This window comes from Malaya genurostris, chromosome 2 (assembly GCF_030247185.1).
Source record: "Malaya genurostris strain Urasoe2022 chromosome 2, Malgen_1.1, whole genome shotgun sequence".
NCBI classification, from domain to species: Eukaryota; Metazoa; Arthropoda; class Insecta; order Diptera; family Culicidae; genus Malaya; species Malaya genurostris.
Genome location: NC_080571.1, coordinates 16340222 through 16484400, shown reverse-complemented (window position 1 = coordinate 16484400; position 144179 = coordinate 16340222). Strand labels below are relative to the sequence as shown.

General features: G+C 37.6%; 9 protein-coding genes and 1 long non-coding RNA gene across 12 annotated transcripts; 5 read left to right on the top strand and 5 right to left on the bottom strand.

Annotated features, from left to right (window-relative positions):
* Window positions 1-8011: 8011 nt before the first annotated feature.
* Window positions 8012-9241, bottom strand: LOC131432458 (uncharacterized). Its single transcript, XR_009229864.1, has 3 exons — window positions 8641-9241; window positions 8411-8557; window positions 8012-8352 (listed from the first exon to the last, which is right to left on the bottom strand). It is a non-coding gene; the product is annotated as an uncharacterized LOC131432458 (long non-coding RNA).
* Window positions 9242-10593: 1352 nt separating this feature from the next.
* On the bottom strand, window positions 10594-12317 carry LOC131430894 (sorbitol dehydrogenase-like). The gene is made up of 4 exons (XM_058596146.1): window positions 11936-12317; window positions 11844-11877; window positions 10969-11779; window positions 10594-10905 (listed from the first exon to the last, which is right to left on the bottom strand). Exons 1-4 carry the CDS (start codon window positions 11984-11986, stop codon window positions 10728-10730), a joined length of 1074 nt encoding a protein of 357 aa, XP_058452129.1. The 5' UTR covers window positions 11987-12317; the 3' UTR covers window positions 10594-10727.
* Window positions 12318-22211: 9894 nt separating this feature from the next.
* Window positions 22212-23648, bottom strand: LOC131431664 (sorbitol dehydrogenase-like). The gene is made up of 2 exons (XM_058597510.1): window positions 23530-23648; window positions 22212-23474 (listed from the first exon to the last, which is right to left on the bottom strand). The coding sequence occupies exons 1-2, from the start codon at window positions 23584-23586 to the stop codon at window positions 22443-22445; spliced, it is 1089 nt and encodes a 362-aa protein (XP_058453493.1). The 5' UTR covers window positions 23587-23648; the 3' UTR covers window positions 22212-22442.
* Window positions 23649-34773: 11125 nt separating this feature from the next.
* On the top strand, window positions 34774-39466 carry LOC131429578 (sorbitol dehydrogenase-like). The gene is made up of 2 exons (XM_058593792.1): window positions 34774-35755; window positions 39250-39466. Exons 1-2 carry the CDS (start codon window positions 34845-34847, stop codon window positions 39431-39433), a joined length of 1095 nt encoding a protein of 364 aa, XP_058449775.1. The 5' UTR covers window positions 34774-34844; the 3' UTR covers window positions 39434-39466.
* Window positions 39463-41438, bottom strand: LOC131429577 (uncharacterized). The gene is made up of 4 exons (XM_058593791.1): window positions 41266-41438; window positions 41061-41202; window positions 40103-41002; window positions 39463-40041 (listed from the first exon to the last, which is right to left on the bottom strand). The coding sequence occupies exons 1-4, from the start codon at window positions 41329-41331 to the stop codon at window positions 39509-39511; spliced, it is 1641 nt and encodes a 546-aa protein (XP_058449774.1). The 5' UTR covers window positions 41332-41438; the 3' UTR covers window positions 39463-39508.
* A 3377-nt stretch (window positions 41439-44815) lies between these two features.
* Window positions 44816-46894, top strand: LOC131430938 (histone deacetylase 3). Of its 2 annotated transcripts, XM_058596235.1 has the most exons (3): window positions 44816-44866; window positions 44929-45544; window positions 45601-46894. In XM_058596235.1, the coding sequence occupies exons 2-3, from the start codon at window positions 45387-45389 to the stop codon at window positions 46736-46738; spliced, it is 1296 nt and encodes a 431-aa protein (XP_058452218.1). In that variant the 5' UTR covers window positions 44816-44866; window positions 44929-45386; the 3' UTR covers window positions 46739-46894. The 2 variants fall into 2 exon arrangements, with proteins under 2 accessions (XP_058452218.1, XP_058452217.1); XM_058596234.1 differs by lacking the exon at window positions 44816-44866 and having other exon boundaries at window positions 44876-45544.
* A 9579-nt stretch (window positions 46895-56473) lies between these two features.
* On the top strand, window positions 56474-126002 carry LOC131432667 (14-3-3 protein epsilon). The gene is made up of 5 exons (XM_058599070.1): window positions 56474-57068; window positions 113081-113235; window positions 113330-113644; window positions 113762-113942; window positions 122749-126002. The coding sequence occupies exons 1-5, from the start codon at window positions 57005-57007 to the stop codon at window positions 122802-122804; spliced, it is 771 nt and encodes a 256-aa protein (XP_058455053.1). The 5' UTR covers window positions 56474-57004; the 3' UTR covers window positions 122805-126002.
* A 5887-nt stretch (window positions 126003-131889) lies between these two features.
* On the top strand, window positions 131890-132759 carry LOC131427025 (uncharacterized). The gene has a single exon (XM_058589898.1). It carries the CDS (start codon window positions 131890-131892, stop codon window positions 132757-132759), a length of 870 nt encoding a protein of 289 aa, XP_058445881.1.
* A 3686-nt stretch (window positions 132760-136445) lies between these two features.
* LOC131427021 (zinc metalloproteinase nas-14) lies at window positions 136446-137225 on the top strand. Its single transcript, XM_058589894.1, has 2 exons — window positions 136446-136938; window positions 137005-137225. Exons 1-2 carry the CDS (start codon window positions 136446-136448, stop codon window positions 137223-137225), a joined length of 714 nt encoding a protein of 237 aa, XP_058445877.1.
* A 117-nt stretch (window positions 137226-137342) lies between these two features.
* Window positions 137343-140944, bottom strand: LOC131431469 (VPS35 endosomal protein sorting factor-like). Of its 2 annotated transcripts, none has more exons than XM_058597201.1 (8): window positions 140824-140944; window positions 140665-140755; window positions 139788-140608; window positions 139057-139729; window positions 138852-138995; window positions 138621-138790; window positions 137629-138559; window positions 137343-137559 (listed from the first exon to the last, which is right to left on the bottom strand). In XM_058597201.1, the coding sequence occupies exons 1-8, from the start codon at window positions 140835-140837 to the stop codon at window positions 137455-137457; spliced, it is 2949 nt and encodes a 982-aa protein (XP_058453184.1). In that variant the 5' UTR covers window positions 140838-140944; the 3' UTR covers window positions 137343-137454. The 2 variants fall into 2 exon arrangements, with proteins under 2 accessions (XP_058453184.1, XP_058453183.1); XM_058597200.1 differs by having other exon boundaries at window positions 139788-140601.
* Between the last annotated feature and the right edge of the window lie 3235 nt (window positions 140945-144179).

Below are 144179 nucleotides of genomic sequence, written 5' to 3'. Positions count from 1 at the left end.
TATGCAAACACACTTTGAGAGGGATATAAACACGGAAAGATATCTAAGTTTACAAATGGTTAAAAGTCTTTGATAAACAAATTGTACTTTAACACCTCCCCTCAATTTGTCATTCCTATCAAACTGAAAAATTTTTGAAATTTTATTTTTGGAAGAGCTTTTGTAAGTAAATCAGCAAGCTCATTTTCACTTTCTAAATATTTTAAGTTTAATTTGTTTGTCTTTAATAAATCTCTTATGAACATATATTTAACGTCGATGTGTTTAGTCCTTTGGTGTTCTCTAGGCTCCTCAGCAATCCTAATACAGGGAATATTATCCTCATATATTGTGAATGGAATCAAATCAATTCCAATCTCACTCAATATCTGAGATAACCAGATCCCTTCTTTAGTTGCATGACAAAGAGATACCAATTCAGCTTCCGTTGTTGACAGACTAACAATCTGCTGCCGCTTACTGCTCAAAGATACTGCGTTGCCAAAAACTGTAAATATGTTACCAAAAATAGACTTGCGCTCCTCACTATCATTTGCAAAGTCTGCGTCTGCATATCCTTCCAATGGTACGTCAAGTTTGTCCCTGTAGTACACCAGCCGTGCTTTCTTAGTTCCTTGTAGATACCTTAGAATTCTTTTGTCGTGAATACGACTTACTTTACTATGGGGCGCCTTTTCAAAATTTACCCTCTGAGAGAGTGATAAGTTTTTGATCGTGAATATCTCCTGTTGTTTCAACGAATCAACATAATTTCTACTACATGCCATCGGAAATATGATCACAATTTTATGATAAAATTTTCAGTTGTGTAACATAATCTCAAATAGTTCAAAATTAAACTTTTCTTAAATGTTTACTACAAACGAGTGTCAAAGAGGATAATACATAAGGCGCGTTTGCCTTTCTCGTATTTTTAAAGCTCATAGCTCAGTGATCTGTAGAAGGATTTATATAATCTAACTACAAATAGAATCGAAAATTCTCAACTTGAACGTGTATTGCAACAACATTGAAGTTTTTCAATAGTACACTATTGAAAAACCTGTTTGATTTAAGCCATGACAACACCAGCCAATCAGAACGCGAGATGTCTGCATCTATACAAGAACATCCATATAAAAGATGAGTGGTTCATTTTTCCTACCATTTGCTGAGCATCTGTTCCCGAAACAAGACACACGAGAGCAACCGTTCTGCGTACAGGAAAGGAATTCTAACAAAGGGGTTGTCATACACTGCTACCAGTAGCAGGTATAAAATGAAATGTGATGTGAGAAATAGCGTCATTTAAGTTAAAGCAGCTACTCTGAACGTACGAGACACCGTCAGCACGATGGCACCGAACACCGGTAGAAAGGCAGATTTGTACCGTCACTAACACATTTAATTACGAACGGCAATGCGAAAGCGAATGTTGAACACATCTTTATACTGGTATGGGGTCGTGTGAAAATATGCCATGCGAAACAGGGTTGCCATATATACAGGTTAATCTGTATTATTATTATTACTATCATTATTATTATTAGAATGACTCTTGCATTCCGAAGATCGTCGATACATTTCAGACCAGGCCATTGTAATTGTCTCATACTGAGATTTCGAGAAGAATCAGATATCTTAGAACTTCATAGCTTCAATAAAAATGAACTACAAATTTGTCGTACCTAGCCTCCTATATTAGCAAATTAAAAAGGAATTGTTTCAAGTTTGGAATATATAGTTGTAGAATAGTAGCTGTTTAATCTAACTAATCTGTACTTTAATGTAGGTGCATCGCTTCAAACTCTGTTAGTGAAAAAGAGGAAAGCTTGCACAATTCATACAATCAATCAACTAACTGATATTCGGAAAAGTGATGGGAGCGTGTCAGTTTTTTCGTATTCACGACATCCAGTTATGTCTCTGACATTACCCACCCACCTTTTTAATCCTGTCTAATGTTAGTCTCCTGAAAAACTTTGAAATTGACTTAATACATTAACTGATACGGCTATATCTGGTCTTGAAATAAGGGCCATATATTGCAAACATCCGAGTAACTGTTTGAATTTTTCTTCAGATATTTTCGATGCCTTTTTCCATTTTGAACCGGCATCCATTGGAGTTGATATGGGTTTACAATCCTTCATGCCAAATTTATTTAACACTTTCAAAAGATATGATTCTTGAGATATCTCTATGACTCCTCTTTTAAGATCATGAAGGATATCTAGGCCGAGAAAATGCTTCACTTCTCCTAAATCCTTCATCTTAAAATGTTCTGAGAGTTTTTCTTTTATCCAATTTATGTTATCTAACGTTTTACTCAATATTAAAATATCATCAACGTAAAGAATTACGTACAATCCTTTTCCAGTAGAAATGTACAAGCATGTGTCACTGTTAAGTCTTTTAAATCCTAATTCAGTTATTACTTTATTGAATTCAGAATTCCAACTCCTACCAGCTTGCTTCAGACCATATATACTTCTATTCAATTTGCACAAATTTGAATTTCCGATTTCATCTAGAGGTAATTTCATAAAAATTTCTTCATCCAATTTCCCATTTAAAAAGGCCGTTTTTACATCCATCTGATGTATTATCAAATTTTGTTTGACTGCTATAGACAGCATGATTCTTATTGTCGTCATTTTAGCCACTGGAGCAAAAGTTTCACTATAATCTACACCTGGTCGTTGGGAGCAACCTTTTGCCACTAGTCTAGCTTTGTATCTAGGAATGCCTTCTTCGTCTTTGATATTAAACACCCACATTGAATTGATAGCTTTCCTTCCAGGAGGAAGATCGCTAACCAATGTCCATGTGTTGTTTTCGATCAAAGATTTTAGTTCATCATCAATAGCATGTTTCCATAATTGCCAATCTGCTCGCGTTTTCAGGTATTTTATATTTTGTGAAATATCCCCAAACATTGCTAATGCAAACATCATGAAACTTGTTTCAAAATCATTTAACCATTCTGGACGCCTGATCATCTTTTGTGGTCTTCCGCCAGTTTCAAGGTCAGAATCGTCTCCAGAAACGGCTTCAGCGTATTCATCATGGCTACTCTCCGAAGATTCATTAAGAACTACATCAAGTTCCAGCTCACCACACGTCTTGTTAGACTCAGTTGTAGGTAAGTCTACCTCAAAATAATTTTCCGAATTCTTTTCAGGTGCCACATTTTTCTCATGATCAAAGAAAGACTGTGATTCATTAAAGATTACATCCCTGCTAATAATTGTTATCTTTCGATCAGAATCCCATAATCGAAAACCATTAGGAGCATATCCAATGAAAGCAAGTGTTTGGCTCCTTTTGTCTTGTTTTGAACGATGCTCTTTACATATGTGTGAATAAGCAATACATCCGAAAACCTTTAATTTATTTAAGTTCGGTTTGGAATTGAACCACATCTCATAAGGTGTCTTTGAACAATCCAAACTATTTGTTGGGCTTCGATTGGTTGTATACGTAGCTACGTATAATGCCTCCCCCCATAGACCTAACTTTTTCTAGTAGCGTGAGATTCATACGCTCACTAACCCCATTTTGTTGGGGGGTGTAAGGCACTGTAGGTTGCATACATATGCCTTTTTCCTTGCAAAAAGTGATTAAATTATGATTGTAATATTCAGTCCCATTATCTGTTCGCAAATTACAGATTGACATAGCAAAATGATTTGTTGCCAATGCTTCAAATTCTTTGAACTTTTGGAATACGTCGCTTTTGCTTGTTATTAGATAAATGACGACAAAATGAGTAAAGTCATCAATAAAACTTACAAAGTATTTGAATCCATCATACGTTTCCACTGGCAATTGACCACATACATCTGAATGAATGATTTCAAGTGGTTTTCTTGAACGTTTTTCACATACTGTATTGAAAGGGTTTCTTGTTTGTTTACCAGCTATGCAAGAATCGCATACAGTTGGTTCTCCAACGAAAGATGATGGTTGTAAATCCAACCCCTCAACCATTCGTTCGGATACTAACCTTCTCAAATTTATGTTACCCAAATGACTTAACCATCTGTGCCACAGCAGCAGCGAACTATTCACTTTGCCAATAAAAACTCGATCATCTTTTTCCAGAACTACATCTAATTGATATAATCCATCTATTTTCTTTCCTTGCACAATTAACCTACCGTGTTTGTCTTTAATTGAAACGCCACCATTTTCGAATAAAATGGAAAATTCAGCAGACTCAATTTTTGAAACCGAAAGAAGATTAGTATGCAAATCAGGAATGAAAAGAACATTGTAGAGCTCTAAACGCACTCTTTTATTTGTATTGTTTCTTAAGAAAACGTTACCGGCCTGTCCACAAGAAATTTCGGTTCCATTTTTCGCGGTAGAAATTTTTAATCTCTCTATCTCCCATAGATCCGAAAATGCTCTAAGGTCCTTTTTCATATGTTAAGTAGCTCCGGAATCAAGACAGCATGGAAATCGCACTGGCATTTTCGATAGGTCCAGCTGTCGAATTTTCTGGTCTTGTTGATCATCAATGGCTTTCATTAAATTAACTGAACTTGCAGTCCTCATCGGCTTCGTTTGAGTTTTGCTGATTCCTGCTATACGTGACAAGTCGAGCCTACCTAATGGTACACGAACCATAAACGCTCCCTCTTGTCGTGCAAGCATTGCAACACTCAAGGCCGAATCTTTTTCCTCCTTCTGTTGTTCCATCCTTTTTTGCCGTTTTAGCTTGAAGCAGTTTCGCTGTTTATGGCCCATCTTCCCACACTCGAAACACTGAATGTTCTTTTTAACTCCTATCAGTGCAACCGAAGAGGGAACTGATGTCTTCGCTGTGGATGCTTCCTCGTCCAGGAAGAACCGCTTCACCTGCTCGATCGTCATTGCCTCCAGCTCTTCCTTCCTCACGACTGATAGTGCTCCGATAATGTGTTTGAACTCCGTTGGAATGGCCACAAGTAAGGTGTTAACTTTCTCCATCTTTGAAATATGTTCACCCATACCTTCAAGCTGTCGGATCAGTTCATCATGTGCATCAAAAAGTTCCTTTAGCGATTTATATTTGTTTGGCTTGCTACCTAGATTATAGAGCTGTTTTCTAAATTCGAGCATTGCCGCCGTGCCTCTGAGTTGGTATATGTTTTGCAGTTTACACATTATTTGTTTCGCATACTCACACGACAAAACATGTGCCATTGCCTCATCTTCGAGAGCCATCCAAAGCTCATTTATCGCCCTATCATCTTCCTTTAGACGATTAGCAAATTTTGTCTGCCTTTCTTCTTCTACTTCAGGTGTTGCACCAGCAACCGGATTGGCAAAATCTTCCTCTTCAGGTGTTTTCTCAAGAGTGTGCAGAGGGCCTTCTTGTTTAAGGTGCTGCTCAATTCGCCTTTTCCAAAACGGGAATGATTTTTCGTCTCCCTTGAACATGGGAACTGCAATACGTCTCATTCGATTTTCCATTTTGCCTGTAGGAAATCAATTTCCACTTATCACAATCTCTGTTCCACAGAAAACTCCGTCTGAACAAAGAAATATTTGTTAAAATTGCTGTCAAAATTATACACTCTATTCGGAATATTTGCAACTTTCATTTTGCATAGACTAAAACGTAAAATTATTCAATAGAAAACTCTGTCTGAATAATTTTAGATTTCAATCGTGCCTGGGCCCATAACCTGTTGAAGTAAGTGCACAATATAAAAGGAATGGGATGAATTCGTGAGAGAAAACTCTCTCCAAGAATTCTCACCACCGACCAAACAAGCGAAGAGAAGTATTTCTTGAGAAAACCTTCTCCAAGAAATACTTTCCAAAACCCTTTTCTTTACTTACGTTGGAGGTGAAGTCCCAACAATCAAAAATAGATCGTATTATCTTAATCGTATTTATTAAGAATAACAATCATGTAAGGTTTTCATAATACATCAATCAAATTATCACTCACAAGACTCTTATTACTGCTCTGTTTCAATAGCGATGTATATTGTTCTAATCTCTCTATGGTCTACCACTGGGTTCTATGTATTAGTTCAAGCTATGCAAACACACTTTGAGAGGGATATAAACACGGAAAGATATCTAAGTTTACAAATGGTTAAAAGTCTTTGATAAACAAATTGTACTTTAACAACTCTCTCTTTCGATTATTGTGATGTAATTAAAAAGATTTTCTTTGATATCACTATTCTGTTTGAGAGTCGAAAGTTTCGGGTATCATTTCATGCAAAGAGTTGAGTGATAAACGTGGAAACCGCTTGGTAATTAATAGAAGAGAAAGTAAACAAAGAGAAACTGTCACTTGCTTATACGCCCTTTTGAAAAATTAACCGAGATTTCACTTCTGGGTGCACGCTAAACGCAAACTATCACCCTCATTCTTGTTTACGGCCGTATGCGATACGTTCGAAAGTATATCAAATTCGTATTCCCGTTTACGTTCGAATCAATCACTTTTTTATACATCGTACATGCATGAAAACAACGCCCATCCAACTTTAAACTATAAGTTCTGCAACAGATTTGAGTTGTAATTGAAAATGTTTGAAATCATTTGTTATTTGACTTGTTTTTTTCACTGATTTTGTATCATCATGCTTGCTTACGTCCGTATCGACCATACGACGAACACATGCTTTCGAAGCATACTCCATGCAAAGTAAAAAAAAAGCTTTTAAACAAGCCATTCTTGTTTTCACTAGAACGTGTACGTACGCGACTTCTGTGCAAAAGAAGGATCGGCAGCGCAGGTAGTTTTTTTAGGAAGATTCCAAGCATCAAGGAAGTGACGAATGCTACATAAGAAATAAATATCGTACTCAGGACCAATTTCATTCATGTCGGTAAATGAAATTTTCAAATTGAACTCCATGCAAAGTAAAAAAAGCTTTTAAAATAGCAGTCCGATCAGTAGTATCGGCGAAAAATATGTTGCATTTTTCTTGCAATTTTGTCATGTTTTCGATAGCCTCAATATTTATTACATTGGTAAAATCATGCATTTGATATAAAACAAAGCATGTTTACCCATGGCGTATTTTCCATGAAGTACCTAATAGATGTAAAATTTGATGCGTTAAAACTTGGAACCGAGCATATATTCGAAGGCTCGCCAGAGAAAAAGTGAATTTTACTATACTGCTATGCTTTCTAAATGTTCTATGCAAAACACAAATTTATGATGTGATTACAAATCACCTTTAGATTCAAAAATAAATTTGTTGGAAATCGGTTAAACTTTTTTCAATGTGTTCGAACGGTTGATTCGCAACATTAAACTGACGAATCGAAACCACGGCATTTCGTCTATTCGTCCGTAAACGAGAATGGGACTTTTCGTTCGTACGAATGTTATACGAATACACGTATCGTATATGATTAATCACAAGAATTGAACTGATTTCATCAAGGCTTAGCATTTTTTGGAAGTAGTTTACTGATATTTTAATATTTTGTGGCAAACGAGTCGCGTTCGAATTCATTCGAGTGAAAACGAGAATGGCTTATTCGTATTCGTTCGAAAGTATCCGTTCGTCGTATGGTCGATACGGACGTAAACAAGAATGAGGGTGTATAGTCCAATCCACGTGCAAATGTGTTGGTGTGACTATTTTCAGTGGTTGTGTGGCGAATGCTAGTGTGAGTATGTCGAAATAACCCCGTGAATTTTGTCGAGCCGCATCATGCCAATTATTGAAAATATATATGCAATAAAAAACATTGCAATGCCAAGATAACAGTTGAGAAAGGCATTAAATCGTTTATAAAACTCTATAATACGTAAATGAAAATGTCTTCTACTTGGTTCATTAGTTCATAGTTTACGAAATTCTACACTCAGAAAAATATTATGGTAACAGTTACTATATAGAGGGCCAACCTGACCATGCGAGTATAGTGGTTTTCAGCCGACTATCAAATCAGATGATTTCAACAATAGTCAAGTTCATGTTTACTATAAATTGTATCGGCTCTAGAATAGTAATATTGAACAGTATATTCTATGAATAACTAATACGATTGAGATGGTTAGGCTAACCATGACCGAATCTTTATTTACATTGTGGTTTTCGCTATAACCAGAGCCATGGTATTTTTGACATTTCACTTCTAGTTATTTCGAAACTGAAGGCAGTGGTTGATTCAACAATGCTGAAGATCAGCAAAACATGAGCTAATGTTAAAAAGTTTTATGAATTTGAATTCTAGAACAAGAACAACAAAATAGTTTCATTGAATTCTATTTTATTTTTGCAATTATTACAATTTTATTATGATGATGTGCCTGGTGAAATATTGATTATCAACGTAGACACGGAGCAGCATTGCTTGGTTGCAACTGTTGATCCCAGGCTCTGTTCGGTGAAGTTTTTCCTGAAGAAGAAATGGAAGAAATTAATAGCCAAGTCCAGAAACAAACCTCAATACCCACCTGCCATATATTGTTATTTTTTCCTTCGGATTCGAGCGATTTGAATCCGGAAATCGGATGATGTTCGTCGTTTTTAATCAATCGCTTGATGTTGTTTCTACAGCGACTGATAACGAATAATAAAAATTATACAGGACGTCGATTTCACTAGAAAACAGCCATTACCGGCAAAATTGTTGAAAAATTTAATTTCAACGACGGAAACTAGTAAGGCTACAAAATTTACTCACCTGCAAGTCCTTCCAAATTGCACAATATATGTCACAATATACTTTTTTTTCTTCAAATCAATCACTGATGTGTTACGAAATTGTCTGCTGTATTGTAACTTTATGTGACAATAACAAAGTATATCCGTTTATTGACAATTTGTATAGTCAGCACAAATGAAAAACATCGTCGGTTAAAAAACACTATACGATAATGTGCTTACTACATAAATTCTGTTGATATGGACTACATGAATAGTGTTTTCAAACTTCATAATTTCATTTAAACCATGTATCTATTTATGGTAACATTATTATACTGTGTACATATTTACATGGTAGCGATAACTATTTAGCTCCTCATATATATCAAGGCTCGAGAGCAATTTCACCTTACTAGAAATTGTGATTTTAACTATTTGTTCTTATATTTGAGATGACTACCATTGTCAGGAAGACCATGCCAGAAAAGTCATACATACAAATAGTTTAGTCAAGTCGTAGTCTTTGTTGTCTAGTAATTTATACAATACAGATGGTGAATAGTCATATATCATGATTGTTGCTACTATTTAAGCGTATAGTTGAAATGACAATGGAAAACAGGCTACGGTTACTATGGTATTTTGCTCAGTGTATATGCATTTTTCGCAGTGTATGATTATGAGTCAAAAATGTTTTTACCTCAGTGTAAGATTGATCCAAAAACAAACTTTGACTTCGGCTCGCACACATAGGGATGTCGGAAATTTCGAATTACTCGATTATTTAATAATCGAGTATAATTGTTAAACTAATCGATTGAAATTTATTCGATTATCTGGGATATTAATCGATTACTCGATTATTCATTCGATTATTACTATGGGATTTATTTAATTATTCAATTAGCTCAATAATCGAATATTAGTTTTAAGCTAATCGATTGAATATTACTCGATTATCTAGATAATTATTCGATTACTCGATTAATCGATCGATATTACAACATCACTACACACACGTTCTAATTTCGTATATGAATAGATCAGTGCACTCTGCATCGGTGTGAGTAACAAAGACGTCAAATTGCTCAATTACACATGACTGAACTAATAGCATTTTCCGTCACGAGATGGTGTTACTGTGATATCTTTTTCGATTTGTATTGAATTCGTTAAAGGGATCCATATTGATATATAACATATTTGATATAGATTTAAGACATATATTCAAAATTGAATACAGAATTGTGCCTCCAACGTAATACAAAATCGAACCCATGTTTTGTTACGTCATTTACTTTTTTACCAACACAATCAAAAATACCCTAGATGACTACAAGCCCATTTTACATCGAATCCTATAATGAACTTTTTGAACATTCCGTACAAAAAAAAAACTAAGTTGAGAAAAATAGATTGTTATTGCGACGATTCATTTCAAAATATTATACAAAGTCTGATGAAATCAAACATCACGGCAAGCAGCCGATCTGTCTTAACAAACGGTGGGGAACCAACTAATAAAAAACGTTTACATAACACAAAGGGTGTACCGATAGTATATAGGTCGCGCAGTTCAATATCGGTGGATCTAGTGCCTCACAAAAATTTATTTTTAGATGAATTTACTTATCGTGTCATGTCTGTTAGTCTGTGGTATAATACCATGACATATTCGAACGATTTTGTTGCCAAAAATGAACCGTGCTAAAATTGCTTCCAAACATCACTTCATCGATATCTCAGTTAAAAGTGGACGGTTTTCAACAAACTATGACTCGTTCGATATGTATTACAACGAGGTATCTAAGGCCGTTTTTCATTGAATTTATTCTGTTCTCAAGGTTAATTGTGACTTATTGTCAAAAACAAATAGCAAACCTAAGCATGGAACTGTATAACTCCAAAAGTAAACATCGGATCAAAGAGCAATAACAACACACATACAGACATACACACAAACCCACCCACACTCACATACACAGACAAATTGCGTGTTCAACGTTTATTAAAAACATATGCAAAGTTTTTGTATAAACAGAATCGATCATAGCATGATTCTATGAATTCTTTAAATGCATGACATATAAATCTTTTTACCATGCGAATGCCAAGTGTAGCTCATTACTTTGGATTGTTCTTATCCTTTGGTTGAACATGAATCATAACTTTAATCGCACCTTCAAGCCCATGACGAGATGTTTTGAAAGCGTCCATAGTTTCTTCTATGTTGAAATGGTGAGTAATAAGGCGCTTAACATCAATCTTGCCACTGGCTACCAGGCTTAGGGCAGCTGGATAACTGCGTAAAATAGAAAAATAAAATTACAGAACGAAATTTCACGTACGTCGAATCCGATCATACTCATTGCAATAACGAAACACGCCACGAATGTCTACCTCACGTGCTAGGGCGTTTACCAGTGGTAATTTGACTTCGGGGGGCCCCATGCCTACCAAAACGGCACATCCCCCAGATCGAGTAGCCAAGATTGATAGCCTAGAGGTTGCCTCTGCGCCACTGCAGTCAATGGTTTTGTCTGGAGCTCCTCCGAACAGTGTATGAATCTGCTTGACAATCTCCTGTTCACTTTTTCCTTTTTCAATAATTAGAGTTGCATCTGCACCGAGCTCTTTAGCAACATCAAGCCGGCTCTGCTGCAAATCAGTAATCACAATCTTTCCGGCTCCCATCGATTTAGCCGTAATCAATGTTACCAATCCGATCGGGCCAGCTCCGAGGATCAGCACCTCCGAACCCAACCCAACCTGCGCCCTTCGACAGGCGTGCACTCCTACAGACAATGGCTCTAGTAGTGCTCCCTCTTCCATGGTTACATGTGGTGGCAGTTTGTAGCAGAAATCGGCGGGATGTGTGAAATATCTGGTCAAATTTCCATCAAAAGGAGGGGTCGCACAGAAAATCATGTCCTCACACAGATTGTAACGACCTGCTTTGCAAAAATCGCACACACGACAACCGTAGCCAGGTTCGATGGCTACTCGATCACCTACTTGTACATTTTTGACCTTGGAACCTACTTTCGATACGATCCCAGATGCTTCATGCCCAATCACCATCGGTTTACGCAACACGAAGTCCCCGATTCGACCGTTTACCAGATAATGCACATCTGAGCCACAAATACCGACACTGTCCATTTCCAACAGGACCTCTGTTGATGGATTCGAAATAAATAATTTTATTATAATGTAGATTAGAACTAAATCTTGCTTTACCATCATCTTTCGGTGTTGGGATGGGGCGTTGTTCCTGAAGGGAAAACAGTTATTTTGATCGTCACATTCGGAGAAACATTCCACCTACTCACCAAGCGCAGATCTTCGATCCCATACAAAACAGCAGTTAGATTGTCCTTCATTTCCGGTGCAACAGTAACAAGCAATGTATTGGAGGCTCAAAGAATAAGTGCAACCGATTCCAACAGAGGTCTAAATGATAGTAAGAAAATCAATGAGATGAACGTTGAAACACAACTCTTCGAAGCTAGTATTATATTGAACAATTAGTAAGACTCTTATCAGAGCAGTCCGGTTTTATGAGCGCTTTGCACAAAAAATGATGTTTATAATTGTAAGACACCAAACAGATTAGAAGACGAGATAGTAACAACGAGCAGTAATAAACTGAAATATGATTTGTTTTGATATCATCATTCAAAACAAACCAAACCACGCAAGGAATTAGGTATTTATTTTTAAGCGTAATTTATTGTTTTGAACTAAACGTCAATTAAACCGAATTGGGTATTTCAGTTTTTACCCAAAAAAATGGGTCTAGGGTATCCAATCTAAATTAGGACCTCCATATAACTAAAAATAATAGGTGTAATTTCGAATCAAGATAGGTATAGCAGATTGAAAGAATTCTGTATGAAATGTTCAAAACGACGAATGTAACAATGAGAGATTATCTTGGTTTACTTTCTCTTTCGATAATTACGGTACTGTTAGAAATCCTTCACTCCATTTATTTACCGATAATAATAACTAAAGCTATCATCTTTGAGTCTGCACTGAAGAAATTACCGAAAATAGCAGGAATGTTTCGAAATAATCGAAAGAGAAAGTAACCAAAGAGAATCCGACGACACGACCTGCCACTCGTATCGTAAATTTAACTACCCCTCAGGAATCAGAACAAATTGGCTCAAATGGCACGTTCCCCTTGATATTTGGAGATTTGTACCTTGCCATCATTTTCCCGATATATAAGAGGGAAGGATTGAAAGGAAATGGTAAGGGTTGGAGTAGGAGGATGGAAAAAATTGACGACACAAAAACACATAAAAGCAGAAGTAAATTCTGCACCTCTAAGGGATGCTGAACAATCTGCTGAGGATCACATTTAGTGGAAGCAGAAGTAAATTCTGAACCTCTACGAGGTCCCGAACAGTCTGCTGTTAATAAAACCTCCAACCCCCGAGAGGATTTAGAGATCTTACAAAAGCGACATCATTCTGCACTCCCGGAAGAATGCAGAACGATCCGCAGTATGTACGAGCAGAAGTAAATTCGGTACCCCCTAAAGGATGCCAAACAATCTGCTAAACCCTATTTAAGGTGAATACAGAAGGGATTCATTCACTCCAGGAAGTACGATGAACCCTTCTGTCTATAGCTCCTTACCACATTGGGTAAGAAACGAGAGAATATTCTTCAATTTTAGCCCCGCATATACAGACTCAACCATGTATGAAGAACTAAAAACCCGGATACGTAGCTGCGTCATTCGAACTGAGTCATTCGAACTGAGTGCTTTTAAGCCTGCCTGACTGTCGGAACAAAAATAAATTCGTTCACCACAGATCCTCTGCTGAAGTGCCGATTGTACTCCACACAGAATTGCGTAGATTTCTGCTTGGAACACAGTACAGTATCTACCAAGTGAAAGAGACTGCTCCAGCCTCATTTCACGACATTAGACACCAGCACCAGCACGACCATTCAACAGAGAACCGTCCGTATAACAAACTATGTGTTCATCAAGTTGTCGTTCCAGACAACCAGACAACCATTCCTCACGAAGAGGATAGCTCACATTGAATGTTTTGAAAGGAAAACTGCACGTGAGAGTTAGGTCACTAGGAGCGAGTAAATACTCATCCCACGTAACCATTTGAGACCACAAGCGAGTGTGGCTGGTAGCATAATCTAATGGGTTACTGTTCCAAAGCCCTGTAACCTTAAGACGATATGCACAAGATAATGCTTCTTGTTTTAGGAACACATGTAGTGGTTTAATGCACAGTAGCGCCTCTAGAGCAGCAGTAGGAGTTGTCGTGAATGCTCCTGTCATCGCCATTAGGACCATCCTTTGGAGATGATTTAGCTTTGACTGAACTGTCGCGACTTCTCCTTTCTGCCACCATACAAGACATCCATATGCTAAAATTGGTCTAACAATAGTTGTGTAGATCCAATGAATATATCTGGGTTTGAGTCCCCATGATTTTCCAAAAGCTCGTCTGACAACACCATTGTTCAACAGATCGCAGGGCTTGTTGCATTTAATCGAAGAGAGTGTTAATGCTTATACCAGTCATCAATATATGATAATCGTCGGCAAAACCATAAGTCGGAAATCCAAGGTTATTTAGTTTCCTTAACAAACCATCAGCGACTAGGTTCCATAAAAGTGGGGATAGTACACCACCTTGAGGACACCCACAGACACTCAGCTTTTTAATCTCTGCTTGCCGAAGCGATGAACAAAGAAGTCGATTGCTAAGCATTGCATGTATCCAATTTGTGATACTTGAAGGTATGCCATGACCACGGGCTGCTTCCAGAATTGAATTGAAAGAGACGTTATCAAAGGCACCTTCAATATCTAGGAAAACTCCCAAGCAAGATTGCTTTTGTGAGAAAGCTTTTTCAATGTTGTACACAACATCATGTAACAGGGTTGTAGTGGACTTTCCACGCTGGTAAGCATGTTGCATTCCATGTAGCGAATGCACGCCCAGACTAAAATTCCTGGCATAGTGATCTACTATGCGTTCCACTGTTTTAAGAAGAAATGAGCTTAGACTGATAGGCCTGAAACTCTTCGCTTCCTCATAAGTGTCGCGACCGCCTTTGGGAATAAATTTAACAATTATTTCCTGCCAGGCTCTTGGAATATATCCAGTCGCAAGACTAAAAGTAAGTATTTTCTTCAAAACATGTTTGAAATGTTCATACCCTTTCTGCAGTAACACTGGGAAAACTCCATCCTTTCCAGGAGACTTATACGGAGCAAAACTCTCAACTGCCCATTTGACCGATTCAATCGTCACAACGCTTCGAGCAAGGGCCCAAGAATCGTAACTACCTGAAAAAGTCTCGGGAAGAGCTGTCGGTGATGGATCCATACAACCTGGAAAGTGAGTGTTAAAAAGATAGTGAAGTACATCACCTTCATCAGACAAGTGTTCACCATCTGAAGTTCTTGAGAAACTGACATTAAAGTCCTTGGACTTCGAAAGTAACTTATTTAATCTGCTAGCCTCGTTGAGACTAGAGACATTTGTGCAGAGGCTTTTCAAACCACTTCGCTCAGACGATCGAAGAGCATTTTTGTAAGCCCTTCGAGCCGACACGAATGCCCCCGACCCATCTCTGCGTCGGTGGTTCCAAGCTCTTCTGCATAGTTTCCTTAGTCTAGCAAGTTCAGCATTCCACCAAGGAGTTCCTCTAGTAGCTCGCACAATCCGAAGTGGACAAGCCTCTTCGTATGCTGCAACTATGAGTGAATTTGTCTCGTCGACAACATTTTCCAAATCAATTGGGGTTTCAATTGTTAGTTGGTACCCGTAAAATCTAGTCGCCAAGCCCTCTTCATAGAGGTCCCAGTTTGTAGATTTGGGATTACGATATGTGATAATATCAAATTTAACGTTTGAATAATCAAAGAATATGTACTTATGATCAGACAAGGAAGGTTCGAGCTCATCGGAGACGAGCCAATTCACCAACTCATGCGCAATTCTATCAGAGCAGAGAGTTACGTCCAAAACCTCCTCTCTTCCAGATCTCGCAAAAGTTGGACGGTTTCCTGCATTGACTATGTGCAGGTTTGTACTGCTCACAAATTCCATCATATCAGAGCCTCTCGAATTTATATCTGTGCTGCCCCAAATGATATGGTGAGTATTTATGTCACTGCCGATTACAAGCGGTAAATCACTCATGCAGCAGTATGATACAACCTTTTTGAAGTCATCGCTTGGCGAAGGTTGGTTATGCGGTAAATATGCCGAACAATCACGTGGATTAGTCATACCGGTCTTGTTGAAGGCAACAAAGACTGGGTTTAACAATTTTCCAACGTAGAAGTTTCCCTTTTGGAAATATGGTTCTTGAACCAAAGCTATAGAAGCTTTACCTTCTTGCAAAAGTCTGGATAGATTCATAGTTGCTGTACGTTTAAGCTGAAGATTGATTTGTGCCACTCTAACCATTATCAATTAGAGTAACGAACATTTCACCTCCAGCACTAACCGTACAACAACTACAAGAAACCAAATATATTGGCTTATAATCGCCTATAGCGAACCATGTAAGGATTTTTTTAAATGTCAGTAACTCGTAATGTGAAAATGAGATCTTGGTAAATATGTTTGGAACTGGCAACCTTGTTTGATAAACTGTTGATTCTAGAATAACAATATCCTTGGTTACGTTTGTGGTTCAATTGAAAAAATTGAATAGAACAAAACAAATCAATAAGTATTTCACCACGGTTCTATTGTATGTCGCAAAGACACGAAATTGCAATTATAAATGTATTATGGGTTTAATTTAAATGGTTAGCTTATATGGTTACCAATTCTACAAAATATCAATAAAAACTATGACTATATTAGTAGTAGTATTTTTGATATGACAGAATTAAAAGTTTTGCGAGTCATACTTAAGATGATTATCCCGTATTCAAACACTCGGTACTTGTACAAACAGAACATCCATGAACGAGATGTAAAGTAAAATACCTTTGCAACAACTATTTTTAGTTTTTTATTGAAAAATAAATTCATTGGCATTTTACTGCGGTCGGTCGTGTCATAGTAGAATCGATATTTATTCTATGGACAGATAACAATTTGAGTGAGTAACCGGCCGTATTTTTGGGCTGTTTTATACACGCTCTCTTCATTTCTTATCAGAAAACAATTAAATGGTAACTTCGTCAAATTTTCGAATATATTGATAGTGAAGTTCGCAGTCGAAGTTTATGTAGAGCTCCACAGCGAAATCTGGTATATACACAGCTAGATTTCGTATATTTTCTGGAGATTCATATTTGAAAGCTTACTGAATTAAAAAGCTTGTAACACATGGATCAATAAGTCTCGAGACTAACAATGGAAACAACATTTTTTTGCAAACTTTTTTTTTATTCATCAACATAATCATCTTTTAGGGTGATACAATGGTTCCAACGTTTTTCCAATCTTTCAATACCATGTTTATAAAAAAATTTATCTTTCGCTTCAAAATAAGCTTCAGTTTTAGCGATGACCTCTTCATTTGAGCCAAATCTTTTTCCCTGGAGCATTTTTTTAAGATCAGAAAAGAGCCAGTAGTCACTGGGGGCTAAATCTGGCGAGTATGGGGGGTGGGGAAGCAGATCAAAGCCCAATTCGTTCAATTTCTGAATCATCGACTTGTTGCTGTTTTTGTTCCATCGAAAGCAATCGCGGCACCCACTTGGAAAAAACCTTTTTCATGCTCAATTTTTTATGAAGGATAGTAAATACACTTCCATATGATATCTGTGTCATCTCAGCAATCTCACGGAGCTTCACTTTACGATCTTTCATTATAATTTTTGTCACTTCACTCACATTTTCCGGTGTAACGGCTTCCACAGGTCTACCCGAGCGTTCCGCGTCATTTGTGTCGGTACGACCACGTTTAAACTCGGCGAACCACCGACAAATCGTTGATTTTGATGGACAAGAGTCCGGGTAACATTTTTCAATCCATTGTTTCGCTTGTACGGTGTTTTTACCCATTAAAAAACAATGTTTTATCAAAACACGAAACTCGTTTTTTTCCATTTTTTTAAACAAACTGCAAAACGACTTTACTCCAACCTCGATAACTCAGCTGTTTCTGGTCGGATCGACTTAAAATTTTGACCCGTTTCAAGCAAAGGTTAGTACTCTAGAAAGACGTGGTTACTGGTTTACTACGAGCGCCATCTCTGCTTTAGTCTCGGGACTTATTGATCCATGTGTTAGGCTCTTCCAAAACATCACCATCTGGTCAAACTGAAATTATAAATCTGTTATGAGCAGTCACGTACCCAGAGGGGGGGCCCAAGGGGCCCGGGCCCCTCCCGAAATCAAAAACAGACATATAATTATTTAAAAGGTCTAAGACATGTGTTGCAGAAATAACAAGCCAGTAAACGCAAAGAAACGTAACACAATAACAGTTCCAGTGTAAAAGTTTAAAGTGTCTGTTAAAAACACCCGTAAAGGGCACACCGAGAATTAGGTACATAAGCAATCTTCAGTAACATTATTTTTTTTATCTTTGGGCCCCTCCCGAAATGAAATCCTGGGTACGGGCCTGGTTATGAGAAATATTTTAAATAATCTTTAAAACTTCACAGAAGCAATCTTGCGATATTCGAATTCAGACGAACTTTCGCAATTTATTTGTTTATTTTTATTTCTATGGTACCTTGGTAACTATGTTGTAGCTACCAGAACAGTGTTGCTTAAGAATTTCATTTTTATCATTAACAAGGGGTCGCTATATTTGCGGTAACTGGCGGTAAATCGCTCACGAACACATTTTATTCCGATTTTCCTTCGGAGTGCCTGGTCGTGTCGTCGGAGAATCTCTTATTGTTACATTCGTCGTTTTGACAATTTTATACAGAATTAAGAATATTGCCAAACAACATCAGGAAATGAATTGGAATTTATTAATTTTTACTGCAAATTTTTCTGCGTTATTTTCATTTAGATCATAAAAAGTCAATGCGCTTCACGTTGTAATCAAATTTTTAGGTTGATATCCCGCATCATAAACTTTCCCGCATTTGTTATTTCAAAAATTATACAAAAAATAATCGGATCCATATAAATCTGAAACAACGAAACGATTACACCAAGGTCTCAATTTACGCGCCTTATATATGTATGCATATATGCATGTATGTGTACATATATATATGCATATGTTTTTACATATTTTTAAACACATTCACTGCACCAATATTTCAATGTATAAATATATACACATACACGCACATGTACGTGCATATATTAATACATATATACATATATAAAGCACGTAAATTAAAACTTTGGTGTAGATATCTATCAAACCTGAAAATATTTGTTTCAAACCGAGAAATCATATCGACAGTCCCTCGACAAAAGGGCCTACAGGCAAATGACAGTATCTCTTTGTTTACTTTTTCTTCCACGATTCATCGGATTGATTTTATATTTGGCGCCTTATTCTTCGCAAAACTTTCGGTTTATGTTGGAAACTTTCGAGAAATTAGGTTTTGCACGAACATGACATAACCTCACAAAAATGAACAGAATGAACTTTTTTTGACAGTCGACACATACAGGGCAATCTTTTTAGTTATTTTCACTGTGTATTACGTTTTAAACAGGCACTTTTTATGATAATTTTTCACTTGCAGTCGCAAAACAAAACGGCAACTGTCAAAGATGAACTTGATTCATCAGCAGTTCATTTGTGCCGTCATCGTGCAAAACCTAATTGCAGTAATGGCTCCGTAATCTCATTTGCAGTGAGGACCTTTTGTCGTGGGACTAACGATATTTTCGAACCTGAATTTGCTTGCTATTAACTTGAGCACAGCCGGCTCAAGATTCATTTTTGGTGTAGGCAAATTTTGTCGTGAATCATCCGCAATCTATTCTGAGTTGATCGCCATGCAAACGGTCAAAAATCATGTAAATGATCCTTTTTGGTTCAATCCTTAGTCTTCACCGTTCACTTTCCACATTAAAAAAATTCAATAAATGGAGGAAAACGTTTTTCAAATTTCTTAATTTCGACGTTCCCTCGATTTTGGTCTACTATGCAACACCCAGAGATGCCAGGTTAGAATTTCTAATATCTGCAGACAGGGTTTCAAAAGTCTGTAAATGTGAAAAAAATCTGCAGACAGCAAGCATGCCTTGCTAGCAGTAATTTCTCTACTACTGACTTGGCGAGCAAAAAAAAAGGTCACGTCAATATCAAAAGTCTGTAAATTTGGACGAAAGTCTCTCGATTTTCAAAAGTCTGCAAAAGTCTGCACTACAAAAAATGTCTGCAGCACTATACCCGAAATCTGCAGATCTGGCATATCTGGCAACACCCTCTTGGTATGGAAGCTGGTTCCTGAAACCGACGCATTTTGTTTTGGTAGCGTTGTTGTCAACAATATGTTAAGCAACGTTCATACCATACAATCAGACCACGCTCGTTTCAAAAGTTAATTTCTTCAAACCCAACATAAATATAACTCTAGTCTAGTATTCTCTATAAAATAAGTAATTTTACCTCTTTTTTGAATTAGAAAAAGAAATTGTGGTTTATTATAGTTTGATTATATTCCATCGAAATCGTTTCCTTATGTTGGTGCAAGCGCATGAAGAAAAATGTGAACGTGTGAACACTGCTTAAACACACCATTTGACAGCGAACTAGAACCAAAGAACCAAAATTTTCGGCTTCAAGCCAATTGTATGCAGATGACAATCGTGACACCGGGGTGCTATGCAACCGCCTACTTTTCGTTTCGTTGTTTTGAGCAACTGGATATTTTATGATGCTCTCTGCAGATCGTTGTCAAGAAATCATTGAGTTTGTATTTTACTGCCGCTTCCTCAAGTCAATCTGAACTTCATATTCCTCGAGCAGAAAGAGTTTTTTTCTTGGATAAATAAATTGAAAAGCAATAAAATGATCAATCAATAATCAAAGAGACAAGAAAAAATCGTACATGTCTCAATCCACCAAAGCATAGAAAAATTAAATTTGTTTTTGAGTATGGCGTGTAAACTCACACTGGGACGAATTAGATTAGAATCACACCTTTGACCGTGCTAATTTTACAAGAACAGTCAATTCAATGAAATAAATTAAATACGTACGACTCTGGTAATTTAGGATAGACCAAATTCTCGGTTGATTTTCCAGAAGGCTGTAAGAGCAAGTGACAGTTTCTATTTGTTCACTCTCTCTTTAGATTATTGTGATGTGATTAAAAAGATTTTCTTGGATTACACAGTTCAGTTTGAAAGTCGTAAGTTTCGGGCATCATTCTATACGCAAAGAGTTAGGTGATAAACGTGTAAACCGTTTGGTAATTAATAGAAGAGAAAGTAAACAAAGAGAAACTGTCACTTGCTCTTACGGCCTTTTGAAAAATCACCCGAGAATTGTTCTGGATTTTATGATAGACCAGCGATGCCAGATAGCAGTAGTGTCATTTCCGTAGATTGGCATTTTTCTCGAAAGCTTTTTTTTTTTGCTCGCCAGACAAAACTAGTTTCCGTAGTTCTCCGTTGATAAATTTAAATTTCCGTAGAAATAATCCAATTTCCGTAAATTTTGTCTACGAATCCGTAGATCCGTTGAAAATGTTCGAATCCGTAGATCTACGGAGATTTCCGTAGACCAAGTTGTTTCGAACTGAGATTTTTTATGTTGAAAACAGCATCATAAAAGCAAGGTTTATTATCAGTTGAAATAAACGCAGAAGAAAACTGTGAAAAGAAACCGATTCCGGGTAATTCCAACGATTGTTTTTGTTAATACAGTAGCAGAAATAATTTCGGCTTGATTTGCTTATACATTTTCTCTACAACCTACATATATTTGTTGGAAACCCTAACAGCACCATTTTAATTTGAATTTTAGATACCCTAATTTGAAAAAAACTACATTGTAGATAAAAACTATTATAGATTGGATTGAAAAAACATTTTTTTGATTTTCTATGCAACTAATCGTTTTGTTACTTTGAACAATTGGGATTGTGTAGATTATTAAATAAAGGTCAACCGGCACTAGGCCGACCCGATCGACCCGACACCGACTTCTTTCGGGTTTGGCTATGGCTGAAACTGTGTGCATGTGCTGCTCATCTATAGTTAAAGCTGAAAAAAGTCGAAGCTGGGTCGATCGGGTCGGCTTAGTGCGGGTATACCCTAAATCGTACGTTCGAGTTGTTGAAGCAGCAATTATCGCAATCGACGGTATCCTGTGTAATCAAAGAGGAAATTTCTTTCAATTTGCTACTTACATAACTACTCGTGTCAGCGAGAGTCTGAATCTTGACTTAGTGACTGTGAACGGAATAGAGCTTTCTTCACTTAGCGCTTAAAACGAAAAAACAAATCTATACGAGTAAAGCTGGTTGAAGTTAGGCATTTGATGAAAGAAACAATTAAATCTCTTGGAGGCTATTGCTCATTAGTTGTTATTTAATGAGCTATCAGAAGCCCAATGACGCTGTCAAGCATACTGTCAAAATCCGCATCGAAATATAGTGAATACGTGATGATTCCCAATTGTCGTAAAAGTAGATGAAAAAAATAAAAAAAAAATACATTGCGAGTCGTCATAATTTGCGCCTCATTTATTGTGAACAGATAGCTAACAACAAACACAATTAGGTGAACAGGTCGTCTTATCAGTGCTTAAAAATAAACAATTGCTGGTGGTCAACAGTTTAACGTTTCCAAGATATACTAAACCCTTATGTCATCCTTATCAGTAATACTTATTAGTATAACAACCCTTATCAATAGTTAACCGCGTATGTTTTTCATCATCAATTGTCTACAGTTTCTTTCCAGGATTATTCTTGTTCCGTGGTTGACAGTGGATCATAACCTTGATTGCACCGTCCAATCCGTAACGAGCGGTTTTGAAAGCTTCGATTGAATTTTCTAAATCAAAATGATGCGTGATCAGTTTGGTTGCATCGATCGTTCCGTTGGCCACCATAGCGAGAGCTGCTGGGTAGGCATTGGCATACCGGAAACTGGATCGTATTTCCACTTCTCGCACCAATGCCATTGTTATTGGTAGGTTCATATTTGTGGGCCCGATGCCAACCAGAGTGAGCACTCCACCAATTTCGGTTGCAAGAATACCAAGTCGAACACACGGTTCCGCCCCGGTGCACTCGATTGATATATCTGGAGCAACTCCCAACAACTTGTGGATAGTTTGTACTACATCTTCTTCCCCCTGACCTTTCCTAATCTGCAAAGTTACATCAGCTCCGATTGTTTTAGCAATATCCAACTTGCTTTGGACGAGATCAAGCACACAGATCTTGGCGGCACCCATTGCTTTGGCAACCAAAATTGTAACCATTCCGATCGGTCCGGCACCAAGAATCAACACGTTTGATCCCAGCATAACACCAGCGATCCGACAACTGTGAACTGCTACTGCTAGTGGTTCTAACAGAGCACCTTCCTCCATGGTCACATTCGGTGGGAGCTTAAAACAACAATCCTCTACCTGCGTATAGTAATTTTGCAGAGTGCCATGAGTCGGTGGAGTTGCGCAATAGATTCCTTCGGGACAGAGATTATACCGACCAGCCTTACACAGTTTACACACCTTACACCCGATTGCCGGTTCTACAGCCACTCGATCACCCACCTTCAACCGTTGAACACCTTTTCCCACACCAATAACTACTCCAGAAGACTCATGTCCGATGACCATCGGTCGCCTCAGCTTGTACTCGCCAAAACCACCATGCGTTAGGATGTGGACATCTGATCCACAGATCCCAACACAATCCATCTCCAACAAAACCTCATTATTCCGTGGCGAGGGAATCGGAACTGGTTCCTAGAAAAAGATCATTTCGATTAGGATAGAACCAAAATTGCGTTATTGCGCTTACCATTCGCATGTCTTCAATGCCATGTATCACAGCACCAATATTTGCTTTCTTCTCCATAGCTCGCGACCAATGCTACCTTCGACTTTCAACTGATAATCGGAACTGACTCTGTGTTATAACATGAGTGAGAGGAAAATAAATGATCAGTTTAACTAGCGTATACAAATTGGTCAACGTCAACATGCCGTGCATGTAACTGCTATAAAAGTATTTATATAATGCATTTAATTGAATCGTCCGTCAAACGCCGTCAACAATTTCGTGCATGATTTTACCTTTTGTTTGAAATTTAACCTTTCAAAGTTTTTATCGTGTAGTGCAATTTTATCAAAATGGCGACTCAGTTCAACATTCGACAGGCAGAAAGATTTTTGGATCATTCTGCAATGTAAATAAAATAGTGACAAGTAGTTATCGATCAGAATATCTTCATTACGATAAATAAATTGAAACTTTATTTGATTTATAATGCTCGATTGTTTGTTCACTATATTTTGAGCGATCTGATCACCCACCAAACGCCCGAGATATTCACCCCGATTCTGCAATTCGACGGATTTGTGATACGAACGAATCTACACTTTCGTTCGAGTTCGAATTTTGCATTCCTTATTCCGTTCGACTTGTATGATTCGATCGACTTTCGTTCGGGAACACTTGAAATTTCGAACACTAGCCATCAAAGCTGTCAACACTACTTAAAGCAAAGCCTTGGTATTACATTCCTGTAGTGGAATTTGACCTCCTGTTTCAAACAGACTTCGCAGCCGATTCAGTGTGTACAGAACCATTGCATGGCTAGTGCTACGATTCTACTGACACTACGAATCCTTCCAGGTCGGGGCTCGAACATATGACAGCTGGTTTGCAAGACCAGTGCCTTATGCATTGAACCGCCAACCCGGGACTACTTACTTGTTCTACATTAGTTTCTTAGTAAACGAAACCGTCACACTTATATGAACAAATTATAACGATTCTAAACCGAACATAGGTAATATGTACGCAAGTTGATCGAGTAATGTTCGAAAATTTAACAACTCGAACGAATGATATTCGAGTTCATACCCAACTCGAACGGAATCCAGAATAGAAATTTCACATTCGATCGGAATATTTCGAAACGATCGACGTATAGAATAGAGGTGATTGGCAACGACAGCATAGACTAAGGACACTCAAATTGGATTCTTTAATCATTTTAACGGTCATTTCCAGTATTCCTTTAGTTGGGACAGTACTCGCATATGTCATGATGGCGCCACGTTACCCTATCAAAAACATCCTGTCTGACAGACGGTGTTCATTTTTTACATTTACCAACAGAGTAGCCATTCATACATAATTTTCTATAATGTACTGATTTGTTGACGTCCATGCGAATTTCATGCAGGATACAGATTTAATACATATAGCCAAAACTATATACACACGGAGAACCCTTCGATCATAAAATTGCGATATCGCAGTTTTTGATTTTTGCGATAGTTGATTTAACTAATTTCTTTTTGATTCAACCAAAATGGTTTTTGATTTGCATATATTCAAGTAGTTGAAAAATATGTTGTTTTGAATGCTGTCAAATGCCGGAGACAGTTGAAAGCAAAACAATAATCGCAATGCAAAATCAACAACTTTTTTAGTTGAAATCTGTTCGCGTCGCTTCAAAATGTCAATGAAAACAACATCGATGGTTAAAGCGTTTAATGAAATTGTGTTCATTCGATTTGAGAATTTTATGATAACAAGTGTTTATCTAACAGCGGTGTTGTGATAAAGTTAACCTCGTTTGAGATGAAAAAGATTTGGTGACAAATTAGAAAATGTTAATGAATGATCATCTCGTAATCTTTCAGGTATGCGCAAACATTTTATGCTTCAAATTCGATCTTTATTTACTTCCAGCAGACTGTTTCATTTCCAACTGTTTGTTACCGATGATGATGTTCATGCATTAGCAATAAAACGCTTTTTGTCATGAATTTAATTTATAAAAGTAACAGGAGCGAAGGGTTTCAAACGCGCTGCGATTGAATGGCGCGTTTGAATTGCCGTCGCAAAATTCCAATTCCCAGCGGTTGATGCACCCAAGCTCATATAAATTGTCTAAAATTATCAGTGCATAACTTTAGTTAAACCGTTTGAAAGCATCATTTTAGGTAAATTTAATAATTTCGCTAATTTACTCGCCCCTCCGGGCACTTTTGCTGATTAAAAACCTTTTTCTACATCAATCATTTCCGATCGAATCAGAAGTATTTTTTTTTAGAATTTAGATCTTTACTCATCTACAAACAAACAAACAAATAAAACCGTTTTATTTTTCAACTAACAGAATTTTGTTTCAATACCCAAGTAGCAATCCGCAACTAGTTCTGATACGACCAAGTCCAAACTATGTTGCCACAAGAGCACGAATATGTGTTTTATGTTATACTGGTTAAAACATGGTGACAGCAATGTTTCATCATAACATAACTAGTTACGAAATAGTTATTTAGGTTTCCAATCATAACATCTTTGTGTTATATTGAATTAAATATGATTTATAAGCTATCGTTACTTAATCCAAACATATCTTTAATCACAACAAAGCTTCTAGCTACTAGTTGAAAATAAGTTTATTTGACTTCAATAGTAGCAACCCGTAACTAGTTTTGATACCACTCAACCCAACTGTGTTGCAACAAGAGCACGAACATGTTTTTTATGTTATACTGGTTAAAACAAGGTGACAGCAGTGTTTATTTATAACGTAAACATTGAACTAACTATCATTTGTAAGTTATCGTTACTTGATTCTAACATATCTTTAATCACAGCTATGTTTTTAGCTACTAGTTGAAAAAAGGTTTATTTTCCGTTGCGAAACCATTATAAATACGTTAACGTATATGTGAATCGTTACTGTGAATTGATATAGCAATAACTTAGATATTATAAGATTATAACATATAATTTCTTCTTTACTTCAAACAGTTATCGGTACACGGAACGACCGAAATTAGCTCTGCGCCTAATTCGTATTACTGTTTTTGAATTAGTTGATTTTAACAACAAAATTTTCAAAATAACTATAAAATTAGTTAAAATTTAGAATTTACTGTGCTGAAAAAAACTCTTATTTTTAGAGAATGTGTTTAGTTGGCGAATATTCTGGACACAAACCAGCAATATTTCGATCCAACACGAAATTCTCATTGACAACTAATTTCGTTATTAAAATCAGAAACTTTGATTCTATTTATCTATCACCGTCATTACTGAAGGACAGTAGTGTCAAAGCAAAACAATCCATTAAAAAGCTAAAAGGGACAGTCATGTTGAAACTGCTCGCAAATTGTTTAGATGTTTTTCGCATGTGTTACGATATATCCCTATATAAATTTCTAAACCGATATGTAAAAATGACGTAAACTTTTAGTGGAAAGTGTATTTATTCAGAATTTGTGCGCAGTTGAAACGATTGTGTGTAATAATGTTTTTACGGGAAACAGTGAAGTGAGTTTTGAATGTTGCACTCTAATTGTATACGTCAAATGATGTTTTTTTGTATCTTCTCATTCCGGTCTACGCCGTCCGGTGTACTACTTGTATTCGGTTTTTGTTTTCCGAGTGCTCAAAGTTTTCAGTGAGAGAGTCGATTTCGCGAAGTCGAATGAAGAAAACAGCGATTTAGAAGTAAAATTTTTCAAAAAGAAGTTTATGTTTCGCTTATGTCTTTTTCTCCAATACAACATCGTATTTATACCTGCAAATATAGAAAAGATAACCGCGACTGGAATTTTTTTCGGTAGTAGTGTGCCATCTAGTGGCTAGTAGTCATTACGGTGTTAACGAGCGCCATATAGATGCTAATTGCAAAAACCAAAGCTAATTTATGTTGGTTGAAAATAACGTTTTATTTCTCTAATTCAACTAAAAAACTAGTTGAATGGATATGAAGCATGCCTTAGCTAAGAAATGACAGCACGTTTAATTGGTGAATTCAACTAAAAAAATAGCCATTTCAACAAATATTTTATTATTATTAAGAGAATCAGAATTAAAAAATCTAAATTAGCAAAAGTAAGATTTTTTTAGTTGTCTCAAAAAATAACTAACTAAAATCAGAAAATCAACTAATTTTTTCGCAAAAATGCTAATTTCGGTCTTTCCGTGTAAGTTTTCCCAACGTTATGATAACTAAAATGCAAACAAAACAACCTTTGTTGGCTTGAATATGGCGAACACAATATGGAGTCTCAAGAAGTGTATGAAACGTAAATAATACCAAGATATTACTTTTTTCAAAACTACTTTTTGCCGATAATAGTGAAAGGCAGAAAAGTCATTTTTGTTCTATGCACTGTCATAAACACGAAGAAAATAATATAGGGATTGAACATCGATTGTGATAATATTATAGTTTTCATGATATATGAAATTTAATATGATGAGAAAACACTCTACTTGGAATAATTTTGAGCATTCTGAACATAGGGTTATTTTGTTGTTTAGTTTTTATATCTTTATAAACAGATTTGGATTGAAGGCGCATAAAAAACAGTGAAGTAAAATTGAATTCCGCTCGACAGTTTTTGGATCGTTGTGAAATTTGTACCTTGTATCAAGTTTGTGATTTAAAGTACTCTTCTGCTTTTTTATTGATGATAGAAAAGTATTTTGGATTCATTCAATGTTTATAATGTCGATGATGACTAAGTTTCAACTAGTTTACTTGGAAACAAGTTATTTTCAAGTTATGAAAAGATAAGTTATTTCAGTATGGCATTACAAAGTAACGACAACATATTTTTAGCCGACTTAACAACTAGTAGAAACTGCGCTTTTTGAGTCATGCAAGTGGTTAGATGTTAGTAACAATCACTCAAATATCTGGTTGCAAACTAGTCACAAACAAGCTAGCGTAACAAACATTGTTACTTGGGTAACAACACCAGTTATTTCAACTAAAATATTTGTTGAAATTGAAAGGTATGTGTCCTCACTAATTGACAGCATTTTTTTTCAAACAGTTGAATTAGTTGTTTCAACCATCGTTTCTACTAATCGAAAAACAAAAATGACAGTTTAGTTAAAACAACAATCGATTAGTTGTACCAAATTTTAACCAATCGAATTCAGAAAATCAACTAATATTCTGGTTGAAATGGGATCGCGGGTGGTTCCGTGCAGAATTGTGCCTACTTCTCATCCTCGAACGCAATACAAAATCGAACCCGTTTTGTTACGATATTTACTTGCTTCTTGTCTGCCGCCACTTAATTTCGGGTGAAAACTACCAACACAATCGAAAATAGTCCAGATGAACAACGTTGAGAAAAATAAATGGTTACCTTCCAACATCGCTAAAAAGTAAAATAATCCAATAATTTGTTGTGACAACGTAATCCAATAATTTATTGTGACGATTCATTTTCAAATATCAGGATAAAATCAGGCATCCCTGCCAGCAGCTGATCGGTGTTGACAAACGAGGGGAAACCAACTTGTAAAAAAAAATTTACATAGCACAAGGGGTGTACCGATAGTAAATAGTACGTGCAGTACAATATGATGACGATAGCACTTGTTATAACGTTTTCGTTTATCGATCAGAGAGCAGCCCGAGAACTAACCCAAAGTCGCTCAAATAACTTTTGAGATGTTTGTTTTAACAAGCTGGGGTCGCGCTAGATCGGACTCGAATCGCGTAGTTTCGCTCTGAAAATTTTCTCGGGTCGCACCACGATATCTATGCCAGCTTGTTTAGTTTTTCTTTGTTCTATGAGTTGTACCGTACCACGTACCACGTGTTCGTTTTACTCGGAGTCAGAGTCGCCCGCGGGTAGGTTCAAAAACGAAAACGGTATTAGAGCGCGTTATTCTTGCCACTAGACTGTGAATACGTCTTAATTCACTATGGAGCACTTTTTCAAAATTCAGAATGCGAATGCGTAGAAATTAACCATTAATATCTCAAGTTGTACTAAGTACAACAACATAATTCTTTCTATAATTTAGGGATAACCATAAATCACTTAAAATGTAGTATCTTGAGCTTTAGGAAATGATATAGGCAAACTCATCACGCTTGCTTTCCTTTCTCGTGCCCGCGACGACGGTTTTGAGATAGTTAGATCCAAGCACAGGGCCGATGTTCAACTGGGGAAGTATTAAAAATAAACCGTGGTCGAGTATCCTTCCTGAAAGTAAACCGTGGTCGAGTATAACCTTCGAGACGTTGGCCGTTAACGAACAATAAATGTTTTAACGAGAAACCAGTTGACCAACAAACCATCTTTTGATTTTGAAACAAGAAGAACCGATTTGCAAAATTTATCCGGTGCTTACAACTGCTGATAACTTTAGACCATCACTCATTTATCTACACCAGAACCAAAATCTGGACCAGGAATTAAAACTGAATATGGAAAAGGTTCATAATTCAATCGCAAAATTCATCATACAAATCAAAATCTCAGTTTATGAATATAGCTCTGGAATTATTGAACTGAACCTATTTTCAGAATCCTATTGTTCAAGAACTGAATTCTGAACAAGAATTCCGAACCAAAATACGGGAACTGATACAGGATTTCCAAAATCTAGTTCCAGAATCCAAGTTCCGAATTTAGTTCTGGAAATGAATTCCTAACCAGAGTTTTGTAAATAAATTCTGTAAATGAATTCAGGAACTAAATTCAGGTTCAGAAGTCATTTCTAAAATTCAGGTTCGGAGTTTAGTTCCAGAATCCAGTTCCAAAATTCATATGCTGAATTTTGTTCCCGAATTTTTAAGTTGAAATCCCAAATCAGAATTCTGGATTTAAATTCCAAACATTAATTAAGGAACTAAATTCAGTTCCAAAATCCAGTTTTGATTTCTGAACCTGTAATCTGGAACTAAATTCTGAAACAAAATTTTGGACCAGAAATTCAGAACTCAGGTCTAAAATTCTGTTCCCGAATCAAGATCCAGTATTCAGAAGCGATTGCAAAATATCTGTCGTTGCTGCTGCTGTCCACATTATCGAGATGACGGAACCCTCTCGGCAAGCGGCTCTATTTTGTTGATCTTTGAGCGCTTGTTGAACGATATACTGCACGAAATATTCGTTCAGTTTGCTGGAACGGTTTGTTGGTTTTTTTCTCTTGCAAAAATAGTGTGAAAATTAGGTGTTACCTTCATTTAGAAAGAAAATTTGTTGTTATTCTACGTGAAGTAGAAGTAGTGTGCAGGTATGTACCCAAGCAACCAGAAGTTCCAGAATTACTTAAAAAGTCCACTTTCTTGCTGCTTAGTAGTACACGCGGAACTTTTGAGAACTTGAAAGTACAGATCAAGTTCCGCGTGAACTTTCTAGCTGCTTAAGAAAACACGTGTCAATTTTTGACAGTTCGAAGTACAGAACAAGTTCCGCGTGAACTTTCTCGCTGCTTAAGAGTGCAGGTGGTACTTTTAGCAACTTGAAAGTACAGAACAAGTTCCGCGTGAACTTTTTCGCTGCATAGAAGCTGAACAATGTATTCTAGAAGCAGCTTAGAAGTTCGTTCCGCTGCGTCGCGCGAACTTTCAAGTGTGGATCATTACTTATAAAATGGGCTGCTTAGAATGCTATTGATTAACTTTGAGAGCTGCTTAAGCCAAATCAGTCCCTTTTATCCGAACTTTTGGTTAGTTGGGTAGTGTTAGTTTAAAAAAAAAGTGAAAAAAACTTCAGAAATTCTCCAGTAAAACTAGTCTAACGGGGCTCCAGCTCCTCATATTAAAAATTGCTCAACAATGGACCTCTGTCTGCCGGGTTTGTTGAACGAAAAAAATGGCATTCGGTTCAACGGTCTGTTTCAAAATCGGCAAACGAAGGTCCCGTGTTGGGCTCCCGTTGAACGATTGATTGGACTTTCATTGGACCAATGATCCAACGAATGACCACCGTTGAACGTTTTTTTCTAAGAGGGAATGAGCAATGAATTCTTACTCGATTGCATGATTTTTCAGTTGACTGGTCGATTGACCCGATTGACAGTGACATTATAAATGTCATTGAATATTCGCTTATTTTATGAATGTGTTAGTGTAAAAGTTAGGCGACTTAAACCATTTCACTACACTCCAGCTAGAGGAATGGATGATGCTGACAAAGGTAGGCCGTTTTGTTAATTTCCAGCGAATTTCAACAGTTTATGTTGGAATTCTAAGAAGAACTGGTTATTTACTAGTTCCGTATATCAGAAAAACTTGAAGATTTAAATTTCTATATTCAGTTATATAATGTTTTCATTTAAAAATAAACTGAAAATCAGCACGAAAACGTGCAAAATCGAAGGAGACGAATTGACAATTCAGTCCACATCTTCTCACTCAATTCCGACAGATTTCCGAATCAACCGGTTGTAGGCGAAATTCATTCGGAAACGGTTGTTGCACTGGAGTTGGAATTGATTCGGAATCCATTATGATTTCCACATGAAATTCCGAAAGAAAATTTCTCGCCGATTCGGAATCCATTCGGATCTGATAATGTGGGTGGTTGAAGGCAACTGCTTGACACGACGTCCGAAAAGCGAACGCCCATATTATCAGATCCGAATCGGCGAGAAATTTTCATTCGGAATTCCATGTGGAAATCATGTAGAATTCCGAATGAATCCTACTTCCAGTGCAACAACCGATTCCGAATGAATTTCGCATACAACCGGTTGATTCGGTAATCTGTCGGACTTGAGTGAGAAGATGCGGAATGAATTGTCAATTTGTTTTGTTCTTATTCTTTCCTGTTTGTTTTTGGTTCCGCGCTGATTTTCAGTTTATTTCTAAATAAAAAATTTATATAACTGATATATTTAATTTTAAATCATCAAGTTTTTCGAATATACAAAGCAAAGCCTTGGTATTACATTCCTGTAGTGGAATTTGACCTTCTGTTTCAACCATTGCATGGCTAGTGCCACAATTCTACTGACACTACGAATCCTTCCAGGTCAGGACTCGAACATACGACAACTGGTTTGTAAGACCAGCGCCCTATGCATTAAACCGCAAACCCGGGATATACAGAACTAGTAAATAACCAGTTCTTTTAGAATTCCAGCATAAATTGTTGGAATTCGCTGGAAATGAACCAAAAAGTCCTACCTTAGTCAGCATCATCCGTTCCTTTAGCTGGAGTGTAATAAAATGGCGTAAGTTACCTAACTCGTAAAATGAGCGAAAACTCAATGACATGTATACTGTCACTGTCAATCGGGTTGATCGAGCACCCAACTCAGGCGAAAATTCTAGCACTGAACCGATCGAGCACTGAAAAATCGAGTAGTCGAGTAAGAATTCATTACTCATTCCGTCATTTCGATAATGTGGGTGAGAGTAAGTGATTTCGTTTAGAAAAGATTCCTAACAGTGGTTTTGTATTTACCATTATCTTCAACGCATAATATGATCAAACTGAGTTCATTTGATTCGAATGTTTAAACCCCCAGGTTATAATGGGTTATTTTAACAGATTTTTTAACCAATCGGTAGGCGAAATTTTTTTTTTCGAATCGTTTGTTTTACTAGAGTCGGCATTAATTCGGAATTCTTACTGAATTTCACCTTGCATTCAGAATGAAAATATATTGCCACGTGTGTGAAAACAGCAAGAATAAATGATCATGAGTCTAGACAATAGACATCTCTTCTTTGCTCTAATACCGCAGATGTTATCAAATACCATTGTCAATTTGCAAAGCAATAAACAAGTTCACACGGCCCCACACAAATTGGGTGGGCATCCTTAGCAGACCGATAACGATACATCAAGAGAATCCATGAAGTAAGGTAACCGTAAACTTATTCGTCTCAAATGTTTCATTCATGTAATTTCTCTGTGTCTTCAGTCGAAGTAAGATCTGCTATCTCGTTCGCTTTTTCCTCTGTTTTTTTCTATCTTTTGTTTTCGTCGTCTCTTATCAAACCATTGAAAGATTGGAATGTAGAAATATTTTGATCAACTGTTAAACTAGCTGTTGAATTTTGTTGTAAACTTATTATTTCTCACGCCGTCGATTGAAAATTGAGTAATCTTAGAGATCTTAGAATACATACTTTGTAGAATGCTGATATGATGATAGGTGCAATTATCCTACTTGCTTATTTTAAGATTGCTTATCAAATGTCACAGAGCAAATTTATGCAATAAAGGTTTATTTTTATCAATATATATATTTGACTGATGATTAGAATTACGCAATAAATATTCCGACAAAAACAAATTGTACTTCTTCGGAGGAATTTTTTTAAAAATCGAACCCATTTACATGTTGCGTTGATTTAGACCCTGTCAGTTTGGAGCGAAATCAATCTTCAGTTCAGAAACGCCATCGCACGGCATCACATTCAACATATCATGTCAAATGTATGGGTGAGCAGTGCTGCTATTTTGGCGCGCACGACATTTCTTTCCCCTACTTCACATGAGGGCGCCATGCTCGCAAAAAAGCATGTTGCCAATGATTTGTTCGGGAAATGTAAGAGCTGGACATCTTGTTAGTATGATGTCTATGGTTGATTTAAATAAAAATAGTTTGATCTAATTACTTTATATCTCAATGAAGTGAAGGTGTAGCTGTTTGAAACATTTTCAATTATTTAAACCATTCAGGGGTTAGCCAGACCCTGTCAGCTTGGAGCAAAATCAATCTTCAGTTCAGCAACGCCATCACACGGCATCACATTCAACATTTCATGTCAGTTGTATGGGTGCACAGTGCTGCTATTTTGGCGCGCACGAATTGGACCTTTCTCTCCTCTACTTCTATATAGAAGATTCGATGCTCACCTGAGGGCGCCCTGCCAATTGGGTATATCCCAAAAAAATATATGAAATAGCAGCTTCCTTTGGGATGATTAAGCTTTGATTTCGAAGTCATAACCAAAAAACCATGATCCATCATCATCACAAACTTCGTACATGAATAAAAATGGTTTGAAAGTTCAAACACAAGAGTCCAAAAAAAAAGTACAGAAAACTGAAAAAAATCTTCATGATGATGCATTTATATTCACAAACAAATGTATGTTTGCAGATATGGCCTATTTAGAAAGCAATCTTAGATTGCTTATCAGAATTATTTCAATGCGAAGGTCAACTAGACTACCGTTCAAATCACCGTCTTGCCTCCGCAAATCGTCAGCTTTTAAATCAATCAAAGCGATATACTGCATACTACCAAAAGGATTGTTTTTGCAGTAGTGTCTTTTAATCAACTGGAGAATAATCGGAAGGCTCAGTCACTCTTTTGTCTTGAACTAGTCGACATCGTTCGCTCCAAAAGACTCCCAACAAACAATGGCTCCGAAGAACGAAAACTTGTGCGCTTTGGTGTACGGTCCAAACGATTTACGCCTTGAGCCTCGTCCAATCCCGGAACCGGCATTCAACGAAGTAGTGGTCGAAGTGGACAGCTGCGGAATATGTGGAACTGACATTCACTTCCTGAAGGACGGTGGTTTCGGTGCGCAGAGATTGGTTAAACCTATCGTGCTCGGACACGAGTCAGCCGGCGTAGTTCGAAGGGTCGGTAGTAAGGTGACTCATTTGAAGGTCGGAGATCGTGTCGCAATTGAACCGGCCGCTGGATGTCGGACATGCGATCTGTGCAAGGTCGGTAAATACAATATTTGTTTAGATGGAAAGCATTGTACAACGCAAAAGCACGATGGGAATTGCTCTAATTATTACGCTCAATATGCGGACTGTTGCTTCAAGTTACCCGATCACGTAACGATGGAAGAAGGAGCTCTGCTAGAACCACTAGCAGTAGCGGTTTATGCAGGACGAAGGGCACAGATTGGACTTGGAAACAAAGTGATCATTTTTGGAGCCGGCCCAATCGGACTGGTATGCTTGATTGCTGCAAAGGCTATGGGAGCTACAAGAACGGTAATTTTGGACTTGGAGCATGCCAAGCATCGATTGGAAGTGGCCAAGAAATTGGGCGTGACTGGAGTGATTGCTATCAAAAAGGAAGATCAAGAAGACGATTTGGTGCGAAAGATTCATGAGATATTGGGCGGACCAGCCGATCGGGTGTTGGAATGTACCGGTTCTCAACCAGGCATGAGGATCTCGATCAAGGCTACCAGAAATGCCGGTAGGATCTGTTTGGTGGGTTTGGGCAACAAAGATGTTCAGCTACCGATGGTCGATGCAATCTCGAGAGAGATCGACATCACAACCTGTATGCGATACAATCACGAGTAAGTACTACACAAACTAGTTTGTTTTCTAACAGTAGCATTGCTGACGTCCCTAAGTTCACAAACAGAGGTGCAATTTCTGTTGATTTGTATATATATCTGCAGATTTCTTGAAGAAATTTTCTATTTTTTTTTCATCCGGTTCTCGTAACAGATTTTGTTGGACTTCTTACAGGGTTACTTTATGCCCTGTCCCACTGAGAATTCTGTTTAGATTCTGTTAGGCGTATGTTGAATGTCTAAGGCTGTGAACCATTTCACGGTTAATTTTAACCTTTGGGTTGAAATCTGACACTTGAGCGGTTATTTTGTGTCGAGTAGTTAAATTTAACTAAAACTGCGGTCCATTTTTAAATTTGACGAAATTATCGTTCTGTTTCTTGGAATGGCTTGTTGTTAGTTTTTTCCTATAAAAAATAGTGTGGAAATTGGGTGTTTTCTCCATAGAATAAGAAAATGTGTTTACCCGAATTAGAAGCATTATGTGGCTCGACAAAATTCATATGATCCTTTTACGTGTGTGGTGTCAGCACAGACTAACAGACAGGACACTCAAATTAGATTCTTCAATCATTTTAACGGTCATTTTGAATATTCCTTTATTTGGGACAGTACTCACATGTGTCATGATGGCGCTACGTTATCCTATCAAAAACATCCTGTCTGTCATCTAGACTGTGTTTATTTTTTTCATTTACTAACAGAGTTGCCATTCATACAGAATTACCTGTAATGTATTGATTTGTATACGTCCATGCGAATTTCATGCAGGATACAGATTTAATACATATTGCCAAAACTATGTACATAATTTTGCCTACTTCTCATCCTCCAACACAATACAAAATCGAACCCGCTTTGTTACAATATTTACTTGCTTCTGGTCTGCCGCCACTTAATTTCGGTTGAAAACTACCAACACAATAAAAAATAGTCTAGATGAACAACGATGAGTCAAATAAATGATTACCTTCCAACGTCGCGAAAAAGTTAAATATATTATCAACATAATCCAATAATTTATTGTGACGATTTATTTTCAAATATTTTGATGAAATCAGGCATCCCTGCAAGCAGCTGATCGGTGTTGACAAACGAGGGGAAACCAACTTGTAAAAAAACTTTTACATAACACAAGGGGTGTACAGATAGTAAATAGTTCGCGCAGTACAATATAGGTGGAACTAGTGCATCACGAAAAATTATTTTTATAAGAAATTACTCATACTGTCATGTCTGTTAGTCTGTGGTGTCAGGTCAGTTTTGTGTTTTGTCTTCAGGTCAGTTTCATCAGTTATTTCATGGAGGCACATTATTCCGATTAAAAGAAAACTAACGGACTGAACGATTTGTGCAAATTTTACTTACTTTCAAATAAGAAAGAAAAAAAACTTCCGTCTGAGTTACCTTTTGGTATTTGAATGTAACGACGAAACCAACTCCCTACTATGGATGCTAATTCCTGAAACTAACGTTTTTTGTTATGGTGGCGTTGTTTTCAAGAATATGCTATGTTCATATCATTTTGAAGCGCACAGTATATGCTTATGGAAATCAATTTCTGTCTGATGCTGAAAATCATAAGTTTCTCAATCCGGAACAGGGAAACCAAAAGTCAAAGAATTGGAAATATGAATATAATCAAAGCCCGTTAAAATTTCGTTGTATTCAATATGAATATAATACTAGCTTTGAGTTCTCTATACAACCGACAATTTGACTTTTCATCAAACGGGAAATGACATCTTGCTTATTGTAGTTTGATCAGAGATATCCATCTCCTCTGTCTGACGAGAGCTCCTATCTTTCACACATATACAGCACTGTTATGTAAAGTGTGCACGCATCATGAGAGCGCGTGTTTATTTTCTTTCAATTCTAGCACTAGATCACACTAAATTGCTGGAGCAGAGCTCTGAAATTCTCTGAGGTGCACACTTGAAACCGATTCTCGAGCTCGGCATAATGAAATGCCGAGTTCGATCGGCAACACGAAATTTTACTGATTATTCAGCAATTCACATGTTCATTGCCGAAATTCGTTATTGTAAAGTTCTTATATCTCGGTAAAGCGCATTTTATTGCCGAAGTTTGGCATATGTTGCTGAACTTGTCCGTAAACAACAAATATACCGAAATCAGCGAATCCGTTTGCAGACATTTCGAACAGTGTGTTAGCTTTTACTGAAATTCGGCGCGACACTTGTCATCTAATGTCACCTATCGATTTTGTACAGCCCCGGACGTCGCCATTTCTCATGGAGCTGAAAAATATTTACGAATTTGGAGAATGAAAGAGATTTCAGTATTACGTGAAAAGCTAAGTGGAATCAAAATGTTCTTTTTATATATACTTTTGAATATTTGTTTATTTCCAGGTAGAGCGAGCACTAGAAACAAATGATTTTATCTGTAATATTTCTTTTCGGGATTTGATTTTTTTTTAATTAAAGTGAGCTTTCGTGATAAGTTTATCGTGTAATAATAAAGCAAAATCCTTCCTACACTCGATTACTAATGATTCGGTAATCCATGTTTCGATCCCGATCGCTTTTGCCTAAATAACAGCAAAATTGCTGCTGACAGGTTCGGCAATAATTGACAGTTCAGAACTGCCGAAATTCTCAGTAATTATACATTTTGCCGAGACGGTTACCGAATCATCGGCTGTGTGAATCTCGACAATTATTTCGCTGAGATCCAGCAATAAAATTTAAGTGTGTAGAACTCATAGTTTGAAAATAAAGTTTCGTGCAGCTATGAGTTCCTTTAATATCAGTTCAAATCATAATATGAATGTATTTCAGTGTCGATCATCAAATAGCTGCACAAAAAAGCTCCATTTTAATTTATGATTTCTCGGTTAATTTTTCCAAAGGGCGTATAAGCAAGTGACAGTTTTTCTTTGCTTACTTTCTCTTTTATTAATTACCAAGCGGTTTCCACGTTTATCACTCACTTCTTTGCAGGAAATGATACCCGAATCTTTCAACTTTCAAACAGAATAGTGATATCAAAGAAAATCTTTTTAATCACATCACAATAATCGAAAGAGAGAGTGAGTAAAGAGAAACTGTCACTTGCTTATACGCCCTGTTGGAAAATCAACCTAGATTTTTCCATTGATTAATAAGATTTTTAATGCATGAAAATACAAATTTTATATGAAAATATCTGGCATCTCTGTCTATAGCACAGATAACAGACATATAAAATCCAATAAAAGTAGCAATTAGTCTCAACGTTCAACTACTTACTTGCAAAAACAGCATAATATCAAGATATTCAGCTCTCCCGTTTTACAAACAAATCATTAACGACACACTTTTTCACAAGAATGGTGTCCTTATACAAGAATATACAATTTTTTTTCTAGTTTTGAGGTTCACTATACAAGTTCCGGAATAACTGATAATTATCGAACACGCATAATAACTTTAAAATATAAATCCACTCGTTACACTCATGAGGTTTTTTCTGTTTTCTTTTTCCAGCTACCCAGCAGCTCTGGAGATAGTGGCGAGCGGTTACGTTGACGTAAAACCCCTAGTATCGCACCATTTCGACTTGGCGAACGTACATGAAGCATTCAGAGTGGCCAGTCAAGGGGAGGGTATCAAGATCATGATCCACTTGGTTCCCAGAGACACTAACAATGTCAAAAAATTTGTCAACTAGATTTTCTTCGAAAAATAAAACTAAACAAATAAATTACTGATTATATATATTTCAAAATAAGAGATAGAACTAAATCTAAAATTCCCATCCCCGATACTCCTTAACGATGCTATTATTGTCTTTCCGCATCCGTCGTACCGCGCTAGCTTCTCCCTTTGGAACAGCCCGTTTCTTGTGATCTTTCTTCTCCTGCAACCGAAGTCCATTCTTAACTCGATCCGTCACAACTGAAGGAGCAATCGTGCTAGCCGTAGTCGAATAAGATCTTGCACTGCGAGCATCATCCAACAGTTTCCGTACCATGATCATGCGGTACTCACGAGAATTTGGATCCAGCCCAGACAGTTTATCATCTAACTCGTTACTAATTAGGTCATTTGAACTCATGGAACACGCATCGTCCTGTTCGTTATCGGAGGGAGTGGAGATCTTTTCCGGAAACGAACTTGACTGAGAAGGTTCTGGGAATGGAGTATCTGTTGGGTTATGATCCAAGGCATCTTTGAAAACGTCTTCATCCTCGTCATTGAAAGGGTTTTCCAATTCGCTTGAGGACATCGATGCAATGTATTTGAGAATATTTGAATTCTTATTAGTCCTATCAATCACTGCAAACAAAATATTGTAATAAGATGATACTACAAAAAAAACCGGACATCGATCATTTACCTGGCTTTTCTTCTGAAAACTTTATTTCTTCCTCAAGTTTTTTCCTGCATTCTTCAATTTCCTCCTCGGCCATATTTTCTCTCTCATTGTCCTGACAATCTTCGTCGCTAATTTCATCGTCTTTGTCCTCTGTTTCATCTATCTGGTGGTACTCTTTCAGTACATCTTCTTCCATCTCCTTGGTAAACCCATAGCCAGAACAGAGCACCTCCTTATCCAAATCATCTTCCCGTTCCAAATCGCTGAACTTCGGATACTCCTCACTTTCGTAACCAAACTTCTTACGGAACAACTCCCGGACTCCCTGTACATCCCGATCGAAGTACATTTCCGCATTTGGATGCGAAGTAGACACCATCTGCGGAAAATCGATCAAAATTGGCTTCTGGTCCTGCTCCGTAATCATTACGTTGAATTCGTTGAAATCCCCATGAATGACGCCACAGTTACCAAGCCGTACGATCAAATTCATCAAATCGTCGTACAGCGCTTCCACGTTTCCAACCTCACAAACGTTCGTAAGCGGATAACCATCGACCAGTTCCATCACGACGCAGTGCCGGTTGAAATCGATGGGCCGTGGCACCGGGAATCCACGATCATACAACGCTTTCATGTATGCAAATTCACGTGTAGCGGAAATACGGGACAAATACAGCCAACTCATTTTGTGCCGTGTGCCATGATAGTCACGCTTCTCTCGAACATTCCGAAAGCAAATCCGTCCCAACCGATGCAGTTTTAGACAGAGGGGATTTCCCTCTTCATCCCCGACGGTGTAGATGTTGGATTCCTTTCCAACTCCGATTTGATTGCCAAAACCGGACACAGACCCGCGAAGTGTAAGAGATTTCAACGCCAAATAATCGTAACCCATGTTGGTCAGCCGATAACCATCAACTATAACGAATGGGAAAATGATTTACACGGTTTTATTTTAAATTTATGGAGTACTTACACCGTTTTCCACGTTCATAAGTCAGTAACTTATGCTTGCAAAGTTCCCGCAGTAATTTGTGAACTCCACCGGCCTTCAAGCTTGCGATAGCTGCCACCAATGCTCCCGGTACCAATTCATGATTTTTCATTCCCATTTCAATCTAGAGAATATAGTAGATATACGCATTTGTCGACTTTTAACACCTAAATTTATTAAACCTTACCGCAGTCAAAATTCGAAAGTCTTCCTTGCTCAAATATCGCAGAACAGTAACGTTCAGCTTCCCCATTCTATAAGATGTCGCTTAAAATCAGTAACAAAATAATATTTAGTTTAGTTTTTGCCCTGGAATATTTTCGAGAACCTCGTGTGGACTCTTGCTTTCAAATTGTTTACGAAAATTCAGGAACGTCAATTAAAATGATTGCTTTGGTTCAAGCGATTAGGTCAACTGAAACTAGCGTCACACGCACACTAGAAACTGGGATAGATATTTTGCCCAAAATATTATTCTAAAGTTTTTCATGAAATTGTGATACCAATTGGCTTTCAAACACAAAACTCTAAACAGCTCAGCGCCATCTATGTTTTATTTTGTGAACCAAGAAAACGATGATATTAGCTAATTATCACATAGAGCAATACAGGAATCGAGTATTCGACGACACGACCAGACACTCCGAAGCAAAATCGGAATAAAAAGTGTTCGTGAGCGATTTACTGCCAGTTATCGAATATTGAAAAACCCCTAGCTAATAATAAACATATATTTTACAAGCATCACTGTTGTGGTTGCTACGAAATAGTCGCCATGCACGGCATAATAATGTGCCAGTTATCATGGCGATAACAATATGAGGATGTGATGGTGATCTAGCAAATTAGAACATATCCGCCTATATTTACCACTAAATTTTTCGCTTCCTTTCTTCGTATCTATCAACAATATTTGAATCATAGGATAATGTCAAGAGTTTTGGGATTTAGGTTTTTTCCTTAACATGCAGAACAACAATTTTGCATTTCAATCTTATAATCAAAATACCCTGTCAAGCTGCCCACTGATTGTCTCAGCTTCTACTGGCATTTAAAAAGAGTTTCATTATAAGAATCATTCCACAGAAACCACCATCTGTCTAATAATAATCGGTCAGCAAAACAAATTATCTCACGACAACAAAGCACGCTCAAGAACTATTTACTTTCAAAACGACTTGCAGTAATACGAGCACAACGAATGTAGATTTCAGCAATCTACATTTTTTTTCGGATGTTTGAAATATGATACACTAATAAATCGGTAAATGTTGCCGCAGATTACAGTTGATTGTAATTCTAATCACAGTATGTTTCACCGGTACCTTAATCATTTATTTATTGTTGGATTTTTATATAACTTAAATATTGATGAAGTCATTTGAAATTTGTGAAAACTGATTAAAAATGTACAAAAACTTTGATCGAAAAACATTCGAAATATAAATAATTTAAGCTGTTCTAGTACATTTACATAAAAAGTAAAAAAATAACGGCAATCACGATCGGGTCTTTTCACCGTATTTCAAAATTGCAGCACATCACCAACATTCGGGGTCATACACGTTCATCTGAGTGCCTCAATGGGTTGCAGACCATTCTGGTCTCACGATGAATTTTTTTTCACTTTTTGAGCATAACGCCGTACATAAACGTCAAAGCAGTTGATATTTAGTTTCGGGTTGGTACGAACTTTAAAGAGATGCTAAGGATAATACATCTACAAGTATACATACTATTAATGAACAAAATATATAATTAAAAACAAGCCATAAAAACTCTTAATTCCTAAATAGATCTGCAGTCGACGTTGAGAGCTTTCGAGTTGCTCTAGATTGAGCTGGTGCAAAAAAGAAACCGAGACCGATTACTTTATGCACTATGGCTTAACCAAAAACTCAGACGTAGGCATAAAAGTCTGCAGTCCGCTAGCTGTGAAAAGATAAACAATGGTAGCTAGCGATACTGTAACTGTTATTCCGAAAACAACAATTTCTCAGACCGCGTTGCCAATTTCAAACATTTTTCATAAAATAACATTTTGACATTACCAGTTATTAAGGGGTAGCTCGATTTACGATACAGTTTTTAAAGCGAGTGGCAGGTCGGGTCGTCGGAGTATTACTTTCAGAAATAATTACAAACTACATTATTTCTATAAACAATCTTTTGAAATGGGTAAAACTTTCACATTCGTAAAACTTTTTCGTGAAAAGTAAACTTTCAACTTCTTTAATACTGAACTATAATTAGATTGATGCAAAGCGAGGCTATATAATAAGATTTCGTAATTGAAATCAATGGTTTAAACAACTACTGTGTGGAATAAACGACCAGACCTATTATTTCTGTAGGCCATGCAAAAAAAATAATAATTTCTTCTCATGCGAAACATTTAAAATTAGAATTCTAATTAGAAGAAATCAATGTTTTTTCTCTTATTTTAAAAGAATATTCTTCGATCATTCGAATTTCAACCGCAAATAAATGAAAATTGACTGGAGAACAAACATTCCTATCTATTTTGACAGCATCATTCGACAACATCATCGTTTGAACTACAGCGCTATTTACTTGTCAAACTGTCGTTAGAAGGCCAACATGTTGAACACTTTTTAATGAATTTATCAAATTTTTTAAAATTAAAATTTGTTGACCAAAATAAGAATACTATTCTTAACTTAAATACTCGAATTATTTTACAAAACAATACTAGTTTCGCCCTTCCTTTCTAGCAATTGAATTATCGTCCTGTTTGTTGGCATGTGTATCACTAAAAACATTGATAATAATTAGAAAAGAAGGCATGGAAAAATATTATTATATCAGTTTCCTATGTCGGATCAAAATACCAAATAACCTACAAGATGCGTTAAGGTGAAATCAAAGACATCATATTAACAAGATATCCAGCTCTCACATTTCCCGAACAAATCGTTGGCAACATCCTTTTTTGCGATAATGCTGCCCTCCGCATCGAATCTCGCACATAGAAGTAGGGGAGAGTAACGTAAAATTCGTGCGCGCCAAAATAGCAGCACTGTGCACCCATACAATTGACATAACATGTTGCTGAACTGAAGATTGATTTCGCTCCAAGCTGACAGGGTCTGGTGAAATGTAGCGGAATGCGCGAATCGCGTTTTTGATCAATTATTCAAAAACTAGACCGATGCAGTATTGAAGATACAAATGAATTAAAATTTTATTTGGAAAATAACCTGTAAATAATATATCTAATCTAAACTAATTAACAATGACTGAAAAATTAAAAAAAAAACTATAAACCTTATGAAGAATGGTCCACATATTTTTGCAGTTGATATTCTGGAAGCCAGTAGATGAATGTAACGAAATGCACTAACGACTAGTTTTTCTTCATGCACCGTTATGATTCAAAGAATGCTTGCTTTTTTGTGTTAACCGGCTTATCAACGCGTGAATTCAACCGCAGCTTCGAAAAATTACCTTTGAGATTAAAAGAGAACAATAGATATAAATGTCGCTAAATGTTATGTTAAGATGCCAAATACACGTCTTTCAAATTTCTACAGATTTACTTAATCGCTGAACACAGATTTTTCCTGAAAATGACTTGGCATTCATTGCTTGCTACGAGAAATAATATTCAATCAAAGAATGGTTTCCATTTAATTTTACTTTTGATTGTGCTGTTTAAGTGATGCGTGTAGAATAAACATCACAGTGGTGTCAGTTGAGGTTTTACGGTTGATCTTATTGTCACTACCCAATATGTTTGTCATCTTCATCCAAAGCATCATAAAATTGTAAGTCAAAATGTGTTAGGTCTTATTTTTATTGAAATGAATAATAATAATTAAATTTGAAGCCGTGCTCTATCATAAAACAGTCAACTGGTGAGCTGATGTCAAACATATTATTTCTGCTCAGCCAGTAGTAACACAGGCAGATCACAATACACTGTATAGTATCCGGTTATAGTCCAATTTGTTACCTGGGTTCTTTCCAACGCACTACATGAGTCGCTCCGAAGATTAACTGTACCGATTTGTGAAAATATCGGAACGGTGCAGCAGCACTCCGAACCTTCATATATGCTTCCACAACAAAAACAACATCATCGCCCACAACAAGAGCCATCGTCACAACAGCTCAAACCACTTGACTTCAGTTTGACCAAAAAACTACTGGCAGCCGTATTTTTCTTACTTTTCATTTACGCCTGGAAGCAGTACTTCGAAGACGGAAGTCGTTCCGGTACAAGTACATTGTAGTGTCAAGGAAAACGAGTGGAATTCGATAGTACGACATCATCAATTAAAAAAAATGAGTACGAAAAAGGTTTCCTATTTCTTCAATCCGGACGTGGGAAATTTTCATTACGGACCAGGGCATCCGATGAAACCACACCGGCTCTCGGTAATTCATCATATGGTGATGAACTATGGACTACACAAGAAGATGCAGATATATCGGCCTTACAAGTAAGTGGGTTGATATTGAGTAGGATTTGTTGTTGAACATAGAATTTCTTTTGTAGAGCCAGTGCACATGACATGTGCCGCTTTCACAGTGACGAGTACATCGAGTTTCTGCAACGAGTTACCCCTCAGAATATCCAGGGCTTCACAAAGTGTCTGTCGGTGTTCAACGTAGGAGATGATTGTCCGGTGTTCGACGGATTGTTTGAGTTCTGCGCCATGTACACCGGAGCTTCCCTCGAAGGGGCACAAAAGCTGAACCACAATCATAGTGATATCTGCATCAATTGGTCCGGCGGGTTGCATCATGCGAAAAAGTTTGAAGCTTCCGGTTTCTGCTACGTTAATGATATCGTTATCGGTATTCTAGAACTTCTCAAGTATCACCCCAGAGTGCTGTACATAGACATTGATGTTCATCACGGGGATGGCGTGCAAGAAGCTTTCTATCTGACTGACCGAGTGATGACGGTTTCGTTTCACAAATACGGAAACTATTTCTTCCCCGGTACTGGTGACATGTATGAAATAGGTGCCGAATCGGGCCGGTATTACTCAGTCAATGTTCCGCTGAAGGAAGGAATCGACGACCAGAGCTATGTGCAAGTTTTTAAACCGGTTATTTCAGCTGTCATGGAGTTTTATCAACCGACAGCAATCGTCCTTCAGTGTGGAGCAGATTCATTGGCCGGTGATCGTCTCGGTTGTTTCTCGTTGAGTACGAAAGGTCACGGAGAGTGCGTAAAGTTTGTGAAAGATCTGAACGTTCCTACCTTGGTGGTCGGCGGTGGAGGCTACACATTACGAAATGTCGCCCGGTGTTGGACTTATGAAACTTCCCTACTGATCGATGAAACCATCTCCAACGAACTGCCGATGAATGATTATCTGGAGTTTTTTGCACCTGACTTTACCCTCCATCCGGATATTCCTAGTCGACAGGACAATGCCAACAGTAAGCAATACCTGGAGGCTATCACTCGTCACGTGTACGACAACTTAAAAATGTGTCAGCATGCTCCGAGTGTGCAAATGTTCGACATTCCGGAGGATGCATTACCGGAGGAAGTAAAAGTTAAGGAAGAACCGAACCCAGAAGCCCGCATGTCCCAGGAAGAGGAAGATAAACAGGTGGAGCCAAAGAATGAATTCTTTGATGGAGAAAATGATAACGATAAGAGTGAAAATGAACCTTAGCAGTAGGTTTAGCCCAGCACTTCTAGCATTAAGCACTATTTTAAGTTGAAACGAATGAGTTGCATTGCAACATTGGTAATCGTGTTTAGAATATTTCAAATTATATTTAATTTTACGCAAATCGTTAAAATACGATATGAAAACGTTTGTCTTTTGTGTATAAAAATAAATTGAATGCATAAAACACTCTTTTGCTTTATAAATTCCAATCACTACTAAACGCACCCATCCCTAGATAGGACAAAGAAATAACCCCTTGTGTTGGAGCTCCAGCCCGATTCAACCGATTCCAGTCAAATTTCCACGGTATTGCGAGTGACGCTCGATACTCAGAGAGAAAGAGAGGCAAATTTCTCTCAGAATTCCGTTCAATAGAAACCACTCAGTAAAACACGTTACACGATAAACTAATAATCCTTAGTAATGAGTTGAAAAACTTCACTTTTCAAATAAACCACGTTAAACATCCAAAATGAGTCACAGATATACGAGGTCCCTTAAGAACTGTGTGCAGTTTGAATGAGTGACAGGCTTGGAAATATCGCCAAGATCGCTACTGTGGTCACGCTTTTTCGATGTGCGCCTTTTTCGCTCTCTGAGAGAGTGATAAGTTTTTGATTGAAAATACCTCTTGTTGTATCTAATGTATCAATATAATTTTTACAACATACCATCGGAAATATGAGCAACCATTTATGATAACCTAGCTAAATTACCCGGCGTGGCTCGGCAATGTTCCATGAAGGTAAGATTGTAAAAATTGTCCTGCCTATCGAAATACTCGAATATAGTAAAACACGGAAACCCGATTGAACAATACTCCGTACATGTTCAGATTGCGCACAGCCTGTGTCCCAATTTTCACGGAATTCTCGTCAAATCGGATCAGTTTTATGTTTTTCGTCAAACCCGATCAATTTTACCTTACACCCATGTTTGGGACACTTGCTACAACTCCTCTCCCTTGAAATAACGTAACAATGTCCTTTGATATAAAATCACAGACTAACAGACATGACAGTATGAGTTAATTCTTACAAAAATCATTTTTAGTCATGCACTAGTTCCACCTATATTGTACCAAAGATAAATAATAAAGACATGTATGTGCCTACAATAATTTAAAAAAACCTGGTTCGTACCCGGTACTTTCTAAAATGACCGCACTCACCGCTTGGTGGAGCGCGAGGTTAATTGCATTGTTATTATTTCGATTAAAGTGTGCCATGAGTAGAGCAGCATCAAATGTCAACATTGTCACTCATTTCGAAACCATAATATTAAAAGACAATTGTTAACAATAACCAACAAGATAAGCAAAACAAATAGCAAAACTAAAAAACGGAAAAGCACGAAAATTGATTTTTTAACATTTATGCAATCTACTCTGAAATCTATCGGAAATCTGCTGTGTTAGCACTTGGAATTCCGAGACTTTCGAGCTACCTTTACTTCCAACGCGAAAAGTATACAATGTAACTCCCATTTAACTGCTATGATTCATATCTGCAGTAAACTGTCCTCTCGCTATTAATTTAAATACACGAGAGATCATGGTGTTAGCTGTTAGATCAAAACAAACAAAATATAAAGTGTACCATAAAATCTCAATATAAACAAATGAGCTAACGAATCGAAAGGTTCTCACGGTTTGACATTTGTGTTATAAATGTGATGATGGGAACTCAACAGTGCAACCATTTTATCACCATTGTTGCCAGTTTCATGGAGGACCGTAGATGTGCGCCAAAAAAAGATCGTGACTGTCATGTCTGGAAATTCGTTTGTGATTGTACTGCGCGAACTATTTACTATCGGTACACCCCTTGTGTTATGTAAAAGTTTTTTTACTAGTTGGTTTCCCCTCGTTTGTCAACACCGATCAGCTGCTTGCAGGGTTGCCAGATTTCATCAAAATATTTGATAATGAATCGTCACAATAAATTATTGGATTACGTTGATAATATATTTACCTTTTTTAGCGATATTGGAAGGTAAACATTTATTTTACTCAACGTTGTTCATCTAGACTATTTTTGATTGTGTTGGTAATTTTCACCCGAAATTAAGTGACAGCAGACCAGAATATAGTAAATATTGTAACAAAACGGGTTCGATTTTGTATTGCGTTGTAGGATGAGAAGTAGGCACAATTCTGTATATAGTTTTGGTAATATGTAATTTATCTGTATCCTGCATGAAATTCGCATGGAGGTATACAAATCAATACAGTACAGGTAATTCTGTATGAATGGCAACTCGGTTGGAAAATGAAAAATAAATAAACACAGTCAATATGACAGACAGGATGTATTTGATAGGGAACGTGGCGCCATCATGACATATGCGAGTACTGTTCCAACTAAAGGAATATTCGAAATGACCGTTTCTATGGTTAAAGAATCTAATTTGAGTGTCCTGTCTGTTAGTCTGTGATAAAATAGTATCTGTATTTGTCAAGAAGCATCGTTTCTCGTCGAATAAATTTTATACTGAACTCCCTTTTTTTAGTTAACTTACTACAGCTCCCCTCCATGATTATTCCTATAACCCCCTCTGAGAAGTTTAGAAAGTTTCTGAGCTTGTCATAAAGTATCGATTTTCACCTTTTATGCATGTGCCAATATTTTTCGTAGCATTCAAATTAACTATCTAGCACGATCTTGAAATTCTTGTTCTTCTCTTGTTTTACAAAAAATGGTAGATGGAAATTGGTTTTCAAAACCTCCTTTTTGGTGTCTAAATCTGTTCATCCTTGTTTGTCGACAAATAGGAAGATAATTTACAATAAACATCCCTTTCTAGAGGTACTTTCTACAAACTCCATCCTTTTGATCACCTTTGCAATGAGTATCTAAGCTCGTCAAAAAAAAAAACCTTATTGTAAACAGTTTGGGGATAATTTACTGAAGTTTGTGGATAATCTTTAAGTCGTTTTCTGTGTCTGTCGAAAAATGTATATTTTTGCAAAATTCGAAACATTTGACCTCGAATTCCCCCTGTTAGCAAACACTTACTAAACCACGCCTGAAATTGATTGTTTTATTTTATTTAGAATTAGATTATAAATCAATCAATTCCGATTCAAAGGCTATAGCAGGATAACCATATGAAATCTGCCCCCAAAGGGAATTCATATTGTTATACCACATTCGAAAGGTCATAGACTGGAAACAATTTTCTCAAAGTTTCAACCCTTTAACTGCCATATTGACGGAGCTAGGGTGGTTCTATTGATTTTTATTTTATTTGATTTTTGAAGAAACTGCTTCTCCGAAAAATTTGAAAAAAATCAGGCATGTTTAAGGCATTATGGGGATGCTTCACAATTTTTTTCAAAATTTTTGAAGATGTATTTCTTTTATTAAAAAATACTAGAAAATTTTGAAACATATTTTTTCCCTCTTCCAATTTTTGCACCACCCTGGATTTTTTAGTGATAAATAAAGAATTTTTGGACATGTTAAAATGGTATGTTTTCATATTTTTTAAAAATGTGGACGACCAAAATATTTAATTTTTTCTAAAAAATCAACAACAGTCGACCATGCGTTCCCATCATATTCTGAGAAAAGGAAACGCATGGTGCTTTATCTTAGCAGTTTCTAGTAGTAGTCGACCATGCGTTCCCATAAAGTTCTCTTAAAACGGAAACGCATGGTGCTTTGTTCTAGTAGTTTATGATGCAACTCAAGCGCAGAGCTTAGAAATCAAAGTAACGAAAAGAAGGAAATGAGTATCAACCTTTGCATAATACATACACGATCATACTTCGGGTACAACCTAGAAAGCTACAAAGCGAGAACTTACTGGTATGTGGTTTATATATGAATGGTAGTAATATATGAACGTTGCGAGTATCACACATATGCAGTTCGGTTACGGCAGTCAAGAACTAGAGCGAGTGTCAGTTTTTTACGTGTTGCTGATGGATGTAAAGAAAGAATAATGAAAGAAAGAATGAAAATTTCATTACAGTGTCAAAAGTTATCATAAAGATATGTTATCGAGGGATGTGTACAGTTTTCTGGAAAAATGTATAATAAAGATAAAGTTGGAGTTTTGTGTTTGAAAACTTCAATCGAATATCTTTATGATGGTTTTCATGGTTTGTAGACTGAGAGCGCTGTATATTTTTTTTATTTATTCGAAAATTTAAAACAACAACAGATATAAAAAATAGTGATGCGTTATTTTTCATTTTTGAGTTATAACTTTTGCATAATTTCAAATCAAGCATTTATCGACCATGTCTATTAAAAAACTTGATTCGCTGAATCGATCTCTTTAATTTTTGGGTATATTGTGTAGAAAGCTCCATATTTTCCAGAAAATATCTGAGAATACATAATTAACTCAGTAAGTGATTTTCATTCTCAGAGGAACGCTTCCAGGTTTTTACAGGTTTAATAATTTTGTTCAAATTGCGAACGGGAAGTTCTAACAAGATAATATTATCAATCCGAGAACGAGAGCAACAAGTATCGGAATATCGTAGCTCTGGAATAGAAGCTTTTGAAAAGGATGTTCTGCCAAGTAATTTCGGATTTAAAGCTTTATCACGAGATGACCCAATTGAGACACACAGATCACAAACAAGCTATTCAGGCCGGTAATAAGTCTCATTTTTAAAAGCTTACAAGTACTATATCGAGTACACTACAAATTCGACTGGATATTTGGGAATCCAGCGCCGTTGCTGTGAATGCGTTTTTGGCAATAGAACTGTTGGTTGCTGTTCACACGAGGCCGCCATTATTCACTACCTTTCCTTATGCTCGGTTTTTATCCAGAATTGTGAGACCGGCGAAAATATTGTCAGAAATGCTTAAATCAGAACAGCTACCAAATGACGATGATAATTCTATAGAATGAACGAAAAGAATCAGAAAGAAAATGTGTGCATTGAAACAGCAATGTATTTTTATAACATTTTTATCCCATTTCCTATTTAAATGAAAAATACAGTCAATAATTTACAGAAATTTTTTAGTGACCTTTCTTACATGAAACTTCTTAATCATTTCATAAAGACAATTGAAGTTTCAATTTAATAATTGACCCTTTTGAGTCTTAGTTCTGACTCCTACTGCGTCCATTAGTTCATCCAATAGCAAAATTTTATTAAAAATGATGTGCCGATAAAAAAAATCTCCAAGTGGGTTATGAAATCAACCACAAAATGTATAAAAAGGCTATAGCAGGATAACCATATGAAATCTGCCCCCAAAGGGAATTCATATTGTTATACCACATTCGAAAGGTCATAGACTGGAAACAATTTTCTCAAAGTTTCAACCCTTTAACTGCCATATTGACGGAGCTAGGGTGGTTCTATTGATTTTTATTTTATTTGATTTTTGAAGAAACTGCTTCTCCGAAAAATTTGAAAAAAATCAGGCATGTTTAAGGCATTATGGGGATGCTTCACAATTTTTTTCAAAATTTTTGAAGATGTATTTCTTTTATTAAAAAATACTAGAAAATTTTGAAACATATTTTTTCCCTCTTCCAATTTTTGCACCACCCTGGATTTTTTAGTGATAAATAAAGAATTTTTGGACATGTTAAAATGGTATGTTTTCATATTTTTTAAAAATGTGGACGACCAAAATATTTAATTTTTTCTAAAAAATCAACAACAGTCGACCATGCGTTCCCATCATATTCTGAGAAAAGGAAACGCATGGTGCTTTATCTTAGCAGTTTCTAGTAGTAGTCGACCATGCGTTCCCATAAAGTTCTCTTAAAACGGAAACGCATGGTGCTTTGTTCTAGTAGTTTATGATGCAACTCAAGCGCAGAGCTTAGAAATCAAAGTAACGAAAAGAAGGAAATGAGTATCAACCTTTGCATAATACATACACGATCATACTTCGGGTACAACCTAGAAAGCTACAAAGCGAGAACTTACTGGTATGTGGTTTATATATGAATGGTAGTAATATATGAACGTTGCGAGTATCACACATATGCAGTTCGGTTACGGCAGTCAAGAACTAGAGCGAGTGTCAGTTTTTTACGTGTTGCTGATGGATGTAAAGAAAGAATAATGAAAGAAAGAATGAAAATTTCATTACAGTGTCAAAAGTTATCATAAAGATATGTTATCGAGGGATGTGTACAGTTTTCTGGAAAAATGTATAATAAAGATAAAGTTGGAGTTTTGTGTTTGAAAACTTCAATCGAATATCTTTATGATGGTTTTCATGGTTTGTAGACTGAGAGCGCTGTATATTTTTTTTATTTATTCGAAAATTTAAAACAACAACAGATATAAAAAATAGTGATGCGTTATTTTTCATTTTTGAGTTATAACTTTTGCATAATTTCAAATCAAGCATTTATCGACCATGTCTATTAAAAAACTTGATTCGCTGAATCGATCTCTTTAATTTTTGGGTATATTGTGTAGAAAGCTCCATATTTTCCAGAAAATATCTGAGAATACATAATTAACTCAGTAAGTGATTTTCATTCTCAGAGGAACGCTTCCAGGTTTTTACAGGTTTAATAATTTTGTTCAAATTGCGAACGGGAAGTTCTAACAAGATAATATTATCAATCCGAGAACGAGAGCAACAAGTATCGGAATATCGTAGCTCTGGAATAGAAGCTTTTGAAAAGGATGTTCTGCCAAGTAATTTCGGATTTAAAGCTTTATCACGAGATGACCCAATTGAGACACACAGATCACAAACAAGCTATTCAGGCCGGTAATAAGTCTCATTTTTAAAAGCTTACAAGTACTATATCGAGTACACTACAAATTCGACTGGATATTTGGGAATCCAGCGCCGTTGCTGTGAATGCGTTTTTGGCAATAGAACTGTTGGTTGCTGTTCACACGAGGCCGCCATTATTCACTACCTTTCCTTATGCTCGGTTTTTATCCAGAATTGTGAGACCGGCGAAAATATTGTCAGAAATGCTTAAATCAGAACAGCTACCAAATGACGATGATAATTCTATAGAATGAACGAAAAGAATCAGAAAGAAAATGTGTGCATTGAAACAGCAATGTATTTTTATAACATTTTTATCCCATTTCCTATTTAAATGAAAAATACAGTCAATAATTTACAGAAATTTTTTAGTGACCTTTCTTACATGAAACTTCTTAATCATTTCATAAAGACAATTGAAGTTTCAATTTAATAATTGACCCTTTTGAGTCTTAGTTCTGACTCCTACTGCGTCCATTAGTTCATCCAATAGCAAAATTTTATTAAAAATGATGTGCCGATAAAAAAAATCTCCAAGTGGGTTATGAAATCAACCACAAAATGTATAAAAATTTCAGCTTATTTTAAAATTTGTAGCAGTTCATCGTTCATATGCTTTATTAAACTCAAATTGATGTGACTATATTAGTATTATATTATGATAAGAATTCTATGTAAAAGTGATGCTACGGCGAAGAACAACTTATGTAAATTGCCTTAAGAAATAAACGTATTTATGGAAAAACAATTCTAAGAAATCAATTCCAACCTTCATCAGTGGCCACTTTTGTTTGACACCAATATAAAAAAGAAAAAATTATATTCACTGCTGTTTCAACTCGCTATGTATTTAGTGAAATGTACAGAGCTGGCAAAAAGAAAACCGCGTTGTACGAGACCCAACAGTGCAAATCGATTTGACCTTTTCATGAAACACTATCGAATCATCGAATTATATACAGTCACTCGCTCTAGTTCTTGACTGCCGTAACCGAACTGCATATGTGTGATACTCGCAACGTTCATATATTACTACCATTCATATATAAACCACATACCAGTAAGTTCTTGCTTTGTAGCTTTCTAGGTTGTACCCGAAGTATGATCGTGTATGTATTATGCAAAGGTTGATACTCATTTCCTTCTTTTCGTTACTTTGATTTCTAAGCCCTGCGCTTGAGTTGCATCATAAACTACTAGAACAAAGCACCATGCGTTTCCCTTTTAAGAGAACTTTATGGGAACGCATGGTCGACTACTACTAGAAACTGCTAAGATAAAGCACCATGCGTTTCCTTTTCTCAGAATATGATGGGAACGCATGGTCGACTGTTGTTGATTTTTTAGAAAAAATTAAATATTTTGGTCGTCCACATTTTTAAAAAATATGAAAACATACCATTTTAACATGTCCAAAAATTCTTTATTTATCACTAAAAAAATCCAGGGTGGTGCAAAAATTGGAAGAGGGAAAAAATATGTTTCAAAATTTTCTAGTATTTTTTAATAAAAGAAATACATCTTCAAAAATTTTGAAAAAAATTGTGAAGCATCCCCATAATGCCTTAAACATGCCTGATTTTTTTCAAATTTTTCGGAGAAGCAGTTTCTTCAAAAATCAAATAAAATAAAAATCAATAGAACCACCCTAGCTCCGTCAATATGGCAGTTAAAGGGTTGAAACTTTGAGAAAATTGTTTCCAGTCTATGACCTTTCGAATGTGGTATAACAATATGAATTCCCTTTGGGGGCAGATTTCATATGGTTATCCTGCTATAGCCTTTCGGACAATTTTACCGAGTGTGCATGCCAAGAGCAATCTTAATTCTGTCTATGTACAAATTTCATAGGTCTTTGTAATTAAAGGTACTTTTCAGTGCCACCGATCACCAAAAAGATATATTTGAGTTTTCTCCTTTTCTTAACAGAGCATAGGATTCTTCAAAATGAAAGTTGAAAAAAAAAACACTAACACGACGAACACATACAATTCTATTACGACGAGCAATGCAATGTGCACATCAAAGTATTGATGTGGAACACATCTTTATCCATCTAGTACGAGTGTCGTTTCAAATTATGCCGCACGAAAGGGAAAGAATTCCATAATGAATAAAGGGACTCGGTTCTTGCGATCCGAATCATCTCTGCTACAGTTTATAATGAAATATTGTGTTGCTCAAGATATTTATAAACAACCGAGATTATTGAAAATTGCGTTAAAATATTTGAAAATGTCTTCATATGGGGCCGGAACCGAGATGCCAAGTATTCAACATAAAAATCTGTATATTTCGAAAATTAAGACTGATTAAACCTGGTGCGCTATTTATATCGATATCACCTTTTTTTTCCTTTTTTTCCATTTTTTCACAATAACAAAAGTAGCTACACTCAAAATGCAATATCTCACAAACTAATAATCAGACAGCTGTCAAATTTATACACGTATCTTTTGAAGGTTGGTACTAACTGAAAATGGTATAGATTTAATTCTAGTGGCGCCCTCTCATAGAAACGATACGAACATTTCAGCCGACCTGTTATATTACGTTTTGTGGTTTATCTCGCATTTTTTGTCGGTTCCAACTCACTCACTGAACGATTATATTAAATATTGTTTCTTGACCAAATTTGCTTATGGCTGCCACAAAAAAAAATTCTTTCGCTTACAAATAAACTGTGTTTGTAACAAGTTATGACAAATAGCTCAAATTCATGTGTTTCAACATTTACTTTGAAAATGAATTGCAATGAGCGGATTTGGTGCCATTAGAATTCCCTTAAACAGCTACCATTGACTGTTACTACAAAAAACATGAACATTTGCCAACATTATACCCGAATATAGGGTTTCCCCTACAGAAGACTGACTAATTTTCATGTAACGTTGGCATCCGTTGCCACTCACAACATTCGACATGCGTACACTCTTTCCATCACGCTCTCGTGAGTGCCTTCCAGACTCGCGCTTTCGGTTTTTTCCTTTCTTCACTGCATCGATATACCGGAGAGACACGGGCGCGGCCATATTGATTAATCTCGTTTTCGCGTATAGAGTGGTTTTTCTCCTTGCTAGAAACGGTCGTCAGAATCAGAGGTGTCCCAGAGCCCCCGGTTACAGAGAGTGCGTGTGCAGCTAGCTAAGCTCCTAGAGATAGCCGTAGCAGAAGCCAGTTCCAGGCAAGAAGTTCTAGTAAAGCGTTTGCGGTACCCATTCCGTTTCCTGTGTCCGTGCCGGAAGTGCCGTGTCAGTAAAGAAGGTTCTTTGAGGGTGCGCCCCGCGCGAGTTCCGTTTCGTTCAGTTTTCTCTTCGCGCGTTCATTTTGTTCGGCGTTTCTATCGCCAGGAGGTTGTGAACGGAAGAGAAAAAAAACTAGTGTGTTCAGTGCAGCTCCCGAAGAACGGAATAAAAAAAGTCGGAAAACCTGTAAGGATCAGTACGGTGTGTTTTGTAGGTGAAGTACAATATCCACAGGCGCGCACATATAGTGTACCCATTTTTAGTGAGGACCTAGCCGGAAACAAAAATTACCCAAGATGTCGGAACGCGAGAATAATATCTACAAGGCCAAATTGGCAGAACAGGCGGAACGATATGACGGTGAGTAGTCCAGATTTTCACTAGCTTCCATGATGTCAGATTAGACCGAGGAATGCTTTCTTCTTTTTCTTCGGATAAAAGGCTTACTAGCTCTGATTTACGAGTTTCGTGTAGGTCAGAAATAATTCTTACAAGAATGTTCATGTCTTGCACAAGGAAAAGTTAATTCCTTAGTAGTTTAGAACCGAAAAAAATCGTGGAATATGTCTATCCAGGACAGTACTTTTTTTTGGATAATGGCAGAAAAAGTTGGAGCGAAAAATGCTTTTTACGTTTGCTCACTTCACTTCCACCACACAAGCATAAAAGTGGAACGATTGTGGAGGTGTTTATAATGCATTAGTGTGCGTATTATCGCACGAAGCCGTAGATTCCAGGGCTGCCAGGTATCGGAAATGAAGCATTAATCAAACTTGAACGAAAGTTTTATCATATTTGGTCTTATTTTTTCGAGCGAAATTATGAGTTTCTCATAAGTATATAATATTTTGGAACCAACAAAGGGGAGTTCAACTAATTGAAAGAACAAGGAAACTTATGTAAACAAATGCAGTCATTTGTAACTTTGGTAGTGTTATCACTTGCGTAACTTTTGTTTACAGGTGTAATTGGGTTTTACAAGATGACGTCACAAATAAATAAAGTTCATGTTTGACAGCAAACGGTGATTTGTTTACATTTTTATTAACACGTATTCAAATTAGAATTTACATGTTAAACTACCGTCAAATGTCGAATGATGTTCATTTAGCGAATTTTGTGAGGTTATGTCGTATTCCTGAAAAACCTCATTGATTTGCAAATGGTCACTTGGTTTGTTTCTTCTTTTGAATAACGCTGGATAAAATTATATAAAGATATTTGCATATGACATTTCTGTTTCGAAACTCTTGAAAGATAAAGTAAACAAATATTGACTGTCAACTGCAGTTAAAAAGGTTTTGCTGAAATTTGCAAAAGAGCATAAATGACGGATTTTTTTTTGTTTCCTTTTTTAGCGCTGTAGTTTGTGCCTTTACCAATCAACTACGTAAAAAATCGTGCAAATGGCTTGCAATTTAAAACAAACATTGAACTAGCAAGTACAAGAACTAAAAACATCTCGATAATACTGTACCACTTTTCATTTTATACTTTTAGCCAAAGCATTGCATTTACTTACTTGTTCTAAACATGAAGACAGTTTTAAAAATAATTCTTTCCAACCATACTAATAATTCTATACAAAATCGTTTTGTAAATGCATTCTTCATAGGTTTCAATTTTCGACCGAGTAAATAGAAAAATTCGAAAAAAAACCTGATTCCTAATTGCATAAATGATGTTTGTCATATCCTAAATACCTAAGAATAAAAAATTATTCGGAGCCGCAATTATAAATTCGAACAAACCAATGAACCTTATTACCAAAAGCTTTACGTTGTGTGGAAGAGATACGCATTGTTTTGTCTGAGTGGAATTAAGTTATAATGTTTCAATCAGTGGTAGTGTGTAAGTTTATTATTTATTCTATTAACGTGTGGGTTTGTGTTTTTTTATTATTTACGATATTAAAAGTAAACAAATCGAGTTTTGCTTTCCTTCGAAAAAATACTTCCAAATGAAACAACTTAGGATATAAATTTCGACTCTGCAAAAATCTCTATCTTAACAATACAAAATAAAACTATAAAAGACGAAGCTATCATTCCATTTGTTGAGGTAAATCTTATCTCTTCATGTTCCAAAACAACAGTTCGATACTTTTATTGTTGGAGAAAATGGTCGAAACTATTTCTTTTTCGTACTTTGTATACATTATAAAGTTTTAATCAACAATTCATCGACTCATCAATTATTGATATAAGAGTATACAATAATTTGTAAATAGGGATTTTAAAAGTCAGCTGATTAGCGACCCTTACACGATCATTAAAAGTGTCAAAGTAATGACACGAGTAATGATGGAATTACGGATTTTCCATCATTATCAACATTATTTCGTCTTATTATTTTTTGTGGAAGTGCTGAATATCGTCAGTTGTATTAGATAAGAAAATTTGACAACCATGAAGTAAACATTCTCTTCAGAACTATACGTGAAAAAAATTTCTGGAAATGACAAATGTAGATTTAAATTATTAATGTTTTATTAACCTTATTAAATGGCAAATAAAATTTATGTTCAGCTAAACGAAAATAAAGAATATTGCTAATATTCTTTAATTGCTGAGGGAAAGTTATTCTGGTTACAAGCCCCGTGCTGGAGTAGTTACAAATACTCATCATTAATAATGAACGTGTAATGCTAAAAAGTAATGATCTACAGTAATGCAGTAATGACGAGCGTTTGAGCAGAAGTGTCATTACTGAGTAATGACACTTTTAATGATCGTGTAAGGGCAAGTTCATCCGGCAATACCAAGCAAAGTTTCATATTCCTGATGTACTTATTGCGGGCTAATTCAATAGTGATACTTCAATATTGATTCAATATTGATGCTGACTGTGATAAGAGCTCTGATTAAACATTCGCGTCACTAAGAATCCACGTTCAAAAAGGCGGAACTAACACGAACAAAAATAAAATAACCCTAAAAACTGAATGTTTCTCAATTCATTCTTTTGATTTTAGATTAGATTTTTTTTCTTTAGGAAATACCAATAACATTTCTTTGTGATGAATTTATCAGTTCCGAAAATGTGCATTCACCACCTTGTTTCGGCACACGCACAAACGGAAATGCTCAAAGTACGACTTACTTTAATAACCGATCGAATTGTAGATTTCCAGGATTTTGAACCGCCGCTCTCCAGTCGCTTTGTACTCCCGTTGCGCACTCCCAGCGAGTGCGAGGTCTACCACGCAGTCGACCACCTCTCCCAGGTTTTCTGCTGGGCATCACGTAAGCCATTTCCTCTTTCCGGCATTCTTGCTACATGTCCAGCCCAACCTCGTATCGTACCCCATCAATCTCCACCTCGGCTCCCTGTCCGAGGTTTGTTGCTTGATACGACGAATTCAGAGCTACTTTTCTTCGTAAAAACATACCATATTTCCATCAATTTGGCGTCGAGTACATTCTCGGAATAAGTCTGCTGTATTTTTGAAGCACATGGGCCTAGTGGAGTGCCCAGTTTCGACTGTTCTTTAGTATCTAGTGAGTACCAGCGATTCCTTGTTTAGTCGATGATGTCACGTAACGACACTGGAACTCCGAATTGCCCATAAATAGTACCAAACCCGTGTCCTTTTCTGGTCATCTAAATATATTTATTGTATCGATTTATCCATAGAGTTGTATTTTGTAACAAATTTAGGTATATCCGAAAATGGTTTCCCGAATCGGAACCATCAGCAATAATACACTTGAACTTAATATATGGCCTTTTTGGAAAACGAACTCAAGTGTTTAAAAAAATTGGATTAATAATTTCCGGAAAAGTTATGCGGATTGGCAAAGGTGTAGTTTGTCGAATACGTTACTTATATTGGACCGGAATTGTCCACCAGGAGACACTTTAACTAAGAGCATAAACCAGCAGTAGCTTTCAAACGAGTCTAAAATTGTCGAAATCGACTTCGACGAAATTGAAAAAATGTAGTTCGTCGGTTTGCGTACCAAATATATTCCAAAAAGTGGTATCTGTGGAACGGAAACTATCCGAAACTTTCCTTTTAAACTAAAGAAGACTCGAAAGTAGCTTAAGGTTGTAGAAATCGGTTCAGTACTCGCCGAGAAAATTGAGTGAATAGAAAAGACAGTTTCGATCTCGTTGGGTTGAACATAATTATAGATAGCTTTAGGGGTCTTTGAAGGTCCGGTTTTTAGTCGTTTTTTATGATGTGAAACACATTTTTGTTTTCTATATAGGGTTGCAAATTAGAAAATCAAGGAAAAATACACTTAAAAATGTGGTCAGGTTTTGAACACTTACAGCTCAGTCAATTTTGTATCAATTATTATTATTATTTCACCATTTCATTGGAAATATTTCTAAGCTTCGATTGAAACGTATCAAACCACGATTTTTCAATAATATATAATTGAAATTTTGATTAATTGTGAGCAGTGTTCCATTTTGTCAGTTAAAAATCTAAGGGTGAAGCCAGAGTGGGCACGACACGCGACGCGAAGCGATGCGATCATTAAAGTTCTGTATTTCGTTCATTTGGTCACAGCAAAAAATTAACATGTATTTCAGAGTCAGCACGAGGCGTTGCGTAGTGACAAGCGATTTTCGGTGCGACAAACAACGAAGCAGCACGTGCACAGTTTTTCATGCGATTAACGAGCGACCAAAGGTTTCTTTAATTATTTTTCGTTATTGCGGAAGAAGATAATTTTATAGATATCAAAGCTCTAATCGGAGCAGTTTTATCGGAATGCGCAAGTGTTGGAAAGAGATTTCGAAAACATTAAAAATTACTGGCATGTGCAATCAATGAAAGTGCAATGAGTTTTGAGAATATTTCGAGTTATCTCGATGAAAATTTCAAATGAGAGCTTAAATGGCTTAAATGAGAGTAGATTCAGTCAAGATGATTTCGTTTCATTTTGATCAGAATTTTCTTTTCAATAAATAGGAATGTAATTAAATTATATTGTTTTGTTACCACTGTCACTTTGACACTCGCTACTATCTCTCATTGGAGAACTTTCACGTTACGCATCGCGCCCACTCTGGCTTCACCCTAAGACTCTGTGCTGACTTTGGACTGAAGACTAGGATGCATAGATCTGATTGGTCAATTGATGCAGAAGCGAAGCTGTAGGGAAGCATGTAAGTGCAATTATAGTCAAAATTTCAGTATCACGTGTAACATATGTCAAAGGAAGGTAGCTGCTAGACCACAAGACACAAAGCGCTATAAAACGATTTTAAGCTTTAATTGGTTTGCTTTGATCTTGTGTCATGCGAGTTTGGATGAAATGCTTTGTTATGTCGTTTTCACCGGAGAAATTTGCAAGTATCCCAGGGTACAAGCTTGGCGAAGTGAAGCTTAAATATCGCAATCCGTTACGCTAGTATGTACGTAGGTATAATTGCATATATTTGGGCTGTTGATTGGTCAATCGATGCAAAAGCGATTGGTCAATCGATGCAAAAGCGAAGCTGTTGGAAACACGCGAATCTATAAATAGAATCAAAATTATAGCTAACGTTTCAGTCCTACGCGTAGCATGCTAGAGGTAGGTTGTTGCTAGACAGCAGAGATGTCTATCTCCTCTGTGTGACGAAGAGCAAGCAAAATTTCTCCCCTCGCACTGACAACTTCAACGAGAGCTCTTCTCTTTCACATTTATACACCACTGTTGTGTAAGTGTGCACGCATCATGAGTGCGTTTGTTTATTTCCTTTTACCTCTTCCACTGAATCGCACCAAAGTGCTAGAGCATTAGCTAATAAATTCTCTGAGGTGGATGCAGATACTTTCACAGAGGTGTACACGCCGGTGAGCACTCTGCTGTATGGTTTTCGTAGATGAAGCGTGGACACGCAAAATCAGCAAAATAAAACAATTTATCGTAAAATTTTCGGTTTTCCTTGCAAATTTTTCATAGCAAGGCCAGATCTACTCTCTATTAATTGAAGTTCACAGAAGTGTTCGCTCCCCATCACGCGCCAGTGGTCACTTGGGTGTATTTAGACGATAGCGCGTGTGAGCGATTCATGCGAAGAGAATGTGTTTCACTCGCGCCAGCTGATTTAACCACAAGCACACACTCAAATGCTGTCTATTCGACACTGAGAAGAAGCGCGCTTTCCTCTTTGTGCGGTGCTTCGTTTTTTTCATCCTCGGTGTGGCAAAAATCTGACTCTAGCGTGTATAACTCTGGTGAAATGCCATCTCTGCTAGACAGCAAGACAAAAAGGTCCATAAAACGATTTGAAGCTTTAATTGGTATGCTCTGAGCTTGTGTCATGCGAGCTCGGATGAAATTCCTTGTTATGTCGATTCGCCTGAGAAATTGATAACTATCCAGGGTAAATTTTGAGTGCTTAAGGTTAATTTCTAATTTATGTAAGATAAAATTCAATTGATAATGAGAAAAAGTTTATCGCTTCAACCGAAATCGCAGGATGGTAGAGAAACTTGAACACAAGCTTGACGAAGAGAAGCTTTAATATCAGAATCCGTATCGCAAGTATGTACAAAGATATAATTGCATACATGTAATTTCGTCGGCTATAAAACAAACAATGTTCGGTGTTGGTTCCTAATCAAGATAAATCTAGGCAGCCTCTCGTCCAATAGCGGATTCAAAAGTGTGACGATTGATTGAACTGTTTGATTGTAGATCATTAGAATTGTTTTTTCTAGTTCCACATCAATGTCTCGAACAACCACATGCGGCTGATCCTTGAAGTTTTTCTGAACAATTGAGGCAACAAAGTTAACGCGTCAATTGCAACGAACCAGATAACAATCAGTAAAAGCCATCGATCTATACTAATTTGTTTGAAGCGGATATTGAAAGCAAAAAAGCCAGAATATGGGACCAGATGCGTCATTTTGCTTCACGACAACGCTCGGCCCCGTGTTGTGGTTTCGGTTAAGAATTACTTGCATAATAGTGGATGGGAAATTCTTTCTCATCTAGTACACTGAGGTCTTTTTTTATGCGAATTTACGTACCGCATGAAAAAAAACCGCATAAAAAAACCGCATAACTCTGAAAATTCGCATAAAAAAAAACCGCATAACTCTGAAACTTCGCATAAAAAAAAACCGCATAACTCTGAAACTTCGCATAAAAAAAGACCGCAGAAGGGCAAACCGCATAACTCTGAAAATTCGCATAAAAAAAAACCGCATAACTCTGAAACTTCGCATAAAAAAAAACCGCATAACTCTGAAAATTCGCATAAAAAAAGTCGCGTAAAAAAAACCGCATAAAAAAAGACCGCATAAAAAAAGACCTCAGTGTATATAGTTCAGATTTCATGCTGTCCGAATATCAATTCACGCGTTTTTTTTTGTGATAACGTCCAATAAACTACCTTTCAAAATTGACTTTTGAATGAAATTTCAGGTGAGCTTTGAAAAAATAGAGTATTAATTTCAACACCGGACGAAAGGGAAAGCTTTTCTCTATCAGTTACTGTTATGACTTACTCTCAGCGACTACCGAGTCTTTCAGAATTCCTCTTCAAAGTGAATGTTGATAGGTGATTTATTGACCGTTATCACAAAACAACGCGAGACTTGTTTCAATCGATGCAGAACGCTCTTACTGGAACACGTTTCAATTCTGTCGAAGAAATCAAAAATAGCTAACATGTCATTCTTGGAATCTCATAAAGTGACAAAAAGATGAGCAAAAGCTATTGTTTCTGCATTGAATTGGAAACATATGACCAGTTTTACCTTTCTTATTAATATAAAAAATAGGTATAGAATTCTCTCATACTTTAGAAGAAAGTGTCATGAACCAATCGATTCAGCTTGACGAACTGAGCAAATGTCCGTGTGTTGTCAACAAAGAGATCGAGATCTCAGGGATGACTGGACCGATTTTGATCAAGCTAGTCGCAAATGAAAGGTCTTTTCGTCACCCTGAACGCTATTGAATGGTTTGAGATCGAATGTTTACTTTTTGAGTTATACGAAGTTTTATGTTTTTTGACAATATCTATCACAATTGACCTTAAAGACAGAGTATGTTTTTAGACTTAGATTGTTAAAATCCGTACATTTTAACGGAGATATCGATGTTTTTGTGTAAGTGTCTTTTAGCTTTATTCCAGTCGTAGGAATTTTGAGCGCTGTATAACAAAGCAATGTTTGGGAGCTACGTGAAACACGATTTTTTCTACAAACTCAGATTCATATGAAAAGTCGTATGCTCCCAAACAAGCTTCCTGAAATACAAGTTGATATGTGATACGAAATTAAAATTTTGTAACTCATTTTTCTCGTAGATGGCTGAACCGATCTAAGATTCAAATGAAAAGTCTTTCTTTTTAGTCAGATCCAACTTCCGGTTTAGGAGATACAGAGTGATTAGTATAAAAATGTCTATTTCACATAAATTAATCAAGTTTATCGGGTTTGCAGATTTGGATATTCGATAACCAAATAAACTTATTTCCGTTTCAGCGGTATTTAGAAGTACCCAAAAATTTAATTCGCATTACGATTTCTTAAAGATGTCTACAGTGATTTTCAAACATTTTGAATCAAATGCAAACTATACAGCTCCTCAGGTGAATTTAACTGACTTTGGCTACAGCGATTTTTGAATTCCGATTCCAGTATCAAATCGTTACTCAAAGCTCAATCGTTTGCTCAAAGAAGGCCAAATCGAATTTCAAAAACTATAATTCTAATTAAAGGATTTATGGCCCCATACTAAACTAATGAATTTTATCCAATTCTGACTTCCTATTCTAGAGTTACATGGTGATGAGTTTTTAAAATTTAAACCGATATAGAAGATGACAATCCAAAAAAGCTTCTAAGTTGTACTCCAAACTATTACAATTTGTTCGTCATATTAATTTATGGTCATACGAATCGTTTTGGGTTATGCTGGTTCCTGAGCTCTGGCTCTGACAAAAAATCTAAAGTGGAACTTACTTCGATATCTCATGGAATGTTCAATCGATTGTCACACTTTTAGATTCCAATTCGATCCGATTTGCAGTTTCGACATTACAGAGTAATGAGTGATTAAAATCTCAAATTGCCGCTTAAAATGTCATGAAAACTGAAACACCGAAGAATATTCATGCAAAAAACACATGCGGTTTTTCTCAATGAAGTTACAAATTGAAAACTCTGTAATCTTTGGAATCAAGGAAAGTTGCAATCCAGACTCAAACAGCAAATAATTTCACAACCGCAATATCTAGCAACACTGTCATATTTCAAGTTTAGGACAAATGGAAATAGCGGTTATTTGCCACCAATGCACTAAACGAGAAACGTGTCTTATGTGGAGACTTCCCTTAATTTAGAACTTCCAGTAACAACACCCGGTAGAACAGAAGCTGCTGCTGCTGTTGCCGCACGGCAAAAATCGATGACGGGTCGCTTGAGCAAAAATACTTATGAAGAAGCGGCAACAGAACCAACAAAAAAAAAAGTTATTCGAGTTCGGTGCGTCATACGACCGTTTCTGCCAACCGCGATGGCGTTGTAGTCGTGTGGCCGAATGAGAAAAAAACCGCTTTGTCGGTTTTCCATGCCATTGGATTAGTTTACTTCTAGTGTTAGTGGCCACGAAATGTCTATCCGATCCTTGCATTTGCCGTACAGCCGCCAGGAGCGGTTTCGCGTTGTGAAGCTCGATTCGGGCAGAGTCGATTTCAAGTGCCCGGAAGTTTGTATGAATACTGACATTCTATCCGAATTTGACGTATTCTGGGCCCGGTCATGTGGTATTACGAACGTGAATCTTCTTCTTTTCCAGCAATTTTAGCTTCTATTCGAATTGCTGCCTCTATTCGCGAATTCGCATGTGTTCCGTATCTCCGTGTTCAAGTTTTAGCCCACACAAACACTTTGGAGGTCGGTCGAAAACGATCGGTCGGTTTGTGTATCGCACCAACACAGGAAAACAACAGCGTGAATACGTGCTCCATCAGTCATAAGCGTGATTGCGGCATCGATTCCTACCTTGCACTGTTTCGCCGCCGCAGAACGGGAAAGGAAATGTCCGCGAACAAAGAAAATAGGTTGCAGTAGACGATCCGAAACGATGATGAGGAGGAGGTGGTGGGGAGAGAAGAGGAAAAGCCATTAAACCTGATTTCGCGTAATAAGAAAGTCAAACTCGTCACGTTGTAGCAGCCAGTAACAGTTGTACTCCTTCAAAGTCAGTCCAGTTTTTGATTCGTGTGCTCTTTGGCACCGACTGTAGACAGAACCAATCATAGGGATTATGTCAGATTCACGGTTCACTTGCATCACCTGCTGCTCCGTCACCCAACCTGCCATTCCCGGAGAGATGACATTAGATAACCAAAATGTCATCTGCTATGGAGCCAGGCGTTTGTTTGCTGGTTGGCTAGCCTCCTTGCTTTCTTTCTTCAAAAAAGTTTAGATTCTGCGCAGTGAAACCCTGTTGGTGGGTAAAGGGGGGAGGGAGCCATACTGGAAAGGAAGAAATATCCCCGAAAGGAAAAACCACTTGACAAGCGCCTTCGGAACGCCAGATCCATGCTGCTTTCACAGTGCTGGTAGGTCGCATAGCGACAGACCAAATAAGTTTCCCAAAGTTATCCTTCCCCTTCCTGCACCATCAACCGAACGCCGCGTCGTATGCCATGTGTCTTACCGTAACTGACGTCTCACTCTCTCTCGCTCTTGGTTGACTAGCCCGTGCGGAATTAGTTTCGACCAAAATGTTGGAATATACTGGTAGTAGATTATCTCATGAATAAGAAATCAGAACGGGAATTATTAAATAAAGATAGCCATGTCAAAGTTCCGAACAGAATTCATCCGTCGGCTGGGGTGTAGTGAAAAACTTTGTACATTTCTTTTGATACATTTTCTAGCAAGGGAACCAAGGGATATACACAAATCCAACAAATGTATGTCCAGACTTATTATTTTACAAATGTATATCGTTGTTGACAAAAGTACTTTTTCGAGCATGGACTTTGGAAAACTCTAGAACTGAACATATTTATGGACAAACAAAACAAATACCTTAATTTTTCGATTTAAGTCATACAAAGAAGAACACTTTTCATCACCATTCCACAATCAGCTGTCTCGCGTTAATCCTTTATTACAGTGAATGTGTGAAGGTTCGCAAATCAGAAATGTGTCACTAGTATATGAATTCTTATTAGTCGGAGTCTGGAATAATCGTTTTGATTTGTTGTAAGCAAGATTCTTACCTTTCACGTGCTGTCGTCACCCTTTAGCACCAATCAACAATAAACATTCTATTTGACAATCAAAACCGTAAAGATCTTTTTTGTTATTCCGTGCTTGGGTTCTCCGGAAACAGTTGCAAGCCCAGACAAACAGGAATGAATGTGTTTACTCGGTCGATGTTTGCTCAATGATAAGGCAAAATCCCATTAAAACTGTTAAGTTGTGTAATCCATTTTGCTTGGTGTTGTGAACAAAGAAAAATCGTAGGTGTGAGATTTCCAAAATAAAAATTAGGTGAAATCGTATATCGCTTTTTCAAAAATTCATGATTCTCATAGCTTTACATTATTTCATGCTAGAATAATTATTGCTAAACTTTCCATCTATCCCCATCGAAAATATATTACCTATTATCTTTCTCCGGACAAAATCAGCCCAGAGGCCGTGTGGAATATGGCGACAGAAAATGTAGCCAAGAGTAGATCCACTGGGTTTCTGCTTCCATGTCGTAAAAGGCCACAAATGCAATCTCTTTCCCTAATTTCTGCAACAATTGTTTCATTGTTCCGCATCTGGTTATTCTATTTTAAAAACTCCTTCGTTCAACAAACATTATCATTTCAAGTACTTATTTTTTATAGGGATTAACCTAGGGCACATAACTAATTTCATTATCTTTACATTTCGTCTTAGACTCGTCTCTGCATAACAGTTTATGTTGGACTGTTAGGTCACCTGCATTTCAGCATAAACCTCTAGGCAGACGTAAAGTTATTGCTATTTGCATTACACTTATGATTGGTTCCAAGACCTTCCTGACGTTGCCTAGCGGTTTATGTTGAACTGCAGGTAGAGTGGTGATGTAGAGAATTCCTCGGTCACTAGTAGAAACATGTGTTCAACTAACGTCCCTTCCCATATTGACCTGCATGGGCGTGGCCATCTAAGCTATTGATCAGTCCATGTTCTAAGTCAGTTTAGGTTGCACGTTTAGCATTATTTTACGACTCCCCAAGTATTATTCATTTGGTTAAATATGCAATTTCAACTGATTTATGATCAATCACTGGAAATTCGCGGGCGGTCAACTAAGCTAACTAAGCAAGGGCGTCTGGTTTTGTGTTAAGCGCACATGACCGTTCTTATAAATATGAATATTAGTGAAAATGTTACTAAATTTTTACGTTTCGTCTTGAACTCATCAGTGCATTAGCAGTTTATGTTGAACTATTGATTCCGTCCCGTGATTCAATATAAGCAGCCTTACATTCATAAAGTTAATGTCATTTAATCCTTAGTACGATGTTTTCTCTAGAGATCCAGGTGAAATTTCCTAATAACCCGAATTCGCCCCGTACTCGATTGAAAAAAGAAAAAAACCATTGCACGTATCCGACCCGAACCCGAGAATTATTTTTCTTTCAAACCCAACCAGTACCCGACCCGAACCCGACAAACATTGTTTTTTAATCCGAACCGTATCCGTCGAGTTTGGGTTCGGATCGGGTTTATATCTCTAAAGAAAAACTAGGGTATATAGAACAGCGAGGTGATTTAAACAGTTCCACTTATGTATGTACTGATGAGTCTAAGAAAAAAAACGTACGGAACACGCCGGTCAAAAAGTTTCCGGTCTAACTAAGAAAAAAAACTTTTCTCCGAATTTCGATTTTATTCATCAACGTATTCTTTTTGGCAAACAGTGCAATCGTTTTAACGGTGTTCCAACATTTCTGCACCTCATCATTCGATGCCAAACTTTTTCCGTCAAACTTTTTTTAGATCTCAGAAAAGAAGATAGTCGCAAATCCGGAGAATATGGTATGGTTAATTCACTTATCACTAATAATGGTTAATTGACTTATGATTTTATACCACATAAGCAGTGCACAACCCGTAAATTTCGTCACGTGACGCCACTGGTCATATTCATTAGACATTCTAAAATAACATGTCGTGGAAGAATGTTCCTGAAAGTTCTATGAATAAATAGAAAAATATCGATATGGATACTTCACTTATAATTTTTTTTTTCAAGTGTTTTATACATTTTTAGTGGATTTTAGGTGTCTCATACCGGGGTATAAATTTTTATAGTGCAAAAAACAGCTCGAAACAAGTCAAAATGGAGACGGATATAGTGTGATTGGTTAGTCGATGTTTGTTATGACGTTTATTAATACCCGTCCTTAAGCTAGTTGCGGTCTGGTTCGTCGATGTCTTTCAAACAGCCCACCTGGATTTGATTCCCAACCCAGGGGTGGAAATAAACATTTCAACAAAGTTAGGCTCGTTTTAATGCTACTCTGTGTTCATTAAACAGGTTTGAAGTTCAAATGGCTTTCACTCCGGTGATATAATAGTATAAGTGACGTAAACGGTAAAGATGATTATAACTCAATTTTATCGGATATGGATTATCCGATATCAATAATTTTGGGCTCGTTGGGTGAGTTTATTTTGTCGGTCACATCGAAATTCCATGCGTCGTGATGTATTTGAAATTCAATCAGCAATACCGTCGTGGTGGAGTAATATCATCAATAAAAACAGCTAATACATTCTGCGATGAATAATAATTATAATAATAAGAAAAACATGTCCAATCTTTGTGCGTGCGATGCAACTGATTAATATTATCCTATTTAGCTTGAATATCATACACAGAAGTAACAGGAGTGCAGGATTTTGCTACGCCAATTAAAACGCACCATTCAAACTTTGAATCCATTTCCATTTTAGAGGTATAGACCTATTACACTCCCCTCAATCGTTTCAGAAACCAGAGAAGAAATTTCTCCATATCAAAACAATTGCAGCATATAAGTTTGACTATAATTTTCGGAAACGTTCGGAAATGGTTTAACATAAACTGCTAACGCACATTCTTCAACTCTGTAGCGTACCTTACTACTGCGTGCTCAGAATGGAACTGTATGTGTATCGAACTGTCAACTTTGTTAAATTGAGTTTCTTATACAGGGTTGCGCAAAAGAACCTGACACAAAAGTATTTTAAACTTACGAATAGCTGTAACGTACGATTGATTCTACAAAAAAACGAGTTATAAATAAAAACGCAGTGAGCGAAACTCCAGTCTTCCATGATGGAAAACTACTAGACGAAAAAAACTACCATTCTTCTACTTTCCTGTCCCGCATTCGGTGTCTCCCTACCTCGTTTGGTTCCAGTGTGGAGTTGAGAACAAAATGTATCAGGTTCCTCTGCGCAACCCTGTACTTTCTTTACATCGACATACATTTGCTTATATTTAACCAAATGAAAATTTAGTTCACTGTACACTGAGGTCTCTTTTTACGCGGGGGATACGTATCGCGTAAAAAAAACACCGTACGTACCACGTATCTTCGGAAATCAAAGTAAAAAAAAACAAACATTAAGAAAATATTTTTTTATGCCAAATATCTTGGAAATGCATGAAACGTTCAGATCTGGTGTAATCAATAATCTGAATTTTTTTTTTTTGACTCCGGATGTCTTAGAAATTTCGAAAATTTTCTAAGTGTCGGAGTTTACTTAAAAAAATTTCGGGATAACACCAGATCTCGACGTTTCATGCATTTCTAAGACAAAACAAGAAAACCGCGTAACTCGGGAAATCCGCGTAAAAAAAACCGCAAAACTAAAGAAAATTGTTTTTATGTTAAATGTCTTAAAAATGCATGAAACGTCTAGATCTGGTGTAATCTAAAAAAATGTTTTTTTTTTTGTAAAAATCGACTTTAGGACATAGAGAATTAGAGACCGCGTAACTTCGGAAATCCGCGTAGCGTAGGAAAAAACCTCAAAATGGAAGAAATTTTTTTTTTGATGCCAAATATAGAAATGCATGAAACGTCCATATCTAGTATAATTAAAAAAAAATTTGTAAAAATCGACTTCGGGAAAAATGTTGAGATTTCCAAAATCGAATTTTATTTGTTGAAGTCTTAGAAATTTCGAGAAAGTGTCAAAGAGTTTACTTTAAAAAATTTCGAAAACATCAGATCTCGACGTTTTATGCATTACTAAAACAAAATAAGAAAACCGCGAATCTTGGGAAATGCGCGTGAAAAAATCCGGAGAACTTTTTTTCTATGCCAAATGTCTTAGAAATGCATGAAACGTCCAGATCTGGTATAATCTAAAATTTTTTTTTGTGAAAATCGGCTTTTTGAGATTTCTAAAATCGAAATTTTTTTTGATTCCGGATGTCTTACAAATTTCCAAAATTTTCTTTGTGTCTGAGTTTACTTAAAAAAATTTCGGGATAACACCAGATCTCGACGTTTCATGCATTTCTAAGACAAAACAAGAAAACCGCATAGAAAAATCCGGGGAACTTCGGAAATCCGCGTAGAAAAAAAACTTCAAAATGGAGGTTTTTTTATATGTCAAATGTAGAAATGAATGAAACGTCCAGATTTTTTTTTTTATTTTGTGAAAATCGGCTTTGGGATAGAAAAATTTAGAGATTTCCAAATTTGAAATTTATGTTTTTTTATGCCGAATTTCTTAGAAATTTCGAAAATTTTCTAAGTGTCAAAGAGTTTACTTTAAAAAATTTCGGGATAACACCAGAGCAATTCCAGGAATGAGACGAAAAAGTGACAAAATCAGAATCGATCTTCTCCAATTTGGATGAAACTTTGCACATGGCTTCAGTATGGCAAACCATAAGTTTTGAATCGATGGAGAGGTCAATCCGACTCACGACTGATTTTTAAACAAGGGCGTATGTATTTTCGCATTTCACAAAAATCGTAACTCGGAAACCGTTTATTGTACAAAAATGGCGTTCAGAAAGAAGTTGTAGAGAATCTATTGGGCACTCTAAAAAATAAACACTGAAAAAAATCGAAAAAAATGAACCAAAAAAATTAAATTAAAAAAAATCAGGGTTTCGATTTTTTTGATAATTTTTAGTTTTAAGCTGTTATTAAAACCAACAGATTGATGGCTATCCCATCCGTGCCTTTTGAAAAATGAAGAAGTTACAGCTAAAACAATTTACAGATATATTCGAAATTTCGAGTTCTCGTTGAAAGATTATTATATTATTATTCCACAGGTTAAAGGCAATAAATTTGTTCATGATATCCTTTCTTCTAAAAGTAGCTGTTCTTGAGATACTTGGATATTTAATTATAACACCATTTTTTATATTTCCATGAATTATTTATTTGCTGGCTATATCTACAATTATTACATGAATAATTCTTAATTATATTTAAGGTTTTAAGTTTTTTAAAATTGTATGAGTACTACGTGCATCGTCATTCGAATACAGTCTTGTGACGATTGTGGTCTCTGAAATCGGAACGAAAGAATGGTATTTCTCTGTGCCTGGAATCATTTTGGTATCCTTATAAACACTACTCCACTCGGCCACACCCCGTTCATATTCTTCTTGTGACACGTAACAAAAAGACATGGTCGTGAATGCATCTCGACGTCTCTGCTCTACTCATTCATATAATTGTTTTGCAGTTGTGATTGGGTGTTCATGTAGTTTAGCCAAGCTTTCATGTTGTGCCATTCGCTTTAAATTACCCCAGAGTGCATCACATGGTTCTTTACCATGAGAAGTTTAAAAAAAATGCCACTCCTCATCAATGTTATACATTGATTTAAATTTACAGAGACTTGCAAAATTTGTTCTGTTTTTTTGTACTGCAAGGCAGCTCCGTCAGACATAAACATTGCTTTTTTAAATTTGAATTTTGTCTTTCAAAAATGACATTAAGTGTGAAATAAACACTTGAACCGCGATGGTATCGTGTTTAAGCACTTCTGAAATCACAATGAACCTTAAATGTTTAAGCTCTTCTGATTCTCTATAATAAATTTCAAACGGATGAATGGTTGTTTGATCATTGCTCCAATAGTGGCTTTGAACAGCATCCTGAAGCACAAATGAAAAATTTTCTGAAAAATCACAAATAATTACAAGTTCTCATGTCTTTAAATTAGATTTTGCCTTTTTAAGAAAATCAGATTGCTGATTTTTAATAAAATCATGAGTCACAAGTTTTTCTAATTTTTCGCAAAAATATGCTGCAAATCTACTGGTTTGACAAATTTCTCTTAGATCACATCGGTCAGTGAAAACCCATTGTTCAGATCTTATCTCAGTCAAATCACGTTCCTCGAAATTGTCTAAAACGCTTCTCTCCAGATCTTGTGTCGCTGGACAACTTTTGCATTCACGGAGGTAGCAGGATCTTTTTGATGAGTCACATAATAGCATTTTTAAATAATTCTTATCATCATACTTGAAATAGTTCATATTGAAATTATTGAGAAAAAAAATCAATTTTTTTTCAGTGTATATTTTTTTAGAGTGCCCCATTGATTCCCTACAACTTCTTCCTGGACGCCATTTTTGTACAATTAACGGTTTCAGAGTTACAATGATTTGAAAATGGCAATTTTTGTGAAATGCAAAAATACATTACGCCCTTTTTAAAAATCAGTCGTGAGTCGGATTGACCTCTCCATTTCTGGAATTGCTCATCAGATCTCGACGTTTTATGCATTTCTACGACAAAACAAGAAAACCGCGTAGAAAAATCCGGGGGACTTCGGAAATCCGCTTAGAAAAAAATCGCGTAACTTCAGAAATCTCAATGTAGTTCTAATTCGACAGCGCTTGAAATCAATGCCATTCATCTCAAAATCGTCTTTTTCTTTACAAATTCATATTGTTCGCAGTTTTTGTTGTCCCAACTGTAAGCAACTTCTGACTGTATCTAACGGACGACGAAAGAGAACTAAAATCATATAGTTGATAGTAGCCTATCGTCATCTAATTTCCAGGAAAGTATTCTCACACTATCTCAATGCACTCTAGAATGCAACTTCGCTCGTCTAAGTGTATGTATCTAGTCACGTTGGTAACGGCTTAGACTTTCACTAAACCGTTTTTAAAACGGCGTACTATCGTGATTTCTGAGAATCACTTCATCTGATCGTGATTTAAAAAAATGAGACAGGATCGTGTGTTGGTATTAATTCTAAGATAAATCGTTTCATTTCTAGTGTGTTGCGAGCCAGTCGCTGTCGAGGCAAACGTAGATTGACGTATGTACGAAAAGAGTTCCCATGTTCAATTCTGGATCCGAACGGATGAGATAACGATGAGCAAACTCCTTCACTATACCAGCCAGCACTTACGTAGCTCGATTTACGTAAGCAGCGTTTGCGTGCGGTGTCATTGTCGTGTCGTTCCCGGTTCTGCGGCGTACGCTAGATAGTCGGGGTTCAGAATGTGATAAAAAAAATGGTTTCGTTTGTGTTCGATCCCGAATGTTGTTTACCCATGTGGCCTCGCAATACTACGCGATAGCGGAACAATTCACACTAATTGATTGTAGACATAATAGCAATTTAGGCGGCAAGGCGGTTGTCCGAGAATAGTTAATAGCAACAGAGCACCACCAGTATGGAGTTCGGATGTTTGATAACACACTAGTGACTTGATAGTCGATCGATTCGTACCCAGAAACCTGACAGTAATAGAGAAATACGTTCATCACTTGAGTCTTGATGGAAAATGATCAAGAGCCAATTAGTAAAATGTAAACAACATTTTTTCAACCATACTTTGTGTTACAAATTATTCGCCCTGAACTATGCAAGTGCAAGCCAGCACCAGTCTATCGTCAAATTACACCGTTCATGGTTTGCCTAATGGGGAGGAAAAAGCAGTATATTCACTGTGTTCCGTTCGTTGAAAAGAATTCGCAAAAACCGTCATTCGGATTCGAAAACAGTTTGAACTGACATCGAAATCCAATAAAAAAAATTGTCCGTCTGCCGCCATGTTCGTCGATTGCAGTTTGATATGGATTTTTTCCCTTTTCATTCGTCTGTTTCATTTTCACGCTTCCAGTGCTTGGCCTTGTTGCATGACAACCTCGTTTTGTTTTCCCTTCCTAATGTCTCGTACGGTTCGATAATATGTTTTCGGTCAACTTTTCGTCCGTTTCCAAACTAATGAAAGCAAGCAGCAGCAACATTTGGGAAGAAGATAGCGTTCACGCCCGCGTTGTTACCGGCGATCGATTTTTCCACTATCGAAAGCTAAAAATAAAGGAGATTTGTGATGTTGCTGGGTGTAGGTAGAGCAAAAAAAAACTGCCACTCCCGAACCGTTTTTAAGGCCCAAACGAGTTTCGCTTTTGGCACTCGTTGAATTCAAAACACATCAGCCGCGCGAAGGTCGACATTTTTCAACTGACTACCCACCACCGGAACTGTGCTATGATCGAGGGTAATCGAACAATAACATGTCGAACCGAACCGCTTCTAGCTGGGAACCTCAGCCCTGCAGCTGTCCATTGAACGCAAGTCTGTTGAAAGTTGACAAGGTCACTGTCGTCGGGAACTCTGCGCTTTCGTTTATCGTAGCAGAAAATATGTTGTCATCGATCATCATTATTGTGGTATTGACATTGCGGTTTCGTATCCGAGTAAAGAATACGCTTGATTAATTGCCAATTTACGCAATGAAATTAGTCTTCCATTCCGCTAACATGAGCAAAACAGTTTAAAACCTTTTTATTAAAAAGTACTCAATTGTGTTGTCCACTTTCCGAAAGTAACTAATCCAAAGGATACGCCTCAAGAAGGCTTTCCCCTGCTGGAACAGTAGCGAACAGAAATAGAATCGACTAAATTGAGCATTTTATCTTCAGAAACCAACTTCGCCTACATTTTTGGCTAATTTGTCAACCCTTCTTTCCGTCGTCGTTTCTCGGAAAACCCCGCTTGCCACATGCCATTCAGTCAGTATGTTCACCCACGAATCCTATACTGTTATGCTGGCTATTTATATTGTGCTTGTGGGTGGTAAAGATACACAAGAGCTACAGCCAGAAACACAGGACCAATGTTCGTGTTCGCTTCGGCTATTAGAAAAGCAGTCTGGTTGGCTGGTAGCAATTATTTCCCATTATTACTGGCTGAAGTAGTCCACACCTAGAAATGGTCTCTCCGGCGGTAGGATAAAGACGAACCTTGGGCTTGTATGTAGAGAAAATTTCGAACGCACTGTATTCTCATCAGATATCCTGTTTTGAATTAAATATTCTACAGGTCGTAAATAACAATAGTACCCTGCTCAGAAATTTCCCATCAGGCAGTATAAAACGAAAGATAATAGTTTTGCACGTGTGATGAAGGTGCACGAAGAGAATTGGAGAATTGTTAGTTATTTCTTATTGCTAATCACCAGCATTTTTCCCGTTCAAAAGAGTCTCCAGTCAGAAGAACGACAGTGGCGTAATATTTTACTCTCCGTACTTTGAAACCCGAGATCTCATCGTGCCATCGGTAGGAAGCTGGAAATTGTACAATCCACGGTATCTCTTGTTTTAAATCGGTACAACGAACGATTAATTATGTCCAAAACTGGATCTCCGTATAGTGAAAACGGACCACAAGCGAGCAGTTCTAAATTTCCAGAGGAATCCCAACAGTTCTGTAAGAAATGTGGCCAAAAAACTGCAGTTGAGCCCTCGGCGAAAGACCTGATGGCTAAAACCGATGCAAAAAAAAGCATAAAATCAATCTATCAATTAATTGCAGTTAAGAAAAAAACCCCTTCCTAATCCACCTAGTGATGAGATAATGCATTTCTCTTTCTTCAAAATAGTCTCATCGCCGAGAAACTTACGCGGTAAAAAAAACGCATTTTGTCGGTTACGTACCATCATATCTCCGGAACCAGAAGTCACAACAATTTGATCTTTGAACTTGATCAATGGCCCGACAGTAGCTTTTAAACGAGTCAAAGTTTGCTAAAATCGGTTCAGCCATAACTGAGAAAATTGAGTGGTAAAAATATCTTCGAAAAGTACACACAGACATGTTCCGATCTCGTCGAGCTGAGTCGATTGGTATATAACACTATGGGTCTCAGAAGCTCCGTTCGATAGTCGGTTTTCCAACAATTTCAATACCTTCCTATACAAAAAGGCAAAAAGCGTTAAGAACTACACGCATACCAAATTCAAAAGACACTAATCTCCATGAACGGTGGAAAATTCACCCAGATGTTGAAAAAACCACATTGTCTCATTATGATGGTCCGGTTTCTGGTATTTGTACCCAAAACGCGACCCGAACTTGAAGTCGGGCTCAAAAATTTGGTCGGGTTTCGGGTATTCGAACCAGAATACCCGAACTTACTTGGGTTCGGGTTGGGTATAAGTAAAGATTTTATTTTTTGTTGGATACGGCTTAAAGTATTTTATTTTCGACCGGGTACGGGTCGGGTTCGGATTTAAGAAATTGTTTACCCGCGACCCTCTAATGAGAAAACAGATGTCAAAGTTTGTCAAAAAAATCATGATGTGGCAAGCAATTTGTTCCATTTGTGACAACCGGGACGCATCAATTTACAGGTATATATAAAATAATGCCTTTAAAGCGTCTTGTTTCACCTCCAAGATCACAGAAAAATCCTACTCTATTCTGGTCGGATTTGGCCACGTACCAGTACTCCAAAGATGTTTTGGATTCGTGCCGTAGGACTTCAATCGCTCGTATGCGCACCGAAACTAAGAGCTAATTGAATAATAATCGTTATGAAGCAGACGTTTCGGAAACATGCCAAGGAAATAAAATCGGAAGAAGATATGAAAAAAAAGGATATCCGCGCAACAAAAGAGTTTAGTTCAAACGTTGTACAAGACTTTATGTGTAATATTAAGAAGAAGGTTCGTGTATTTAAATATGGTATTGCATAGGAATAAAAAAAACATGGGAAAAGTAATATAATATCTTTGATTTGATTTCCAGGAAGTTTTTGTTCCATAATTACTTTTATTTCCTAAGGCAATTTACATAAGTTTTTCTTCGCCGTAGCATCACGTTTACATATAATTCTTATCCTAATATAATTCCAATATAGTCGCAACGATTTGAATTTATTAAAACATATTCCTCTTATTTAATTATTTGAACCAAACGATTAACTGGCATAAATTGTAAAATAAGCTGAAATTTTTATACATTTTGTTGATAATTTCATAAACCATTTCGAGTTGGTTTACATCAGCAATTCATTTATATTCAAATGTAGCTATTGGATGATCTAATGGACGCAGTTGGAATCAGAACTGAGTTCTAAAAGGGTCAATTATTGAATTGAATCTCCAATTGTCTTTAGGAAATGATAAAGAAGTTTCATGTAAGGAACGTCACGACAAGCAAAATGTCGCAAACTGAGACATTGGATAGTCCACCTTGAGTTTGCAAGGAATGTATTAGTAGATATCTGATATCACGATACTCCACGCATGTCTAAACGACATGATCAATATCGCGGTAACCTTCGCCACAATTGTCTCATTATGGATGAAGAGACGCACGTGAAAACAGACTTACGGCAGTTTTCAGGACTTCTGCTTTTCACTGTTCATCATAAGTTTGATGTTCCAGAAGACGTATAAAATAGAGATGGTCGGGTTTCGGGTATTTGTATCCAAAACGCGAACGGGTACGGGTCGGAGTCGGGCTCAACAATTTGGTCGGGTTTCGGGTACTTGAACCAGAATACCCGAACTTCTCGGGTTCGGGTTGGGTACAAATAAAGATTTTATTTTTTGTCGGATACGGCTTAAAGTATTTTTTTTTTTCGACCGGGTACGGGCCGGGTTCGGAATTAAGAAATCCGTTTATCCGACCCTCTAGTAAACAAGCAGACGTCAAAGTTTGCCAAAAAAAAATCATGATTTGGCAAGCAATTTGCTCATGTGGAAAGCGAAGCACTCTATTTGTGACAACTAGGGCTATAAATGAATAAGTATACATAAAATAGTGCCTTCAAAAGCATCTTTATTCACCTACAATATCACACAAACATCCTGTGCTCTTCTGATCGGATTTGGCCGCGTACCAGTACTCTAAAGATGTTTTAGATTCGTACGACTTCCATAAAATCGGAAGAAGATATAAAAAAAAGGATTCCCGCACAACAACAAATTTTGGTTCAAACGTTTTGAAAGATCTAATGTGTAGTGTTAAGATGAAGGTTCATGCATTTAGATATGGTATTGCAATTGAATGAAATGAACATGGAAAAATTAAAACAATATTCTTGATTTGATTCTCAGCACTTAGCGAAGCACCACTCGCCGATGATGAAGCAAATATTTGAATAATTTGTTGCTAATTAGTTACGTTAATTTTGAATTTGTTGCTCAATTTTGTTTGTTAGTACTTCGCTAAGTTCATATGAATTCCAATTTTTCGTCTTTCGAAACCTACAAGCATACAGGAGCGACTCTTTTTTATAATGATTCGTCTCTACAGAGGAAGGAAGCTACAAGATCTTCGATGCGAGAAAATTTTGAGATTCTCGACAAACTCTGCAACATGACCGGCTTGAAATTCTGCTAATTCGTGTCATTTTCCAGCAATGACACTATGCATAGACGATAAAAAAAATATCAAAAAATAAATTGAACAACAAATTTAAAATTACCGTAATTAATTAGCATATTCCAGTTCGCTTTCACATCTCATCCAAGTCAGTCGATAAAACAAAGCCGCTTACGTTCGGGACGAAAGAAACCAAGTATTGTGTAGTGAACAATAGAACGACCTCGAAATTGAGTGAACCAAACGAACAAAAGATACCGCCGGTACGAAAGAATACAATTATTGTTGACTCGACCTTCGATACGAGAACTTGAAGGTTTGTTTAAGGAGCAAATGCATCTTGACATTAAACGTGTGCATTTCCTTCAATGCAATAAGACAAATAATGTTGTTTACATCCAGTTTTATAAAGAGTTGGATGCAATTCAATTCGCAAAAGACAATAATAATGTGTATTATGTGGAGCACGAGAACATTAAGTACAACATTCCAGTATATATGGAAGATAGTGCTATAGAAGTGCGTGTGCATGATCTTCCCTCAAGCGTCACCGATCCTTATATTTGTAAAACTATGTCCCAATACGAAGAGATTCTCTCTATCGAAAAAGAAAAGTGGAACAACTTTTTCCCCGGTATTCTAAATGGCGTACGTTTGTTACGCATGCGCTTGAAAAGGCCTATACCTTCTTATGTAACTTTCGGTCAGGATACAAGAATCCCGTGCAAATCACTTGTCACCTATGACAATCAGATGGCCACATGTCAATATTGCCAAAAAGCTGTTCATTACGGTAAGCCATGTGATAAACTGGACAAGGAGACAACCACAGCAAAGGACAACGGTGCTTCCTTCACACAAACCCCAAGCAACCCCAGTACTCCTGTGACAGTCACCAACAACAGTGAAGTATCCCTTTTCAACGAAACCATCCAACGTAACCCCTTTAGAACAAAGTACACCAGCTGCAGTTAACAGCTTAATATCCAACCAACCAGCAACTGCAAACAATGTACAACAAGGCGCATCTACAGCAACTAGCAACGAAATCAACAACAATACCACGGTAATGGATGACGAGACGAACCACGAACAAACTGCCCCTCAATCCTCGCAGGAGGGAAATGGAAGTTCCTCTCCCCCTAGAAAAAGGGTGACAACGAGATCCAATGTAAAAAGAAATTTTTTTAGCTGAAAACTCAGCTTAATCGGCCACGTAAAGTTTGTACGCAAATAGGCCTGAATAAAAATATCTTTTATAAAAAAAAATTAGCATATTTGGAGGAAGGGGCTTCGCTAATTTCATATGAACTTAGCGAAATACTAAAATAATTAAGCAACAAATTCAAAATTCCCTTAACTAATGAGCAACAAATTATTAACTGGGTTTCGAACCGTAACTAATTAGCAATAAATTATTCACCTATTTGCGTAATCATCGGCGACAGGTGCCTCGCTAAGTTCATGCTCACTTCCCTGAAAGTTTGTAGATAATCGGTTGAAAAGTTAATTTTGCCGAATATTTTCTTGTGATGCAATTTGACTCCGTACACCGTTTATATTTTAACGCTTACGCTTCACTTTTGCAAAGTCAGTTGAGTTTTCACTGAGAAAATCACATGGTTTCTTGATTACGTTATTTATGCGTCTATATTTTCAAAATCGCGAGTCGAATCTGTGTAGTCTATCTGAACATGATCTTTGACCACACTGTAGGTTCAAAATGAGTCCAAGTTTGACCGAATCGGTTGTGCCATCTCGGAGAAAACTCTGTGGATATAAAAACGCCGTTTGTCGGTTACGTCACTTAAGCCATTAACCTTACAAACTTATTCAATAGTCTGATAATGACCTTCACAATAGCCAAAGATTGTTGAAATCGATTTATCCATCTCTACGAATTCGCGATTAGTAGCCCTATAAAATTGTTCAATATCCTGACAATCACCACTATTATGTATTTCGATCGATTGTAAAAATTTGCATTCGGTGATTCGATCGAGTGGTGCTTTTGTATGGGAACCTCGAAGTCGATCGAGATACAGAATGCAAATTTTCGCATTCGATCGAAATAATCCGAGTTGAACGAAATTCAGAATCGGGGCGAATACCTTCTCACGGTTCATCATTAGGTTTACAACAGGTTTGCGACAAATTCTACAATCATCTGGAATGTAAATTTTCGATCAGAACGTTTACTTGAAATTTATATCTTACAAACATGTCTGATTTTCATGTCCATTTGTCTGTTCACAGTTCGTATTCATTATCTTGACAATTAGACTGGAAGATGTTGAAAAAAACGGAAATCAATTTATCTATCACTATCTTTAAGCTAATTAAAGCGGATTCAGTTTTAAAACGGCATTGCTAAAATAGCCTGGTTACCTGATGCACATAGCCACAAAAAAAATAGTTTCGTCATCATCTGCAGTATTCTCATTATCCTGGACTGAGTTCACTCCCAGAGTCAGTCCTAGGACAATAATTCCCATGGCATAGCATCATCCAACCAACCAATCTGACCTGGTTTTTTTATTTCAGTCAGCACAATAGGCGTTTGTCTTTATCATTTTGCAGTTCGTCGGTTTTGTCGGTATGCAAAGTCTCTCTTCTCTGGTGATGGTGGTGGTCTCCAACAGTCATTTGCGTTTTAAAGGATATGTTGGAGCTGTGCTGCTGGAGAGTGTGCTGTAATTATCATTCCGAACGTCCCGTTGGAATAATTTGTAACTGAGCCACCAGCCACACGCAGTAATGATGCAATCTCGAGATGAGGGTAGTTGACCTAAAGGGGATGTATGCAGATTTTCTTATTTTTCATATTTATTTAAACAGGGAAAATGTTTTACTTACAGGAGATTTATATAAGGCTTTCTAACATTTCTACAAAGCTTTCTAACATTTCTAACTATTGCTAGTATTTGGTTGTTGTTGTTAAAAATTTGGCAATGTTTATTACAAACCTCGAGCGGTATGATTTTCCATATCGTGGTACATCGTTATTGCACTAGTATAAATGTCATCGATATTCACAAACTTGTAAATTATCAAAAAAAAATGTTTGGGTACAAGTCAACCATCGCTGTCTTAGGTCTAACATTGTAAGGAAAAAAAGAAACCAAGTTCGTGAGCCGTCATTCTTACTTAACTGGGTCTCATTGAAGTACCACATCTTCCACAGTACCAGATGTAGTTGATTTGAAGGAACTGCTGCACTACTGTTCTACGAAATTAAAGATAACACTTTCTTATTGGCTCCTTAGTGTACATGTACGGCGGTGCTGTTCAATCGGATTGTTCTCTAAGATGTGTTGAATTACCCTTTCGGAGTAGTTCAATTGCGGTGGTGGTTCTCAATATAACCCACTAGTTTCGCAAGTCAGTTCGAGTCCCGAACTGTAAGGATTCTTAATGTCATAGCAGGATCAACATTCTTGAAATCACCTTGACAAAATGACTACTTTTTTTTTGTTTGTTTATGTTGATAGTTTGGTTCTAGTTGATCATAAAAATGATGTTCAAAAGAAATATTTAAAAAAAGTTTCTTCTAGAGGTTATTATAAAATAATAGTTGTCGTCACGTTTGCAACGAAATCTTCGGCATGGTGTTTTCAAACGCGCTGGATGTTGCCAAGCGCGTATTTTTTAATACCCTTTTGATGATTTGAAGATGAAACGTGACAACAACAAAAATCTAAAACAATCGTGTGCTCTCAGGACAAACTCTAAATGACTACTATCTGGAAATGACCAATATTTCGTAAATTTATGTGCGTTCGGGACATCATTAGTAAAAAGAAACTGTACTTTGAGTTTGTTTAGTGATTTACGATTAACTTCTGAGTGGCGTGACCGATCAACTTGAACTGTTATGCACTGATAAATCGAAGACATTCCGTTACCTAGACTTTGCTTCTATTGACAGAACTGGAACTGTTCCACGGATTGGAAAAAAGTATGATTATTTGTATCCGTCCTCAGGAATACACTTTTCTGCAGTTGCCATTTTTTGCTTTATTTTTTGTGCAGGTTCGGTGCATTTTTGGTGTATTTTTAGTGTTTTAGAGCCTTTCTCATAGAAAAAGGTTATGCAATCACTGTGAAAACCGACTTTTTAATCGAGACCCAGAGGGCTGCTATTGAATTTTACCCGGATCGGACTTTCGGTTCGGGAGCAACGTGGTAAAATGTGCAAAAAATGAATAAAAAGTGTATTCGATTTTCTCAGAGCCCGCTCAATCGATTTTCTTCAACTAAGATTTAAATTAAAGGCCTTGTAGTATCATAGGTTGCAATAAAATTTCATTTTTTCCGACTTCTGGTTCAAAAGTTACGGGGTAAAATGTGCAAAATGAACTAAAACCGTGCAATCGATTATCTCAAAGACCGCCAATCTAATTTTTACAAGCGTAGGTTAAAATGAAATGTCTCATAACCCCATATAATTCTACCAAATTCAGTGGCGTCTCGTGACAAAATTTACAGGTAGGGACGTGTATAGCGTAATGGGTAAGTCGATGCCTTTCACGCAGCCCACCGGGGTTCAATTCCCAATCCCGCACATAGGGTCAGAAAGTTTTTCTGGCCCGAAGAGGCGAATGACCCTAATGTTAAAACCTCTATAATTGAAACAAAAAAAAATTACAGGTTGTACACTGCTTATATGGTATGATATCAGAACCGTTTCGACGTTGCAACTGCGACAGCAATTTGTTTTCAACTGCCATAAGCATAAGCCGCTGAAGCCTCTCCTGAATGTGTGCATACAAGTTCTCACAGAGCCTATTCCATCAGTTTTGCAGTGCACGAGGTGCACATCAGGATGAGACGCCACTGACCAAATTTAATCCGGATGCGAATTCCGGTTCCGGAATTACAGACTAATAGGTGGTATAAAAATTTCATTTTCAGGGACGTGTTTTTATACATCACACGGAAAATACATTCAAATAGCCGTATAATTCTTGAATTGAATTCTTGCATTGAATTCTTGAATTCGACAGATTTGGTTAGTTGATGACCAAATGCATTGATTTTGGGTATACCGGATCTTCGTTCCAGATTCCGAAAGTATCGAAAAAAAGTGATCGTGTACTCGAAACCGGAAATCACTCCAGTTTCTTAGAAACGGTTGAATCGGTTTTCGTAATCTTAGATTCGAATGAAAAGTCTCTTGGTCCCATAGCCTGTTATTGAATATTATCCAGATCGAACTTTTGGCTCAGGCAGAAATATGGAACAAGTGCACTCGAATTTCTAGGAGACCCGTCAACCAAGTTGTGAATTACCATGGGGCGCCTTTTCAATACTTACTCTCTGAGAGAGTGTTAAATATACGATCGTTAATATCTCTTGTTGTATATAATGTGTAAACATCAGTTTTGTCTTTCTCATATAAAAAAAAGTTGTCACTGTGAAAACCGACTTTTAAACTGAGGCCCGTAGGGCGGAGTATCATAAACTATATGTAACTCTGTATATGTAACCGATTTTTACAATCTTATATCCAAATGAAAGGTCTTATGATCCCATACAAAATTTTTGAATCTTGTTATAATAGGACTTGTGAATTGAAACTTTAAATTGATGGTCTTATGATTATATACAAAACATCTGAATTTCATCTGGATCCGACGTCCGGTTTCGGAATTATAGGGTAAAGTGTGCAAAAAATGTTATACCATCAAATCAAATGGGCGAAACAAACACTTGATAAATTTTCTAAACTGTCCTCAAAATTACTACATTCGATAGTCAACATCAGTTCAGTTGACGGCCAAACAAAGCGATTTTTAATTGCGTTTTTAGTTGTCTTTCTGGTACTTTTTTGATGACTTTTTGAAGCCATTTTTGTGCCGTATTGGTCCCTTTTTTTGTGTCTTTGTTCTGCCTCTGTCTTCCCAATCAAGAAATGTAGGTTGAAAATTTCAAATATCTTCAGACAGGGTTGAATGACTCTTTGAATTCAAAAAAAAGCTTGCGGTTTCTCTATAAAGTATGATACACAGAATAGGGTAAACAAACAAACAAAAAACACGCGCCAATTTCAAGTCTGTGAATTTTGACGCATGCCTGTGAAAAAATCGATTTTCAAAATGTCTGCAGTCAAATTCAAGAAATCTGCAGACATACCGACAAATCTGCAGACCTGGCATCTCTGTTCCAGTCTATCTATAGTTGGGTATCGATAAAAAAGGTGGAGTCATATTGTTAATCATTGATGATGATTTTAAATTAATTAGTTTAAAAATTGGGAAGTCTTTTACAAACATTGTAATTTTTCACATTTTTGTTAATTTCATAAATATCTACCTTGACATTTCTGGGAATAATTATAAAGCTTGTAGCTATCATAGCAGGTTACGCAGATGTTTCGGTATTTAGATTACAAAATTGTGGTTTATGAGCAGTGCTGCGACAAATGCACAACCCTGATATGTTTTACTGCTATCACTATCGGGTACGCTTTTTCCAATATATTTGAACATAATCCCATATCTATTTTCCAATTTATTGAACATGAAATCAGTCATAGTTAGAGGAATCTACGCACTGACCCTGTCTTATTGTGCTCCAATTTCAGCTGAATTGTACTTGTAGGAATGACCTTGCATAGAGCTTTTCCTCCACCAGATGCCTATTCGAACCGTCAGGGGCCAATATTTCCGCCAATATGCGTATCACGCAACAAATAGTAAATCCAATAAAAATGTAAAGAGCACAATGAAATAAACTCGTGCAAACGAAGCACTAAAGCCGTTGGACTCTGATTGGGAAGTAAATCGCAGGCGATAGTCTTTTCTCTTACCAGTGCACTGATTCGTATCCTTTTCGCAGCTTTGGAAAGCTTACTTCTGCCACATAACGACGAACGGTTAAAAATATCACAATAACCTGCCGGTGGCTTCTATTAACTGGCGGAGATCTATGAATAAGAAATTGGAAATCTTCCCGACCGAAGTGAGGAGCCTTTCAGCCACCAGCTACTGTGGATAGCAAGAGGGTAGTGGTGACATCAGCGTCTCTAGGAGGCCGGCAACGAACGCGACGCTGATGATGGGGGGGTGGCAAGGATACAAGGGTTGCTCTGGGAATAACTCTCGTAACTTCCATTTAGTTCTCTGGGTGTTCAGCTCCACCCGATTTGGACTCGTTCTCGCGCTGTTTTGCCACACTCGTCGTGCCTGCCTTGATCGGCTAGCGGCAATTGGTGCTAGGTTTTGGGGTCAATGAAGACCGTAATGCAACACGATTATTTTGCTGCGTGCGGGATTGTATTCGATTGTTGTTGTATGGTGTTGAAGTTGGTGTGATACAAATGTTTTTTTGTTCTTTTCTAGATTCAATAACCCTGTTCTGCTTATTTCAAATAGTACCTTTTGGATATTTTTACTGACATGTTTTTTTTATTTCTTTTTCCATTCCAGGTAAGCGCGAAAAACCTTGGGATTGTAACCTGAATTGTGGTAATACCAAACGCAAACGTATGATTAGCAGCATGGATTTATATGGCAACTATGGCAATAGTGATGTGCTGAAAATGACGCAATTGAACCATGTTATCATAGCAGTTGGAAGCGTTCATATATCATATCTTCCAGAATTTCAACCCTTGTTTACACACACTGACCGCTATGTTACCATCAACATTCTGATGGTGGGATGATAATAACGATTGAAGAGAAAAAGCACACGTGCACAAGTGACATGTTCTCCGGTGACACTTGACATACTGTCTTGCTTGGGGGGCAATTTCAGCACTGGGGAAGATTCCCCACTACACTGCCAGACAATTGGCTTCATTTCTTGGTAACCGAAATAAACCGAGAATTTCTCTGATCCTAACTCGACCCACAATCTGGAATGAGTGTAAACCGCTTGCCTGCGTCAAGGTCATCACAACTAGCGTTTCATGCATACATCCGTTGATGACAACCTGAGACTGAGACCCAACATGACATGGTGACATTTTCACGTGTGCGTGTGTATGCTCTTGTTATTTTACCTTCGGCAATTGCTGTGACACATTCTTTGGAAAATCGCGTTCACCGAGATAATTGCGTAGGCAGCTCAGGGTGAAGCGCGTTAAGGTGCGATATTTTGTTTAGCATTGAAAGCCCAATTCGGAATACAAACTCTAGGTGCAAATTATGTCATTATCATCGTTTTACGTACAGAGAATCATGCGCTTTAGTTCGGAAACGGGAAAAAGCAAGGTTACTTAATGTTGACCTTATCTTTTAAACGGGAACGAATTGCCTTTTATTGCCAGAAAGGTAGTTTTATATTTACCCCATGATTTGAACTTATGCAGTAATCGATCATATTTCAAAAATATTGTCTCCTTTGATGGCGCTGTGCCACGAAATGTGCTCTCTAGTACCAGTAATAAAATTTGCCGTCACGCGGAGACGCTGTTGAAAGTATAGATTTAGTTCATATTTATCGTAGCAGAAAATCTTTCTGCACAATTCGATGATTATTCAACATCGTATGATATTTGAATCGAGCATTGATTGCTGATCACGTGCTAATTATTTGACGTTTTTCAGGCACTATCTAAAAATTACAGAAAATACAAAAGTTCTTCTATTCTGATTGCTCTACTAGAAATTGCTCTCTATGAAGCCAGTATACTAGCAACGTACAAGTTGTAGAGACTTGACACAAGTCTCGACATTACACGGATGAAATCTTGCTACACTTCCATTCTCCTGAAACAAGATCCTCGGCTTCTTAGAGCTAAGACACTGTTCCTTATTAAATATATTATTAAAATAAATTTAAAAAAACATAATTCCTCCACTGCACAACCGGACAAATTTCCATTCTCATCAGCATTCTATTACTTTTAGATTCTTTATTTATCCGATGAAATCAGGTCGGATTGTATCGAAAAGAAACTAATGAACGATTTTGTTCACAGCACAATATGCACAAATTCACTGTAAGCTATTTGCACTTGCACGTGGCGCTTCTGAATTCAATCACTTTGCTTTGTACATCGAAATTGCCTGTATTTACACACATCTCATATACATCCAACTTTTAAATTTCAAGTATCTCTTGTCGGAGTGTTAGTGCCTTATCCGTGCACGAGAGTTACTGCACAGATTCAAGAAGAGAGGGAATTACTTAGCTCAGCTCAGAAATTTGTTGTTCTCTCTGTCACGTTTGGCTTTGTAATAACTTGTATGCACATCTTCATTGTCCCGGGTTGGCGGTTCAATGCATAGGACGCTGGTCTCACAAGCCAGTTGTCGTATGTTCGAGCCCCGACCTGGAAGGATTCTTAGTGTCAGTAGGATCGTAGTACTAGCCATGCAATGATTCTGTACGCTAAGAATCGGGAAGTCTGTTGAAACAGAAAATCCAAATTCCACAAAAGGAATGTAATGCCAAAAAAAAAACATCTTCAGGAGAGGCTTTAATGGCTTATGCTTATGGTAAATGAAACCAAATTGCTGTCTCCAGAGATACCAGGTTCACAGATTTATCTGAATTTTACAGATTCTGAATATGCTGCACAGATTTAAAAAATGGCACAGATTTCTGAAATCAATCACAGACTGACAATGAGCCCCTAAAAGTCTTAAAATTGCTAGGGAACACAAAGTGTCCTAAAGAGCGTTTAAAGTGTCTGGTCCTTTTTTTGCTTAGACTGATTTCTGGTTCGAACACAGATTTTCAAAAAAGATGGCCTGGCATCCTCCGCCACTGAATTTCTCAGCTAAGACCCGACATCGCGATATACGGCACATGTCCAAACGACATCATCAATATCGTCACAAACGCAATGATTGCCGTCAGCAAGGCCAATACAATGTGCGTTGACGTGAGAGTGGACATCACGCGAATGAAATCTGTGTCACCAAACATCCGATTCCCGAATCATGTTTTTGTCGATATTTTGCGAATAGATTAAACCAAGATCATCCTTATATCAATAAATTTTTGAGCAAGCGAACGTTCTTTAGCTACAGAATTCGTTGAAAGTCGTTTATAAATTTCACCCTCGTGGGCACCACACTTGGTTAAATTGTTTGCTCTTTCATTGTCCAAATATCAGGTATCAGAATAAATTGGCTCATAACGGCACGTTCCCCATATTTTCGGGGATTTGTGCCTTGCCGTGACTTTTCATCATTTACCTGAATGATGGTGGGAAATAGAAGAGGATGGAAAATAAAGGAGCGGGAGGAATACGGAATGAAACACGCACACAACATAAATGTGTACAGAAACCAGTCGCAACTTACGAGACGTAGAAACCGCTTGCGAGAGTAATTAGAGCTCTTTTCCACATTGGGTTAAAAACCCAAGAATATCTCTGAGTTTCAGTTGCTTGAACATAGGTTCTTCAATGTAAAAGCAACCAAAAACCCGATACCGTAGTTGAGATACTGCAGGGCAGTTACATATTAGGTGATATGAAGTTCCGTAATCGGATTCACAGAGATCACATGAAAATGATTCAGCAAGATGTATGGTAGCCATGTGATAATTAAGTTTACAGTGGCCCGTCAGAGCCCTCACCAGAACACCACAATGGCGCTTCGAGAAATGTAAAAGATTCTTCGAAACTCCAGGGCATGGATTTTCCAAGAATACTTTTGTTTGACGACAAGTCTCAGAACTTCGCCAGTAGTTTGCATGCTCAGACGAAGCCCAAGACAGAGTTTTTTGTTTTATCCAGCATTTGGAAATTGGTAGTGCTGGTTCAGGACCTACAAGGTCGTTTTCTGCTCCCACTCTGGCCAGTTCATCCGCCCATTCATTTCCAGTTATGTTGGAATGACCAGGTACCCAGACTAGATTTACAGCATTGAAAATGCTGAGTTCTTCGATCTGAGTACGGCAATCGATTACAAGTTTTGAACGTGAGTCACCCGAGCTAAGCGCTTTAATTGCAGCCTGACTGTCGGAGCAAAAATCTATTATTTTACCAGATATGCCTTGCCGGAGGGTACACAGTACTCCACACATGATTGCAAAGATCTCAGCCTGGAAAACGGTGCAATATCTACCAAGTGAGTACGATTGCTCCAACCCCAATTCACGACAGTAAACACCCGCACCAGCTCGGCCCTCCATCAGTGAACCATCAGTGTAACAGACTACGTGCTCTTGCTGTAGTGTTTCCATAAATCCAGACAGCCACTCCTGTCTAGATGGAATTTTTATTTGAAAAGTTCTATACGGGAAACTACACGTGAGTGTTAAGTCGCTAGGGGCAAGAAAAACATCATCCCATGCAACCAATTGGGACCACAGACGTGTATGACCTATTTCTGAATTTATTGATTTATCCTTCCATAGACCGGTAGCTTGAAGTCTATAGGCACAAGCGAGTGCTTCTTGCTTTAGATGCACATGAAGTGGTCTTATATTGAGAAGAGCTTCCAAAGCAGCGGTCGGAGTCGTAGTAAAAGCTGCAGTCATTGCCATGAGCGCCACTCTTTGCAAATGATTGAGCTTCGACTGAATTGTAACTACTTGCCCTCTCTGCCACCATACGAGGCATCCATATGCCAGTATTGGACGTATAATTGTAGTATAAATCCAATAGATATATTTCGGTTTCAAACCCCACGTTTTACCAAAAGTGCGTCTACATTGGCCAAAGGCCATACATGCTCTTTTGATTCTAGACTCAATGTGAGCAGTCCAGTTAAGTTTGGAATCCAGGATTACTCCAACGTAATTGACCTGGTCGGTACACAACAGCACGCTCCCAAAAAACTGCAAAGGACGGGCCCCGGTTGTTGTTCGCTTCTTTGTAAAAAGAACCATTGAGGTTTTGTTTGGATTCACCGACAATCCAACCTGTTGACACCATTGTTCCACAACCCTTAAAGCCTGTTGCATCAGATCAAATAGCGTTGCAATGCATAGTCCAGTGATTTGTATTAGATAATCATCTGCGAATCCGTACGTCGGAAACCCAAGTTCATTGAGTTTTTGCAGTAGACCATCAGCAACAAGGTTCCAGAGTAATGGTGACAAGACACCTCCTTGTGGACAGCCTCGAACACTCAACTTCCTCATCTCTGCCTGTCTTAATGATGAGCAGATGTGCTGAAGGTTTATCTGCGCCACTTTAATCATCTCCAGACAGAATGAGGGCACAAAAATAGTCGCAGCATCAATCGCACAGCAGCAAAAGAGAACCAATCTGAATGTTTAAATATCGCTTTGTGCGATTCAGCCGATGCGAATTTTAACTGCCACATTAAGATAAACAGTATTGTTAAGCACACTCGCTGGAGGTAAAGCCTACGAAGGTGTGTCCATCCGAATGTAAAAACACAGCAGCAGAGAGTGTTGCCGATGATGCTTACCATATCAGAGACGAAAAACACACGAATGAAATCTGTGTCACCAAACATCCGATTCCCGAATCATGTTTTTGTCGATATTTTGCGAATAGATTAAACCAAGATCATCCTTATATCAATAAATTTTTGAGCAAGCGAACGTTCTTTAGCTACAGAATTCGTTGAAAGTCGTTTATAAATTTCACCCTCGTGGGCACCACACTTGGTTAAATTGTTTGCTCTTTCATTGTCCAAATATGAATGTAAACATATACAAGATGTAATGGTATGTATGCACTTGATTTGAAAACTTTTATTTTTTAATAAAATATGCACTTGATTTACACAATATACAGTAGTAAACATTCGTTTAGCCGACCCCAATGTTTTCTGTTTTTTTTTTTCATAAATAAAAAAACTTATTTTTCTTCTGAGGTTTTAGGTTTTAGGCTTAGACCCGGGCTCGCAAGTTGTAGCGCGAATATTTGACAAGCTTTCCTGCGTGTTAATGGACGATGAAACTTATGTGCTGGAAGATTTAAGGCAGCTTCCCGGAATGTCTTTTCTTACTGCCATGCAACGTAAGGGCATAGAGGAGCGTTTCAGGACGAAGAAAAAGGCCAAGCTTTCAAAAAAAATATTTAGTTTGGCAGGTAATATGCAGCTGTGGTCGAGCAAGCAAGATTTTTCCGCAAACAAGTCTTATATATGAGATAGCGAAACATAAAAATTTAAGAGGGAGGTATGATAGTATAGTATCTCCTCCCACGAAAGTTTACCTTTAATGTTACTTATACTGATAGTAGTTTATCAAACAGAAAAGTCGTTTGACATTCGGCGGATTTATTTAAAGATTTTCTGTTCCTCGCCGAAGCAAGTGTTTTGAATCTTTTCAGGCTTTTGCAAAAAAAAAACAGTCAAAGTCTGGTTTTATATTCTTGTTGAATTTGTCGATTCAATTTTCGATTACACTGCGATCCTGTCAGGTCGGGACACGAACATACCTAAGCTGGCTTTTAAGACCAGCGCCCTATGCATTGAACGACCAACCCGGGTCATGGTTTCTGCAGAAGCCATATTTTCCAAGAAAAAAAGCTCTATAAAAGTTATTGAACTCTATTTTATGTTGTTTTGAACAAAACAGGCATAACTAGTCCACGTGGAATGCCTCGCGCATGTACAACTAGGCTCACATTTCAGCAGGACTGACTGTTGATAATTTATTTTGGGTTTGTGTTAAGACACTACTCATATTTTCATTTACATTTCCTTTAAAAAAACAGAGAGAAAAAGATAGCTGGATGGAACAGCAAATAAAAAATAAAATTTGGGAAATAATATCGTCCAGAGGGAGAGCTTGAACCTACAAAATTCTCCTTACTGTGAAGATTCTCTATCATCTAAGCTTCTTTGATATGAACACATTCCAAAAATTAACCCGGTTCAATACTACTAAGCACGTGCATGATTCTGAATCTTGATTTTATTCACGAAAACGTGTTTATTGTTCAATATATCATACACATAACCATATATACATTTCGTCGTCTAGTGCTGATTTTTAAAAGGTTGCTCGTACTGCTGCGAGAGAGGGTTGCCAGTTATAATCGAGAGTTATGCAACTTATAAATTTCAGACTACGAACTAAGGCAATATTTCGAACTCAAATCGAAACATTTAGTATTGGATTGTATATAATTTTAACGGGTCATTCTGGTTTCTGTCAGAATTTTTTCGCAGTCGCTTGTTCAGATTTTACTAAGCCATAGAATCTAGTTTTGAGTAAGCCTGGTAAAACGAATAAACCTAGGCAGATGTGATTTCAGCGTGTAGGTTATTAATATATGCTTAAAATTGAACTTGTGTTGCTTGCTATGAGTTAGTTTTTTTTTAACTGGAGCGTCTACTCTTATTACATTGACTAACAAAAAATTTACTTCTGCTTTTTTTTTGCAAATATTTCGCTTGATTTAACGGAAGTTACTCGAACAAAATTTCTGTGCGCGATATTTTCAACAAGTTCGAAAACATTGATATGCTGTGAATCGTCCAATATCAACAGTAGGAGCAGCGATGTCAGATCTACGGAAATCTCCGTAGATCTACGGATTCGAACATTTTCTACCGGCTTACGGATCCGTAGACAAAATCTACGTAAACGGAAATTGGAATATATCAACGGACAACTACGGGAACTAGTTTTGCCTGGAGAGCAAAAAAAAAGTTTTGCACTGCAAGACCTTCCGATAAACAAATGCCAATCTATGGATATGACACTACTACTATCTGACATCGCTGAGTAGGAGGGAATTTCCCAAATATGTACCAATATGTACAAGCATGTGCAAAATGGTTATAGTACGATAGGCCTCTTTGAAAATAATGCTTATTACTCGAGTTTTAAGCATTGAATTCAATGTGTACATGAAAATTATTGAGTCGAGCAATGGGCATTATGTTTTGTGACATTCAAAATGAGCCTATCGTAAGATAAGCCCTTATAACATGTTAGTACAGATTTGAGATTCATATTGCTAAAGTCCTAATTCTAATGTTTCGTTCGAAGTAAATTTTCATATAAATTTTGTCTCCATACTCAATCTCGAATCGCTATCTACGATCCTATAATTGTAGCTTTCTTTCAGTAGGCGGTGTATCCTCGGCGTGTTCGCACTGACTTTCGTTTGATTTGTGTTGGACTAGGGTTCAAATCAATTCATGTTATCAGCGTTATGTCTTGCAATAAAATCGCTGGCATACAATTACCGATCAATTTATGTAATAGTGCCGTCATGGAGCACACGATGCAACTGATACCGAGCGCGTATGTATTGAAGGATGCTTCGCTACCGAACGCCTCACTGCGTGCTGCGCCCCCACATTCGGTGCAACGAATGCAGCTCGTCGTCTTTTACGTATCGACACAGTTCAGAGCTTTTACGACCGGCATCGAAAACACATTAAGAAACCATTTTATTTCCGACTGCTAAATAATTCATCGGCTTCTTCCCATGCATTAGCATCTATCCGGGCGATGCAAGTGCACTGCGAGTAGTAGACGTGTACGTGTGGCGTCGGTTTCCCGACAGGCTGTTGTGCGATTTGATTCGACGCTCGACATGTCTGATTTCGGTTGGAGAAAACCACTCACGAAAAAAAAACAACAAGTCATACAAATATTTGTTGGGTAATTGTGTGCTGCTTTCTTTTCAAATCTCTCAACCTCAAACAGTGTAGACACACAATGGCTTCTCTGGCGGGTCCCCTCGCGTAAGTGGGAACTTAAGGTAAGATTGAAGCGTTTAGGGTAGCTGTGAATGCGAGCAAACGATGAATCATAACCCGAAGGCTAGTTGGGAGAACTGATTGTTGGCGTTATTTTCGTCTTAGCAAACATGACATCAAGTCAAATATATTTATCCATCCGGAGTTTTTTCTTGTTAGTAAATGCTCGCGGTAAGCTGGCTTCTCTTGAACACTATCGCTATGAATGGTTTTTGAAATTAGTCTACTTTTTCCTATGCAATGAGTTCGTTGTCAAAAACAAAAATCTGCTACGAGACATGAGCATTATGAGTATTAGTTTGCATAGTCTGAAGGAGCATTATTATTTTATGGATTGTTTTTGAAAATAAATTTATTTCTTTGAAACAATTTAAGCATTTTATCGACGGAAAACAAATTAACGTATTTACAATTACTTAGATTCGTATACAACATTTTACAATATGTAGTCAAACTTTTAGAACTTTTGTAATAAATTATTCTTGATAATAAGTAAAATTTGTAATAAGTTCTAAAAACAACAAACAGTAGAGTACAAATACCATAATTTTGAGTAATAAGTATTTCTGTGTCATAAAAGTCTTCTCTCGTAAATCAAAGTTTTAAGATTGTGGATGTACACAAGTGAGCTTTAGCGAACAATACTTGAGATACAAAGTAGCTATTTGCGATATGAGGTAACACAGCAGACAACATGGTCGCTTTGCTCGGATCACCAGCTTAATAGCTTAATGATAAAATAGTTGCACAGATTAGAAGAAGTTAACAGGCTAAAATCATGTCTCTGTTTCACTCATCTATCTTTTATATCTACTTTTCAAATATCAAGCAGTATATAACAAAAATAAAAAATAATCACAGTTTGGGATTTTTAATCAACAAACTTATGAATTCTGTGCATACGCGCTCCCATTACGCCTCTTTGTACTTACCTTAACTAACATCTTCTCTGTTTAGTACTTTTGGATGGATGGTTAAATGCATATCACAATAATTAGAAGAAAAAATTGATGACTGTGTACAAGACACGACCGAACAACGTGATATTTTCATAGCCTATCATCAGCTGAGCTAGAAAATTTAACGGAAACTTGATATCTAAACTCATCAGCTAGTCGACCTACTCTGGTTTACGAGCAGGTACTAACTGAACTAAAAAAACTAAGAACGAAAATATATTTGAAGATTCATTTTGTGTGAAAGTTCGTACTGTGCAGAACGGTGCGGTATTTTCAATACATTACGCATAGACTGCCTCAAATCGACCGAAGTAGAATTGCTACTGAATGAGTTACGAGCAGCAACAATCGAAACCGTTCGCCGTGCTAGAGAAATCAAGTGGATGACATCATTATGGCATCATGTGATTGGTTCGTAAAAGCATAGGTCGATTCAAACCAATTGTTCAATGGTATGCTGTTGAAATACTAAAACGGTTTTGCAATATATGTTTTAGTTCAATGTTATCTAATTGATTGGTATTTAAACTAAATAAACCTATTTAATAAATAACTAAGTTGTACGCGCTCAAAATTATGACAAAAAAGGCAAACACAGGCTTTTTAAATATACCTTTTTGATGCTCGTTTATACCAAACATTGCAGCAAACTTGAATTTGAGTTATTTGTGGTTATCTGATACTACTGAATATTTTATCAGAAATTGCTGATCATATTTTTTCGATGGCATAAAGCAAAAAATATGTTGATACATTAAATACATACAAGAGATAATCACGATCAAAAACTTATCATTCTATCAGAGAGTAAATTTTGAAAAGGCGCCCATTGATAAAGTAAGACGTATTCACGTCAAAAGTATCTATGATTATCTACATAACACAACATGTAACTGAATCCATTTGCAAGGCACTGATTCCAGTATGCGAACGACCCCGTTGATAATTCAATCCGTTCTGAAGCGTACAATATTGAATTAATGTTTTCGAATCAAGTTAAATGTGGCTAATCCCATCAACAAATCACCTACTAGTCACCCAAGATTAAAAATTTGCTGACTGCTGATCGGTATTCAATATGTATACTCAATTGAACACGATGTGCAGCAGACGGAATGGCATTCACACAGTGCAAAATCAACTATCCAGCGAGCGAATGGATTTTGTGTTTCAGTTTTGTCATCCACTCGCTAGTCAAACCATCTGCATCGTTCACAGCCAGGCGAAGACTGAGTAAAAAATGTCAATGTGAGGCAGCATATATTTATAGATTCCGATGTGTGCGATAGTTCACGTGCGTTTGATTTGAGTGAACCAAATTTTGGACATATTTTATGTGTCGTTTTTGACTCGTCAGTGCATAACAGTTTATGTTGAATATACTAAGTTATTGTATCAGTTACACCAGGAGGCGTACCAACTACCGGAAGTTGTTTCCGAGCACAACCATTGCGAATAAACGGACACACCACATGTTCCTTAAGCCGTAGACATCGGAAAGATATTGCATTTTGGTGTAATATCTTTGAAGGGTTACATGAAAAGTGTAAACTTTGCATCTGTTTAGTGGTTTGAATTGAACAGTTTATGTTAATCTGCTAAATTCGAAATCCAATTTTTCGAAAGGCAGGAAGCTCGGAATGCTACTCGAAATAATTGTGCATATACATTTAAAGGGTGTTTTCGATAAAAATGGTACATACATATGGCCCTACTAAAAAAAAGAATTATCGTTTTTTTTAATTTTCAGGGAATGAAAATTTACTGAGTCATGATTAAAAGAAGATGTTTAATTCGTTTTCGTCTTTCATCCTTTCACTTCACTCATTCAATTCTGTACAACCGATTTTCCCGGTGTTTTTTCTTTATAGAAAAACTTCCTTCAACTCCGGCTTCGTTTTAAAAGTTTTCGTGCCCTGGATTTTCCAATTGGTCAAAGTTCCGGTGAATTTGGTGGGCTCACATCTTTTGGTACGAAATTAACTGTTCGCTCGGTACCAATCCAACCAATGTTTCAAGCGTAGTGGTAGAATGCAAGATCAACCCAAAACAGAGTTGATCATTTGCACTTCCTTGTGATTGGCAAAAGACACTTTTTAAGGCACTCGCACCGTGTAAATCGCACCGTTGATTGTTCCGGAAGTGATGAAAGGAGCACATTTTTCTACACATTCGCAAATCACCTGCCAGATCAGGAGCTTTTATCCAAAATTAGATAGTTTATGCTATCGAACCAGTGGCGTCTCGTCCTCATGTGCCTCTCGTGCTCGTTTGAAAACTACTTTAAAAAAAATCCCAGTCCTAGAGAGTAAATTTCCTAAATTTTTTTTCGAGGTAACGCTAAACGCTAACACGACGTTTCATGCAGACTTTTGGCATTAAAAAAAATCTATTTCGGAAATTTCATGTTGTGCACACCTCAAGGAGAGGTTTCAGTGAATTATGCTTATGGCAGTTGAAAACAAATTGCTGTCTCAGTTGCAGTTGCGGTTTTTTTGTTGAAGTTATCGACAGATTTGATCAACGTGCAGAGCACCAAATTTTTGTTGTTGTACGAAAAAAAGTGTAGTACAAAATTCTCTACCCAAAAGTATATCATAATATCATTGTATTGAAAGACACAAACGAATATTCATTCCTCAATTGTTAGTTTTCATTTACAATGAACTGTTACAACTGATTTCATACCTCTTAAACATTGTACAATCCGTAAATTTCGTCACGAGACGCCACTGTGTCGAACATCCTCCGGAACATCGAAATTTGATACTTTAGGCAAAAAATATACAGGCTGAGAAAGTTGACTAAAGTTGGTCTTGACGTAAGTTTCATCATCCATCCCGAGACTACATGAATTGATGAGAAATGTCGTCACCGGGGCAGGTTTTAGCAGTAAGGTTTTGCATTCCTGTTTGGGGCTTAAGTTCGTCAAAATGTGTGTATATGTGTGTATATGTGTGATCGTGTGTGACAAAATATGCACTTACTTTTTTCCGAGATGGCAATACCGATTTACCAAACTTACGAGCTGAGGCCAGTGGTGTATTAGTGTGTTTTAGAGGACTATTTTTAAGCTTCAAATATGATTTTCTCAGAAACGGTGACGAATATAAAAAAACCCAACTTTATATTAGTTTAGATTATTTTGTGAAAATTTCAGAATGATTCATTGACTTTAGCGGTCGGGAAAGTCTTTTTTTCTGAAGAAAGAATTGCATAGCTGAAAACGCCGTCTTTCAACTTGTTCTTTGAAAATCTCGCCTTCAAAAGCATGGATCAAAAATCTATCCTGACAATGTTTAGATAATTTAATTTAGATGCGATAACTGCATAAGAACATAGGTGTTGTCGCGATAAAAATGCAGATTGAATGTTGTAAGTCGATTTCTATGCACGCACCATTTTTTCTGCTCCAGTTTCCTGGCAACGTAACGAAACATGATAGAGAAATAAAATCGGCACAGCAAGGCTGCCAAACAAGTTTATGCAAACTTTTAACCGAAAATATCGACACTTTTCTGGCCCATTGAGAGTCATTTTGTACATATGCGAGAAAGCATGGAGAGAAATGTAATACGCTGAGCGAAACACGTGGTTATACGCGACCTACTGGACTTAAGCTCAAATAAAAGGCACTGTTGTCCCATAGATTTTTTTAAATTTCGTGCGGATCTGACTTCTGGTTCCGTAATAACTAAAAAAAAATTTACGAAGAAAAATTCTGTATAAAATGTTCAAAACGACGTATGTAACAATGAGAGATTCTCTTTGTTTACTTTCTCTTTCGATTATTGTGGAATATTCCTGCTTTTTTCGGTAATTTCTCCAGAGCAGATTAAAAGATGATAGCTTTAGTTATTATTATCGGTAAATGATTGGACAGGAGGATTGCTAAGAGTGCCGCAATAATCAAAAGAGAAAGTAAACAAAGAGAATCTCTCATTGTTACATACGTCGCTTTGAACATTTTATACAGATTTGCTCAAAATGCGCACCCACGTTTCTCCTAGATGGCAGAACCCGATTTTTGCAATCGTAGGTTCAAATGAAAGGAAGTCAGGATTTAATCATGAAAGTCACAGACTAGCCCACAAATATACTTTAAAACCCCTATTTTATTCCAAGAAACCCTGTATTTTGGTCAGATTATTTACATTTAAAATTTCGAAGACTGGAAAAAACGCTGGCATAAGTGTATTATATCTAGGGGAGGATTACTTTGAAGGGGACCATATAGATGTAGACGAATAAATAAATATTTTTTTAGAAAACTGAGAATTCCGGGTACTTTTTGAACAGACCTCGTACGTTAAACAGAATTTCTTAATTTTGTCCGGATCTGACTGCCGTTCGTCGTTAAAGAACAGTACAAACAGTAGTGATTATAGGTTACTGCCCTGAGGAAGTCCGGATTTAATCATGAAAGTACAAAAAGCACGCGTAATACACTACTACTGTCACAGACTAGCCCACAAATATACTTTAAAACCCCGAATCCTATTTTATTCCAAGAAACCCTGTATTTTGGTCAGATTATTTACATTTAAAATTTACGCATTTGAGTTTGGTGATGCAGCTGCGAATGTTCTTTTCTCTTTAGACGTAGACGAGTCTTCTTTGCACGTAATGGAATATTTCACAAATCTATCAATGAACCAAGAAAAATCAAGCACACAAATCAACTATCAGCTATCACCATTAGACGTGTTTCGCCCCCCTCAGCGCATACACTGCTACCTCCTTATCATCATTGGCTCGTGACCTGCGATGGGTAGCACGCGTTGATTGTGCCGTCATCACACGATGAGTGTATGTGTACTAAAAATTATATAATGTGCAAATCTTGTCCGGATGGAACGGGATCGTTTTCAGTTTGAAAGATAAGACTTTTTGCATCTAGATTTTAAAGTAATAAATGTTTTGGAATAAAACAGAAAATGAAACAATTCTAATTAGATATATTCATGTTACAAAAAACAAAGTTGAGTCATTCCATCCAATTGGATTAGATCGATATCGCAATCGACAGCAATTTAGCAGTTCGGAAACTACATTGATAAGGCGCTGTGTTACACTAATTGACAACCTGCAACGCCTATTGGCGAGCGTTTCAGCGCGTACTAGGCGGCATGAATACATCAGTGAAAAATATAAAAGGAAATCCAATCAACTAGAAAATGGTCCCACTGGATGATGTACCTATGCCTGAACCCACACCAGCTGGCAGTTTTGTTTTTTTTTGCGCTAGTAAAAGGAACCGAAAGCCAACTGTGCAATGTTACATGTAGGGTAAGAGAATGAACGGAACAAATACCTTAGACGTTGGAAATTTGCATAAACGTTCGTCGTTTCGTTTGCTCGAACGAAACGTTCCCTACAGTATTCTCCATTTGTGTGTTGGTGTGTGTCTGCTGCCGGTCCCACTAGAGTAGTGCTGTGCTGTGCGCCCTCCCCACTATTTTACACACTGGTGGAATAGTGTTTGTACAAGCAATGGACGGATTGAATGCACCGTCACCGGTGTTGGTGATTCAGCCGGTTATGCCGCAAGCGCGTTTCTGTTCGGTGAGGAACGCGGCTAACTGCTGTTGTCAGTGTTGCCGGTTCTTCCGAGAAAACTGATTCAATTCGAATTAAGTTTGGCGAAAAGGTTTTGAACTGTAATATAATCTTGTTAGACAATAAATTTTTGGTGTCAATTTATGTCTTGGAATTTTGGACAACTCGAATAACTGTAACAGATAATGTTCACGATTATATTTTTTACGATCATCCCAACTCGCATCGACCCGCCCGTCCTGGGTTCGACTGCGAACAGATCTGATTCGGTCACCAATATTGGCTCATGCTTGATCGATTTGTTTCGTCGTCTATCCTTACAGTTTTCGAGTCTTCCACCTTCTTCGATATCGACCTAGCGTTTTACTTTTCAATCCATTCCACCACCCCCACATATGACAACCGGAAAGCGCGTTCCTCGGTAGTTGTAGCTTGTGCCGGTACTCGACTCGACACCACCACCCCACATTCAAAACGTTCAATACACCCATACACAAATTTTCCGGCAACCGTAGCTGTATTGAAATCGAAACGGTTGCGCCCGCCAGTTGGACACTTCTGTCCTTGCCCTGCCTCTGCCAGCAACAGTCTACCCGTCGGGATAGATTGGAACCCCCTTGGCCGCCTACCTGTGTCTATGGCTGGCGATTATGTGCATATACCAAGTGACAACAGTGTGCGTGTGTTTGCGTAAATTAATGTACAAATCTAGATTCGCCATTCGCAACGACCGAACCGAGCGAGGCAAGCCGGTTACCGACGAAGCCCCATGGTTCAGTGAGTGGCTGGAGAGCCTCACGGTTTGCGGTGATTATGACTTGCGGTATCTGATGCATTTCTTGTCTCTGCCCAATAGCACCGCCAGAGGCAAGTAACAAAACAGGTTGAACAATAAACCGTCCCAACCTGCGCTGGTGTACTCCGGTGCACGGATTACCAGTGCGCGCGGAGTCGGCGAGAAGTTCAAGGTCGTAGCCAAGGTTATCTGATTCAGCTGGCGAAGTTTGCAAACGTGCGGCACAACGAATGAGAAAGTAGCAGGTGCACCACTTTACGGGCGAAGAATATGTAAAGCACTAGTAAATAATTTCTAGCTATAAAATATCAAGCTTACGAACCAACTGTATAGTTTTTTATTTGAGTTTCATCATCAGCACGTGAAACCCGTTTACACGTTTTAAACACAACTGTTAACATTCTTGTTTGTTTTTTCGCAAAGGAAATGTGATGTGATCTCTATGGAAATCGTGTTTTCAACTGAGATCCAGGAATGTCAATTCAAATGAAATGGGGCAATGAGTATTATCCAGATCGAAATTAAGGCTTGAACGTTCAAACTATATAATCACGCTTTAAAAGAAAAAAAATCATTGAAAATTCTTGTTTTTACGCTTAGTCTTCGACTCATTAGTGCATTGGCATCTGATGTTGAAATTCTAATTCCACTTCGCGACTCAAAATAAGCCCCTAAGCAGAAAGTTAATGTCATTTGTAAAAAAAACATTTTGCTCCGAACCGCGTCGTCCTTACTAACGTGTCGAACGAAAACATTTTGGGGTTTTGGTACCACCCGTTTTACCACTAAATGATTACAATGTCTTCCAACAAAAACTGCTAATGTTCTGTTGAGTCGAAGACGAAACGTGTAAATAAGAATTTTCAATGTTTAGTTTCTCTTAAAACGTGATGTTCAAAATTACCGTTAATAACCTTCAACCCTTAACTTAGAATCTGAAGAAAAACCAACAAAAAAAAAGGCGGGTGGGTAATGTCAGAGACATGACTGGATGTCGTGAATACGAAAACAACTGACATGTTCCTTAACACTTCCGAATATCAATTAGTTGATCAATTGCATGAATTATGCAAGCATTTCCCCTTTTCACATTTTTCGCAAAAACGAAGAAGGCTTGACTTGATCTCGATTACAGCGAATTTCACATAAAGTGCACAAATCTAATAAAACTATTCTAGATTTGCACTAAACTGAGGAAATTTACCTTCGATTTGCGAGCAAGAAATCCTAATAGTTCTTTAGAAACCTTTTAAGAGTCATTAGAACGACTGATTTTGTGTGATGCTCTCCACCGTTGTCCTCTTTTCATTGTTTTTTCGCCAATGCAAACGACTGGCAGCTGTGACGTAATCGCTCTTGTCGGAAGCGAAACTAGCTTTGCAAACGACACAAAATACATCTGCTCGCAGTGGCGATAGAATTCAAACTGATCCAATTTTTGTTAAAAGGTTTCTTCTTATGTTTTTTCGTTTGTAGCTTTTTCACTAATTGGCGGTTTGTAACTTTTTCACTAACGGGCTATAAAAATAGTCGCATACATAATTTTAATGTCGATTATTTCATTTCGGATTTGCATAATTCATTGAAAGAAACTATCAAAATGCTGTAGGGATTCGTTTCTAGCATTCAGAAGGAGCAAATTGTGGAACTCACTACGATATTAAGCAATGTTCGGAACATTTTGCTCGAACGATTTGTTGTACAGCAGCAGATATTTTGTTCTCTTCCTCAGAACGCGTTCTGATTGGCTGGTGTTGACATGGGTCAAATGAGACAGGTTTTTCAATAGTGTACTATTGAAATACTTAAATGCTGTTGCTATACACGTTTGAGTTGAAAAATTTCGATTCTATTTGTAGTTAGATTATATAAATCTTTTCACATCTCACTGAGCTATGAGCTTTAAAAATACGAAAAAGGCAAACACGCCTTATGAATTATCCTCTTTGATACTCGTTTATACCAAACATTTCAGAAAAGTTTAATTTTGAATTATTTGAGATTATGTCACACAACTGAAAATTTTATCATAAAATTATGATCATATTTCCGATGGCATGTAGCAAAAATTTTGTTGTTTCGTTAGATACAACAAGAGATATTCACGATCAAAAATTTATCTCTCTCTCAGAGGGTAAATTTTGAAATGGTGCCCCATAGTAAAGTAAGTCGTATTCACGACAATATCCATTTTAATTGGCGTTCTTGGATCTCAGCTGAAATCCCGGAGGTGTTACCTCAATCGAATTTCGATTAACACGAAATGGTTACAAAACAAATCGTGTTCCGAGATCACCGTTCGATCGACCAGCCCCGCCTCAATGCAATGCTAGCATGAAATGGATTGAAACACTGTAGAAAGACTTTCGATTCCTAGCAAATAGCAAGCAATCGACGTGTATTTATTCTATATTTTTTTTCAGCTCCATTAGTCATCTCATATACGAAAACCATTAGTTAGAGTGAAATATACTGTCTCTGTTCGACAGATTGACTTCAACAGTAAGATGAAACTAGGAGCATTCGCTTCGAGTTTTCGCGTCGCTAGAACTGCAGTATTGAACAATTTTCAAACTATTTTTTCTGCGGGATTGCTTCTTAGAACCGAAGCAAAAATATCCTATCCGATTTTATCACAATTCGTTGATTGAAAGTCGAGTAATCGACAAAATAACATGGTGACTGATTATTGGTAAAATAACACCCCTACAATCAACGTTTTCTGATCTTACCAATACTCTAGTTCGCAACCAAAGTCCTATTTCCTACAAATCGTATCCAACAGAGCTTGAAATTGTCCCGAATTTTCATTAAAAAATTTTAATCCAACAGCCTCATATTCGTTTTTATTAGCTCTTTCGTAAATGATCGCATCCAAAACAAATGAAGAGAGGCGAAGTCTTTTCGTCTCCCATTGAACCAAAAGAGAGTCAATACAAACGTCACTCATTCCCCTACGACAAGACGAAACGTCGGCAGGGAGAATCAGTCGAATTTCAATTCTCATTCCTCATCGATATGATCAAAATCTGTGACGTTGTGTTATAAAGAATGTCTAAAATATGATCTTTGGAAACCAAAACTATCATAGATTCGAGCGAAAACAGTTAAGAATCACTGTGAATCGCTTTCCGTCATTATGGATACTAAAAAGTTTGGCTTGAATATCGACACTGCACAGTATATGATTTTCACTGAAAACCGAAAATGACTGAAAGGGTAAATGGGAGAAAGAATACAACTTTGAAACTACTTTTCCGCTCATGTCGTTGACTGAATTTGGTTTTCATTCTCATAATTTACAAGTGAAATGAAAATGACTTTCTTTTATTAACACACTGCAGTCTTCGGATCCAGCCAATTACACTCTTCGGACATAATATGATATTACCCCAAATCTTATTATTTATCCTATGGAAGCAATAAACATAAAATACTGAACAAAATTTACCCAAACAGCTACTCCTACTCATGAAACGTGTTTTGCTTTTTCCGTTGAATGATTTAAGGATGGGATGAAAAATGCTAATCTATGAATTATGCAAGGAGTGATACAGACGATTTTTATGAAAACAAGTTGACAAAAAGTCTCGATAAAAATAAGTCAGTTTAAAACCATATCAAAGGATTTGAATACAATTATGAAATAGGACGTATTTGAATTTTTTTTTAATAATTTTCGCTTTTGCATTTTCTCATTCTGCTACTAACGCAGAAGCCGTATGACATAAGACAAGAGATGGAATCTTGGGAGCACTTAGTTATCTCTCACCTGTTGACGACCGAAAAAATGAATTTTGTGTTCGAAACGTAAAAACGGTTTTCACGTGCTGATGAAACTCAAATAAAAGAAACACACAGTCACACTCGTAGCTTGATATTTTTTAGCTAAATATTATTTACTAGTACTTTAAATATTGTTCAACGCTCTTTACAACTTCTTAGCGATGTATATTGAACCGCGCGAGGTGGCATCAGCAGTTCAACACAAACTGCTATCGCACTGATAAATCGAAACTAAATATAAAAACACGTAAGTTAGTTATGTGCACTCAGCATACACCGCTTAAAGGCGTGGTACCGAAACTATTGAATGGAAAAAAATCATAATTTAATATAAATAAAAAGCCGTCATGATGTAATTAGTTCCACAAATGATGCTAATAAACATTTTTTCACATTTTGCTCTTTTATCAAGATTTAAAAAAACTTTTACTAGCATGCAAACTGCTATCAAAGTCCATTCCGAAATTTATCCATACGACTGATGACTAAACGAAACAATAGCTATAAAAATTTGCAACAATCTGTGTCATGAGTGCCTTGTGACCACATAAATATACCACTACAAAATTACTTAAGGGGAGATTCATTTGTAAAAGAGAGTTTTTCGTTCCTTCATTTTGAGCGTGGATTTAAAAAAAACGATAGGTTGCCTAATCCTCAGTTTTTATGTACTTATTATTCTTCATTAGAGACTGCTACAATGTAAATTTTATGTAAAAAATATCCAGTTGTTCCTGAGATATGGTTGCTCAAAGCGGGTCAAATTGTCACTGTCACTTATAGTTTTTTTAGATCCACGCTTGACAAGAAAGAATGAAAATCTTCGTTTACAGAAGAAACTTACCTTGAAGAAGGTTAGATTGATCTTGAAAATTTAAATGAAAGCAAAACTCCAACACAGCAATCTAAGTTCATTCGGATCCGAGTTTCGGTTTCAGAGTTATGGAATGATAAATTCAATCATAAATTGATAAACACGATCTCTTATAAAATGTTTATATCAGCTGATTCCGGAAAGATAGCTTATAGTTGCAATTTTATTTAAAAATACTAGCTGCCTAATTGCTTCTATTTACGGTATATAATCTTTTTTTCGTTTCTTAATGAATGAATGAAATAATGAATGGTTATTCGAACTAAGAATTTTGTTGATCCCAAGATATACTTGGCTTATGAGACAAACATCATTACACTGACGGATGGATGGATCGAAACCTGGTGGTTTCACATGTGTTGCACTCAATTTTCCACTTCATTGCTCATCGGTCGTCACGCTGGGTCGTGTATAATTGGTCCGCAACGGTTCACTGACATTCGCACCGAATGGAAGTGCGCGTAAAACGGTTCACAACATTCCACAAATTAAGGTGTGAGTCATAGTGTCCATAGTTGCGCTCTATTGAAAACTAGCTTCGACGAAAGAAACGAATTCTAATTTATGTGGTGCGGTAAAACGCAACCGCGTGAAAGAGTGCATGTGTCCGAGTTTCGGTACAGATGCGTTTTTGCAGTTAAGGTAATGTAATTTGTATAAGTACATTTTTTGGATTATTTGTTTTTGTCTTTCTCATATAGAAAGGCTATACAATCACTGTGAAAACCGACTTTTGAACCGAAGCCCGGAGGGCCGAATGTCATATACCATTCGAATCAGCTCGACGAACTGAGCAAATGTCTTTGTGTGTGTGTAAACCGATTTTCACAAACTTAGATTCAAATGAAAGGTCTTGCGGTCCCATAGATCGCTATGAATTTTATCCCGATCCGACTGCCGGTTCCGGAATTAAAAGACAAAATGTAAAAATATGTGAGAAAATTCGCACTCAATTTTCTCAGAAATTTCTTAACCAGTTTTTACAAACTAAGATGTAAATGAAAGGTCTTGAAATTCTTCAAAAAGTCTCCTAAATGATGATTCAGATCCGACTCCCGGTTCCGGTATTACAGTGCGATTAGTAAAAATTTTCAATTTCAAGAGTATTTTTTTACAAGCGATGGCGAAACGAGGTGCACATTTAGGGGTAAATTCATCTAGTTGGCAGACCTTGTTAGTTGGAGGACATATAAATCTATTTCGGGACTACTAGTGCACGGTTTCCGCTTCCGAATGCATCGGTAATAGTGAAGAAAAGCTCCAAAAACGGAACTCGTTTCGATTTTTCTGCAACGGTTAAACCGATTTTCACAAATCATAATTGAAATTAAAGCTCTTATTATCTTAAAAGATTCTGTGCAATTTCATCCAGATTCGACTTCTGGTTCCGAAATTAGAGGGCAATGAGTATCAAAACTTTCAAACTGTCATAAAAAATAATGCAAAATTGGTACGCATCGATACGTGCAGGTACGGAAGAAGAAAAAAAAGCACTTACCTAACACACAGCGTGCTTTGTTCAACTTAGTATGGCGTGCAGGGTTGCTACATTTAAATCTATATTAACATAACTATTTTCAAATTGAAAAAGTGATGGTAGTTTATACCAAAGAAAGTTTTTGATTTTATTCAAGTTTGAAAAACAAATCTTGACAGAATCTTATAGTGATGTTTTTGAAAACATAAGTAATATTAGAAAGGCATCATTACACCACTTGGCGGATTGAAAAAGGTTTTCTCTAAGAACGCTTTTTCGTCTTCTTTTGGGTTGGGATTGGTACAAATTTTGCTCCAAATTTCACTCTTGTTAGTTCAAGTTTATTTTCCTCGAAATCATGTCCATTGCTTTTTACAACTTTTTGAACAGAATGAACTTTTTTGACAGCCGCCGTGTCTTTGTTTACAGTTTAAAAGTTCATCAGAGGTTCATCATTTGAATTTAAAAATTGCAAGTCACCTCACACTAAACAGATTTATACAAATATCGCTTTTTAATGCTGGAAACGCATACAGGGTAATCTTTTTAGTTCTTTTCACTGTGGAACACGTTTTTAACAGGCACTTTTTCATCATTTTTCAGTTTTTAATTTGCAGTCGCCAAACAAAACAAACACCCGGTAGCTGTCAAAGATGAACTTGATTCATCGGCAGTTCAGCTAAAATATCAATTACAGGATACACATAAATGAAATGTTTCCTCCTTCAGTTTTCATTTTTAATACTTAACTCCATGTATAATTCTATTCATTCGAACTTGCTCACTACCAACAGCGACAATGAAGCAGCTAGACTACTTGGCACTTGAAACTGAGCAAGCAAAACTTCGAATGACTAGGTACGATTATTCAACTGACGATGAATTCTGGGAGCTTCACTTGAAAATGGCAGAAAAAGTCAAATGAATTAGTAGGGATATACTGACGGCCAGTGGCCATCAATTCCATTTTCATCTTATATTATTAATGAAATTTTACCGCACTGGTCACCTCATCGATCAGCATAATCCGTCAACATCGACACGTCAGGAAAGACATTGCACTGCGGCTCAAATGAGTGTTTCGCAAAAAGCATAAACTTTACGTTAGCTAAGCCGTATCGAAATTTTAAATAATAAAATAATAAAGATGACTATGTTGTGCCTCTCACTAGTAGAGTATTTTTTGCCATACCTGAGTAAAAAACAGATTGAAAATAATAAATAATAATAAAGACAAAAATAATAACAAAAACCCCGAATCAATGGACGAAAGCGCGATCAGTGAACCAACTGCTTGAATGGTAAAGAGACTCCAACTTTCCCAAGGAGAAAGGTATCTGAGGCTCTGCTAAAATATAAATATTGTGTATTTAACCCTTTACCTTCCCGGCGAAGGTTAAAGGTTAATACCGTGGATAAATAACAACTGATTAATGGATACACAGCAAAAAATAACAGATCGGCTGAAAAGTTCGTATCATTTCTATGAGAGGGCGCCACTAGAATTAAATCCATGCCATTTTCAGTTAGTATCAACCTTCAAAAGATACGTGTATAAATTTGACAGCTGTCTGATTATTAGTTTGTGAGATATTGCATTTTGAGTGAAGCTACTTTTGTTATTGTGAAAAAATGGAAAAAAAGGAATTTCGTGTGTTGATGAAACACTACTTTTTGATGAAAAAAAGTGCCGCCGATACCAAAAAATGGCTTTATGAGTGTTATCCAGACTCTGCACCGGGCGAAGCAACAATTCGTAAGTGGTTTGCAAAATTTCGTACTGGTCATATGAGCACCGAAAACGATGAACGCAGTGGACGTCCAAAAGAGGCTGTTACCGATGAAAACGTAAAAAAAATCCACAAAATGATTTTTAATGACCGTAAAGTGAAGTTGATCGAGATAGCTGACACCCTAAAGATATCAAAGGAACGTGTTGGACATATTATTCACGAATATTTGGATATGAGGAAGCTTTGTGCAAAATGGGTGCCGCGTGAGCTCACAATCGATCAAAAACAACAACGAATTGATGATTCTGAGCAGTGTTTGGAGCTGTTATATCGAAATAAAACCGATTTTTTTCGTCGATATATAACAATGGACGAAACATGGCTCCATCACTTCACTCCGGAGTCCAATCGACAGTCAGCTGAGTGGACTGCACGCGATGAAACGAACCCAAAGCGTGGAAAGACTCAACAATCGGCCGGTAAGGTTATGGCGTCTGTATTTTGGGATTCGCATGGTATAATTTTCATCGACTACCTTGAAAAGGGAAATACCATCAACAGTGACTATTATATAGCGTTATTAGAGCGTTTGAAGGACGAAATTTAAAAAAAAAACGGCCTCATTTGAAGTAGAAAAAAGTTTTGTTTCATCAAGACAATGCACCGTGTCACAAGTCAATGAAAACCATGTTGAAATTGAACGAATTGGGCTTCGAATTGCTCCCTCATCCACCGTATTCTCCAGATTCGGCCCCCAGTGGCTTTTTCCTGTTCTCAGACCTCAAGAGGTGCTCGCTGGTAAAAAAATTTAGAAGCAATGAAGAGGTAATCTCTGAAACTGAGGCCTATTTTGAGGCAAAGGACAAATCGTACTACAAAAATGGTATCGAAAAGTTGGAAGATCGCTGTATCGCCTCTGATGGCAATTATGTTGAATAATAAAAACGAATTTTGGCAAAAAAATGTGTGTTTCTATTAAACGATACGAACTTTTCAGCCGAACTGTTAATTAAATTTACCAGTGACGTAAATCCGCGTATGACTCAAATCATAAGAACGTAATTCGTAAAATGACTGAAGTCTGCAAGAATGATTTACATATGTGTCGAACATACACTACTTTTAAAGCTGACGTGTAAAATTACATGCTTCAGCACTTGAAAGTACGTCAGAATGCATTAAATATGTGTAAGTCATGAGTCATTTTTGACGTAAATTTACACGATTTATTCTAAGTGTGTAGTATTGAATGCAATTTATGAAAAAAAAAATTAACAATTTGTCAATATTGCCCGTCATGGAATTTTCATAGTATTATTCTATTTCGAATCATGTGTCTGTGCCTTAAAGCTATGCTTTTCTCTCATCAAGCGCGTGGATTTTCAACGCATACCGTTGCACACAACGACCTAACGAGAATGGGAAGCTTCCTCAGTGCGTGACTGTCTAGTACCAATCCCCCAACCAACCTACCTGTCTCTTCAGTGAATTTGAATCGATTGCTGGTTCGGGTGGGTGTTTGATATGCTAAATGATTGGTTAAAAACTTCTTCGCGTGAAAGCCAGCAGTAATTCAACAAATAAAAAAAGCTGCCTATTCACGGGGCAAAAAAAACGCGTTGGGTCACCGGAAAATGACGTGCGTATAGCGAGGAGCTACCAATACTATGCCGAGCCCATCGTTACCTCATACTGTGCTACGATCTTTGTAAGGTCCAACCTCGTTTTTTTTATTAGAGTTGAGGAAAAGGCGAATGACACGCTTCATTACATCACCATTGGGGACGCGCGTGTGATTCATCTGGTATGTCCTTTGTGGGAAGGAAAATGACTTGCCGTAAGGTAGTACTTTTTTTTGGGAACACTAACCCGACTTCATCTCTAGTTGCCAAGGCTGAAAATTTTACATTGGCTACGATATAAAGTAATTACTCGTGTCGCAAGTGTTGTCTTATATCATGATGATCACCCTTAAAGGAGTCTAATCTTACCTCTTTTCTTTCATTCTTTTCAGAAATGGTCGAGGCAATGAAGAAAGTCGCCTCCCTGGACGTAGAACTCACAGTCGAAGAGCGAAATCTGCTGTCAGTTGCCTACAAGAACGTTATCGGCGCACGGCGTGCATCGTGGCGGATAATTTCCTCGATCGAGCAGAAGGAAGAAAACAAGGTCAGACTCAGAACCTAAAAAAAACGTGTTCTGATTTATGAAAAACTTAACTAACCAATTGGTACCCATATTTTTTCCCCAAAAAAAAATACAGGGCGTCGAGGAGAAGTTGGAAATGATCAAGAACTACCGCTCCCAAGTGGAGAAGGAACTGCGCGACATCTGCTCCGACATCCTGGAAGTGCTCGATAAGCATCTGATCCCGTGCGCGACGACCGGCGAGAGCAAAGTGTTCTACTACAAAATGAAGGGAGATTATCACCGCTATCTGGCCGAATTCGCCACCGGTGGTGACCGCAAGGATGCTGCGGAAAATTCGCTGGTCGCATACAAAGCCGCCAGTGACATCGCTATGACTGACCTTCCACCGACGCACCCGATCCGGTTGGGACTGGCACTCAACTTTTCAGTGAGTTTTCCTGCCATACTTGCCTGTTAACTTGTCTAACCTACGAATTTGACTAACAAACTATTGTGTTTTCTTTTCTTCTACGATCCGACCCTTCGTTCGCTCTCTCATCCGCAGGTATTCTACTACGAAATCCTGAACTCGCCGGATCGTGCCTGCCGCCTAGCGAAAGCAGCATTCGACGATGCCATCGCCGAGCTCGACACCCTCAGCGAGGAAAGCTATAAAGATTCTACGTTAATCATGCAGTTGCTGCGAGACAACCTTACATTATGGACATCCGATATGCAGGGTGACGGTGAGTGTGTCCCTTTCACTTTATATCGTATTACTACGCTTCCTTTCGGCTGTTTACTACCCTTCAGTCAGTCGCAAACTGACCATACCCGGTGAATCAGAATGATGAAGGCTTTCGATGTGTTCTTCAAGGTCACAATATTTATTTGTTTGATGACCTTTCATTGACAGGAAAATTGAGGCATTATTACCACCTGTCATCAAATGTGAACCGATAGTTTTTCAAGTGACATTGGGATGATAGAAAAAAGAAGTCAAGAACAGGCAAATGATGGTCCCTAAATCCTAGTACACTACTAACACATTGAAACTGTATGACAGCGTATTGTGGGTGAAACGATTACTCTTCTATCTGTGTAGAGTAGGGCTGGAATAAATTTTTAACTAGAGCAAACAACGGTCATTATTTTGATGAAGACAAAAATCGATCCGTTTTCATGCAGTAAATTTATACGGAAGGTTTGGTATGAATATTCGGTGTACTGAGCTGTGAGTAATGTCTGTCGACCAGTATCAAGCCACATCACCCATCAATATGACATGACAATTGGAATTCTTTTGCGACCACGTGAAATGAAGGCCAGCCCAATGCAGAACGAATGCGAGCGACACTCATTTGATGTCAAGTTATGTAGGGATTTCTTACAACCGCAAATCGGTTTGTTGGTTTACCAGTGTCTAATTGGATGGCGCGCGCGTAAACTAACTTGATACTGGTGAAACTATATAATTAGTGAAGCCGGGGCATGATTATTCAGTGGTAGGTTAAGTGATGCTTACATAATTCTCTCCCTCCAATCACTGAGAAACACCATCCGTGTTTACTGCGTTACAATTTTTATTCATGCGAGTGAACTTGCAGTCCCAACGTGTATCTGTTTACTTATGATTAGCATGCATGATTTACTTAATTATTCTCTATGCCAGTCTCTACAAACACTCTGCATAGTTGAAATAACAACCCGATGTATTCTATTAGTAAAGACTGTCCCAGAAACTATGGACGCACATTGATTTCGCTGTAAATAATTCACAAGTGTTAGATATCCGATTTTTTCTCGATATACTAATAATATTAGACTACAACAACAGAATATTATTCTCAACATTTGCTACTTAGCCATTGTAGACTAGCTGGCGCACCTTCTTGCGAACGTTCCTCATAAAATTTCGTACAGACTTCTTGGCGACAAGTTTTGACACTTTTTTCCAATCCTTTTCGAACTATTGAATGGTTTCGGCTGCCGAGACATATTTCCTGAGATGTGCCTTCGTTAATGCCCAAAATTCCTCAATTGGTCGAAGTTGTGAGCAATTTGGTGGATTCATGTCTTTTGGGACGAAAGTGACATTTTTGGTAGTATACCATTCTACCGTTGATTTCGAGTAGTGGCAAGAAGCAAGATCTCGCCAGAAGACAACACGATCCTTGTAGCTTCGGATCATGGGTAGAAGTCGTGTTTGTAAACATTCCTTGATGTATATTTCGCTGTTCATTGAAGCAGTGGTGATGAAGGGTTTCGAAATCTTACCGCAGCTACAAATTGCTTGCCAGACCATAGCTTTCTTATCAAACTTATCAAGTTCAATCGATGTCTCGGACTGGTTTAATACTTTCCTTTTTCGCACCGTATAATATTGTGGTCCCGGCAAGGATATGTAATCGAGCTTCACGTAGGTTTCGTCGTCCATGATTATGCAGTTCAAATTTCCAGCAAGAATCATATTGTACAGCTTTAGAACCCTCAGCCTGATCGATGCTTCTTGTTTCGGACTACGTTTTGGTTGTTTCTGCTTCTTATAGTTTCAAAGATTCAAACGTTCTTTAGCACGAAGAACATTTGACTTCGAAGTGCCCACTTTTTTGGCCACATTCCGAACTGAAACCAACTTCTTTTGCTCGAGCGCCTTCAGTATACGTTTGTCCAACTGAGGGTTAGCAGGACCTTTTTTTCGACCCGTTTTCGGTTTATCCTCAAAGGTGTTGTTATCCTCACCGAACTTCCTGATTGCATTTCGCACGGCTTTTTCACTTACTCCTTCCATTTTTGCTATCTTTCTCAGTGACAGTCCGCGTTCCGTGCACCATTTGTACTTAATTTTTCGACGTTGTTCTGCTGAAAGTCCACGCATTTCGAAACAAACTAATGAAAACGAATAAACAACTGCACAAGTGGTTAGGGAAGAATGTAAACAACAGGACGCAGCCATAAAAATTGATTCTGAACCATTTCGAAATGGCAGCGGTTTTTGGTTGCGTCCATACTTTCTGGGACAGTCTTCAGTTTTTTTTTGTGGGAAAAATAGCTTTAGTGAGAATGATGTCTCACAGTTCAATTTTTTACAGGAACAAATTGGATTTCGTTTTGAGCATTCAACTACTAATCAACTTATTAGAGTAACAAACATGATAAAAGCAAAAACATCTACCAGAATTACTCTTCTAGACAAAAATACCCTTTGGTAGTTTTTAGCACAAAGGCTAAATAGCAACAATATCCGATTTTCAGTTTCCAAAAAAAATCCGATTCAACAACCTGGTCGTACTTTCTAGGTTAGCTATGAGAGTAGTATTGGCTGGTCCATTTGTTACTTTTTTATTAAACTACAGGGTGGCGAGTGACCAGAAAAACCGGGAAAAAGTCGGGTATCTTAGTGCAAAATTTGGAAAAAAATTTACTAGCCCCAATCTTAGTAACGATTTTCAGCATAATGATTTTCCTGATACAACAAATGAAAAGTTGGAGGCAATACTCAATTTTCTGTTTGAACGAGAAGTTCAGTACAAGTTTTGAAACATCTTATTGTCCCACACAGGTTCAATGGTGCACAATCCATTCGAAATGGGGCCAACACCCCATGTATCATTTAAATCAATAAGAGCTTTCTTAGTTGTCATCAATAACAGCGCTCAATAACTCATAATAAAAAAAGAAAGTGATTTGGATGCTTCCACTGGATTTCTATTAAATTTCAGAATAAGTATACATAATATTGAAAGTAACATAAGATAACATTTTTAATAAATTTATTAAGAATTCGTAGGATTCATGTTTTTAAGTGCCAGCCAATGATTCACATAATTTTATCAAACAAAATTTGTCTCAGTAATGTGAATACTAGACCCTAGAAAGGTTTAGAAGATGATTTGATTTGTTTAGTGAATCTACGTTTAACTTTTTTTAAAGGTTATGATGAGGATATTGATGTCTACGAAATAGCAGTCGAAGATTATCGATGATAGGTGCATCAAATTTATATAATCTCAGTCACTAGAAGCAAAGATTATTGTTGTTTTTCCAAAGTGACAAGCGTACATTTGAAGAATTCTAGAAGGATTTCTTTCTGTCTCGCTAAAATCCAACTTTGAAAGAATATTGTATATGTTTTTAATAGGAATCGGTTTTACGGGGGGGGGGGGGGGGGGGGGGGGGAGGGGGGGGGGAGTTGTTCCTTAGTTCATTCATTATAAATTATACTTTTTTCTAGACTATATTAGGCAAAAATAGCATTAGAATACACTAGAACTAGTTCTCCTCGAAGCAAGTGAACTGGAGTTCTTTATTGAAGAATGATAGTTCTCCATTCTTCTCAATAGAAATGAAAGTAAACGAATTCTTTGAGTATGTATATAAATAAGTTGCGTCTTTCGGAACGTTTGCTGGTTTGAGGAATCTGGTAGAAGTTTGCAAACTTTGAAAAAGTATACAAAAGAGAAATTATTTGTAAAACACATGCAAAAAGCGCTTACTATTTTTGAATCTGTTTACTACAAAATACAATTTGTGGCTTTCATATTATTTTCGAAGAACGAAAGTACGATTTAATAGAAGTAATTCTTTCAACGGTTCTTTGAAATGAACGGTTTTGCCAATCTTTAGAATACATTCCTTATTTGAATAAGTTTGAAGAAGGACTGATTTTCCAGATAGCATTAAAAAGTTCGAAAAATAATTATTTTAGTTTTGATTGTAAGGCTTCAAATTTAATTTTTCTTTATAAGGCTATAAAATATCTGATGATATTTCTGATAACCTACAAAACACCAACAATAATAGAATTTGAAGTGGAAGCTGCGCTGAATCTGAATAAAATGTGTTGATTTTTCGAAAAAAATGCAAAAATTTTGATGGTTCATTCCTTTGTGAAATGCAAAACTGATCACTTTCATCAACGTTGGGCAGATATCTTCCTAGGTTTAATCCTATTGTTACATCGTAGGTACTGGCGAAGTAACAGACAAAATAAAGAGCTAGTTCAGAAGATGAATGTTTGGACTAACTGTTGATGAGATGTTTAAACGTAGTTCCAAGGACATACCCGAAAAATACTTCATTTCTCAACTCTCGATGTTCTTTTGGACATGGGATTTCTACTTTATGCTTGAATAAGAGAAACATTTGAAAAAATACTGGATATGGGTTGTTTGGGCCTGTTCTAATAATTTCTAACTCGCACTCCGGGGGAAAAACCGGAAATTGAAATCGCTAATTCACTTGCCACCCTGAAATTATCACTCCAATTCTGTGTTTCAATTGAATTGGATTATTTCGATCGAATGTGAAAATTTGCATTCTGCAATTCGATCGAGTGATACTTTTGTATGGAAAACTCGAAATCGTTCGAGATACAGAATGCAAAATTTCGCATTCGATCGAAATAATCCGATTCGAACGAAATTCAGAATCGGGGTGTATATTAGACACCACATGTTAGAGCTTTCAGTTTGTTTACACATTGATTCGAAGGTTTGACTAATTTAACAATAGATTTTTCAGCAAAATAGCAACGCATTTTAATCATTCAAATTTATTACGGAAATGGGCGAATGTTCCACATTTTGCAAACTTTGCTCTAATTTTGGTTAACATAATCGACCAATAGAGTTTGGAATCCGGAAATTGTAACGCAAAAATCATTCTCTCTTCGCGCATTTTTGGTTGAATGGAAAAAGAAAAATTGGCGCCGTTCAAGAATTACCTATGCATCCCGATAAATGTACTGTTTTGTGCGGTATATGGGCTGGTGGAATCATCGGTCCTTATTTCATGAAAAATGAGGAAGGACGACGCGTTTGCGTGAATGGAAGTCGATACAGAACCATGATCAATGAATTTTTGTTGTCGAATCTTGAAGATATGGATGTGGACGGAATGCGCTTTCAACAGGATGGTGCCACCTGTCAAACTGCGGCCGAAACAATCGACTTATTGCAATAACATTTCAACGACTACATAATTTCGTGAAATGAACCGGTGAATTGGCCTCCGCGTTCGTGTGATTTGACGCCACTCGATTAATTTTTGTGAGGATACGTGAAGTCATTGGTTTACGTGGATGAACCAGTGACGATAGATAAAAATTGTTTAAGGAAGTGCCTCATAAAAAATATTAGAATCGTGTCACCAGCCATGCAATGGTTCTGTACACTATGAACCGGCTGCGAAATCTGTTGAATCAGAAGGTCAAATTCCACTACAGGAATGTAATACCAAGGCTTTGCTTTGCCTCATAGAAAATTACTTTACTTCAAAAATTCGCATGAAAACGCGTGACTTTGAAAGCTTGCATAAATAAATTTACCTTTGAAACTGCATATAAACAAATCGTGTATAAAAAAAATCAAATTTCACTAACACTCGGCTGTTTTGTTGAGATTCCAGGCTTAAAAAGAGACTTGAGTGTATTCCGATTTTCGTCCAACATTTCCCATAACTTAGGGTAACAGGGGTATTTTTGCCCACTTTAGGATTTATTTTATATCGGCCTACTTTGTAAAAATATCCAATAAATGTTGTAATATCTTTGAAAAAACATTTCCGTAATTTATTGTGATTAGTAGCTTCAAATTGAAGCAATATCAGTTAATTAACATCGGTTAAATATATAAAGTTTGTTAGGTGGGCCAAAATATATGAAGTGGCGAAAATACCTGTTACCCTACGAGACACAAAAACCGTAAAACTAAGGGAAAAGTATATTTTATACTAAATGTCTGAAAAGTCGAGATCTGGCGTTATCTCGTAGAACAAAATGTTTGAAAAAATATCGACTTTAAGACATTTTGGGAAATACACCTGACCAGGATCCAGAAGATACTCGATATCGTGGGCCATCTGCCAAGAATCTAATCTAATTTCTGTAATCGACAAATTTATGCGGTTTTCATGCAAACTTACAAAGTTAGGCGAATTTTCAAAGTTATGCGGTTTTCAATGCGTTTTTTCTGCTGTACTTATCCTTCACCAAAAAGACTTGAGTGTATTTTCAACTTCACTAATTTCCGTTTGAGCCGTTAGTAGAATAATGTCACTAATAGTACTGTTGTTGTACCTTAAATTCTACTATGTCATTACACTCTCACAAAGTTACTATTTTCACAAAAGTGTATCAAACGTTATAATACAGATACGTATTTTGGAATGTTATTTACATCCTTCCTCAGTGTATCGGTTTTATAAGTTTATTTCTACTTCGTCCGGACAAAACAAGAATCACTTTGAACATCCGCATAAATTCAAAAATTCGCATAAAACACCGTATTAAAATATAGTACAAAAATAAACTTGAGTCTATTCCAACACTTCGTTCAACATTTTTCATAACTAAATGCATTCCAACGTACGAGTTACAAAAACAATTTCTATGTGGAATATCTTTCTGACCTCCAACGAACTCTTCTTTCGAGTATTCCACAATATGGACTGACTCTGTCTGCCAGTTTTAAAGATATTACGTTCCTTTTGTGGAATTTGAGCCTTCCGTTTCACCAGACTTTGCAACCGATTCTTAGCGTACAGAACACGAACATGGGGCGTGCTAAAATCCCATTGGCCCTAGGAAACCTTTCAGATTGAGGTTCGGGCTTACGAACTGGCAACCAATCAAGGATTAACTGATATAAAATCAGTCCACTTTGAATTTCTTACACCAAAATAATAGCAGCAACAACAAAATTACACACTCTACTAAACCGGTGTTTTATCTCAAAATAATATAATATGTACACTATAAGCAGTTGATTGAGATGTTAATTCTTCTTTCTGTAAACTTCTCAATTTTTTTGTTAACATCCGCCATTAACACATGGATCAATAAGTCCCGAGACTAAAGCAGAGATGGCGCTCGTAGTACACCAGTAACCACGTCTTTCTAGAGTACTAACCTTTGCTTGAAACGGGTCAAAATTTTAAGTCGCTCCGACCAGAAACAGCTGAGTTATCGAGGTTGGAGTAAAGTCGTTTTGTAGTTTGTTTAAAAAATAAAAAAAAAACGAGTTTCGTGTTTTGATAAAACATTGTTTTTTAATGGGTAAAAACACCGTGCAAGCGAAACAATGGATTGAAAAATGTTATCCGGACTCTTGTCCATCAAAAGCAACGATTTGTCGGTGGTTCGCCGAGTTCAAACGTGGTCGTACCGACACAAATGACGCGGAACGCTCGGGTAGACCTGTGGAGGCCGTTACACCGGAAAATGGGAGTGAAGTGACAAAAATTATAATGAAAGATCGTAAAGTGAAGCTCCGTGAGATTGCTGAGATGACACAGATATCATATGGAAGTGTATTTACTATCCTTCATAAAAAATTGAGCATGAAAAAGGTTTTTTCCAAGTGGGTGCCGCGATTGCTTTCGATGGAACAAAAACAGCAACGAGTCGATGATTCAGAAATTGAACGAATTGGGCTTTGATCTGCTTCCCCACCCCCCATACTCGCCAGATTTAGCCCCCAGTGACTACTGGCTCTTTGCTGATCTTAAAAAAATGCTCCAGGGGAAAAGATTTGGCTCAAATGAGGAGGTCATCGCTGAAACTGAAGATTATTTTTAAGCGAAAGATAAATTTTTTTATAAACATGGTATTGAAAAATTGGAAAAACGTTGGAACCATTGTATCACCCTAAAAGGTGATTATGTTGATGAATAAAAAAAAGTTTTGCAAAAAAAATATTGTTTCCATTGTTAGTCTCGGGACTTATTGATCCATGTGTTAGGTTTCGTAAGGTATTCTAAGATACACTCATGGTGACGATGTTCCATCTTCTCCTGAAATTATCGATCCAATATCCTTTTAACTTGGATTCGAAGAGTTTCCGCATAACTACAACCCTGTACTTCTCCACTGTGCGAAGTTCTGAACAATTCGGAACTGTTTGTGGAACGTATTCAACCCCTTGTACTGTATACCATTCCTGGACGAAATTCGCATTTCGTCAAGAAGCCCAATCTTACCAAAACAGAGCTGGAGAGTTGTTATAAATGGTAGCAATCGCTTTCGCAGACATTCTTTTTCGTGCACACTTTTATTAGCAGAGCCGGTAGAAACAAAACTTTAAAATTTTCGACCACAACTACATATGGCCTGCCATCGAACACTTTTTTTTACGAAAATGCTCGACAACGGTGTTCCTCCGCATTGCTGTATAAAAAGCCAGACCTGGAAGCTGTTTAAAGTATTTAAGCACGTATGTTTCGTGGTCCATTATGGTACAAGAAAGTTGGTGTAAAGCTCCATAGAACGACTTTTTGCAGTGAAATTATGTTTATCATCATGGTTGGACACATTCAGTTTGTATGTATGATTTTGACTTCCCGACTTTGCGAGCCTTATGGTTACCACCTTCTTGTCCATTTGTCGAGAGCATACCGTCAAGCGCTGGTCAAATGAATTGCTACCAACACCTTACCGTTCTTGTGTATTATTGCAATTTGGAACAAAAAACTGTTCACTCTAATTTATTACACGTTTCTCAACCAATGAAGACTATACTTAAATTTCTTCTTCTACCATTTGTTTTCTTCCAGGCGACGGCGAGCAAAAGGAACAAATTCAGGACGTCGAAGATCAGGACGTGTCGTAATTTGTTACGCGGCTCGTTTTATGTGTGAATTTATTTTATTAATTAAAGAAGATAAGGTTAAGCATTATTAAATAAGCTATACATAAGACAGCAACAAAACAACAACAAAGAAAAAAGAAGAAAAAACAACTGCATTACACGACAGATGAAAACTACTGAACACTGAGCAGACAACATACAAACTCATGAAAAACAAACGCGGAAACACAGCAGAAAACCGAAGAGTACGAGATTGAAAATGAAATTGCTGGAAGGTCGCACATTTCACATTTCACGATTATTGAATTCATGTAACAGGAGAATTAAGAGAACCCAAGAGTCGTCGAGGCGTGAAAAAGAAAACCAGAATGAAAACAATTAAACTACGGAAAAAGAACATAATAAAAACGGATACTATCTGAGTCCTCTTGGCAGTATAAGAAATTTAAAGAACGCAGTATCAACCAACACACTTAGACTTACACAAACACACACACACATACATAGACAAACATGCACACTCATCTTCACACTCGCAGACACGACACGAACACATAAATACTTATTACTATTACATCAAAAAACAGCGTATTAGAGCATATTGATTACTACAACTACTACTAGTAAAAAGCTAATGAAAAAAATCAGCTGAGTGGTGTAAAAAGAGAAAAAAAAATCATCATCCATTAAATGTGTATTGTTTTTGTCAATATATATTAATAAAAAAAATAAAGAAATAACAAAAAGTACGAAAAAACTTGAAATTCAGCTGGAAAGCATAAAAAAGAGAGAAAGAGCAGCAAAGACCATGCACCCACCCGCGCAAGTAGGAGGATAGGAAAGGATTCAATCGTGACAAGCTGACAGCCGTGGGAGGAGGGGGTCAGCAAGGATAGGCGCAGGCAGGCATGCAGGAAAAAGATTAACGTCAATCTCGTGCGGGTTTTTAGTTTCTTCCTCCCATCATCATCCTCGATTCGATCCGAGCTTGCGCCGAGACTTTGCCTTGTTTTGTCGGAAGCAGTGAAGAAGAAAAAAAGGTAAAAGAACATTCCCAATTTTTTGCGTGCAGAATAGCGAAAATAGCGCGGCCGCGGGGGAGACATTCGTAAGAGACTTGTTCGCTATATTTTTGTCAGTATTCCAGTTATATTCTCTGAAGAGTATTCTATGCGTGGAACGCAAATTCCACAAGTCTCCCGGTGGGGTTTTACCTAACCGCCGCCAAAAAATGCGCCCGATGAATTGTTGGCTCTTTTGCTCTTCTCTTTTTTTTTTCTCGGATGGGTTTGAACGCGAAATTCCTTTGACTTACATGCGCTACCAAGTAAGAATTCCCCCCAGATCTTTCGCTGGATTTGGGAAAATGCGCTAGCAAAGGTAATCGATTTATGGTGAATTAGCAGTAATACTATTACTAGGTGTAAAGAATTCAATTCGAAGATAATACAGTATATGCTGAAACCGAGATTCTCGTGCGCAGCAATTATGGCAGCGTGTAACCAAGTGACAAGTTTTTCATTGATTATTCCAACTAGAAATCCATGGTTTTAATTATTAGGTCGTCGTACAGCACTACTGTTCTGTTTTGTGCAGCTAACTTGCTTTCAGTAGGAAATTCCGTTGATCAGCATTATCCAACTTACAATCCCATCAACAAATCATATTTGTTGATGGAAAATGCGAAACAGAAACTATAAAGCAGGGAAATGAGTGTTTGAAGGTTGGCCATTTAATGCAGGGATTTTCTATCGTTAACACCCGTCAACATCCAAACGCGGTAAAAAGGAGCACAAACTTTCATAACAACCTGAAACAAAGATCTAGTGAAACTCCCTGCCTATGCTAGCCAATTTTTTTCGAGAATAATAATATTAGAATCATGAAAAAGCGCGTACGAATTTTCTACTAACTGAGCAGCAAACCAACAACAAAAAAAATACAAGATGATACGGTTTTTCGAAAACGAGTAGTAGCCTATAATAAATAATGGAAACAAAGTCATTGCATTTATGGACCCACATACAGCCTCTCGTTGATGATTTGAGGAAAGAAAAGAAATTAAATCATAAATTACACACCAACTGATGACGCAGTAGAGGTCAGAGTTAATAGAGACACATACTACACCCACATCTAAGGAAAAAAGCTATGTTTTAATCAGCAAAAATCGAAATCGTGAAATAAATAAAACGTTTCTAGTAGTAGCTAATGAAAGCAGCTCTTTAATTGCAACTAACTCTGCATTTACGTGTGTTTTCCTCAGTCATAGCCTACCTTGATGTCCCCAGAAGTCTTTCAGCTACGTTCTCCGTTTGTTTTATTCCAAACCACACTTCAATTGATTAATTATTTCCAAACAGTGAAATATCCGACGCGCATCAATTTCCGAATTATATTTAAGGCGGTAAATAAACAGAATAATAATTACTAAAGAAAACAAAAAAAAACCTATTGATTATTATGAGTAGAGGTATAAATTAAAAGGTAAATTAATTGAATAGAACCATGCAAAACTACTTAAAACACTAATTATCAACGCAAGCAGGCGCCTGAACCCAGATTCCACAGAGAAAAACAAAAGATCACGTACAAACAGATAAAACTTCCACAGAACGAAATCTCGACTTTTTTTTCCTTAATTCTTCTCGTTTATTTTACAACCGTTGTGACTTAGAAAACTCACTCGACTAGGAAAATCCCACAACTGTCTCCCCAAGTTTCAAGTTTTGAGCTAGCAAACAAAATCAATGAGTAACTTTTGTTTCCTCTCGAACGTTCAATTAGCTTATCTTCTTTTGCGGACGTTACTGCAAAAATCGCGCCGAAAAATTTGTCTATCAAACCGAAAACATGCGACATCAAAAACATAAACAATACAAGGTTTTATTTTGTTTTATAAGTTTTATAATGGCAAACAACAGCCGAACAGGTTGATAATCGACCGAAAATAATTCATACACACAAACATGGCAGAAAAAAATGAAAACAAATGAATGATAATAGAAAGCAAAGAAAAAACATAACACGAGACGCATGAAACATGAAGAAATAAACAGCATTCTCATTCTAATGCATAAGATAAATAAATGAAACAAAACATAAGAAAGCCACACAACACAACAACTATAAACAAGTGACGGAAAATATGCAAAACAATAGTGAATAATATTAACGAAGAAAATCCATCAAGCAGCAGCAACAGAAAAAATGGAAAAATATTGAAAAATAAAGCTCTACGAAAAAAATGTCCTTTGACTTTGTTACTTTGTTCGAAATTCCAGCGGAAGAAAATGCACACCCAGTCTGCGAAACGTCTGTGTCTGTAAACTACGGGATTTCGGTTGGCGACGGAGTCCTTGTAAACCCTATTATCAGCCGCAGCATGTCTTTTTATTTAAGGATAGATCGCTATCGCATGTCACTAGTGTTCCAAGATGAACTCGCCGACAATCCGACGGATTTGTGATATGAACGAATCTACACTTTCGTTCGAGTTCGAATTTTGTAGGATTCTTTATTCCGTTCGACTTGTATGATTCGATCGACTCTCGTTCGGGAACACTTGAAATTTAGAACAGTAACCATCAAAGCTGTCAACACTACTTACACGTTCTATATTATTTATATTATTAATTACTTAGTAAACGAAACCGTCACATTTGTATAAACAAGTTAGAACGATTCTAAACCGAACATAAGTAATACGTACAATGGCCCCTCCTTGTAGCGATTGTATCTTTTGATGGATAATTTACCAATGAGAATCAAAGATATGATCACTGTGCTTCAGTGGAATTGCAGAAGTATCATCCCAAAACTTGATTCTTTCAAACACTCGTATGTAACTCGTAATTGCGATGTATTCTCCTTGAGTGAAACTTGGCTGACTTCCAACATCAACCTCGACTTCCATAATTTCAACATAATCCGCCTGGATCGAGAAGACTCTTATGGAGGGGTACTTTTAGGGATCAAAAAGTGCTATTCATTTTATCGTATTAACCTCCCCTCGACACCGGGAATTGAAGTTGTTGCTTGCCAAATTATTATTAAAGGCAAAGATCTCTGTGTGAGTCTCGATAGGGCATCGTCAGCTTGCAGACATCATAGAACTTCTTCCTTCACCGCGGTTGGTTTTAGGGGACTTTAACTCGCATGGTACAGGATGGGGCTGCTTATATGATGATAACCGTTCTTCGTTAAACCAAGATCTGTGTGACAACTTCAATTTGACAATTCTAAACACGGGAGAAATGACACGGAACCCTAGACCGCCAGCACAACCAAGTGCGCTGGATTTATCCCTTTGCTCGACTTCGCTACAGTTAGATTGCAAGTGGAAGGTAATCTGTGATCCTCACGGTACCGATCACTTGCCGATCATAGTTTCTATCACCAACCGTGTAAGACCATCGGAAACAATCAATGTTTCGTACGATTTCACACGAAACATTGACTGGAAAAGTTACGCGAGCTCTATATCTGAGAAACTAGAAACATCTCAGGAGCTTCCTCCGGAGGAAGAGTATACATTTTTGGCTGGCTTGATTCTTGACACCGCAATTCAAGCTCAGACGAAACGAGTACCCAGCGCGCAAACTAGTATGCGTTCTCCCAACCCATGGTGGGACAAAGAGTGCTCAGAGCTGAAAACGAAAAAAGTTTCAGCCTTCATCTCGTTTAGAAGGAACGGAACCCCAGATAATTATCGGAAATACGCGGCGTTAGAATTTCAAATGAAAAGTCTGATTAAAGCTAAGAAACGCGGTTACTGGCGAAGGTTTGTTGACGGATTAACGAGAGAAACAGCAATGAGCACTCTTTGGAATACGGCCCGTCGCATGCGCAATCTGAATCACGCGAACGAAAGCGAGGAATATTCCAACCGCTGGATATTCGATTTCGCTAAAAAAAAGTATGTCCTGATTCTGTTCCGGAACAGAAGATATCCCGCGCCGCGACTTCGAATACAAACGAAACACCGTTTTCAATTGTAGAGTTCTCACTTGCGCTCTTGTCATGTAACAATAGAACCCCGTGATTAGACAGAATTAAATTAAACTTGTTGAAAAATCTGCCTGACTCTGCCAAAAGGCGCTTGTTGAATTTATTCAACAAGTTCCTCGAGGGTAATATTGTTCCACACGAATGGAGAGAAGTGAGAGTTATCACCATTCAAAAACCTGGGAAACCAGCCTCCGATCACAATTCGTATCGACCAATTGCTATGCTTTCCTGTATTCGGAAATTGTTGGAGAAAATTATTCTCTTCCGTCTAGACAATTGGGTCGAGACTAATGGATTGCTTTCCAGGTACACAATTTGGGTTCCGCAAAGAACAAACGGCATCAGTTTTCTTCGACATCAAGGGGGCATTCGATTCAATTTCCATTAACGTTCTATCTGAGAAGTTGCATCAGCATGGTCTTTCACTAGTTTTGAACAACTTTCTATATAATCTGAGAAACACATGTGTTCATCCGATTGAGGTTAGCAGTTACGGTAAAAAACCCAATTAGATTTTGCACGAACAAGACATAACCTCACAAATATGAACCAGTTTTGACAGCTAGCAGTGGTTTGTTTACAGTTTAAAAGTTCATAAGAGGTTCATCGTTTGAATTTAAAAATTGCAAGTCGCCTCACACTGAACAGATTTATACAAATATCGCTCCTTGATGCTGGAAACGCGTACAGGGCAATCTTGTTAGTTCTTTTTACTGTGGAACACTTTTTTAATAGGCACTTTTTCGTCATTTTTCAATTTTTAAATTGCAGTCACGAAACAAATCAAACCACTGGCAGCTGTCGAACATGAACTTGATTAATCGGCAGTTCATTTCTGTCGTTATCGTGCAAAACCTAATTAGGCCGAGTTTTTCGCAGTGAAGTTAACATTTTCAAACCTAGAAAACAATATTTGTATACACTACATAAAATTAAAAAGCGCCTAAATATGTAGCCAACTAATACTACGAAACAGCTGACGCGTTTGTATATTCACACCGACATTTTGTTTGAAGTCCTCAAAACGTACATGTACGTTCACTCATGTCATTTATATATAGTATGAATAAAATGAGCTAGAAATACTTCTTCGAGGCACTCCCAAATTGTTTGGATGAAGATGTGTACATATCTACATAACTACATAACTCCACATAGAGCGAATTTGTTAGATACTTTAAACAACTCTGCTCTGCCAATTGTTTCAAACGCTCGTTGGAAATTCAACATTACTCAACCAACACAACTAAAGGACATTTATTCTTGGTTGTAGGTGTTTTTAAGTCGACAAAGCCAAGTCAAAAGGCCGCAGTGGATAGGTTTTCTGACAATACTGGCAGGTGGTTAGTTGATTCTCGTATGTGGTTTAAATTGAAATCTTCCGAAAGCTAACTAAGAAAGAATTGACCTCTCCAAAAGCATACGTAATTCAGGAATAAAATTCCGTACGACAATGAAAAAGTTCTTCCGCGCTTTCCTCGCGATTGGAAGAACTGCACTTCGTCGACCTCACCTTCCGTTTCATACAAGGCACACGTACATCGGTGGCATTGGCATCAAAATACAAGTTATAATTTATAGTTTTGAGCTGGCAAAATTATTATCTCAAATATGAAAAGTAGTCGATTCGAGCCCCGTATATGTAATAACTTTTTCGAAAATTTTCGTTTCTGTTATTGCATTCGTTAGTCTATTTTTCTAAATCGTCTTTTTCGCTAGATACTGATGAAAATCTAACTACTCAAATTTTCGCTAATCACTACAAAGACTTCTATGAAAGACGTTACCCCTAAAATGCAAAAAGTTATACAATAAAGGACTATTCACACATTTCAGTTCTGTGTCGGTTCAGTGAAAGTGCATTGAGTGTTCTTTTTTTGTCGGAACCCTTCGTTCCGTTTCCGTACCGCTTCCGTTCCAGCACAGCAAATGCAGTGTTAAAGACTGTCCCAGAAAGTATGGACGCACTTTGATTTCGCTGTAAATAATTCACAAGTGTTAGATATTCAAATTGTATTCGATATACTGATAAAATTAGACTACAACAACAGAATATTATTCTCAACATTTGCTACTTAGCCATTGTAGACTAGCTGGCGCACCTTCTTGCGAACGTTCCTCATTAAATTCCGTTCAGACTTCTTGGCGACAAGTTTTGACACTTTTTTCCAATCTTTTTCGAACTGTTGAATGGTTTCGGCTGCCGAGACATGTTTCTTAAGATGTGCCTTCGTTAATGCCCAAAATTCCTCAGTTGGTCGAAGTTGTGGGCAATTTGGTGGATTCATGTCTTCTGGGACGAAAGTGACATTTTTGGTAGTATACCATTCTACCGTTGATTTCGAGTAGTGGCAAGCAGCAAGATCTGGCCAGAAGACAACAAGATCCTTGTGGCTTCAAATCAGAAGTAGAAGTAGAAGTCGTTTTTTGTAAATATTCCTTGATGTATATTTCGCTGTTCATTGAAGCAGTGGTGATGAAGGGTTTCGAAATCTTACCGCAGCTACAAATTGCTTGCCAGACCATAGCTTTCTTACCAAATTTTTCGACTTCAATCGATGTCTCGGACTGGTTTAACTATTGCCCTTCTCGCACCGTATAATATTGTGGTCCTGGCAAGGATTTGTATTTGAGTTTCGCATAGGTTTCGTCGTCCATGATTATGATTATGCAGTTCAAATTTTCAGCAAGAATCGTATTGTACAGCTTTCGAACCCTCGGGCTGATCGATGCTTCTTGTTTCGGACCACGTTTTGGTTGTTTCTGCTACTTATAAGTTTGTAGATTCAAACGTTCTTTAGCACGAAGAACATTTGACTTCGAAGTGCCCACTTTTTTGGCCACATCCCGAACTGAAACCTCCTTCTTTTGCTCGAACGCCTTCAGTATACGTTTATCCAACTGAGGGTTAGCAGGACCTTTTTTTCGACCCGCTTTCGGTTTATCCTCAAAGGTGTTATCCTCACCGATCTTCCTGATTGCATTTCGCACGGCTTTTTCACTTACTCCTTCCATTTTTGCTATCTTTCTCAGTGACAGTCCGCGTTCTGTGCACCATTTGTACACAATTTTTCGACGTTGTTCTGCTGAAAGTCCACGCATTTCGAAACAAACTAATGAAAACGAATAAACAACTGCACAAGTGGTTAGAGAAGAGTGTAAACAACAGGACGCAGCCATAAAAATTGACAGATTCTGAGCCATGGCGAAATGGCCGCGATTTTTGTTTGCGTCCATACTTTCTGGGACAGCCTTTATACCGACTTCAGTAAAAATAAAAAAATACCGGTGACTACAACGCCGGAAGGACGGACGCTATACTGACGGCTAGCTGCACTGAAACGGCACTGTGCCGGATAGGTATGAATGCGCGCATAGAAAACGAATGAAATTATATCAGTATCAGTACACGGCACTGAACTGAACCGGATATGTGTGAATAGTCCTTAAAACGGAGTTTTGAAGAAATAATTCCAAATCATCAAAAATTGAAGTCTGATGTACTTTCCTCGGCTACTAAGGACCGTTGGATGGACTGACTGCTGTGGTACTAGGACGAGTACTGTTTTTCTTGAGAAAAATGATGTGGGTATCGTTATGAGTGACCATGACGTACTTGAGGATATTTGGAGTTTTTATTCGATTTTTAATTCGACTGAACTTTTTCATATATCAAACGACACATTCGAAATTTAATACACGTAATACTTACCTTTCACCAATCTCATTATCATTTTCATATGTAAATGCATTTCAAAAGAACAATCAATCCACATGTTTTGTAAACAACGTACCGCCATTGTTCGTGTGATCGACGCACTAGCACTTTTTATTGATTTATAGTGGTTTTTATTCGTTTCTATTTCCTGCGTTACTCGTAGTCTCGATAAGAATTGGACAGTTTTTTGTGTCGTGGTGAAGTGAAGATAATTTGTGGTGTTTTTCGGTCAGTTTCGTTGCCGCTCTTTTGCTATCGTATCGCGAAGTGACGCCTATCGAAGATATCGTTTTATCAAGATACTCAGTTTCACGCTCTCTCTTACCCGACCGAAGCGCCATCTGAATTTCACTGTTGGCATCCTGAGATTTGTTCACTATGGCTAATGCTTGTGATCGTTGTGCCAAAACTGTAAAATCGGAGGAAGATTTTGTTGAGTGTTCAGGTTTTTGCCATCATTTGGTACATATGAAATGCGCAAAACTCAACAAGCCGTTTCTGAAAGTTTTGGACGAAAATCCCAACCTGTTTTGGATATGCGATGAGTGTTGTAAACTGATCAAACTTGCTCGTTTCCGCGACTCGGTTTCTTCGTTTGGAAGCGCATTTGCATCTATCGCAGAGAGAACAGAATCGATTTTTGCTGAGCTGAAGGCCGAAATTAAAAAGAATAGCCAGCAAATATCTCGTCTCTCGCGCAAAGTGCCTGTCTCGTCGCCGCTGCCGCCGAAGCCCGACGGATTTGGTCCCAATGCGAAGCGTCGTCGGGAAGATAGTTCTGAGCCAAGTAAAACCTTGGAAGGTTGCCGGAAACCATCGGATAACTGTAATATCGCCACAGTTCCAACGCCCTGCTCCCTCGTATGGATTTACTTGTCACGTTTTCACCCCAGCGTTAGTAAGGAGATGGTTTCGCAGCTAACAAAAGATGGTTTAGAGTGCAGCGAAGATGTCACGGTCATCCCGCTGGTGAAAAGAGATGTCGACGTAAATACTCTGAACTTTGTCTCCTTCAAAGTTGGGATACTGCCCAAATTTCGGGAAGCGGCTCTTAATCCCGACACCTGGCCACAAGGTGTTTTGTTTCGCGAGTTCGAAGACAACAAAAAGCAAAACATCTGGTATCCTCCAATCGATATTTCTCCACCGATTCCCGACGAAAATGGATGCAGCACCGTTATGAATGTAGACGAAGTAACACCCAGCCCGCTCCGTTTGATGAGAACACCGCCCCGGCAAACGTTATGAGAGTACAATGGAACCACACCGGGACGCACTGAAGTTGATATTTTGGAAGCTCTCGAACCCCCCGCCACAGTCGTGCCACAGCAGCCAGCGTTCTCCAGTCGTCCTGGTCCTGTGCGTGGGTGTGGTGAAAGAGTCTTCCAAATGTCTCATCTCGGCAAGTATTTGCATATTCCGTCCTTTCCAAGTGCTGATCTCTCTCGCACTTATAGATGTCCTCCTCTCGCTTTGAATCGGATACCGGGATGCACAGATGTTCGCACCATGGAAGCCCCTGATACGTTCCCCACAGTCGAGCTATTGCAGCCAGCGGTCATCAGTCGTCCCGGCCCTGTGAGTGGGAACGCGGAAGGGGTCTTCCAAACCATCTCAGACGGCAAGTACAATTCAGTCTCAAACGATTCAGGCGTTGATTCACTTCCCGTCGTTTGCAGTTATCCATCGCACGATCAATCTAGTCAACCGCTGCACTTGTACTACCAGAACGTTGGAGGCATGAACATGCACATCACCGACTATTTGCTGGCTTGTTCGGATGATTGCTTCGACATCATCGCTCTTTCGGAGACGTGGCTCAGTGATTGTACGCTCTCCGTTCAAGGTTTTGGATCCAACTACGAAGTCTTCCGTACCGATCGCAGCCCCTTAAATAACTCAAAAACTATTGGAGGCGGGGTGCTTATCGCAGTGCATCGTCGTTTGAAGGCGCAACTGATCGAAACCGCATCTGGTAAATGCGTGGAGCAGGTTTGGGTGCGTTTGAAACTGGTCAATTTTTCCCTCTACCTTTGTGTGATATATCTTCCTCCGGACCGATGCCGCGATCTACCGCTAATCGATGCACACATACAGTCGTTGCAAGAAATTACTTCCACTCATGTACTACCCGTAGATGAAATCTTGATTGTGGGAGACTTCAACTTTTCCAGCATAAAATGGCAAACAAGTTCCGGTGGTTTCTTCTTTCCTGATCCGGCGCTCTCCACTTTCCACATTGGCATTACAACCATGCTCGACGGCTACAACCTCAACCTTCTTCGACAGTCGAATCCTGTCGTTAATGAAAATAACCGGATGTTGGATCTTTGCTTTTCAAGTAGAGAAGATGTTGCACCAAAGATTAGTGCTTCACCGTTCCCTCTGGTCAATTCCGTTCGTCATCATCCTCCACTACATATTGTGCTCGATTCAAATCGCTTACAGAACGCCTGCATTCCAACGGACATCATCTGCTATAATTTTAGTAGAACCGACTACACCAATATGACCGACTTCTTGACGCAAATCGACTGGGATGAAGTTCTCGACAACGATGATGTCAATGCTGCTGTGCAGACGTTTTCTAATGTTATGAGCTACGCAATCGACTACTATGTACCGAAACGATCGAGACGGCAGACCCGGCATCCACCATGGCTGACTGCGGAAGCGAGACATCTGAAAACGACCAAAAGAGCCGCTCTAAAGAGGTATTCTAAACATGGAGGATTTTCCCTGCGTAATCACTACGTGCAGATAAATCAGTTGTACAAGAAAACCGTTAAGCGCTGCCATGCCAACTACTTGAACAACGTACAACGAAAACTGAAATCAAATCCAAGGTATTTCTGGAAACATGTGAATGAGCAAAGGAAAGAATTTGGGTTGCCCTCGTCAATGAGCTTTGGAGATCGTACTGGTTCGTGCACACAGGAAATCTGCCAGATGTTTGCGGAAAAGTTTTCTAGGGTTTTTTCAAATGAAATCCTGACTCAGCAGCAAATTGCTGCCGCAGCACTTAACGTTCCCCTGTCTAATAACTCATTGAACTGCATCAATATTGACGAAGACTCAATACGGACGGCAATTGTAGGAATGAAAGCCTCAAATTCTCCAGGCCCCGATGGAATACCGGCAGTTATTCTTAAAAAGTGCTCGCGTGGAGTAATCGCTCCCCTCTGCAAACTGTTTCGAATGTCTCTCGCTACAGAAGTTTTCCCCAATTTATGGAAAGCTTCCTTTATGTTCCCAGTCCACAAGAAAGGCGATAAAAAGGATATAAACAACTACCGCGGTATCACTTCCCTTAGCGCTATACCAAAGCTGTTCGAAAAGGTTATACTGACACCAATTTTCAATCACTGCAAGCAATATATCGTCGATACTCAACACGGTTTCATGCCTAACCGCTCAACAACCACAAACTTACTATCGTTTTTGTCTTATGTGTTTGATGCAATGTCTAACGGTTTACAAACGGACGTTATCTACACAGATCTTTCCTCCGCTTTCGATATAATCAACCACGACATCACGGTTGCTAAGTTGGACAGACTTGGATTCAGTTCGAACATTCTTCGTTGGTTGCAGTCGTATCTTAGGAATCGTCGTTTAGCAGTTAAAATTGACGATCATACTTCCGGAGAGTTCCTCGCATCATCCGGAATACCACAGGGTAGTCATCTAGGACCGTTAATATTTTTACTGTACTTCAATGATGTCAATTTTGCCTTGGAAGGTCCTCGCTTATCGTTTGCTGATGATGTCAAGATCTATCACATCATCCGCAACTTAGAAGACGTAGCCTTTCTCCAGCGGCAATTGGTAATCTTCGCAGATTGGTGTAAAGTTAACCGTATGATTGTAAATCCAGACAAATGCTCGGCCATTACGTTCACGAGGAGAAAAATGCCATTGCATGTCGAATACTTTCTGGATGGATCCTCGATTGGAAGATCTACTAGCGTTAAGGATCTTGGCGTCCATCTCGATGAGCAACTTACATTCAAGCATCACATCAGTTACATTGTAGCTAAAGCTTCCCGTAGCTTAGGATTCTTAATGAGAATAACTAAGCACTTCACAGACATACACTGTCTAAAATCGCTTTACTGCTCGCTTGTTCGTTCAACTCTCGAATATTGCTCGGCAGTTTGGAACCCATGCTACCTGAACGGTGCTCATAGAATTGAGGGAATACAGCGTAGATTCGTTCGCTTCGCTCTTCGTCGATTGCCGTGGACCGATCCTCATCAACTACCTAGTTATGAAAGTCGTGGGTTATTAATGGGTCTCGACACATTACAAGTGCGACGAGAATTATCACGCGCTCTGATAATAGCAGATATATTCAACGGTAGGATCGACTGTCCCGTTTTGCTCAACGAAATTAATATTAATGTGCGACCCAGAGCTCTCCGCAACAGTGCTTTTCTTCGACTTCCTATACGACGTACCAACTATGGCGCAAACGGTTCTATTATTGGTTTACAGAGATCGTTCAACCGCGTTTCATCTGGGTATGATTTTAATGTGTCACGAAGCAGAATACGTACAAATTTTCTGAATATTATTAGGAATTATCATTAGGACCAAATTGTGTCTGTTGATTGTAAATAAATAAATAAATAAATAAATAAATAAATAAATCCTTCAAACTATATAATTTGTCACTTTACAAACTACCACCCATACATCAACCTTGTCATGTTTTTATCAGAGACTATTTATTGAACAAAAGGTGTTGGTAATTAATTTCCTCCGATAACCACGACTATCGGAAGCCATTGTCAATCAGCGAACTCCCCCGGTGATATTTAGTCTAACACGAAGCGATGGGGTCTGCCTACATAAGTGGCAATACGACACTGCAAGTAGATAGATCTTTCCCTTAAGTTGTTTCGAACGAAGAATTGGTGATTCCAGTAAGCATGGTAATCACTGCGGCATTTTGTCTGTCTCTAATCGTTGGTGTCTGTTCCGATGGCAGCTTTTATGAGACGTATTTCGACGCACCTGAACAGCATGGCCAGAACAACCGGAACGCACTTCGACTAGGTGCGTACAAGTGGCCCGACGGTATCGTTCCCTATCTATTCGACGACAGCTGCGATCCCCAGTACCGATCTACCGTTTTGGAAGCTATGAGCGTTCTTGAGCAAGCCAGTTGTGTTTTGTTCATACCGAAAACTGAAGATCAAAAAGAGCATATTCGGTTCACCAAGTCTGCGTTGGGTTGCGGTTCATCGATTGGATATCGACCGGGTCAGCAGGAACCTTTGGACGTGGTGTTGGATGATTTTTGCCTTAGTCTTACCGGGGCAGTACAGCACGAGTTGTTGCACGTACTGGGACTGTTTCACGAACACACCCGACCGGATCGCGATGAGTACGTGGAGGTGCTGTGGGAAAACATCGAACCAGGTGAGATACGAAACGAGATGGGTTAAACGTTGAATTGATTTGATTTTGTTTTTCTCGTATTTAAAGAATTCAGACAGAACTTTCTGAAGGGTTCGTACGATTACATGGAGACGTTTGATTTGCCGTACGACTACCGGAGTGTGATGCACTATCCGACGTTCGCCTTTGCGCGCCCGGGAACCACCGTCACGATGGTCTCTCGGCAGAACCGTAGCGCCGAACTGGGACAAACCGACGCTGCCAGTCCGTTGGATTTGGAGAAAGTTAGACAAATGTATGCTTGCTGAATCTGCATTCAGCACAGACATGGTTTTGGTTTTTCGTTTGTTGTTCGTTTTGGCTGTGATATTATTCAAACTTAAAAGAAAAACATTGTTGAATGCTATGCAATAAAAATGGGGCACTTTAGCTCGAATTATTTCGAATAACCAACATACATACGAGTACAACTATAATATATATATATATATATATATATATATATATATATATGCGTGATTTGTCAGTTCGAGGATACTAAATTCGCGATTTCATCTTTTCTAAAAGTGTTTGAAGGCAGTGTTTCTGTGACTTTTGCTGGGTTACTTCCGCTAAATGCTCCGTATAGGACAGTATTTTTTGCTGAAAGAGGAAAAAAATGTTTGCTTTTTTTCTCAAGACTCTAGAACTAGATCAATCGCATCAACCTACCAGCTGCTTTGCGTCAAGCGTATTTCTGTTCTTAGCCGCCAAATTCCACAAGTTGAAGGAAAGTGTGAACATCCGATCAACGGATAGATCCGCACCAGTGATGATTTTGAGGAACAGTTCCAGTGCAAGCTGTGACTGTTGTCGAATGTTGTTGGATTCCAGTAGCTGTTTGAGTATTTGCAGGACCTGATCGCACACCTCACAGCTCAGGCTGTTCACTTCGGCCAAGAACTTGGGATCGGAACCGTAAAGTTCGTCGTTGGAAATCACATTCACGATGTGATACGGATAGACGTCTTGGGCGGCTACCGATAGAAAATCTAACACGTGAAGATAAACCGTGGCGAGAGTGTTCGAGTTCGCATCGAAAGGATACTTTTTTATCACTTCTAGCAGTAATCTCAGCAAATAGAGTACGCCTTGGGTTGGATTGTCCGGGACAATGACCAACGTGGATAGAAAGTTCACAAGGAATGATTTCAGGAATGGTTCAGTGGAATGTGACATTCCGTCCTGCTCGTAGGTGCGCGGTATTTCGGGAATCAAATTCAGAGCCGCTTCGAAGCAAGAATCGGCCTGCTGCAGGCATACATTCAGCAGTGCTACCTGTCCCGATTGAAGATACAATTCCATACGAGTCGTCACTTCGATGATGGATGGAATTGTGATGAAACAATAGGCGGCACATGCTTTCACAAAAGCAGCCGTTTTACCGGTATGCTGCCCTTTCACGATCCGCCTAGTGTTGGTGGCTAAACGATTGACACAGTGAATCAGTGTAGAATAAACCGGATCCAGGTTGGAGAAAGCCGCTCGAGCATCGACATAGAACGAAAGTTGCTGTTCAAAATCACGTCCGAAATCGACCTTACGGATGAAATGACTGATAACACTGCTGATCTGGCGGCGTTCATCTTCACTTGTAAGAGCGCTACGATACAAATTCAATTACTAGGGTACAAATATTTTTTTATCAGTTTTCAGTTACTCACTTGACCGAATCATTCAACACTTTACTGATGTACATCAGAGCATTAGTGACGACAGGATCAGTTATACATAAATCCCCCGAAGCGGCACGGTAGCTAGCAAGTATGCTTTTGCCAACATCCAACTTGACCGAATCTTTTTGGAACATGTCTAGCATCGGAAGAAAATTTTCCTTAAACGAAAAAGAAAACTGATTACACAAGTGCTTTGCTATAAAAAACAACTCTCCGTACCAATGCTAGCACCCCATGAATATCCTGTAAATTAGAAACGATTTTCTCTATGATCACCTGTAGCTCATGATAGTGTCGTTCGTAGGATCTGTTGGGAGTCATATGGTATAGAATGTCACCCATCAAGGCGTTCACTTCACGAAGCTGAAACATACCATCCATCCATGAATCAAATCAAACCACATTAATCAAAAAAAAAACCTACACCGAAATGCTGGCTGGTGAACTGTGCCCACATTTCCGCACACTGAATGTACTCTTCCGCGTTGGACATCGAGCTTACGGTCCGCCAAGCGGCATTCAACGTTACGGCCCGTTGTTCGGGCGGCGGTGGTGTCTGACTGAGTATGGCACCCAACATGCGCAACAGTTGACCTCGGGAGATTCCCTCAACCGAACTGGAGGACAGAATCTCCACAAATTGCACGGCACGAAGCGCAATGAATTCCGGCCGAAAAGACTGCAGAATCGACTGCATCAACAGAGCCGGATATTTTCGATCACAACATCTTCGCATAATGTCATCCAGTTCAGCATCACTGCTAAGAATGGTAGCACCCTGTATTATCCAATCCAGTGCCGGCAAATACAAGGCAATGTAACCATTCAGAGTTATTCTCTGTTTCGTGATTTCCGCTCGAATGCCTCCGTTAAAGATGGTATGATAAACCAGCAGAAAATCGTTAAGATTTTCTTTCAGATATTCTTTGTCAGTTGTGACGGCCATTCCAACTCGACAGAGATAGCACCGGGCGTAAGCAGCAACCAATGGATCACCCACGCCACGAATCATACGTGTCAGTCGCATCAAGATACTACTGAATTCCTTCGACGAAATAAATCGATAGCTCTTCAAAATTGCCATTTCTACGTATAACCTAAAATTTATCCCAACGAAATTAGTCTCAATTTTTAAGCTCCGATTTCAAAACTTACCGCGGTAACAGCTCGCGTATGGATGCAATCTTATAGAACCAATTCTGGCAGGTTTCTTTCGCCGACTCCGGTACCATTTCCGGTGTAAAATCATTCGGCAGAGCCGAAACCTTTCTAGGCCCAATACCACCAGCCTCACCCTTAATGAGTAACCTTTCGTAAACCAATTTCCCGAAAATGTCAAGAATATCAGTAATCAACACAAACTTTGACGGATAGAACTGTATCACCGAAGTATCGGCCAACAGTTTGGAACATTGAATGGCAATTTTGAGTGCCTTCACGCGCTGATCGGTGTTCCAAGCCTGAACCAGTTCATGATTCAACTGTTCAATTTTTATGACATATTCCTGCTGCGATAGATCTAACATCTGACACACTGTTCCCTCCTCAAATTCATCCAGCTGTTCCAGACGGTGTTTCACCTTTTCCGACATTGTCGTTTGTGATTTAATGGTTTCGCCTCCGTTCAGGAAACTAGTCACAATCGAGAGTTTTTCATTGGTAGTGTATTTGTTCAGAATACCAACACGTCGAGAAGCCCACGGTTCTATAAGGTCCATTGCCAGTAAACTGTTCACTTCCTTCTTTTTCTGCGATATTTTACTGGAAGAAACAGCCATAACAGCATTGCTTTCAAATTCAGCAGCCATCTGCGATAGAGGATCATGTGTCGATTCCTGGCGAGCAAACTGGCTTAGCGGGTCTTCGCCATCTAAAGCTAAGCTTAGGGGATCCATTGAGATGGTCGAGGAAGCACCACTATTGGTTTCACCGATAATACTGCTAGCTTTCGTCCGTGTTCCTTTGCTTTCTAGAATCTTAAACAATTTCTTGTATCGATACATATTCGATCGAAATTAACAACTAAACTTACTGTGATTGACGACTGCTTCAAAGGATGGTCGAAAACCTTGAACTGGTCCAGATAACGCCGACATTCGTCTTGGTTCCGGCGAATGCATCGCCTTGATTCATGAAAAAAATCGTAATCAGCAATATAATGAAGAAGATAGAACGATTAATATATTATTACCACTCGGCAGACATCTGAGTGCTCTGGAAAACCTAATCGAACGGTCGAAAAGTGGTCAATAATCTGAAATACACCGACAATAACAATAATCATTTATTTACTTTCATCACTTCTGTCATGCGTATCAAAACAACATACGCTTAAAAGTTTTGGGCCAATATTAAAATTAATACAAAACCATTGCCCACACTATCAATAGGGCGTATCCGGATAACTAAAAATTTAAGGGAAACCATTAAACTTTGTCTGAACTTGGATGGCACAATGAAGCTAAAATTAAATATTGTGCCGCTGCTTGTTTAGATATGATACTTTCAGCAAGAGCTGTCAAATCGGTGGAAAATTTTTGATTTACTTCATCTTCTTGACGTTTTCTTTCAAAAACGGGCAAATTCATTTGAAAAATCATAATAGAAGTGGGAGAAAAAGTTTTTATTCTGAGGTGGTAATGTTGATCTTAATTCATTGTGCGAAAACTAACGTTTATTTAGAATGGTCATAAAACAAATAATTTTTTATTTCCCACTGTACGAAGACACTGATAGCACTTATAGCGAGAAACGGGTGTACTTATCTCCAATAGCTATTGTGATTGTGTGAAATACGCAGGAAACTTTATAAATACATTTCAGGAGCATTTACGCACCCATTTTGCTCCAGGCGGCGCGTTTGCTGTCACGTGCTGCTCAATTACATTACTATTACACTGGGGAATCTAGATGTATTTTATTTATAAAATTGTGCACTACACTTGGTTCAATACCATTTTTCAAATGCCCAACAATAAGAAATAAAGTATTCAAAATAACTGAAACTCAATCTGCTGACGCACTGATGAGTCGAAGACGAAACGTAAACTTAAGTAAAAATGGTTATGTGCACCTAGCATAAATTTGGGGGTAAAGGCAAACGTTTTCTCCTTCAAATTACCACAATCTGTACGGCCAGTAAGCCGAAACTTGTTTCGTTCGAGACGTCAGTTTAGACGTTACACTTCTTGTGTACAAAAAAAGTGTCTTGCAAATAGCATTAACTTTACGTCTGCTCAGCGGATTATGTTGATCCGGGGGTTTGCGTCAGCAGTTCAACATAATCTGCTGACGCACTGATGAGTCGAAGACGAAACGTAAACTTAAGTGAAACTCAATCGCTAAACACTCTAGTACTCGAGAAATCAACATTATACTGATTTCTATTTAAAAAAAATGTTGCTCCGAGAAATCCTAACCTTACCCAATGTCACACATTTCTGTAGATTTTCCAAGTTTATTCGTAGTTTACACTTAAAAGAGGAGTAGTAATCACTTTGAAATCGATTTTTCGAATTCTACTTCAAGTTTATTGCTGATATGGCTTTATATAAATATACATAAATACGAAATCCGGTGACCCGTTTGGTGTAATAATTTTCAACGAAATGAGCCATTCAGCGAAACATCTTTCGGCAAAATAGCATTCGACGAAATGACTCGGTGAAGTGATCAGCTTCCTTTCCTTCAACATTTTGGAATGTGGTATTACAATATCATCGTTGTTAGTTCAAACAAAGACAATATTATCAAGATAGCCAGCTTTCACATATTGAGAACAAGTCTTAAATGACACACCCCAGGTAAGTCCGCATCGAATGCCGTACGCGCAACTAGTTGAGAGACATGTCAAATTCGTGCCCGCCAAAATAGCAAATCTGCGCACCCATACAAATGATATAATATGTTTAATGTGATGCCGTGCTATGTATGACCCGTTATTCTTTGGTCACAATGCAATTCCTTTTATCTCTAGGTCCAGCTTGTATATATTTGTATATATATATATATATATATATATATATATATATATATATATATATATATATATATATATATATATATATATATATATATATATATATATATATATATATATATATATATATATATATATATATATATATATACATATATATATATATATATATATATATATATATATATATATATATATATATATATATATATATATATATATATATATATATATATATATATATATATATATATATATTGTACCATTTTTTTCTTTTCATTCTAAGTTAATGTCTGAGTAGAAATTAAACGGCAATCGCGTTCGTAATCCGTGTTTACACGTTTGAGTTCTGCTCAATAGCGAAAGTTAAAAGTAGGGTTTGGTTTATTTATTATATTTATTTATTTATTTATTCATTCATTTATTATTTATTTACATTTTTATTTACATTAATTAAAATATTTACATATTTACATTATTTGCATATATGTTAAGGGCGACAATTCATAATTTACACAGGAAGCAAAAGTAAACAAATCGAAAAAGGGCGAAACTCTTTTTATGTCGATTTATTCAGTGGATGTAGAAGGAAAGTGCTAATATTTGCATGCGTATTAAAGATAAACCAACAATTCATCGATAAATCAAGAATTGTTCTGATCAATGATCAATAATTTATAGATAAATTTTTTTGTAAGTAATTACAGTGGCAGCAGTCCCTTGTTTCAGTTCTTCACTGGACCCTTGATAAGATTTGCTTCTATGAGGTTCTATTTTGAATCAACACACAGGTGCCCACTTGGTCACTGTTTTTTGGCATTAAAAATGCCGTACTCTTCGCTATACGGGGCCGGGGGTCAATTAAAAGTTTCAAAAATAGTCGCGTAACCTTTTTGCGTCATAATTTTGAACGCTAATAACTCAGTCATTTGTTGATGGATTGATATAATTTAACAACCAATCGATTCGGAAACTTTTAACTTAAACATGTATGACAACGTCGTTTTAGCATATCAATAGCATACTGTTGAAAAAATGGTTAAAATCGACCTATGTTTTCATCCACCAATCCCAGCTGACCAAATTGACGCCATTTTCTTGTTCGACATAGGAGGCTTTGCGTCATGCATAAAAACACCGCATCATTCTGCGTAGTTCGAAGAGGAATCTTAACATATGCTGCAAATCATTTTTTGATTTCAGTTGATGCTTGACTGCGAATGAAACAAGTAGCTCGTCCAGTGAGGTGATAACTAGATTGTATACAGAGCTTAAAATTGTCACACATTCTCAATGAAAGAAACCATTTCAGCAGTCTCATTTTCAATGTTTTACTGTCTCATTCGCAAATGACCGACACCAGAACAAACGAAGAGAGACGAAGCATTTTAGTTTCTCATCGAAAAAATGAGAGAGCATAATTGCCAACGTCACTCTTCCCTCTATGACAAGACGAAACCAAACTAACGTCTTCAGTAGCAACAGCAGAATTGAAATTTTCATTCTTGCATCGGTGTATTGAAAATATGTGACGCTTGGATATAAAAAGTGACTAAAATATGGCAAAT

Coding starts and splice junctions, on each gene's coding strand:
- LOC131431469 (XM_058597200.1), bottom strand. CDS start 140,916: ATGATTATTGTTATTGTCGGTGTATTTCAGATTATTGACCACTTTTCG. Junction 140,756..140,823: donor ACTCAGATGTCTGCCGAGTG/GTAATAATATAT, acceptor TCATGAATCAAG/GCGATGCATTCGCCGGAACC. Junction 139,730..139,787: donor ATACGCGAGCTGTTACCGCG/GTAAGTTTTGAA, acceptor GATAAATTTTAG/GTTATACGTAGAAATGGCAA.
- LOC131429577 (XM_058593791.1), bottom strand. CDS start 41,331: ATGGGGAAGCTGAACGTTACTGTTCTGCGATATTTGAGCAAGGAAGAC. Junction 41,203..41,265: donor ACTTTCGAATTTTGACTGCG/GTAAGGTTTAAT, acceptor TATATTCTCTAG/ATTGAAATGGGAATGAAAAA. Junction 40,042..40,102: donor GTTTTCAGAAGAAAAGCCAG/GTAAATGATCGA, acceptor TTTTGTTTGCAG/TGATTGATAGGACTAATAAG.
- LOC131430938 (XM_058596235.1), top strand. CDS start 45,387: ATGAGTACGAAAAAGGTTTCCTATTTCTTCAATCCGGACGTGGGAAAT. Junction 45,545..45,600: donor CAGATATATCGGCCTTACAA/GTAAGTGGGTTG, acceptor TTTCTTTTGTAG/AGCCAGTGCACATGACATGT.
- LOC131429578 (XM_058593792.1), top strand. CDS start 34,845: ATGGCTCCGAAGAACGAAAACTTGTGCGCTTTGGTGTACGGTCCAAAC. Junction 35,756..39,249: donor TGTATGCGATACAATCACGA/GTAAGTACTACA, acceptor TTCTTTTTCCAG/CTACCCAGCAGCTCTGGAGA.
- LOC131430894 (XM_058596146.1), bottom strand. CDS start 11,986: ATGAAGGACAATCTAACTGCTGTTTTGTATGGGATCGAAGATCTGCGC. Junction 11,878..11,935: donor GGATCGAAGATCTGCGCTTG/GTGAGTAGGTGG, acceptor TTTTCCCTTCAG/GAACAACGCCCCATCCCAAC. Junction 11,780..11,843: donor CCCAACACCGAAAGATGATG/GTAAAGCAAGAT, acceptor ATCCATCAACAG/AGGTCCTGTTGGAAATGGAC.
- LOC131427021 (XM_058589894.1), top strand. CDS start 136,446: ATGGTAATCACTGCGGCATTTTGTCTGTCTCTAATCGTTGGTGTCTGT. Junction 136,939..137,004: donor GTGGGAAAACATCGAACCAG/GTGAGATACGAA, acceptor TCGTATTTAAAG/AATTCAGACAGAACTTTCTG.
- LOC131431664 (XM_058597510.1), bottom strand. CDS start 23,586: ATGGAGAAGAAAGCAAATATTGGTGCTGTGATACATGGCATTGAAGAC. Junction 23,475..23,529: donor GCATTGAAGACATGCGAATG/GTAAGCGCAATA, acceptor ATCTTTTTCTAG/GAACCAGTTCCGATTCCCTC.
- LOC131432667 (XM_058599070.1), top strand. CDS start 57,005: ATGTCGGAACGCGAGAATAATATCTACAAGGCCAAATTGGCAGAACAG. Junction 113,645..113,761: donor GACTGGCACTCAACTTTTCA/GTGAGTTTTCCT, acceptor TCTCATCCGCAG/GTATTCTACTACGAAATCCT. Junction 113,943..122,748: donor ATCCGATATGCAGGGTGACG/GTGAGTGTGTCC, acceptor GTTTTCTTCCAG/GCGACGGCGAGCAAAAGGAA.
- LOC131427025 (XM_058589898.1), top strand. CDS start 131,890: ATGGCTAATGCTTGTGATCGTTGTGCCAAAACTGTAAAATCGGAGGAA.